The sequence below is a fragment of the Adiantum capillus-veneris genome, chromosome 15 (genome assembly GCF_014529385.1).
Source record: "Adiantum capillus-veneris isolate H3 chromosome 15, ASM1452938v2, whole genome shotgun sequence".
Classification (NCBI taxonomy): Eukaryota; Viridiplantae; Streptophyta; class Polypodiopsida; order Polypodiales; family Pteridaceae; genus Adiantum; species Adiantum capillus-veneris.
The window spans coordinates 30,262,641-30,406,819 of NC_140945.1; the positions used below are offsets into that span (position 1 = coordinate 30,262,641).

The following is a 144,179-nucleotide window of genomic DNA, read 5'->3' on the forward strand; positions in this document are numbered from 1 at the left end:
TCAGTGCATTCCAAGAGACAACATTCAAGACAAGAATATGCTCAAGCACTTTTTGTGCTTTCTCAAGCACATCACATTTGGCATACATCTCGACCAAGATACTACTAAGCACGACAGCCTCTGGAGCTGCTCTTGTTGCGCACATCCCACAATCAGTGCCGGACATAAAGCTCATCAAATAGCACTTTTTGTGCTTTCTCAAGCGCACCACATTTGACATACATATTGACCAAGATAGTGCCAAGCACGACATCTTTTCTCAACAGTCTCCGACTTACAATGTAATTGTGAATTTTTGTGCCCATATCACCATCTTGTGTAGAGCCACATGCCTTCAAGGTGCATGCATAGGTGATTGTAGCTAGAGAGAGGCCCTCGCTTTGCATACATATCAACCAAGACAGAGCCAAGCACGACATCTCTTTTCAAGAGAATCTGACGAACAATATAATTGTGATTTTTTGTGCCCATAGCATCTTGCGTAGAGCCGCATGCCTTCAAGATGCATGCGTAGGTGATTGCATCTGGAGAGAAGACCTCTCTTTGCATACATATCAACCAAGACAGCGCCAATCACGACACCTCTTATCAAGAGCCTCTGACTAACAACATAGTTGTGAATTCGTGTGCCCATATCAGCATCTTGCGTAGAGCCACAATCTTCAAGATGCATGCATAAGTGATTCCAGCTGAAGAGAGGCCCTCGCTTCACTTGGCACTCAAGCCTCCAAGACAGTGCCAAGCACAATAGCTTTTTTCAACAGCAACACCTCTTATCAAGAGCCTCTGACTAATAACATAGTTGTGAATTCGTGTGCCCATATCAGCATCTTGCGTAGAGCCACAATCTTCAAGATGCATGCATAGGTGATTCCATCTGAAGAGAGGCCCTCGCCTCACTTGGCACTCAAGCCTCCAAGACAGTGCCAAGCACAATAGTTTTTTTCAACAGCCTCTAGCGGTCGGGCTGCTTTCCTGCCTTGGCTTTACAAAGCTACAGAGAGCCCTCTTTTCAAGAGCCTATGTAACAACATAGTTGTTAATTTTTTGTGCCCACATCAGCATCTTGCATAGAGCCACAGTCTTCAAGATGCATGCATAAGTGATTCCATCTAAAGAGAGGCCGCCCTCGCTGAGCCCTCGCTTCACTGGTTGTTTTCAAAACTTGGCCCTTCAAGAGAGTGCCAAGCAGGACAACTTTTTTCAACAGCCTCTAACGCGGGCTGGGTTGCGTTCCTGCCTTGGCTTTAGAAAGCTATAGAGAGCCCTGCATCTCCCTACAAGCTTGTAAAAATAGCCAACAGTCCACGCTCCGGCCCTTCTCCCTGTGCGTATCGCTGTCCTAGGTGCATCGATAAAACGATGGAGCCCGTGTGAAAGTCTGCCACGTTGGCCCGCCCTTGCTGGGCATATCCTCCTATAAGTGCAGTCCAAGAAACTACATTTGGGGAGAAACCCTCCCTCCGCATTCGTTGAAAACACCCCTTAGCTTCCTGGCCCTGCCCCTACCGGGCATATCCTATAATCAGTGCATTGCAAGAGACTTCATTCCGGACAGAAAGCTGGTCAAGAACTTGTTGTGCTTTCAAAAGTACACCACACTTGGCATACATGTCAAGCAAAGCCTTGCCAAGCACGACATCTTTTTGTAACAGCCCCTACCTAACAATCTCCTCATGACTCTGCTTGCCCATGATAGCGTTTTGCATAATGCCACATGCCTTCAAAACACAAGCATAGGTGACCGCGTCCCCTCACTTTGCATCCGATAAAAACAGCCAAGCCCTTCCTGGCCCTGATCTTGTTGGGCATATCCTGCAATCAATGCATTCCAAGAGACTGCATCGCGGACATAAAGCTCGTCAAGAACTTGTTGTGCTTTGGAAAGTACACTACACTTGGCATACATGTCAACCAAAGCATTACCAAGCATGACAATTTTTTGCAACAGCCCCCAACTAACAAGCTCATTATGAATTTGTTTTCTTGTGTCGACGTCTTTCAGAGTGCCACATGCCTTCAAAATGCAAGCATAGGTGACTGCATCTGGAGAGAAGCCCTCGCGTCGCATCCGCTAGAAACATCCCAATGCTTCTTGGCCCTGGCCCTGTTGGGCATAACCTGCAATCAATGCATTCCAAGAGACCACATCTCGATCAGGAAGCTCGTCAAGAACTTGTTGAGCTTTCAAAAGTACACCACACTTGGCATACATGTCAACCAAAGCATGACAATTATTTTCAACAGCCCCTGATTGACAATCTCATCGTGAATTTTTTTCCCATATCAATGTCTCTCATAATGCCACATGCCTTCGGAATGCAATCATAGGTGATTGCATCTAGAGAGAAACCCCCACTTCGCATACAATGGAAACAATTCAAAGCTTCCTGGCCCCGACCTTGTTGGGCATATCCTGCAATTAATGCAGTCCAAGAGATGACATCTCGGTTGGGAAGCTCGTCCAGAACTTGTTGTGCTTTCCAAAGTACACCACAATTAGCATACATGTATACCAGCGCATTGCCAAGCACGACATTCTTCTCCAACAATATCTGACTGCATCCAAAGAGAGGCCCTCACTTTGCAAGCGATGAAAACAGCCCAGAGCTTCGTGACCCTGCCCATGTTGAGCATATCCTGCAATAAGTGCAGTCCAACCGACGACATCTCGGACTGGAAGCTCATCAACAACTTGTTGTGCCCTGACAAGTGAACCGCACTTAACATACATACTAGCCAACAAGCTCTATAACCTACGACTGTGTGCAAAGAAGATCGGGTAGCTTTTGACGGCGTAGTTTTTTTCAGAGCTTGTCAGCGCTGGTTTTTTTTTTTTTATAAATAGGAGCCATGTGGGCTAACGAGAGGTCAGGAATTTGCCGTAGTTCTTTTTAGAGCTTGTCAGCGCTGGGTTTTTTTCCAAAAAATAGGAGCCACGTGGGCTAACGAGAGGTCAGGAATTTGGAATTGCCCACTACGCTAACGAAGTAACCAAGACCCGAACATAGCGGCTAGTGACTCTTCCTCTAACTACAACGTCATGGAGGGTTTCCCAACGCCTAATCCGATAGCTCAAGCCAAGACATGCATGCCATGGACCCGCGATCCGGGCCGAGCGTGCTTAGCCGCTTGAAGGAAACCTTTAGTAGAGCCACTCGCTCCGAACATGGAGCTAATGATGTAAATGAGGGGGGTGGCGAAGTAAATTCTTCATTCATGACCAACGTAGACCCTATGCCCTTAGAGAATGTGCACATGAATACTCCATTCATTGCACCCCCTGACTCTTCAGAACTATTCCCCTCTAAGGTCATATTACCCGATGGTAGAAGCCTTGCCGAAGTGCAAGAGGTTGAGCAATATATCATTGCGGCTAGGGAAAAGGAAGTCGAGAGCTTACGTAAGGCGGAGCAACGAAGAGAGTTAAAAGTGAAAGCCCCTATGTCAATATGCTTGCTAAGAGAGCAGTGGAGTGCTCTTGACTTAGCATTTGCTAAGGGCCAACCCCTAGAATACAACATTGCATCTAGCTCAAAGAACACCCCTAGCACTTCAAGCCTAGATGGAGCGTTCTTAAATGAGAACTCGGAGTACGAACTACAAACAAAAACTCTAACCGACCTATACACAGGTCACACCTATCATGTGGGTTGGTTAGATGTCCTACAATCCACAATGGGTGCTACTAGTGTGGAGGATCAACAACAAAGAGTTTGTGAGGTCATCCATAGGGTCATTGAGTTAGAGAGACAGAACAAGGGGATCAACATGCCTTCAACGGGTCTCATGAGATTCTTGGATACAGGAAAGGCTAAACAACCAACCGTACCGCAAATGGATACTCCCTCGGTAAGTTCGATGGATCCCCCATATGTTGTTTCGCCAGGGGTCTCGGTGCAATCTGAGCCCACAAGTGATAGCTTTACCTTTCCAAGTCTAGCTCATCTTTCCCTTGATGACACCACGACTACCATGCCTACCCCAATAATGGGCATGCCGAGAAACACGCCATGGACCTCATTTGTTAGTAAAGCACCACTACATGGTAGCTCAGTGCCTGCAACAGTACCTACAAGTGTGTACCAATCGTATGCACCTATGGGTCATCGCACTCATGTAGTCCCTACCCCTCCCATTGTTTCAACAACCTATGCTCCACAACCACAACACCCAAGTTCTTATTTCCATGGGACTATACCAGCTAGCATTAGCATGTCACATCCGACGTCTGCTATGCCTAGGGCCACACATATGAGCTTTGGGCCACCCCATGGCACAACATCTTACCCAACATGCAACCCAAGGGCTTCCTACGCGCCAAGCCCAATGCCAATACCTACTCCACATGTAGTCTCTGGAGCACCTTCACCCACAGTGCCTTCTCACTTAGGTGACTTGGCAACATTTGCTCAAGCTATTGGTCGATCTATTGCTAAGGATATGTGTAACACGCCTGATAGAGAGCCAAGAAGTAAGGCAGTACAAATAGCCAAGCTCACACAAAAATTTAGTGGAGATGGGGATGTGAGAAAGTATATTGAAGTGTTTGAACAAAATGCGATTCTCTAGGAGAACACAATGACCTGCATAAGAGCAATGCTTTAAGCCTAACCTTAAGTGCGAAGGCAGGGGATTGGTATAGAACCCTAAGGGTGAAATAAAAAACGATTTACCCTACTCTTAGGAGACTGTTCTTGAAAGAATACATATGAGAGGGAGTGATTTGGGGTGTAGCCTCTCAACTCCAGAAAGCCCAACGAGAGGAAGGAGAGTCGGTGAGAGACTTTATTAGTCGCTTGAAGCATTTGAATTCTCGTTGTAATCCAAATGAGCACTTCAATAATCATCAATTGCTTGATAGATTCATTAGGGGATTACGACATGAGGATATCTACAATGGCCTAGTCATTAGAGGTATCACCACTTGGGAAGCAGTCACCACCAATGCAATCCAACTGGAGAATAATTTAGTGATTCAAGGAGAAAGAGTGTCTGTTGAGCCTAAATCTTAGCTCGCAAGCATTAGGGCATTAGCGAATGACCCTAAAGCCTATTGCTATCGTGTGGTTGAGTGTCCTATTAGGCTACAAAAGAACGCCACACTAATGCAAACCAATCAAGCGAGCACATCTACAATGCCGATACTCATGTGTAGTCGATGTGGCATAGATCATTTGATTGCCCAATGTCCAAATAATCCAAATGCACCGAAGATCATGCCATTAAACTTGATTGAAGTTACCGAGGAGCCATCACAAAGTACACCTGTGGTACCAATAAACGTACTCACATGATCGATGCTCCAAAAACAAAATTATATTCTTGAGGACAGAGACATGGCATCAATTGCCCAATCTCAGAAGAAGAAGAAAACTTAAAGGAAGAAATCGCAAAAAGCAGCGAAGTCAGACCCCAGTTCAAAGACCAACATAGGGACTGGTGACGACCCCGTATATATGAACAGCGCTGAAGAGGATTCTGATTCAGGTGAGACCATGGAGATCAAAACGACCACTAAGATAGAAACCAACAAGGAATATCTTCATGAGCCACAATGGCCAGGATCCAAAAGAAGATAGGAACTTATCCAAACCCTACGGAGGAGATTGAGCGAGTCAAGCAATTAAGGAGTTTAGCAGAAGATACCCAAAGGGATCTAGAACCAGCACCTAGGCAGATCCAGATTACAGACACCGTATTCCCTACACAACAACAACCTCACCAAGTCCATAGACCCTTAGCCATACCTAGTGTCATCCAAGAAGAAAGTGACTTAAAGTCATGGAAAAGTGGGCGTCCTCACTTCTTGATGGAAAGAATATTTACACAGGGACTACTTGATCCTATCAAAGAAATGGAGATCCCATCTTGCCCACGTCAAGGGACTGAAGTCCAAAAGGTGCCTTTAAACATTGCCAAATTGATGGATTTCATGTCTTCAGAAGTTAGAACCACCATCATGTCCAAACTATATAAAGACCCTGAGCTAGTCTCAGCTCTTCGAGCCTTCCTCAATGGAGAACTGAAGTTTGGGCTACCACAATTTGCACAGATGGATGGAGCTGGGGAGATGCCAATAGAGGAGGAACACTTAGATCCATAACCCAACCTAGATGAGAACCTTGTTATAGAAATACATGTTAACAAGTTGGGACAATACTTTGAGGGTGATGAATCCAATGCGACCATACCAATCACTACTAAGGGATTAACTGTGAAGGGAATCCTTGATGGTGGCGCTGGGGTTAGCATTGTGACTAAAAATTGCTAGGAAACTATGGGAAGACCTCACCTTGCGACCACAACCATAGTAGTGAAGATGGCCAATGGGTCTATTGTTAAACCTAAATGGATGCTAGAAGATCTCAAGATCAAGGTCTTTGGACATAAAATAAGAGTTACCTTCATTGTTCTGGATTTCTCCAAGCAGACTATGGCATCGGAGATAATCTTAGGACGTCCTTTCATGAGGGAAGAAAAAATGGTTCATGACTGGTCTAAAAACCATGTCTACTTGCAGTTCCAAGATTATGTCATTTGAGTGGATCTTGTAACTGGTCGAGCACATCCTCTAGGAAACAGGTTTATAATTGATCATAGATCTGACACCACAGTTCACTCGGCCCCATTGCAGTATTGTTACACATGTAAAGCGGACACTGATGTTGGGGAAGATTCTCCTTATATGGATGTATTGTATGGGATGACTGAGTCGGACAATGTGGATTGGGTCCACCTAGCAGCAACCATAGACACTTGGGGAAATAAGGGGACGACCTGGGTAACACGTGAGGGGAATGAAATGCCTGTACCCTTAAATATGCTACAAGCAATGCATATAGTTTCTGACAAGACTCATCCTAATGTAACGAAGAAAACATACAAGTGGGTCCCTAAAGCTTCTTTAGCGACCATAGCTAGTGCTAAAAGACAGGAGCCTGGGAAGAGATGTTTCATTCTCCCCAAGAAATGTAACGACACATTGCGTTGGATTCCTAAAAAACTATTGGAAGCCCAAGGCTACTATGAAGGAAATGATCAAATCTGGGTGCCAAAACGTAAATTGTGCTCTTACTTGTCACCAGGCCCATGTGCACCCAATCCTATAGCTCCAAAACAAATTGACGATCGTGGAAAGAAAAAAATCACGGAATGCTACACACCTACTCCAGAGCTAGTTTGGGTACCAAAGAAAGAACGATTTGTTCCACCTAGCTCAGGAACAGGGAAATCAAATGAAGCTTCTTGCTCTTTGTGTAGTTCCTATACGGAAATAGAAGCTTCCACACAACCTTCACCTACCATTGTACATATCCATACAAGCAAGAAAGAGATTGCACCTCCCGTTGTAAGTTCACCACCTACAACAATGTTGCAAATAAAATCATGGGAGAGTACCTTACCACCCTTGCAACTAGATGAAACGCATAGGGTGGTCGAAAACTATTGGTTAAAGCCTTCACCTATAACAACTTGGAACAACTGGTTTCAAAAGGGTGACGACATCATTCCAAAAGGTATGATCTACCCAAGGAAGGGGGGAGTGTTGGTTAACATCCATCATTCACTCACTCCCCTCTCAACCTTCCTCCCTGACCTCTCAATCTCCAATCCTAGGGAATGTATTTATAAAGCCTTATACTCACAAAAACAAGACAAAAATAACAAAGAGCAAGAGCAATTAGCAAACGAGTATGCACAATAAAAGTCAAAACATTGACCCAGACCTACACATTCACATCCGGTACACTGAAACAGAAACCTATGTCATAAAACACCTTTGATCCTCATCACTCAAGTGATGAAGGGTAGGTAGGATTAGTACAATAGGAGTGTTTCTGTTTTAGAGTTGAGTGATTAGCAAAGTTCTTTCTTCCCACTGATGTGCCTAATAGAGGTATTCTTTTTGTTTATAGGAACGTGTTGTTGTGGTTAGGATTTGGACCTTCATGGAATCTTTCTCTCGTTCACACTTCAAATCAAGCGTGACCATCAACACAAACAGGTCTTTCTTGTCCATTAGCATTGCCCCTTATCTTTTTGCATCCATGTTTGTCTACTTTAATTGTGATTGGTAGCATAATATTCAACGCATTTGCTTAGTATCAAACATTAAATTCAATGTAGTTTTTTGTCATAAGCACTTGTCTAGGTTTAAAAATCAAGCAGTCCGACTAAGCTAGTTTGACCAAGCTAGGCGTTAGAGATCTTCTCTTAATACCATGGGGAATGCCTTCCTAATAACAATGGTTACTTAGGTTCTTAATCCGATTTAGGCAGCATTGTGTGAAATGTACTAGGGCTTTCTAGTGGGCTTAGTCCCTATTGACCTTTAGCTTAAGTATTATAAAGGGAGTTTACTAGTGTGATGTGCTTGGGGAGGTGTAACAATGTTATATGACCCCCCAAAGTTACAAAATTAAAATGTTGAAAAGGAACAAACAAAAAATCAAAGTGCCACAATGTAAAATCTTAAGCTAGAAGAGAAACCTCAGCTTCATTTGGTACTCCACTCACATGTATCGCCTATGGTACTAGAGACCTAGAGATTCCCAGTGTGGGCTCTTTTCCTTGAAAAGAAAAAACCCAAGGCATACAAAATAAGCACACACATCAAAATTGAAACAATGTGAAAAGACTTTTGGGGGTCAAAGAAAAGTAAATAAGTCGATGATTTCATGAGAATTCCTTTTATCGTAGCTTAACTACAAGGTCTTCTAGGTATAGCCTCTAGTCAGCCCTTGGACATGAAATACTTGGCTCTCACGATTAAACGACTTAATTGACCATAGAAAATTGAGAAGCTTGCCCATGGTATTAATAGTCGATCTTTAGTGCCTTTCGACCGTTAAATTATCGACCCCAGACTTGTTTAATTTTTTATCTTTACAATTGTTTATGTGTTTGATTATATTGCAATTTAATGTTTATTGCTGACAAATGGTTTAAAATTTTGTTACCAATCAAATTGTCTGCCTACAACTGCATATGCTTTTTAATTTTATATGAGAATGCAATTATTGTGCCAATGTTGTTTGATTTTGCAGTGACTAAATAAGGCTAAGGACATTCATCTCAAATGCTCTTCCACCTCGATGAACGAGCTTCAACTCAATAGCTTCTGAGGACGGAATCTACATCAGGAAGAGGGGCATGTTAACCCTCACGCACATTCCTATCACCTAAGACGGACGCCGTATTATTTATTTGGTAGAGTCAGGTACCGGGCTTGTTGGTCCAATAGGAAAAGGGTCAGAGTGATCGCCGATGAGAGGCGCACTCTAACTGGAACATTCAAGGGATTAGTTGGCTAAGCATGGGCGCCCAAGTGTGAATGGGGCGAGCTCATATAAAAGTTAACTAAACCTTCACTCATTCTCTCATTTGTGCAATTGAAGAGTGCTCTTGCTCCATCTCCATCTTCTTCTTCTTCATCTCCTTGTGTGTGTGTGTGTGTGTGTGTGTGTGTGTGTGTGTGTGTGTGTGTGTGTGTGTGTGTGTGTGTGTGTGTGTGCGTGAGAGAGAGAGAGAGAGAGAGTGCGATCAAGCATTGCGGCGGCAAGGCGGTTGAGTGCGGCGTAGCGGCGTCTCCCTGTTATTCACGGCAAGGAATCCTCCACGACAACAAGCATAGAGCAGTGAGTGACTCACCATTGCCATCTTTGAGCTTACTAGTTTAGGCTTGTTGTGTGCTTGGAGCCATTTGTGGCTCACACACACTGTATCGGCAAGTTTCTTGCATTGACACACGCGATAGACGTGCACAATGGAAAATCCGTGTAATCTAACACAGGTAAGTAGCCAAAATGTTTAAGTGTTTTCATTCCCTTCTCGCTAATATGCCCTAGCTCGCTATGCCACAACAAACGGCATCTCCACAACATAGATAGAGTGTTCATCAACACTCGATACAAACATAGAGTACAAGGATCCGTTTTTATGACCTTTCATCATGACAAGGTTGTTCTTGCAAATTAGCCAAGAACTATTACCAAATACTGTAGTGTAACCAAGGTCATCCATAGAAGCAAACTCTTGGTAAGCTTGGGTACATATCTGACATTTTGCAACATAAAAGTAGTGTCATTATGCATATGAAGCTTCACATAACCAATGCCAATAATGTCAAGCTCATATGAATCACCAAGCTTGACTATGCCCTGCATGGATGCATAAGAGGAAAACCAATGTCTATGCAGTGTGACATGAAAACTTGCACCAAAAACAAGAATCCAATTCTGTGGGTAACCCTCATCCTGTGCAACCAAAGCATCTGGAGTGAGATCCAAAGTGAAATTGAGAATATTTGAGGGATCTTCTGTCACCTCTGCGTGAATCATTGATGGCATAGCATTCATCAGTGAAGGAGGGGCATCCTCTACTTCAATGGTAGGCATGGGAGGCTCAACCAGCTGATCTCCTCAATCTTTACCGTACTTTTTCCTTTGTCAGACTTATCTTTTTGCATGTTCTTTTGGTCTCTTAGGAAACTGCGACACTCCTTTTTGTAATGACCCTTTTTATGGCATTAGTAACACTCAACATTTCTGGCACCGCTCTCTCTACTAGAGTTTCTGTTTTTGCTCGGACTACGAAGATTTCACTCTCTAATTTTGCTTTTGTTCTTGTTATTGTCACTGCCTCTTTGCTTCATTGAACTGCCATCCATATATGCATCTCCATGACTAGCACCTTCAAGAGATTTACGTTGAATCTCTTTAGTGAGCAACACATTTGTGACATCATTGAACACTAACTTGCCATTCGAAGCTGAATTGCTAATGGTTGTGAAAAATATGTCCCATGAACTGGTAAAGAGCATAACAGGAATATAGACTTGAGTTCGTCGTCAAACTCACTAAAGCCTTGAGATGTCAACTGACTGAACAAGTAGTTGAACTCATTTAAGTGTCCAAAAATTGTGCTACCTTCTTTCATGTTGAGCTTCATAAGATTTTTCATAAGGAAAACTTTGTTGGATGCACTTTTGCTCTCCCATGATGAACGTAAGCTATCCCATAGATCGTTGGCTGTTGTCTTTCCTAGGATAGTGAAGAACATTGACTCAGCTAGATGTAGACGTATCATATCCACGACTTTCGCATCCAAAAGCTCCCATTGAGCCTGTGTATAGCCATCACCCTTTGCACACTCTTTTAGCAGTTCTGATAGACCTTTGTTAGTCAAAACATCCTTCATGCGCTCTTTCCACAAGGTGAAGTTGCTGCCATCAAACTTGCGGATGAAATACTCCTCCTTTTCTGAAGAAGAATCCATCACTGACAAGAGGGTTTGAGAGTTGCCAAACTATGGTGAGAAGCTACAAAAATTTGGGCAGAGTAACCTTTGTGTTGAGAGAAAAATCTCAACCAAAATAGGCTCAAAAGTGCCAACAATGAAAGTCATGACTCGCGGGAAAATTCCAACAGTCTCCTTTGTATGAGGAGTCAAAACTCAACTCAAAAAACACATAGAATGTGCCAACTACACTCATTGGGCATCAAAAAACTGACACTGTCACTACCAATGGACTGCCATACACGACGTCAAGCAAAAAATCCCATAAGATACATTTCCTATGGAGAGGATACATAGTGGGGACCTCCAACCACCTGTATCACCGAAGGTGTCTCAACATTTGTGAAAACCCTACGCTATCGACTCTCTAGAGGTTATGCGGACATAAAGACACTCGCCACAGTCTCAGAAAGGGCTCTTCCCGAACCGAATTCTAGAAATGATCGGGTAAACTGCCAAGACTAGCCAAATATTGCTCCACAAAAAACGTGCTTAGGCAGTATCTACAACATGCGTACATAGAATCTACAAGTGAAAAAATCTTTGTTGGGATCAAGCTCTCAAAAGAGAAAACATCATAAAACTGTAACCACTATGAAGACACCACCTGTATGACTGTAGCCCAAGTTTACGCCTCAGCCAAAAAATGTTCGTCGCGGCTAAGTCCCCAACGCGTACACCACCTGTAATGTCGATGCTGAGAACTGCGCCTTCCAACAGTGTACTCGAGAAAAGCATCTCTCAAGAGACCACAAAAAAGGTGGTTGATGTGGGCTTGAAAGTCCCCTATAATATTGTGTGTCGATGTAGACTAGGAATGTTAATGTCGATTTCTATCGCCATACGAAGACGTACTCGATGCGGATGTCGAGCGTCACTCCTCTATGATAGAGATACCTCGGCCGTGCATGCCATGAGTAAAATCGCTGACGAAGTCGATGCTAAAAAATGAAAGCGATCTCGCCTTCCGCAGCCGGACGGCACTCGCCAATGTTAGTGCCGATGCGAAGCGGCGAGTCGTCAATGTCGATTTCAAGGTGTCAAGGTCGAAGACCTACTCTTTTCTCTCTTAGTCGCTCTCTCTCTCTCTCTCTGTCTCAGCTTTTCTCTCTCTCACAACTCTCTCATTGCCGCTGTGGGTGTGTGTGAGCGGGGCTAGTGAACGGGGGTCAAGGAATCGGGGCCGGATGGTCAAGAGCCTCGTGGGAGCGAGGGCTTGCACACATTATGTGAGTAAGTCAAAAGATTTAAAAAAAATTTAATCTCTATTCAAAGTGATGAAAATCAGACAGTGTCGAGATTGGGCAGGGTGTGTGTGTGTGTGTGGTCTTCCTCGCTTCAACTTGCCTGCTTGATTGTGGGGGGCAATATGGGTGGTGTAATGTATGAATGTTGGGAGAAGAGGGGGAAACCGACTACTTCAACCCATTCAACCTTGCTCACATACATCACCATCAACCTGTCCACCTCTTTTTCCAATTTCCAAGCGCACACACACACACACACACACCGAGACTATGATACACACACACACACACACACAGAGAGAGAGCATGAAATTGACATAGACAAGATTGTAAGAGTGTGTTGATTAGAGAGTACACAACAAATTAAGCATAGCATTAGAATGTAGAGAAGAGAATCTAGCCCCAAACTCCACGGCACCTATTCTTGTGGAGTTCGGTATTAAATATATTATTTGTGAGTTTTAGGTGCCAAAATTTGAGGCATCTCTTTTACAACCACTTCACTTTTGTAAATGAGTAAAGCTCATTAGTTCTTGCATGACCCATAAGGGGAAGTTCCTACTACAATTATTTACAAATCAATCGTGGCTTATTGAAATGAAAAGCTTAAAAACTGTGCAAGTATACAACGGTCGAGAGTTATTGTGTGCGCCTCTTCGTCAACTCCCCGCATTCCACTCTACAAATCATCATCATCAACTCAATTAGAAAAAATAAATAGACATCACATAATTAACAATTACGCCAGCTATCCCAATTGCAACTAACCACTACAAAAAGAGGGTGCCCAGTCTCGTAATATCCCTCCCACTAGGGATAGCACCTGTCCTCAGTTGTTCAATAGAGAAATCAACTGGACCATGAGTGATGGAAACTGTGGAGAAGGTCTGGGAAGTTGCAAAAGAACTTTTCAGGCATCCATTTGGCATGCTCTCTAGGGTGGCCCTTGAAAGTCAAAAGCTAATGGTTATAAACCATACTAGTGCGTGTAGCGACGGTCTCATGATCAACAATTTCTTCAGGGATGAGTTGCTCTTCTTGGTCTACAGGTGAATGTGGGCCTTCATAAATGTGATGTGTAGGTAGGGGTCCTCTGAATGGTCTTAAAAGACTAATGTAAAATGCATTGTGAATGTGCCAATGTGCAGGTAGGTCTAAATGGAAAGAAACATTATTAATGACAACTGAAATTTTAAATGGTCCATAAAAATGAGGAGCAAGCTTAACAAAGATATTTGTATCAGCACTTTTGATCCTTCATTTTTCAATGCAAAGTAAAACATAATCACCTTCCTTAAACTAGTGTGCTTTGTGGTGCTTGTTAGCATGTTTAGTGTAAAGCTCTTGTGAGTGTTTAATTGGAGAATGCACACTTGCATAAACATCATGAAAGTCACCAGTGAAATCATCAGCGACAGGCACAACATTAGAAAGACGTTATGAGCGGGATGAAAACACACAGAACGCCTCTATAACGACCCGACACACACTCTTGGAATGATACACACACACACACACTATGGGGCACCACTCGGCTTACACAACACACCTGGCCGAGACAAGGAACACACCTATGGAGTGAGAGGAGAGAGACTATCCACTTGCCCACTCCACAAACACACACACACACACACACACACACCCAAAAAAACTCAGCTCAAAAGAGGAGAATTTCTGATGTTTAGATACAATTAAGCTTGGGCCAACACCAATGGGGCAAATAGCTCACACAATATGGGTAAAAGATACCAGATACAACCACAAATTGGAGCAGAAGCTTCGCTCATAGGAGAAACTTACACAGGCAAAACAGCAGAAAAAGAGTGAGGAATTTGGTAAAATGGACAGTGCCATCGTGTCCAGAACGGCCCAAAACCCCATTCTGCAATGTCAAAGTGCTCAAATCCGACCTCGGATGAGCAGTTTATTGCCAAAACAGGCTCCAAAAACCCCAAAAACACACCTGCGGATGTTCCTCCTCTCTTCTCCACATTTTTTCTGGTATTCTCTCTGTTTTTCAGTTCCCACACTTAGCTTTATTAGTTGGGTACCCTTGGCCTTTTAGATGACCTCAAACGGACCCCGAACAGGCCAAAAACTAACCTCGCAGTGCATAGTTGTCACCTTTTTGCATCATCCGCACACCTGGCACTCAGCTTTTTTCCAATAATGCATCTCGCCACCACGTGAAGTGGCCCCAAAAAGTGGTCCTAATGATGACCTTTCTGCATAACTCTCAAGAGAAAATACCCACGTTGTGTCCGTCCTCATCCGCGTGCAAATATTGACCTCGTTCGCCCTCCTGACGCCACTAGATGCCATTTGACGCACCTGCTTACCTCATGTCGTCGGCCCGTGGATAGCTTCCTCGAGAAGTTTTACGCGCTACCAACTCCTCCTTATTGTAGAAAAAACACAGTGGTACTGGTAATAGTGAAAATCGATGCACTATGTACACCCTGTCCTACCTGTACACATGTGGGCCCCACGTAACCACGTGGCTATGGAAATTGGGTAATCCTTTATTCGATGCACCATGCATGTGTATGTACATATGCGCAATACCTTGCTCAAAAAAACTCCTGACAACGTGAAGCATGAGTAGGAAGAGAGTGGCCATATACAACTTCAAACGGAGATTTACCTATGGCAGTGTAAGTGGTGTTGTTATATGCAAATTGTAGAATATGTAGGTAATCATCCCATTTCTTAGGTTGAGAAGAAACATAAGCCTTTAACAAATCAATGTGCAGACGTGAAGTCAAGTGTAGTGCCAAGATTTTCAAACACAGTAGTCCAAAAAGCACTACATAATTTTGAATCTCGATAAGAAATAATGACTTTAGGCAAACCATGATGTGGGAAAACAGTCTTAAGAAACAAAAGTGCAGCTTGATGTGTTGTGAGTGTTTTCTTGCAAGGAATGAAATACGCTTGTTTGGGAAAATGGTTAATAATAGTCCAAATCATGTCATGCTTGTGCACTATGAGTGGGAAACCAGTAACAAAATCCATTGAAATGTGTTCCCAAGGTCTTTCAGGAATGGGGAGAGGGTGTAGAAGTCCCAATTTCTTACCTGTTGCTGCTTTGATCTTTTGATAAATCAAAAAAGTTGAAACATAATGTTTAACATCAATACTCATAGTAGGCCAATAGAAATCACGACATAAATTTTGAAAAGTTGCAGCAAATCCTCTATGTCCAGCATAGGGTGGTTTGTGCAGTTCTTCAATAATTAATGTACGGAAAGGTTTAGTCACACACAATTCCTGTTTGAAATAAAGGAAGTGTTCTTGAATAGTGTATTCGAGAAATGTGTACACATAATTGTCAAGCATATGCAACCATGTCGTTTTGAAGTCATCATCATGTGCATAAGTGTCAGGCATAGTGTCAAATGAAGATCCCGTAATGGTTGATAGATTATTAAGTGAGGGTCTTCTACTCAAAGCATCAGCTACAACGTTTTCTTTACCAGGCTGGTATTGAATGTTGGGCTGAGAACTTTGAATAAAAGCGGCTCACTTAATATGTCTATCATCTATTAAGGGTTGAGAAAGTAAATGTTTGATACTTTGTTGATCAATTTTAATGATCAAGTCAGTACCCATTACATAGTGCTTCCATATTTTCAATGCATGTACCACAGCAGTCAATTATTTATCATAAGTACTAACTTTGTTTCAAAAGGTTTGAATTTACGACTTTCAAAAGCAAGTGGATGGTTATCTTGCATAAGGACTGCACCGATACCTTTTCCACTAGCATCAGTGACTACGACAAAGAATGGCCTTGCAAAATCAGGCAGTTGCAATACAGATGCATTAGTCAAAGCATGTTTAAGTGCATTAAATGAGCTTTCTTGTAAATCAGTCCATTCGTAAGGTGTGTTTTTCTTCAACAAGAGAGTCAAATAATGTGACTTGTAAGCAAAGCTATGAACAAATTTCCTGTAATAGCTACAAAAATCGATGAAAAAACGTAGTTTATGCAAGTTTGTGGGTCTAGCCCATGACTGAATGGCTTCAATTTTCTTGGGGTCTACATGTATTCCCTTACTCGATACGATGTGTCCCAAATATTCAATTTCAGATTGGAAAAATAAACTATTTTCAGGATTCAAGTACAAGTGATTTTGTGCAAGCAGATCAAATACAAGTGTTCAATGCTTTTTATGCTCTTTTTCAGATTTACTGAATATCAGAATGTCATCAAAAAATACAATCAATGGTCAATGAAAATTCTATTCATCATGTGTGTGAATGTGGCTGGTGCATTTGTCAAACCAAATGGCATGACAAGAAATTCATAGTGTCCTGTTTGTGTTTTGAAAGGAGTTTTGTAGACATCATGTTCAAACATTTTGACTTGATGATACCCTGATTTAAGGTCAATTTTGCTAAAGATGTTTTCCCTTTCAGTTTTTTCTAACAGATCATCCACTCTAGGAATAAGAAACCTATTCTTAATGGTGATCTTGTTTAAAGCCTTGTAGTCGATACACATACGAAATGTCCCATTTTTCTTCTTGACAAGAAGTAATAGAGCTCCGTATAGTGAACTACTAGGTATGATTAGGCCTCGGTCAAGTAAATCAGTGATTTGAGTTTGTATCTCCTTGTGTGTGGTTGGATTTACACGATAAGGTGCTCTACAAGGAGGTTCACTACCCGGTATAATATCTATTTTGTGATCTTCTCGGCGTGAAGGTAGAATTCCAGGTGGCAGATCGTGCATGAAACAATCTTTAAATTGTGAGAGAAATTCATTGTGTAGAGTTGTGTGAAGCTTCAGTTTCAACATAAATTTGATTTACCAACACTAGATATGTTTTCCCCTGTTTTTGAATTGCTCTTTTGGCTTGAGTGTGAGAGAGGAGTGGAAATTTTTGATGTGCTAGTGTTGCTTGGATGGAGAAATTTTTATTATTATGAGTCAGAGACATAGTACGTGTTTTATGATTAATCAACGGATCAAATTCATGATGAAATGGCATTCCCAAAATCATATCAAAGCCATTCAATGGTGCTACCAGAAATATACGTGCTTGTGTAAATTCATCAATGCAAACTTCAACAGTGACTTGGGTTTTACAATTAAAATGTTGATTATTAAAAACAGTTTTGACCTTGTGAGGTGATGCGATTTCAGAGAGAGAGAGTTGTTGTGCCAAGCGTGTAGAAATGAAATCGTGGCTACTACCATCATCTAACAAAATTGTGGCACTTTCACCCTTAACAGTGCCTTGCACTTTAAACAAAGAGTGAGGAGATATAGGAGTACCTGAAGATGGGTTGTCATCGTGATCATATTCAGGATCATATTCCTCACCGTAATTAGCTTCTACTTCATTGTCGTCGAGATTAGCATCTTCGATGAGGTTAAGAGTAGCACTGTTGGGGCAATTGTTGTTTTTGAAGGGTTTCTGGCTTGAATTTCGGTTGATTCCATTGGATTGGCCATTGCCCTTAGCAGGACCATTTTGGGCACTTATCTTCATAGTGACCATACTGAAAGCATTTAAAACACTTCACCTTTTTGTTACCATTAGAGTTGGGAGCAGGACGTTGGTTGAAAGAATTTTGGTTGCCTCGTTGCTACGTATTGTTGTTGTTGTTGCTTTGAGGTTGAGCAATTGTAGAAAAATAGTCAAATCTTGAAAAAGGTACGGCTTTGATGTTTGTTTCTGTCAAAGTTAGCAGAGAAAGGAGGTCTTTTGTTACGGTTAGTGTTAGTAGTTTGATCAATGTGAGAGGGTTGTCCACCTTTCTTCTTCTCTGCGTTGAGAGCCAAATTAATAGCTTTTGACAGAGAATCTCGACATATCTACCTTAGCACCAATTTGTAGTGCCAAGCCTAATATGTACTTACGCTTCAATTGCCTGCGACTAACATGTTCAATAGCTTGCAATTGAATTAAACAGTTCCAAAAACGGTTAGTGTAACCCTGTATATCTTCATTTCGACCCTGTTGAATTAAATCCCATTGACGTCATGCTTTAGCTTTATACTGTGTGGGCAAAAATTGAGGTAAAAACACTTTTTTAAATTCATGCCAGGTACGTGGTCTTTTCCCGTGTTGTTTGGTGGCGTTCCACCACAATGCAGCGCTGCTAGTGAGATGATTTGATGCACATTTTATCATTTCACGTTCGGGGAAGTCTTCATCATGAAAATAGTCATCTAGCTGACTGACCCATGCTAGAACCGTGCTAGCATCTTTAGTGCCATCAAAATCCTTGAAAGTGAAGGCTTTTCTTCTAATTTTGTTTTGCTTGGATGCCGGTGCAGATTCTATGCGTGCAGAATGCAATAATTTATCGCCTTCACATGCATTCATACGTGAGGATTTGTTGCATATTGGCAAGCTGTTCAGCAATTGTGGGAAGGCGTGCCATGATTGCTTGCTTTTCCTCTTTTTTTGGTGTTTTTAAATAATAATGCTTAAAAGGCCTATATGGCGATATTTATAGATGTAATATGCGGAATAAGTAAAAGAGAGTAAAATAAATAACAGAAATGTACTTAGCTGAAAAATCACATTGGCGTCAAGTCCGGAATGGCAATGTGCTAGGAAATTGTCGAAAGAGTGAGCGGTCAGACGGGTCATCTACGAGTTGGTCGAGTTTTGCGGCGTCCAATCTCCCGTATCCCAAAAATAATGGCAATACAATTGGCAACGTAAGTTACTGTTCATCATAAAATTGAATTGGCAAAAATGGCGGTAATTGCAAACGGCATAGCTCGAGCAGTCTTTAAATTTTTAACCGAAGCCAAAAAAGGATTGATGAGTATACGGCTGAAGATAACCTTTGACGACTCTGGTTGATAAACGACCAAATTTCTCTCCGAATCAGCAAAGGAAATATATTAATGTTGGGCGACCGAAAAGCGGGTAATTAGCAGTTGCCAACGGTGTTGTCGGCCGTCCAAAGGCTTGGGGTAGGTTGTTGGAAGGGGAAATGGGTGAATACCCGCTTAACAATGGGATTTTTTAAAGTTTTTTTAATGCTTGGGCGACCGGCCAAGAATAGAGTACAGTGTGTGTGGACATTTGCTTTATGAGGTCAATAGCATGCAGGAGTAGGTGGCCAACAGCGTGCTGCAGGAAAGAGATGGAAGTGCCGTGCAGACCCGGGTTCAGGCCACGAGGCAAAAGGGAAAAATGTCCCTCAGGCCAGGGCGCCCCCTTGTGATGCAACTCCCGCCGACTTTGGGTGGGGTCGACAAAGTAGGTTGCAAGCAAGAGACAATTCCTGCACAATCTCCTAGAATTGCCTCTTGAAATGGTAAGAGAACGCTTCGCATGAGATAGGTAACGGGATCGATGCCCGTCTACTCCACTACTCACTGTCTTGAAATAATCTTTACAGAAGTTTATCCATGCATCGGCTTCAGGTGCTTGTATAATGCTTGAAAACTCTCATAAGGTTCTCAACGCCGACCTCGTGCCATCTTCGTTCTTGTAATTTCTTATATTGATCACCGCTTCTTCAATTTCTTCAAAATTCCTTGCTCGTTCAATTCTTACTCTACCGCATTCACAAATTCGTAATTTTTTTAGGCATTAACTTGGAACTTGAAACTCGACATACCATATCTTGATGGCCGATACATCGAATTAATTGGTCAGTTTGTCGATTGATCGCCAATTACTTCAATATGCAGATTTGATTTTGCCAGTTGGAAATTCCTCTTTGGAGTTGGTATTTGATTGTTGATTTTACTCGAACCCAAAGCTCTAATACCACTATTGGGAGAAGAGAGGGAGACCGGCTACTTAAAACCATTCAACCTTGCTCACAGACATCATCATCAACCTGTCCACCTCTTTTTCCAATTTCCAAGCACACACACACAAACCTAGACTATCACACACACACACACACACACAACATGAAATTGACATAGACAAGATTGTACGAGTGTGTAAGAGAATTGTAAGGGATAGAGACTTGATTAGAGAGTACACAGCAAATTAAGCATAGCATAAGAGTGTAGAGAAGAGAATCTACAAGAGAAAGGCCTAAATCTAGCCCCAAACTCCACGGCACCTATTCTTGTGGAGTTTGGGATCTAATATATTATTTGTGAGTTTTAGGTGCCAAAATTTGAGGCCCCTCTTTTACAACCACTTCACTTTTGTAAACGAGTGAAGCTCATTAGTTCTTGCATGACGCATAAGGGGAAGTTCCCACTACAATTATTTACAGAGCCATAGTGGCTTATTGAAATGAAAATCTAAAATATTGTGCGAGTATACAACGGCCGAGAGTTATTGCCCGCGCTTCTTCGTCAACTCCCCACATTTCACTCTACGAAATCATCATCATCAACTCAATTGGAAAAATAAATAGATAGCACATAATTAACCATTACGCCAACTATCCCAATTGCAACTAACCACTACAACAGGAGGGTGCCCAGTCTCGTAACAATGAAGCATGACCCATCGAATTCCTCTCATTCCATAATACATGTTGGGGTAAGCCCAACTTGTGGCTTGTGTGGAAAACTCCTCTAGCCACTTAGGAAGGATGAGATGATGACATGATCAATAGCAAAAAGGTGCAATAGCACTCACCAATGATTGTAAAGCACCACGCCCATTTTAGAGGCTCTTTTCAAATGAATCATTGCACTTTTGAGTTCTATCAATCGTGTCTATAATCTCTCTCTTATGCTCTTGCCCTTCGCATAACCCTAACCCTAATCTCCAGCTCTCTAGACCTAATGCTGACACCATGGTTAAGCTAAGGATCCGTTCTCTAAAGCCTAACACTAAACCATTGGTGATTAGGGGACACACTTCTCAATAATACATTGGCATTGTAGAAAAGCTTCATTCACTTGGAACTCTATTGAGGCATCATGTAGCAAGTGTAATGCATCCCATCTCCCAAACCACTTCTTTATGTCTTGCATCCATCCCATGCTCAAGATCTTGCTTTTATGCATCTTTTGAGTTTTTTTTCTTGCTTACTATGCAATTGTAGGAAGTCGATGTAATTTGGTGTATCTTTATCATGTACTCCACAACCCTTTCCATGGCGAGAACCTCAATTTGAAGAGATCATGACTTGAGAAGTAGGAGCATATATGGTGTTTGTGTATTAACTCGGAGAAAGTTTGTAAGAAAATGCTTTTGGACATTCTCTAACTCTTTCCAAGTAGACTTTGAGATGATCCCGCCCCACACGTCAACTCCATAAAGAAGAACCTATCTCATCAATGAGTCAAAAAGGTACTTTTCAACCCAACTCTTGATATCTCTTGCATTACACATGTTCTCAAATGCATAGTATGCTCTCTTTCCGGCTTCCAAATGATGCATAGCACATTCATGATTTGCCAGAACCTCAATGCCAATGTACTTAAAGCTCTCAAAAACTTCCAGTGTCTCATTGTTGTACACAATGCATGGCTTCTCCTTATGGTTGCTTTTCACAAGCATAACCTTGTTTTGGATTCATTCACAATCAGCCCACTATGCAAGCAAAATTTCTCAAGGACAACCATAAGCTCTTGTTCATCTTCTAAAGTGTGTGCTAGAAGCACTACATCATCTGCAAACAACAAAAGCATGATTACCACATTGCAAATAGTGACCTCTTCAATGCCTTCTTCTTGCATAAAGTCAAGTACCATTTGTTCCAATTGATCTATGCATAGACCAAGGAGAGTCGGCAACAACAGACATCCTTGTTGTATCCCAATAATGTTTGCATTTTTTTTTTTGAAATTTCTCTTCCCATTCGCAATTGCCACATCATCTTCTCATAGAATTGAGAAACCACAAGCATAAACTCACTTAGCACTTGGAGTCCTTCCATCCTTCTCTGTTACCATATACATGTGGTAGTGATGTGTGTGAACACACTAGGACCGCCGGTGCATTTTTTCCCTCTTTAGGAGGTTTTTTTCCCCCGTGCATTGTATATATGCCCATCACTCTAGGGCTATCAATTTTTCCATTGCACACCAAGTAACACGCTCTCTATTGTGTGCGTTGAGCTTCTTCGTCCTCTCCAAGCTGTGTTGTTTCTCTGCAACCCTAATTCCAACAATTGGTATCAGAGCAGGTTGCATCCTCCCGGGCTTAGTCGCCAGCTGCTCCAGCACACGCCTGCTCAGTTTCTCTAATTTCAGTGAGCTTTGGCAAGCTTTTGTAGGTCGACCAAAAATTTTGAGTAAGCTCATAGAGCTGAGTCTGCTCAGATTTTTGATTCGGGCTCGTTTCGGCCTCCGTTTCCACTACAGGCAGGTCTGCACATGCAATTTCATAATTTTTTACAGAATTCTGTCAGTGCCGTTTTTTGCATAACAGGTGCCTTACAGTCTTCTACGGTTTGTGCTATATAGCACCTGTTGTTCCCGCTCCGTTTCTCCTATTTTCGGGCAGTTTTCACATCAGGTGCAGCATTTACCATGGCTGACAACAACACAGATGTCTTCAAGATGTTTGTTGATGAGGACAGGTTGGATGGGGACAATTACCCTATTTGGGCTTATATGATGCAACACATTCTTGTGTCAAAGGGCGTTGATGTACGTCCGGGTTCTGAGGATGTAGGCGACGTTGAGAATGTTGTAGGTCTTGTTGCAAGTATTGTTGCTATTAGAGTTGTTTTGCCTACGACAGAACAAGCTCGTTGAGATGTAAAGGATGTGCAAGCTCATGCATTGATTGCGTTGTCTGTGAAGCACACCATTGTTCCTCACATCCGTTCAGCAAAATTTACAAAACATGCTTGGGATATTTTGGCTGGTCTTTATGCAAGTCGCAATGGGGCTAAAATAGCTTTGCTACGTAAAGAGCTGGAGTTGAAGATTATGCATGAGGAAGATGATATGAACACTTTCCTTGCTAGTGTCAAGGATATCAATGAGCAACTTACTTCTGTAGGTGAAGTCATTTCAGACAGTTCCCTTGTGCATACTGTTCTTGATGCCTTACCAGATTCTTACCAGGCTTTTGCTAGTACTTGGAGACTTATGACCCAAGGAAATCCTGAAGTTGTCAAGTTTGATGCATTATGCACATTGATGTTGCAAGAGTCACTTTCCATGAAAAACAAGACTAGGCAGCGTGCAGTTGAACATGCTTTCATTGCTTCTCAAAGAAAGGGTGGTAACAGCAATGCAACCACTTCTTATGGTTCTGTTGCGAGTGGAAAAACTTCTATTCCTAATGCTTCTGCTGGCAACAATTCATCTGGAAATTCTGGTGATAAGGGCAAAAAGAAGATGCGTTGCCATTATTATAAAGCTAATGATCACTTGATCAAGCAGTTTCCTAAGTTGAAGGCCAAAGAGGCTAAGAAGAAAGAGGGTGGTTTCACCGCAAATGCTGGTTCCACTACAAATGTAGCCATTGTTGAGTCTTTTGTGAAAGGAGACTGTGATGCCGATGTTGATGCAGAATGGGCTTTTAGTGCAGAGTGCACTTACAATCCTGATGTCCATGATGCATGCTTGTCAGTTGCTGCAGATTCACATGTGTGGTATTTCAACAGTGGTGCTACAAAGCACATTACCTCACATCGTGAATTGTTCACCTCTCTCAAGTCTGTCCCTCATGGGAGTTCAGTCACTTGTGCCAACAATGCCTCTTATCCGGTTCAGTTCGTTGGAAAGATTGTATTAATTGTTGCAAATGGTAGTTCTCTCACACTTGTCAATGCACTTTATGTACCTGGGATCAAGAAGAATCTTTTGTCTGTATCTGTACTTGCTAGACTTGGACTTGTAGTCAAATTTGTGGATGACAGATATACAGTTCATGATCTCAGTTTTGGTGATGAAATTGTTGCATCTGGGCTTTTGTGCCGTGGGCTGTATAAGCTCACTTTGTATGACAAGTGTGGACAAAATTTTGCAAATGCAGTCGCAAATTCAAGGGCTATTTCAGATGCAAAACTTTGGTATGCACGTTTTGGCCATCTGAATTTTGCCAGTTTGCTACGTTTGCAGAAATCTGATACGGTTGCTTCTTTGCCGCCTCTTGAAGCACCTGTCAAACATGTTTGTGAAGGCTGTATTTTGGGTAAAATGCAGCGTTCTAAGTTTCCAAAGGATGGTTCATTTAGCGCCACATGCAAGCTGCAGCTTGTGCATAGTGATGTTTGTGGGCCCATGCAAACTCCGTCCTTGGGCAATTACTTGTACTTCGTGACTTTCATTGATGATTACTCCAGGCATGCATGGGTATTTCCGCTTAAAGCGAAGTCCGAAGTTTTTATGTGCTTCAAACAATTTCTGGCTATGGCTGAAAATGTATCCAAATGTACTATGGGCACCCTCCGTTCCGATCGAGGGGGGAGTATATGTCTCATGAATTTAATGCATTTCTGGCTAGTAATGGGATAAAACACCAATGTACAGTGCCTTATACACCTTAGCAAAATGGTGTTGCTAAGAGAAAAAACAGGTCACTTACGAAAATGGCACAATGTATGGTCAAAAGTCAAGCTTTGCCGCATTGTTTTTGGCTTGAGGCCATCATGTGTACCACTTATGTACTTAACAGGTGTCCTACAAAAGCTTTGCAGTCTATTAATCCATATGAAGCATGGCATGATAGAAAGCCTTCTATTGAGCACATGCGTGTTTTTGGCTCTTTGGCATATGCTTTGGTGCCTCAAACACAGCGCAGAAAATTGGATGATAAGGCTTTCAAATGTATTTTTGTTGGTTTACCATAAACACAATCTTCACAGAACTCTAAGTCCACTTCTTTCAAACCTGGTAGAAGCTTCTTTGTTTGAAGGATTTGCATTCCTTTGGCACTCATATGCCCAAGTCGGTAGTGCCACACCGCACTGTCAACTTCTGTAGTTGCTGCACAAGCTGAAGGTTGCGTGCTAACAGTACACAAGTAAAGTGTACCGACTTTTTCACCCTTGGCAACCACCAAAGATCCCTTTGAGATCTTCCACCGTTTGTTTCCGAATGCAATGTTGTGACCTTCATCGTCCAATTGTCCTGTAGAGATCAAATTTTTGCGAAGAGAAGGAACATGCCTAACATCTTTAAGCTTCCATTCATTTCCGTTAGCAGTTTTGACAGAAACTGTACCTTTGCCGACAATCTCACAAGCTTCATCATCTCCCAAGTATACATACCCAAAATTACCTTTGGTGTAGTCTTGGAAATGTTGCTTGTGTGGTGTCGCATGGAATGAAGCCCCGGAATCTACTATCCAGGAATTAGACACATTGTCTAATGAGAGAATTAGAGCATCTTGCTCTACTTTACCTGCCACATTGGCCTCTGATGTTGGCTTGTTGTCTTGAGACTCTGTCTCCTTCTTCTTCTTGGACCAGCAATCCTTCTTGATGTGGCCCTTCTTGCCGCAGTTCCAACATTCAAGAAGTGACTTTGTGCGTGACTTGCTCCGCCTTGAGCGATCACGACCCTTTTGGTTTTTGAACCTCTCCTTAAGCCTTCCTCTTGTTTCCACTGATAGTGCGGCGCTTGATGATTCTCCTGTGCTTCTCCTTCGTATTTCCTTGCTTAGGAGAACACCCACAACATCATCAAACTTAAGAGTATTTGTGCCAGAGATAGAATTACTTACAGCCATCACAAGGCTGTCCCAACTATCCGGTAGAGATGATAGTATAAGGAGAGCTCGCACTTCGTCATCGAAATTGATTTTCACTGATCGAAGTTGACTTATGTTTGTGTTAAAGTCATTTAGGTGTTCTGCAACTGAACCATTCTCTGCCATCTTTAGATTGAACAAGCGCTTCATAAGAAATACCTTATTGGATGCCGATGGTTTCTCGTAGAAGTCGTCAAGTGACTTCATCAAGTCCTCCGTGGTCTTCATCTCCGAAACATTGAAGGCCACCGTTGACGCCAAGCTTAACCGAATTGTTCCCAGTGCCTTTCGATCAAGGACAATCCATGCTTCATCTGCCATTGTTGCGGGCTTCTTCGCAAGACCGCCTAGTGGCAAATAGAGGTCCTTCTGGTAGAGATAGTCTTCAATCTGCATCTTCCAATGTTGGTAGTTTTTGCCGTTGAACTTCTGAATCTTGAGCTTCCCTTCCTCCGCCATAACTCCCACTCAATTCAAGGAATCCTTTCCTTGAGATAATTTAGCTACGAGCAAACCTTGCTGTGATACCAGTTGTTAGGAAATAAGACGTAGCTAAATAGATAATTGAGTAGATTACTTAATGAAGAGAGACAGATTTATATACACGAGATTATAGAGTAGAGAGAGAGAAAGAGAGAGTACACACGATATATGTGGTTCACCCAATGTGGGCTACGTCCACGGGAAAACAGCCACTCAATGGCTTTAGTACTTCAAAACAAGAAGTAGTTTACAAAGGGATTATACCCTTAATGGAGCTCCCGCCTTGCTTCACTCTAACCACCTCACACTCACCTTGTTGCATCAACTTCACACTATGAAATGTGTGTAGAAATGGCATCCTTTTATAGGTCAAAAGGGCTGCCCTCTCTTATGAGAGACAGCCATGTGTAGCCGCCCTTGTGTGAATAAGTCTAAATCGGACCCTCCAATCCGCCCATGTGTGGCCGCCCTTGAGAAGACAAGTCCGCTATTGAATTCGGCCACCGGCCACCGGCCATCGGCCATTGACTACCGGCCACCGGCCAACCGATCGGTTGTTTTCCGACCACTTTCCGGCCGCTGTCCGGCCATAATATTCCGGCAAAAAGAATATTCCGACGAAAAAAAAAAGTCTGGGGGCATCCACCCCCAAGGCCTTTAAAGTTGCCCCTGATTCTTGTCCGTGAAAATTTTGGTTCCCGGTGAGTGATTTTCCTTCACGCACGATGGCTTCTCCTCATAATGGGGGCCTTACAAATGTGCGCTTTTACCACAGAAAATTACAAGGGTAAATCAAGCTCCATACTTAACATGTTTTGTATTTTCTCTCTATATTCTTTAGTCTCTAAGATGCAAGTGCTCTCTCTCTCTCTCTCTCTCTCTCTCTCTCTCTCTCTCTCTCTGTCTCAATGTAGTGTCTCGTTAGTTTGGAGACACCTTGTTCCTCCACATCCTTAACTTTGCCATTCGACACTCCTCAATAAGCTTATATCCAACAATCCACTATTGCTCCAAGAGTTTGAGACTACGAGGCTCGAGCTCGCTTTTCGAATGTGGACCAGTGGTATGTCCCCACAACAACAAAAGAATCAAAAAGGAAAAAATCTTTCAATATTCTCTTAACGTCGGTTACTTGGCCTCCACACTGAATCACACAGGTGGGTTCAAATGGGGTCTACGACTGGGAGGATTCGACCGTGAAATGCACATTTGTAAATTAGGGTCTAAAATTAAATATGGTAGGCTCGTAAATTTGGGCCATTCCCTTGTCCTGAGCCCACGACCTCCCTCGTTTATAAGTGACACGGGGTGTCACTTGAGCGATCTACGGTAGAAGCGTGTTTTCGACGGGGCGGGGAGCTTTGGACCGTCGAATCAACGCAGCGGGGGGGGGGGGGGGGGGGGGGGGGGGGGCAAGACTTATATAGCGCGGGACTCGCAATGCATTCAACGGAACGCGCTAGGCGATCTACGATAGGGGCGTGTTTTCGACGGGGTGGGGAGCTTTGGACCGTCGAATCAACGCAGCGGGGGGGGGGGGGGGGGAAGACTTATATAGCGCGGGACTCGCAATGCATTCAACGGAATGCGCTAGGCGAGCTGGATTGGGTGTGGGAGTGTGTAGGGGCAGGTTGTGGGTTCGAGGCTCGACAGCCGGTTGGGAACCTTTATTTTTTTGCGCTTGCTGGAGATTTATCCCCTGCCGTTGATCCCTTGAATCCACCCCATGTCATTTATTAACAAGGCACGACCTCCCATAACCGGCCATCCTTAGGACTAAGTGGCACGGGCATGGGAGGGTGGGATCTATGGCCGGGGGATTGTGGAGTTTTGAAAGTAATCTAGGGTACCCACATTTGCGGGCGTGGGTTTTGAACCCATGACCTCACTTATGAGAGGCGCACACCCTAACCACTACGCCATGCGCGCGTTGTGAAATGTGGGGTCCCTAATTTACTTATAACATGTATGCACAAGGACGACATCCGAAAGTAATCTAGGGTACCTAAATACCTTAGATTACTTTTGCCGCCGTCGTTGGGATCTACGGCCCACAATGCCCCGCCGTAGATCCCACCCTCCCATGCCCGTCTCACTTAGTCCGGAGGGCCAGCCATGTGTTCTAATGAAATTTAGGCGATTTGGGTGTGTCATACTGTGAATATTTTGGCAGGTTTTAGTCCCACCCCCGCCCCGACCATTGTTCCCATTTGAACTTGCCCGTGTGATGTTGAGGCTGGGCCAAGGAAGAGCTGCCTCTCGAAGAAGTTGCCCAGTGCCGAATGCTGTGCAGTAACCTTTATAGATTGAAGCTCTCTCTTCCATTTCTCAAGAATCAGATTTGGTAGTCGATATTTTGGCGAGGGTGGGGAGAGGAGGCGGAGAGCGCCAGGTGCCAAGGAGAGAGGAGCGTTACAACATCCGCATGAAACACATGATAAATTTCCATTTCGGTAGAAACGATGGTGCTGCAGCGTAGCTTCCATCCAGCACTCACTCGTGTACGAAGTTTGTTCTGCACAGGTTTAAGAGCCTTCTCTTCTTCTGCTTGCCCGCCTGGCAAGGGCCTGCTTTTCCAGCGCCATGGCAACCCAATGGAAGTTCTCAAGTAAGTAGCTTGGAGCGCACTTTTTAATCGCAGGAACTCTCTCTCTCACACTCACACACACACACACACACACACACACACACACACACACAATTCAAATATGTGTTTTTTAAAAGCAAGTTGAACGTAGGAACTATACCTGCATTGTGTATCATTTAGCTCTCTCATGAACTTGCCCTTTCCAATCAAAGTGTTCCAACCACCACTTTGATGCATGGATTCTTCTTATTTGATGATTTATGCAGTGCTAGACTTCATTATGATTGAGTCTGCCCATGTGTGTGTGTGTGAAGATGAAGAAGAAGAGAATTGTAACGTCGTAGGAAACTGTCCCAAGAGACCTTAAAGATCTATCCGGCGAGGACAGTTGAACTCAAGACCTATTATTCAAGAGGGAAATGGCATAACCAATCTACCACACTTGGGTGATAGAAAGGTTACCATTTGAAATTTTCCTCTTCTTATTAGAGCGCGCGCGCGCACACACACACACCCCACAGAGAGAGAGAGAGAGAGAGAGAGAGAGAGAGAGAGAGAGAGAGAGAGAGAGAGAGAGAGAGCAGTTGGATGCTCATTGGAACGTGTTGAGTGGTGGGCTCTTTAGAGAGGCGCTCGTGTGTTGACCCTATAGAGGAGGCACTGCTTTGGAGATTGTGGTTATGGGAGGGAAGGCTGATGGGTCCTTCTTTCTTGTTTTGAGTACACTGTCTCTCTTGGGAAGAGGCTTGCTTATCTTGTGGACATGACACCCACCTCACCGTCCATGTTAGTCAGAGGCATGGCATGCAAAGTTACGCAGAACGGGAATGGGGGCCTCTGGAAACCCCCCCCCCCCCCCCCCCCCCAAAAAAAAAGAAAAGCGGAACGGGAACGGGGTCAGAACGGTAAGCTTAAATTAGGTTGGATTTAACCTTTATGTTAGTAGAGAGCCATACACACCCATTAGTCCAAGTAGAATCCTATTTAGGCATGCTTTGCAATGATTCTTAAGTCTTTAAGGCTTACACGTGATTGCGCACTACACACAATACATGAATTGGGATCATCCTTTACAAAAGCATCTTGATTCTTCATAGAAAGAACATTAACTCAAAGTTGAATAGCGTCTAGACTCCACACAAAAGCTTGGAGCAAAAAGATGATAGATCATAGATTATAAAGATGGCTTACAAGGCCAGCCAAGGCGCTAAAAAAAGACATGTAGAGGCTAGAGTGCTAAATAACAACCGTAAGAGTCACTAGACATCTTCAAGACTCAATCACTCATGTGGTAGTGCAATACAAAAAGGGGCAAAGCCGACGGCCACAAAGGAAACAAATATCAAAAACCAATGAGCAATGAGTCATGACTCATACCTGATGTTCACCTCTGGGTAGGGGCAGAAGAGCATCCCACCTCCCAATCTGTAGTGGAGTCCTGGAGTGAATATCATCCCAATCCTCCTGCATAGGCTCATCCTCATGCGTAGATCCTCCTGTCTCTCCAAGCACCTTTGCCTATGCCTCCATCTCCCACTGTAGATAAGGATCTGTCACTTTGGATGCCGACTTGCAAAGCATTTTTAAGTTTGCACTGACAAAAACAAGGTCATTTGCTTTCTCCACTCCAAGTCGGTTTCTCTTTCTAGATGCAATGTGGCTCTATATACACTCCACAATTTCTCCAAGCAAGAAGAGCTAACCGCTTGGTTGAGAATGCGGATGGCAAGTCGCTGAAGATCGGGACCATTTGAACCATTTTCTTGCCACCACAAGACGGAAGAAATCATGGTGCGATCAATTTGGGCATCGGCTGTTCCAAATGATCCTCGCATATCCCTGTAAAATGTAAGCCGATCCTTGATTTTGCGTTGCATGTCACGATTAGGGTGAAGCTTCTTCAAAATGGTGTTCCAATGTGTGTTTACCTCCGAATCATGCTCCTGCCCTGCACCTTGGAACTCTGGGTCCAACACAAAAGCTGCACCATGAAGAGAACTATAGGCATTCCACCTGCTACTGCAAAGGTCTTTGATTTCTTCGAGCCTATCTGGGTCCTTCTCATGATCTTCAAGTGCCTCGACCATGCGATCCATTGCTTCATAGACTTTGCCAATGCAAGGTTGCATACCGTCCATCACTCTAAGCAAGTGGATCACTGGTTTCACCACTGGACTGCCAGACTCGGCTCAAAGTGTGTTGTGGTTGTTGATGAAAGCAACCACCTTGGACGTCAATGCAATGAGAGGCTCTCTCCAAGGTACTTTTATTGAAATCCTTCAAGAGGTTGTTAAGGCAATGTGCCATGCAAAAGGACACCGTGATGTCAGGATAAGCGCCTTCCAAAATAGCTCCGGCTGCCCTGTTTGATGCCTCCCCATCGGTAACTAGACCTATCACAAGGTCCGACCCAATGGTCTGTATGGCAGAGGCCCACTTGTGTACAAGGACATCTGCTGATTTTCCCGTCTCCGTAGCGTCATAGGAGTGGGCAAAATACATCTCCCCTTTGGAATAGGCAACAATGCCAAGAATGGACCTCCTCCTAGTGTCGGTCCATCCATCCGCAATGAGGGTCACGCCATACTTCGTCCATTGCCTCTTCATGTTGAGGGTTGCCATCTCCACAACAGTCTTGTCTCTATCGAGTAGAGTAGTACAGAGGGCCTCGGAAGAGGGTGGCACATAGCGTGCCCCATACTCTCCAATCCTCGTGCACATTGTCTTGAAGTACTCCGACCTACAGAGTGCACACAAGAGGTATTAGGATTTACTGTTTAGATGAGAATGAGAATCGAGATGGCAAATCATGAGAAGATGATAGGCTTACCGAGCCTTTACGAAGGGGATGTGATCATGATAGAAAAAGCGTGCAACACTTGCATCCACATCCCAGAGTTACCGGGGAACACCCTATCAAGGCCTGGAATGCCGGAACGGCGTTCCGGTTGGCTGCAGGTGCCCGGAACGGCAAGGCGTTCCGACAGACCAGGGAAAACCGTAACGGCAGGGGGGAACGGGGCCGGAACGTCTCGAAACGGCCCGGAATGGCAACAATGGTAAGAAAGCATAAAGGGGCAGATTTTGGGTGTTTTTTTTTCCCTTATAAATTGCTCCCCTGTTGCTAAATTGGCTTTATCTTACAGAAAAATAAATCTAAATGAATTATTGGATTTATAAGTGAGAGGGTTTTCTCGCTTGGAACACCAAGGAAAAATAATTCTAAATGAATTATTGGAATTTTAAGTGAGAGGGCTTTTCTCATTCGAGACATCCGAGTACAGAGTATTCCTAGTGCGTCATTCAAAGTAATGACGGGAGCACTGAGAACGGGAATATCTGTAAGGCCACCAGGAACGGGTACTTCTGATGCGTCACATCGGATGGGTGACAGGGAGCATCGGAAAGAAGTATCGGACCATCCGGGAACGGACATCTCTGATGCGTCATAGGATGGGTGACATCGAGCATCGTGAAGAAGATTGTACCGTAAGTTCGGTAGGAAAGGACTAGGTGATGGGTATTCCTGATGCGTCACAAGGTGGGTGACGGGTGCATCGGAAAGGGAATATCCATAGTCGGGAGGAAATTCCGAACTGTGTTAGAATTGTGCACAAGGAAAAGCAAGCACTTGAATGAAGATGGGTTCAGAGGAAACTTTGAGGAAAAACAGATGCTTTCTGAGAAAGCGGGATTGCTTTTCGGGAAAGCAGATGCTTTCCCGCGAGGAAGTCTATGTCTGCATTGCAACTGTGCGTGTGATTGCATCCAGGGACGCTTGGGAAGTGCTGTGAAAGCATTGTTTTTAACTTATAAGGTTTTATTGAGTTTTTGGGCAGGTTCAGACTATTTTTAAAATACGTCGGCCGCCCACTTAATAAGTGGGTAGCCATCTGATAAATAAGGCAACAGATCAGCCAGCGTTTTCTCTCTCTCTTTTTCTGGCAGAACAGAAAATCTCTATGCGAGCAGCTATTCGTGCCCGTGGCTAGGAGCTATAAAAGCATCACATGCCCTCACTCAGAGGAGGAAGACCAATCTTTGCAAGGAGGAGATGCTGCTGCAGATTTCAGCCGTAAAGAAGACGTTGCCGGTGATGCCCATGGCTGCCCCAAGTGTACCAGATGTCGCCAAGACCCAGTGCGCGAGTTCCCTCGCGAAGAAGTGCCTACGAAGCGTGTTTCCATCGCGACAAGTTGCTGTTTTTCTCTGTTTTCAGCCCATAAACGTCGTAGACGGGGCTGAATTACGAGAAGGAACCCGAGAACACACCTCTTTTGTGTGTAGGATTGGAAGAGAGGATTTTCTATGGAGAGATCTCTTCCGGGGAATTGCTTTTCGAGAACGGAGTTGCGTTTCTAGCGTCGAGACTTTGAAGGTAACGATTTTCATGTTATGAACTTTGAGTATTTGTTTGCAGGTGTACTTCCTCTTAGTGAGGGAGTAGGAGCAGAGGAAGGTATGAGCCTCTGCAGGAGAAAAGCGCTCTGAGGAACTAGAGCCAGATCAGCCCAAGGGTTTCGTACCCAAGTTTGGGAAGTAGATCCACGGATCGAAGAGAGGTAGATGTGATCCGGAAGTTGAAATTCCCAAGGAAGGACTTCGTGTCCAGGAAAGCGGAGTTAATCTGCAGGAAGAGGACTCTGGAAATAGAGTTCTAAAAGAGAGTTGCAGGGATGTCATGCCCTGAGTCTGGAATGTGAGATCCAGAGGTGAGAACCTTGATTCTCGAGGAATTGGAATAAGGAGCGGAAGTTCCTTGGAATAGGGTTTTGCCCTAGGAATCGGAAGCTGAGGCTTCCGGGAACCATCAAGTCTTATTCTAGAACGAACGTGGTAAAACGTTCGGTTCAAGTGCTTGTATAGACTTCTCCTCAGTAATAAAGATACTATTACGGGGGGGGACCAGCCCATCTTCTGGTCCCAGTACTGTGTCGATCTTCTCACTTTATCTCTCTCTCTCTATCTATTTCTCTCTATATCCTCTGGCGTTAGTAATAAGTGATAAATCCTATTTATCCGAATGTATTTTATATTGTTATGCGCTCCCGTTTGTGACAGTGGTATCAGAGCATGGTCTCCTCTCTTTCTCTATAAAGGAGGACGACTCTGGGAAGATACGGGAAGAAGCCATGACAAGCCAAGAGAGAAGTAAGCAGGCGGAACCTTAAGTCATGCAAGGAAAAGCTCGCAGAGTCGGAATTTTTTTTTTCTCTCTGCAAGAAGTCGACACAAGACTTGGGATTCTCTGAGAAGGCAACAAGAGCATGACGCTCAAGAACGTAGAGAATCCAAGGAGCGGAATACTCGAGATTCTTCAGAATCCAGAAAATATCCATGAACGTCAATCTAGAACTATAGCCATGAAATCCCATCATTCCGGGAAGGATATGAAGAAGGTCTCTAGACCTAGGAACACTTTCAGTCAAGTTTGATACTTTTGACGGAAGGGAAGATGCCCCGAAAGCTACCGCTTTGATTCGACAAGTTTGAAGTTGCCTTTGCAAACGGCAATTTCTGAAAAAGCGTCGAAGATGAGGCATGTGATTAAACACGTCAAGGGGATTGCAAGTACTTGGTGGTATACCAAAGCTCTGCAAGGAACTTACAACAAGACTTGGATTCAATTCAAGGTTGAATTTTTCGACAAATTTTTTTCCTCTACACTTTGAGGAAGGCATCCAAGAAGATTGGGATGGGTTTGCCCAAGAGGAACACGAGTGAGTCAAAGCAAGTAGTGGTTCACTCTTGCCAAGGTAGCTCCATTCTCGATCCTCTCTGAGGAAGGAAAGATGAAGAAATTCAACAAAGGACTTTTGCCCGAATTTTGTAGACGCATCTGCAAAATACTTTGCAGCAGATGGTAGAGTCAGCAATAAAAGCTGAAAGTGTACACCTTAGTGTACATAGAATCCAATCTCCGTAGTGGGACTGGAATCATTGAACACAGAAAGTTTGGAGTAAGGGAATTCAATCTAACTCCTGAGTTCTTGAATAGAAGACCCTTGAACTTTAAGTGAGAGGGCAGGTTTTCAATCAAAGTTACATCTTTGAGGAAATCATAAAGTGCATTGTGCTTGTTTGCTCTTTTGCACAAGATATGGTTATGTCTAACCGGGACTACCACTCTCGAGTGTTTATGAGAGCAGGATCAAACTGAAACATTGTTTTCTGAGATAAATTGGTTTGCTTAACTAGCCGGAAGGTCAACTATTGATCTGGTATCCGGTAATTCCCGAATAGATTACCTGCTACTGCGGGTAGGAAAATTATGAAGGAACCATTCTGAGCTTTCCAGCAAAGAAAAGCTTTCATCAAGCTTGAATACTCTTTAAGCCCACACCCCCTACCCGGTCAGGGAAGACATGGTAGTGCTTTTCGCACAAGTGAATGAACACTCTCTTTACGAGGGAAGGAACAAGTGACAACTACGGCCTGTGCTCGAGGAATCCAAGGATTGAAATCCTAGATTATTTGATGAGCGGGTTTTGCTCTAAGATTGAGCCAAGAAATCGTCAGGTTCAGCGTCTTCGCTCTAAGGATCTTACGAAGGGAAGGTAATTTCCCAGGTTCATTGAAACTCTAACACAGCGTAAGAATTATGTACACTTTTGAGTACATGGATAACACATGAAGATGCAGACCTATGCCAAGGAACTGGACGAGAGTTTGTTGTACTCTCTTGAGCGTCTTTTTGCGCGCAAGGATATTCCGACACGAGAATCTCTATTTGAGATGTGTTTGGTAGAAGGAATTTGAGTTTCTCTACGGAGAAGAGGTTTTCTGATGGTTGTTGATCATTGAGTACGCTATGTGCTTTTACCATTACAGTAGCAACTTTTGGTTGCGGTATATGTTTCTCCATGAGCACGTCAAGTAGCATTTACACGCTGTTGGAATAAATTCGAACTATTCTGTTCGTAAGAATATTATTCGCCAACCGTTTCAAAATGGTAAGAATTACATATGGGAGAACATCCCTGAGAATCAAAGAGGGTTCGCTCTATTGTGAACTAGGTTTGAACGTACGTTCAGAAAATGCTATGGCTAGAATCCTATCTGCCTGAGATTTTGCAAGGCGTCATTGATGCTTGCAAGATGAATCATTTTTTATGATTCTGTAAGAAAACGACTCTAATGGGCGTCGGGAAAACACTGCTGGTGGTAATAACTTGCAGGAGGAAAAGATTGGAAGGAAGTGCCGCCGTGCACAAAGAATCTGAAACAAGAACCTTCTTTAAGGTGATCGCAAACTTTGTTTGTGCAAGAAAGACATCGAGCTTAATGCTCTATGACTTGAGCATTCCCTATGTGGGAGGACACAAGAGGTTTAATACCCTCTAAACTAACAACGCAGGATTATGTGCAAGGACAGATACCTAGATTGATTTCTAGGAGGATTATTCTTCTCGGATTGAGAAGGTGGAATTGAGTTAAAAGACTCTCGAATGAGGAAACGTTCGATTTGTTGGAAAGACGCGAATGACGAGTTCTTCCACGGCTCGTAAGTTTGATGATGGTGAAGGATATCCTCGAGGTACTAGAGGAAGGACATGAACTGGTAAGCTAAGTATTGAATTATTGAATTATTGAATTTTTGTTTAATTTAATTTTTAAGTTCTCTTTTGAGAAAGGACTAGCTCAACTCACCATTGAGCAAGATTTGGAATCTTTCCGGTTTCTCCCCGACAGTTCAGTTGGACCTCTACAGTTGAGGACAACTGTTTATAAGTGAGAGGGATGTTGCTATATTGACTTTATCTTACAAAAAAATAAATCTAAATGAATTATTGGATTTATAAGTGAGAGGGTTTTCTCGCTTGGAACACCAAGGAAAAATAATTCTAAATGAATTATTGGAATTTTAAGTGAGAGGGCTTTTCTCATTCGAGACATCCGAGTACAGAGTATTCCTAGTGCGTCATTCAAAGTAATGACGGGAGCACTGAGAACGGGAATATCTGTAAGGCCACCAGGAACGGGTACTTCTGATGTGTCACATCGGATGGGTGACAGGGAGCATCGGAAAGAAGTATCGGACCATCCGGGAACAGACATCTCTGATGCGTCATAGGATGGGTGACATCGAGCATCGTGAAGGAGATTGTACCGTAAGTTCGGTAGGAAAGGACTAGGTGATGGGTATTCCTGATGCGTCACAAGGTGGGTGACGGGTGCATCGGAAAGGGAATATCCATAGTCGGGAGGAAATTCCGAACTGTGTTAGAATTGTGCACAAGGAAAAGCAAGCACTTGAATGAAGATGGGTTCAGAGGAAACTGGTTCAAGTGCTTGTATAGACTTCTCCTCAGCAATAAAGATACTATTACGAGGGGGGACCAGCCCATCTTCTGGTCCCAGTACTGTGTCGATCTTCTCACTTTATCTCTCTCTCTCTCTCTCTCTATCTATTTCTCTCTATATCCTCTGGCTTTAGTAATAAGTGATAAATCCTATTTATCCGAATGCATTTTATATTGTTATGCGCTCCCATTTGTGACATCCCCCCTCACCCCTTTCCTTCCCAAATGCAACAAGCCTCAAGGCTCTCTCTCTCTTCCTCTACCCTCTCGCTCGGGCCTCAAGCTCTCAAGCTCTCTCTCTTGGGCTTGCCCTCAATTTTCAAGCTTCAAGATCTCTCTCCCTTGGTCTCAAGAAGTGAAGCCTCTCTCAAGCTCTCTATCTCAAGCATGCATTGTGTCTGTTGTGAACGTACTATGACCGCGCATCATCACACGGTGCAATCAAGCCATAATAAGGTGGAATGGTATTTTTTTTGTGAGTATTAGAGTCAAAGGACTCTAATACTACTTGTATTCAAAGTTTAAACACATAACGCTAAAAATTGCATTATTTGGGTGTTTTTTAATGCCTCCCGTTCCGCGCCGTTCCCGTTCCGGACCCCTTGCCATTCCCTCGTTCCGCAGGGAGGCCCGTCGCTGTTCCTGTTCTGCGTTCCGGGTAACTATGCCACATCCTCCTTCCTTTTTGGATCCCAAGTGGTATGTAAGGTGCATTGGTGAGGTTTAGGAGTGGAGACCGGAGTAGTATTAGGCATTGAAAATTCTGATTGAAATGATGTTGCCCCCGTCTCCGCCGTTGCCACATTACTATCACCACCGACCGACGAAGAAGATGTAGAAGAGGGAAAAACCAAGTTGTTGGGGTCGATTGCGGGTCGCTTCGGCTTGGCCGCGTGTAATAGACTTGGACACTCCAAGTCAAGAATCTACCGCGACAGCACCAAAGAACCACTTCACATTTCACAGTTCACAATAGATTCAACACTGGCCCGGCGGAGTTCCGTGCCTAGAGATATTGGCCCCAAAGACTGGCGCCCCTTTCGGTATTTCTTTTTGTATTAATCTGAGTTCAAAGTACAAGAGTGCGGGTAGGTGCTCACACTCGAACTCTGCGTCCAGATGCTCTGAGTTGTGAGTGGCCTACCCACTTATTTAAAGAGTACAAGGGTTGCCAAAAGCAGAGCCCCAAAAGCTGAAAATCAAAAGCTCAAAGCTTTGCAAAAATAAAGCAGTTTCTCTTTCTCTCTCTTGCTTGGTAAATTAAAGCAAGAAAGCTTTCTCTCTCTCTTTCTCAACTTGCGTAGGAAAATAAAGCAGTGCCAAAAAGCTCATGCCTAAAGCTGAAACTGTCGCTGGTCTACTGCTAGAAATCACGTTGCAAATCGCAGGCCTGCCGTACCAGCCTGCCACGTCAGCGTTTTAGGATTTCAGCCACGTCAGCACTGCGGGTTAGGGTTTTCCCAAGGGTTAGGGTTTCATCAACACTGTGGGTTAGGGTTTTCTAGTTAGGGTTAGGGCATAATTAGGTTAGGGCATAATTAGGGTTTCAAATTTTTAGGATTAGGGTTTCAGCAGAGCGGACAGCCACGTCATCACTTTGTGACATACCCCCCTCTTGAAAGCATTGTAATCGTCCTCGATTACGTCTGCAAAACAGACAGAGGCCATAAACCGTCTTAGCAGACACTGACTGTTAGTACCTACGCACTAGGAACACAAATCTAGCACATGTACCAATTGACAGTCACATCACACGACATCCCACGACATCACATGACATTCAACATTCATTCGGATCTTAGATCATGATTTATCGGCAATGTAGCTAGCAATCGCATCTAGATCCAGTCGGGACCTCATCGATGTCAGATTGACTAACCCCTATTGCAACCATGTCTATTCGAGATCAATTAGACCAAAATGCTGCAATCATTTTGTCTATCAGTTCCTGCACTTAAAAACAAGTCAAGAACAAATCAGTTTCATGTTCCGGAATTCCATTTGATAAAGTCATACAACAGAATACTGTCAGCTCTCAGTATCCCTGAAGCTCAAAGAGACATCAGTGACTTTAGTATACAGAAATCAAGGCATCTGTTGACAAAGGAGCGGAGTAACTCCCCTCTTGTGCATCCCACTCCACCAGATCTCCGGCCAAGCTGAATTCTGGGTTCCATTTGGAATAGACTATGCTAAACCAAAAGCTTCTAGGTAAAGTTTCATAATTTGAGGAGTATCTGCTAGGTCCTCCTCCTCCATCCACTTCGCATCCAATGCAGGATAGTTCTTGAACTTAACCAAGAACCGCCTTCGGACTTTACCTTTATTCTTTGTGTCCTTATGTGCCAAAATCTGTTCAGTAACAAAGGATCTCCTCGTTTTTCTCTACTTCGGGTTGCTCATCGGGCTCCCCATCATTAGGTACATCACCTTTGAAAGGTTTCAAGAGACTCACATGAAATGCATTGTGAATCCTCCAAGTCTCAGGCAGTTTCAGACGGAAGGAGACATCATTGATCTTTTCAGAGATCTGGAAAGGTCCGTAGTATCGCATACTAAGCTTTGGAAAAAGCCTCTCCTTTCCCTTCTTCTTTCTCAAGCGTGGCTTCTCAAAAGGTAAGAGCACCCAATCATCCTCCTTCAATTTCAAATCGCGACGATGGCGATCCGCTGCCTTCTTATGTCTTTCTTGAGATTTTTGCAAAGCCTCGCGGACTTTGGCAAAAGCCGTGTCTAAGTCGCGCGTATACTCATCCGCTTCAAAAATCTTATCTTTCGTGCTTAGGAAGGGTGGAACCTTCGCAGCACCTTCAACAATCTCAAATGGCGCCTTCCCCGTCGAAGAGAGTATGGTGTTATTGTAGGCAAATTCCACCAAAGGTAGATACTTTTCCCATTGAGTCTTCTGATCCGAGATATAAGACTTCAATAAATCTAAAACCACTGAACTGGCAATCTTTGATTGCCCGTCAGTCTGCGGGTGGAACGATGATGAGAACTGCAACCGCGTGCCAATGTTCTCCCAAATTGCCTTCCAAAACAAACTTGTAAATTTGGGGTCCCTATCGGAGACAATCGTCTCAGGCATGCCATGTAATCTGAAAATCTGGGCCACAAACAATCTCGCTAAGTGATCTGGCTTGACTGTTTTCTTCACTGGAATGAAATGAGCCTGTTTGCTAAATCTGTCAATAACAGTCCAGATACCATCGTGACCACTTTGTGTTCTCTGGAGATCAAAAATGAAATCCATTGCAATACTTTCCCAGGGGCGGGTGGGTATGGGCAAAGGCTGTAACAATCCCTGTGCTTTATGCCTGTCAAACTTGACCTTCTGGCATACCAAGCAACTGCGCACAAACTCTTCCACATCCTTCTTGAGTCTTGGCCAAAAGAAGTCTCTCTCTACTCCTTTCATGGTGGTAGCAATACCGCAGTGACCCGTAAAGGGTGGACAGTGGCATTCAGTCATAACCTTTTCCCTCAACGGCTGTGTAATGTACAACATGGTTTTTCTCATCAAGTAGCCATCCCGAATGGAATATCCTGCTATTGTCTCCCCATCTCGTATCGGAGTGAAAACGTCTTCGAAATCTGGATCTGTGGCGTACTGGTCGACCATATCCTCGAAGCTTCTATGATGTATCGCAGAAATAGCCAGAACCAACGGCTTCCGAGACAAAGCATCTGCCACCACATTCTGCTGTCCCTGCACATGGACAATCTGGAAGTGAAACTGTGACAAGATGTTTGCCCACCGCATCTGCTTTTCTGATAGCTGCTTCTGTGACAAGAAGTAGCGTAAACTCTGATAGTCTGTAAAGACGGTAAAATCCGCTCCGAGTAGGTAGTGCCGCCACTGAGTAAGAGCATGGATAACCGCCAAAAGCTCTTTCTCATAAATCTGTGCTGTCCTTTCCGGCCTTGAGAACAATCGGCTCTTGTAAGCAATGACATGGCCTTCTTGCATTAAGACCGCACCCAGACTAATCACAATATACTTCAAATGACTTCTGCAAGTCCGGCAAAGTCAAAACTGGTCCCGTAGTCAATTTCTCTTTCAAAGTCTGAAAGGGAGTCACCTCTATGGGTCCCCACGAGAAAGGGACTCCTTTCTGTGTCAAGATATGCAAAGGGGAAGCAACCTCTGCAAAATTTCGAATGAACTGCCTATAGTACGAACACAGTCCCAAGAAGCTTCTAACTTCATGGACATTCTTCAAATCGGGCCAATCACGGATAGTCTCTATCTTGGCCGGATCCATTTACACTCCCGCTGCTGAGACAATGTGTCCCAAAAAGTGTATCTCTGATAGGAAAAATTCACTTTTCTTTGCATTAATCACTAACTTGTGATCTCGTAATGCTTGAAAGACCTGAAGTAGATGATCTCTATGTTCTGCCTCATTCTTGGAGAAAACAATGATATCATCAAAGAAAGTGCCAACAAATAGCTTGTACTCTTGAAAAATCCTGTCCATTATCCGGTTAAATGTCTCAGGAGCATTGGTTAAGCCAAAAGGCATCACCAAAAACTCAAATAACCCAAAAGTCGTCCGGAAGGCTGTCTTGTAGACGTCTCCCGGCGCGATTCGGATCTGATGATATCCACTCTTCAAATCAACTCTCGCAATAAGCGTCCACAGTATCTTTCTTGGTCATCCAAAGATGGTTCCAAGCAGCTCGTATATCGCGTTCATACTCTCAAGTTAGCCAAGAAGAAATAAAAAGCTTCTTAAATTTTAGCCATTTAACTGGTGCAGTCTTGTTTAAAAGAAGCGTGGACCACCAAGTTCGAGCATTCTCCTTAAAGTGAGAGGCAGCTCTCCGAATCTTAGAGTGCTCTGAGTATCGTCCTCTCGCGAAAGTGATGTCAAACTGTTGTACAAAAGACAAAGCCTTCGAAGCATCTCTATATCCCGAAAACGTGTCAAATTTAATTGACTGTCCACCTTCCTTAAACTATCGGACTTTCTTGCTTTTATCTTCCAGAAAGTCATATTGGTTGGCTTTATAAATATCTTCTTCTTTGCATAAAAGTTGCTGTCATCAGAGTCTAAACTGTTTGTAGACGAGTCCTTTGTAGAATTGTCTCTCATTGGGCAAGATTTAGACTTCTTTGCCTTTTTCTCATTGGGCGAGATTTAGACTTCTTTGCCTTTTTCTTGCCCTTTCTGAAGCGTTGCTTCTTGCTTCGCTTTTTACCTTTTCGGTCTTCTCTGCTCGAGTCAGATGAGCTAGAAGAACTGTCAGAAGAAGAAGAAGAAGAAGAAGAAGAAGAAGAAGAAGAAGAAGAACTGGGTACTCCTTCAAATCGAACACGCTTCTTCTGTTTCTTTGCCTTTTCAAATGTCGATTGACGACCCAAATAGCCCGGGAAGTCAGTGCCTTTCTTTTGCTTTTTGCCGTGCTGTTTAGCTTTGTTCTGCGTGTCAAAAAACTGAGCAATTCGTGCATCAACCACCTCTTCTAATTCCTTCTCTGTATATTTCTTGTGAGCAGAAGGTTTCTTAAGAGCGGGTTTCGGGGGTAGTGGTGTGGTTTTCTGCCATTGCTCGTGCACTTCCTGAAAAGAAGTCTCGCTCATATATTTTGCAAATTTTGGGTCCTTCGCAAAATTGAGCATCATCTTTGTTGCATCGCCGATCAATTGACGACGCTCCATCTCTCGACGCTCCGCCTGAGTAGGCCGAGGCGGGCCATACTCCTTGCTTGAATCTTCGTTGTGATCCCTTGCCGCATCTCTGGATGCAGAGGGAGTTGATTGATCCTTGCGTGAAGCCATAGGTGCCGCGGAAAAATATATTTGGGATCGGATTTCCCATAGAAGAGAAATCGGCCATGCTCTGATACCACTGTAACAGACTTGGACACTCCAAGTCAAGAGTCTACCGCGACAGCACCAAATAACCACTTCAAAACAGTTCATAGTTCACAATAGATTCAACACTGGCCCGACGGAGTTCCGTGCCTAGAGATTGGCCCCAAAGACTGGCATCCCTTTCGGTATTTCTTTTTGTATTAATCTGAGTTCAAAGTACAAGACTGGCGGGCAGGCGATCACACTCAGAATCTGCGTCCAGATACTCTGAGTTGTGAGTGGCCTACCCACTTATTTAAAGAGTACAAGGGTTGCCAAAACCACCGCATCTTTCTCTTCTTTGTTGGCTTTGATGATGGCATCCTTGGCTTCGAATATCTTCAACAATTGCTTGTTGACCGCCTTGCATATTGCTACTCGTTGTCCCTCTAGCTTAAGGAGTGAGCACGTACTTTAGTTGTGCCGGATTGCCGTTCGAAGCCGCATAGTTTTCACTTCCATGCACGTGCACCACCGGCCTTTCCCAACACTCGGGAATGCACTTCGTCACACCATGAAGCTTCATCCTCCTCCTTCGCGCCCAAGGGCACACGTTCACTTGATGGGGAAGCTTGGGCCATGAGAGAGAGAGAGAGAGAGAGAGAGAGAGAGAGAGAGAGAGAGAGAGGTTGCGGTGTGGAGCTTGAAGCCTTGAAGCTTGAGGGCTTGACTCTTGAGCCTTGAGGCCCAAGAGAGAGGGAGAGAGACGAGAATGAATGAATGAAGGCTTGAGCCTTGCCCAAGGGATGCGGAGAGAGTCGAGACTCGAGAGAGGCTTGATGGAGAGGGCCGAGGCTAGAGGCTAGAGCATGTGAGGCTTGAGCATGTGAAGCCTTCAACCTTGGCCCTTGAAGGCTTGAGGGAGGGATGATGTTTAGAGGCCTTCAGCCCTTATATAGGATAGCCCCCCCACCCCCTCTCCCAAACGTTCAAAAACGCTGCCTCTGAACGGCTTTTAACAAAAAAAAAGGGGTCATATTTTTGACTTTCAAATTGACCGTTCCAAATCCCAGCTTGTTCCGCGTTGCGACCTCCCGTTCCGGGCCCTTTCGTCAGACGTTCCGGTTACATCCCTAGGCAGAATGCCGTTCCGTTCCCGTATCCGTTCCGGGTGTCTTTCTCATGTGGGACGTGTTCCGGGAACGGCAGGGGCTCGTTCCAGCTGTTCCCTGTCACTCTGATGGGCAGGATCAACACATCTACCACTCTTTTCAGCGACATTTTTGGTCATGCATTTGGACCATCGGGATTAGCTTCAAGAGCCGTTATTTCCAATGGATGGTCAAGCATGTAGGATTGCTTGTTGGCACTTGGGCCGCGGTTACTTGTCATGATCAGACTTATCAAGGATGTACTTTACAGCTTGAGTCTTTGAGACACTGTTTCTAGGTTTGTCCTATGCTCAGCCAATGTGTAGGGCAGTTTGTTGTTTGTTGATTAGGGCGGGCATGCATGATGTGTTCGTGACGTGGGGGGCAACTGCATGGCTTTTGCAATTTTCAGGGTCATACCTTTTTCCAGGGCTCAACCAACAGATTAGGTCTTCATACTCTATGGGGTTATAGATCGGGCACTCTATAGATGATTGTAGATACAAGTCATCAATTGGACCTCTACTAGCGTGATACAATGTTTACTACGAGTTGCATGGCTCTTTTCCAGGGCTCGCCAATAGATTAGGTCTTCATACTCATGGGGTTATAGATCGGGGACTCTGTAGATGATTGTAGATACAAGTCATCAATTGGACCTCTACTAGCGTGATACAATGTTTACTACGATCTGCACCATCACTCTGTGCTCACAATGTGGAAGGCCCGTTGTGCTCACATCTTGGCTCACAGTCTTCCAATTGGAATGAGCTGCTACACACTCTTCGCAGCTAGTGGGATACTTCAGGCTCCTCCAGGGCAACGGACAGGTGTAGATGCTCATTTCTCCAGACATGGGCGAGATCTTCTTGAGTCTGGACCATGGTCACATCACATGGCATTATGCACCTCCCCAATAGTTCATTTTGCATACCTCCTTAAGGCCACCTTGATGTATACATAGTCCTCACATTCTTATCCTTGTTTTGTACATCCTTTGGGTGATAGGCCATTGAGCATCTCCACAGGTCTCTTTTGTATATAGTATACAACCACCTTGCAAAAAAAAAGAAAAAGAGAGTACTATTAACACCCTTTGAGGCCGAACTCGACCTACACGACAAATTAGATACATCTTGATTACATTCCACTTCGGGTATAAGCCTCTAAATCTGGTTTTGCTAGACCCCACTCTAAAGCTTGGACGTGAAGCTAGTCAGGTCCAACCTAGCTTGCCCTAACAAGCAAAGCCTAAGCTTGAGAGAGAGAGAGAGAGAGAGAGAGAGAGAGAGAGAGAGGTGTTGCTCTGGTTCCCACCCAAGCTGCCTTTGTGCCTACATTTGCTCACCTTGTCCTTCTCTTCCCTTCCCTTCAATCACATGGCGTTTTCAATCTTGTTTGGGTGACATTTGCCTTGGAATGCATACTCTTTTAGAGTATCATTTCTCGGTCTCATATCCGCTTTCTGTTGAGTCTTTGTAATAACATCCACCCAAGAAGTCGTCATTTCTTTGTGCTGCTCTTCCCCCTCTTTGATGGCCCGCCACTTGCTCTTTAATCGTGTTGAGTTCTTCTATTACTGAGGGTTGCAATTCTCCCTCTTCAAGTGTGTTTCGAGATCTCACCTCGGCAAGCTTCTTCTTGAGTAGCGCAAGCTCTTTATCTTGGGCCGTCACACGATCTTCCAGTGTGGTTATCTTGCCTTCTTGGACCAACACGCGTTCTTCGAGCATCTTTATCGTGCTCAAGAGGTTGCGGTTGATCTTGTTAATGGTCTCGGCCATTTCTTCTTCACACTTTTGAATGGCATCCTCTAAACGGTCAGCTTTGTTATTCTGCTTCTTCGTGCTTCATAGCCGCCAAAAGTGAGAGGGAGGGAGGGGTTCTTGCGGCCAAGAGAGAACCACACTGAGCCTACATATATTCCCCACATCATGCATACATATGTATTCTCCACATCAAGCCTACATTCCTGCAATTTCCAAAAGTTTTCCAAAAGTTATGAAAATTCCCCAAAAATTTTGATTTTTTGAATTTCCAAATTTACTTGTATTTCCTGATTTTTTGTCTTGTCTAAGTAGAGCGGGGGAAACTTGTACGACCTGTGGTGAGGGGAGGGGGGGGGACCTGCACAACCTGGTTCGCAAGTCGCGATGGGGGGAACTAGCACGCCATGTACGTGGGCAGGGTCTGCACAACAGTGGCGGGGGGGACTGCGTGGTAAAGGGCTGGGGCGGGGGGATCTTGCGCGATAGAGGTCAACAGCAACAACGAGCGTAGGGGTGGAGGGCTGTAGGCAGCGCGAGCGCGAGGGTGCAGGGAGAGTCAACAACGAGTGTGTGGGTGGAGTGCGAGGGGGGGGGGGGGGGGAGAGAGAGAGAGTGAGAGAGAGGAGGAAGCTTTGTCATTAGTCGTCTATGCATCTCTCTCTTGTGGGCAGAGCCTTGATTGTGAACTAGGTTCTCCTGGCAACTGTTTGGTACACCACTTCTTGCTGGACTATGCATTTTGGGGTATTCATTCGGCTTCGGCTTTTGGTGCGCAACTATTTGTGGGGAGGTTCGGATGGCATGCACAACACACGTCCCAAAGTTAGCTGGCGTACTGTTGTGTTGCCCGCGAAGAGGGAGGGTTGGGCATCATTGATCCAACGATGGAGAGTGGTGCTCTGCTGTCCAAACTTATAGTTAGAGTCCTATTTCTTGGGGCCGAGCCTTGGAAACAATTTTTGTATCATTCTTTGTCCCGTGCAGTGCCACGTTTTGGATCATTAGATGCAGAGGGGCCTTGGCGCACGACTATCCGTTTCATCTTCATTGATGCTCCTTTGGATTATACTCTATCTCCTTTTATGAGATCACTTTTACGGATTTGGCTGACTATACGTCAAGGTATGATTCGTCGAAGACCGCGATGCATCGAGGAGATTGAGAGACAGCCCTTGATTTGGAATGCATATGTTCGTGATCATGAGGGATGTCAGTTAGGCGAGAGGACTCATATTGACTGGGCGAGATGGGATGATGGGCTAGCAGCTTCTGTACGGATCTGGTTAGAGGCAGGCTTGCTTGATGCGGATTTCATTAGCATTGAGTTCGGTATACATAGGGGAGTTGCCACCTGAATGCTAGAGTTTTGAGGATGCTCTTCCTCTGGATTGGCGGCAGGCTATCCTTGGTGACTCGGATCTGCCCATGCATGAGGGCTGGTGGCCTTTTTTTAATGATGACAGCATCCACTCTTGGTGCGCAGAGGCACTCTTGTCTTCTCGCTTGCAGATCACGGACATAGTAGAGGGCACATGCGCCTGACATTTCAGGGCTCTTATCCTTTGGATGAGCAGCCTGATTTGCATTATGAGCCAATTCGAGTGGTAGGTGCATTTGGCAAGCGCTTATGTGTAGACCTTGTGTCTTCTTCAGAGGAGGCATCGTTATGGAGGTTGTGGGTTTGGCAAGGTTTACCACTGGCAGAGCTTGTCTAGGATCCGAGAGAGTGGATGTGACCGGGATATATTGCAGAGGAGACGGTGTCATTTTTTGAGTACAACGCACGCATTGGCTGATACGCGAAATGCCATGCCAAGGAGGACCCCTACGCTTGGATGGTCACACCCCTTCGCCCAAAAGACGTCTCTCTTCTCCAAAAGCGACACTCCTTCGACTGGTCACACCCCTTCGCTCTACGGGTGCGACTCTTCGCCCAATGGTTGGAGCTTCACCGAAAGGATGTGTCTTTACATCTAAAGTTGCGTCTCTTCACCATGAGACGTGTCTTTTCATTTGTGTCTCTTCGTCTCCTATATAACGAGCCTATTGTACTCAGTTTTCAAGCATTCGTTCAATCAATCAAACACACATTCAATGTTTTGAAAGTCTTAAGTCTTAATTATAGGATTAGCACCACTAATCCTCACAATGGTATCATAGCAAATTGTTTTTCCCGGGCCTTTGGACTTGGCGTCTACCTAACCTCGCCGTTATCGACTCTACCCAGTGTGCTGTATGTCCGCATAGGAAAGATGGTGTACTTCTACTACCAGTGTGAGATAACTTAAATTTATTTTGTTCCAATTACATACATTATACATATAGAACAAAGGACAGAGATGCAGATGTGGGTGTGCGGGAGTGCCACGTACCCGGCCTCTTCATCGGGTGGTGTTCCTGCGGGATTGCGCTCGCACCTCTTCATGTGAAAGGACGGCACCTCTTCACCCTCCTGGCATCCTTTCACATACGAGTGTCTCTTCGCTTATGTGCCCCTTCACTCAGCAAGGGGCTGAATTCCCTTTGTTGGCTACTGCATATCCAAAGGGCACCTCTTCGTGAGAGGGCACCAAGGAAGGCACCCTTTCCCCACTGATCGCATCCCTTCACCCTTGCTCTCGTACCCTTTCCCAGCGCTGGCTGTTGAAAACGTCACCAATGGTTGCTGAAATTCTGAAACGTTGGCCTGAAATTACCAAATCGCTGGGCTGAATTCTGGAAACGTTGGGTTAAATTCTGAATTTTGCAAACGTTGGGCTGCCCTTTGCAAGCGTTGGGCTGATTGTTGAATTGCACGCTGGTTGCCCCTTGAAAACATTGCACTGGCTGCATGATAACGCTTCGTTCAAAAAATCTCTTGGCTGGAGTTTTTGTTTTTACGCTAAGTAACACCAGCGCTGACTTTAATTAAACATCCCAAATTTATTGAAACCCAAAGTGGCCGGCCAAACTTGGCTGGCCTATCCCAAAATTTACCCAATTTTTTAAAACCCATGTGAACTCACTCACTTGATCAATTAAAACCACCAAATAAATTAACTTAACCACAAAAAAAACCCACCAGATCAAAATGAACTCCAACGTCCGTTTATAGCCGGTGTCACCCTCTCTTCCACTCTCCCGCATTGGCCTTGTGTGCACTTTGCGCACGCGAGACTTTTTGCCGTCATAGCCGAAGACGACTTTCATATTCCGGTCCCATTTTTCTTGTCCATAGACGAGATTCCCGAAGAAATTTTACCGGAACGCGAAGTCATGTTCATATCCGATACTCCAAAACCCAAGATTATTACCCGACCCCAGAGCCGGAACCCGTTCTAAACATAATTTCCGCTCCTGGAGTACCCAACCCAGAACTTGCACCTGTTCGTTATTCCCTTTGAGGCGTAACCATGCCGAATTCTCAGAACGGAGGTGGTCAATCTGACGATGCCCCTACTCTTATTAAGGAGCAGATGACCACACTTTCCACAAGCCTCGCATCACTTCACAGTCGCTTGGATCAGATGCAAACGCAAAACTCATCACGAAGTGATCATATTGCTTCTCGGACTACACATGCTGCTTCGATACCTTCTTCCGAATCTTCAGTGGACGAGCCAAACGAACCAGATCCAACGGACGAGGTAGACTATGGCGAACTTGAATTACCTTATAAAATTTTTAATGTTGCACAGAAGAAGAAGCTTGATTTTAAACTGCCGGAACAGTATAATGGTCCCCGCGACAAGCGCGTGCTGGACGAATGGTTGTTCAAAATGGAGGCTTACTTATCAAACACAGATTTGGTCGAGAGTAAAAAAGTTGCACTTGCTAGCTCTCTGCTCAAGGACACAGCATTTCTTTGGTGGCAACACCGGGTTGCTGATGGTAAACACACACCTTCTTGGGATAAATTCAGGGATGCTTTTTGCAAAGCGTTCGAACCTGCCAATGCGGATTTTCATGCCCGGTCCTCTCTTCGTCGCCTGAGCCAAACAGTTCCTTGGCCGCGTACGTCACAAAGTTCCAAAGGCTAACTCTGGAGATAGAGACCCTTGGTCCCTTTGATAAACTTCATAGTTTTATCGACGGACTCGAACCCAACCTGAAGGACGATGTGCACAAATACAACTTTACCACCTTGGATGCTGCAATTGCCTTGACGATAATCGGCGCCCTACACAGAATTTTCTCCCTGGTGCCAGATCTTCAAACAACGCTCGCTTACAGCGCGATTGCAGAGACAGCTATAGCCAAAGTCAGCAACATAAGTCTCAGTTCAGACAGCAAGCAACGACACCTTATTCAACTTCAAGGTTCTACTCTCAAGATCAACAATCTCAAAGCTGATCTCTTTCACATGCTCCACTTGATCGTGGTAAAGGACGTGATTTTTCTCAAGATCGGCATTCCAATACTCAGCAAGGCTCTTCGTGAAATGCATCTTCGACTTCAAAGAAGGATGGTTTATGTACAATTTGCGGTGGTGACCATAGATGATATCATTGTTCAAAGAGACCAAATCCATCTAATTTGAAAAGAAATTCCAACGCAGAAACATCATCGAATTCTGAACAATCAGCTTCTGCTTAAGCTAAAGGAAAATCAATGGTCAATACAATTCATGTCTCAGAGGATATGACTATTCTTATGAAGCATGCTCAATGCAATTCTTCAGTTTCGGAGCCTCTTTCAAAGCAAGTTCTAAGCCTTCTTGGAACTCTCAATGGTCGTTCCATCAATATTTTGGTTGATAGCAGATGCTCGAATAATTGCGTCAGCTCTCAGATCGTTCAACAGCTTGGTTTACCAACTCAGAAGACATCTCACTTATATGATGTGGAATTAGCAGATGGATCAATTTGACTTGTGATGAGACAGTTCGACAGTTGCAGTTCGGTATTCAAAATTATGTAGATCAACTGGATTTCGAAGTAACGACTCTATCTTATTATGACATTATTCTTGGTCAGCATTGGTTATTCCAATATGATCCAACAATTAGCTTTCGAAGACATACTATCAATTTGTTCAAAGATGGACATGAATTGATTTTACACGGGCTTTATCATGCAGAACGAGTGATTCAAGCCTCACGCGTACAAGTCAAACAACATGCTACAGTGTATTATGAAGCGAATATGATTTCCGATGCAGATGCAAAAATTATTATTGATGAAGAAGTTTTTCCAAGTGATACTTGGTTAGCAGACAAAGATAAGAACATAGTTGCAGATTCTGAGTCAAAGGATGATTATGCTTTCTTTGATTTGCTGGATGATGATATGCCAATTGCAAGTCATGAAGTGGCAGTTTCTGAAGATGACTCTGAAGATGATTGTGTCACGTGACACATTCAACCCTATGTGTCCGTGGACAAGCTACAGTATAACAGGGTTTAGTCAGTCCAGTCAAGCCTAGATTAGCAGTGATCTGGCACTTTTGTGAGTATTCGTAGACCGTGCATGCCCAGTCACTTAGCATAGATGCATATCCTTTGGTTGCACACAACATGATCATCAGTATTCCCTTCAGAATCCATCAGATTTAGTCAGGGGAATTTTCCAGTGCATTTAGCCTATTTTCCCTATTTTTGGTATTTTCACTTATTATTTTTAAGTGACTTCCCAACAAAAGTAGGTAGGGCAATTTTGCTAAGTTAATATATAAGCAAACCCAAGTTAGCACTCTCTGGCAGAAGAGGCAGCAGGAGCTTCGTGCTCGACAGGCGACTTCTCAGCAGGAACCCATCACCACTACACACATCAGCCAGCGTTTTCCCCGCGGGCAACATCAGATCCCCAGCGATCCACCTTGCATCATCGCCATCACCATCACCATCAGTTGGGTAGCGTTTTTGCAGATCATCGCCAGCATCACATCAGCCACTTCAGCGATTTTACTAACGCTAAGAATACCTTCAAGATGGTAGCGTTTTTCATGCATAAAAACGCAGCCTAAGCCTGCAGACACACAACGTTTTCAGCCCTCGATATCAGCCATAAAATACGCAGATTTCAGCAGATACAAAACGCAGTAGATTCAGCCTAAGTGGTTGCAGAAGATCCCCCATGTTCAGCCCATAAAAACGCAGCCAAAACAGTCATTTTCAGCCACCGAAACAGTCCCGAAATTCAGCAGATAGAAGATCACAGATTTCAGCCCTAAAGTCGTCGTCGTCATCACCGTCGTTGTCATTGGCATAGTCACAGGTTGCATCAGTCGATTGCATCGTCATTGTACCACTTTGTGCAATCATAAGTAGACCAGTCTCACCGACAAGAGTGGGGCCTTCGGAGGAGGGTTTTCCAACGTCTTTGGTGTCGCATCTCTCTTCTCTCTCTATCTCTCAGTCTCATACATTTGCATGCACAGTGTCCATTCACTTTGTTTGTGATCATAGCACTTTCCATTAAGAACGGAAGGCTCTCCCTTCCATAAGAACTAAAAGGAACCTTGAGCACAGTTCGGAGCACTCATCTTGAGCAAAGCGCAAACAATCATTCCGCTGCACCTAACATTGGTATCAGAGCTTTGGCAGTGTTCCGTATCACTCAAGGAAAGAACCACAAGAATTTTTTTGCTTGTTGAGGTCGCACGAACCCAAGTTCGCTTGGGCGTGTCGATTCCTAATCGTGTTTTGTTGAAGAGTGAGAGGAATCCCAAGAAAGAAGGGCTTGTCCAGCCTCCCTTTGTGTCTCTTTTCACTCATTGAGAGCGGACCGTGCACTAAGCGGCCGGCCAATCGACATGAGGTGGGAAAAAGCAACCTTGGTGTGAGCGCAAGGCCGCCAAGGGGTGCGCCCGCAGAAAGGAGTATCTCGGGTGAAGAGAAGATCCTTCTCCAAGGCGATTTGCAAGCGAAAGAAAACCTCAAGAACCTCAAGATTCTCAAGAACCCAAGAACCCAAGAACCAAGACCCTCAAGAATCCAAGTACCTCGTGAACCAAAGATCATAGTGCATGGTCGTCACCTGAAGCGGCATGGATACTTTGCATACAGGTGATGAGCATGAGAGAGGCGGTGAAGATTTTTCCTGACCAGGAGACTTTTTCGACCCTCCCCCTTCGCCATCTACGCCACGAGTTGCACTCACTCCTATGGAGATGATGGTCAAGTCGATGTTGGACATGATGGCACAACAACAAGAAACGAATCGAGTTGCATTGGCACAACTCGCAAGCAAAGCAGAACAACCAGAAGCTAGGGACCGTGAACGCGACGAAAGAATTGCAAGACTTGCCAAGGAAAAAGCAGCTAAGGACCGTGAACAAGCAGCTAAAGACCGTGAGTAAGTAGCCAAGGACCGCGAGCGCGACGAAAGAAACGCTAGACTTGCACATCAGCCACTTCAGCGTTTTTACTAACGCTAAGAATACCTTCAAGATGGTAGTGTTTTTCATGCATACAAACGCAACCTAAGCCTGTAGACACACATCGTTTTCAGCCCTCGATATCAGCCATAAAAAACACAGATTTCAGCAGATAGAAAACGCAGCAGATTCAGCCTAAATGGTTGCAGGAGATGCCCCATGTTCAGCCCATAAAAATGCAGCCAAAACAGTCATTTTCAGCCACCGAAACAATCCCGAAATTCAGCAGAGAGAAGATCACAGATTTCAGCCCTAAACTCGTTGTCGTCATCACCGTCGTCGTCTTCGGCATAGTCACAGATTGCATCAGTCCATTGCATCGTCATTGTACCACTTTGTGCAATCATAAGTAGACCACTCTCGCCGACGAGAGTGGGGCCTTCAGAGGAGGGTTTTACGTCTCTGGTGTCATATCTGTCTTCTCTCTCTATCTCTCAGTCTCATACATTTGCATGCACAGTGTCCATTCACTTTGTTTGTGATCATAGCACTTTCCATTAAGAACGGAAGGGTCTCTCTTCCATAAGAACTAAAAGGAACCTTGAGCACAGTTCGGAGCACTCATCTTGAGCAAAGCGCAAACAACCATTCCGTTGCCCCAAACAGATTGCAGTTTCAATTCAGAATCCTCTCCAGTGATTATTAAAGTTGAAGTTACCCAATCTGAAGAGTGCTTTGAGAAGATTTCCTCTTCACTAAATATTTCACAGTTATTGGAAGATTTTGAACCAGAAATCTTACGTCGCATGAAGAATTTTAAAGATCAACCTCTTGTTGCAGTCAGCCTGATTATGCCAGATTCCTCTAAAAAGTCTTTGAATAATGCAATGACATGGGATTTAGCAGTCAAAGCAAAAAGGTTTCGCAAGAAGCAAAGGTTCAAGACAAAGGTTTCCGATAACTCAAGGATTGAAGATTTTCGAAGATTGAATGCTTTTCTAGAGTTCTATCAACATCAGAAGTCATTTCTTTGACACGGGCTCTCATTTTAAATTGGAGGGAATGTCACGATTGTGACTATGTTAACATTATTACATCTACTCCTAGTTGCAGATACGCGAAGTGCCATGCCAAGGAGGACCCCTACACTTGGATGGTCACACCCCTTTACCGCTCCTTCGACGACTGGTCACACCCCTTCGCTCTACGGGTGCGACTCTTCACCCAATGGTTGCAACTCTTCGCCGAAAGGATGTGTCTTTACGTCTAAAGTCGCGTCTCTTCACCATGAGACGTGTCTTTCCATTTGTCTCTTCGTCTCCTATATATAAGGAGCCTATTGTACTCAGTTTTCAAGCATTCGTTCAATCAATCAAACACACATTTAGTGTCTCGAGTCTGAAGTGTTCAGTTCTAATTATAGGATCATCACCACTAATCCTCACACTCCATGTCAGCTATCGTGTTTCGTGTTTCCTCTGGATGCTAGCGCATGTAGGTCTCCCGGTTGGGACGTGGGCTGCTTGGGCAGGACATGATTGTTGGGTTAAAGGCCCAAATGGCCCCCTTTAATGTACATTTTAAAGGTTACTAACCTTTGGCCAAGTTCACATTGAACTTGGCCACTAATTTATTAAATTGGTCCTTATACAATAATAAAAGGGATAGTGAGTTTTTACAAACTAACTCACTTATCCCCTTGAGAAAAAAAACGTACGCTCTCTCTCTGCTCTTTCGATCTGCTAGCGCCCTCCTTGCCTTCTGCACTCGCCCCTCTCCAAGGTGCACTCCCTGCACATTCTCGCGTGCTCTTTCACTTGCACACACCGCCGCGCGCTCATCAATTGGTATCAGAGCCCGATTAGGGTTTGCCCCCAAACCTGCAAACGCTGAATTTCAGCCAAGAAGGTCAACTTTCACGCGAGATTTTGCAATTTCGTCGCCAAAGGACTCGTCCCCGGACACTAGAGAGCTCCCGACAACCAAAATTGACCTAAAACAGGCTGAAATTAGGTCAAAAACAGCAAATTACAGGTTATGACAGCAAAATACAGGTTTTGCCAATGATTTATTAAGGTGTGGGAATACTTTTGCCAAGTCCCCGCTACCCGAAAACCCTGGAATTGCCGAAAAACAAGCCCTAAAACAGGTGTTTTAAGCAAATTTCAGATTTACGTAGGTTTTTGTAAGTGTTTTTATGGTGCGATTACGTTGGGGAAAGTGCAAATTGATGCAATCTACGCACGTTTGACAAATTTTGTCGATGTATGACCATCTGTGTCTCATTTTCATGTAATTTTGATGCTACAATTTGGGGCTTTTGCGCTTACATGCTTCTAAAGGCTGTGTATTAGCCTTATGTATGTCTTCTGAGGTTAAAAACAACTAAATTTGTTGTTTTCGAGCACAAATTTGCTCGCTAAAATTTCCTGCGTATAAATTTCAGAAATTGAATTTTGTGCCCAAATCGTCCTATTTTGCCCCAAATTGCTCCTGTGACCATTTGGAGCTGTAGTGCACATCTCTGTGAGGCTATACTCCGATTTTTGCGCATTTTGTCCAAAAATTCAGCGTATTATCCCTCTTATTTCGTGCAACTATGGCCTCATCTTCTTCGGATGTGAAGAACCTCTTCGAGATTAGGAGGTTCATGGAACAGGTTTTGATCTTTGGAAAGACAGGATTCAGGGAATCCTATTTCTTAAGGATTGCGAAGGGGCACTTGAACAGGTGAAGCCACAGAATATGACAGATGAAGCATGGGTTAGCATGAACAGGAAAGCCGTTACATACATTAAAATGGCCATGACAGATGAAACTGTCATTGATGTGAAAGGTCTAACGACTGCTTTTGATGTGTGGGAGAAGTTAAAGGGAACGTATGAAAATACAACGCCTGTCAACCAGGTGCACTTGATGCGAAAACTTGTTGGCATGCAACTAGATGAGTCCAAGAGCGCGGTAGAGCACTTGTCATTGTTCACAGGTACTTTGTTGCAGTTACAGGATTTTGGCTTGCCTTCTTTTGATGATAAACTGAAAGCTATCTTCTGCTTATGACCTTACCTGAGTCATGGGAAACTTTGGTGGTTTCGTTGTCCAATAACCCCAATTTGACCTTTGATGGTGTTAGGGGTTCTATTTTGAATGAAGAAATCAAGAGGAAAGCAAGTGGAGAGGGAGGCAGCTGTGCCAACATGGTTAGAGGTAGGACAGAAATGAACAATGCTTATGCACAAAGGAGTAAGAGTAAGAGTAAAGAGAGGGGAAATGCAAGCAAAGGCAAGGGTGATGTGACTTGCTATCAATGTGGCAGGAAAGGTCACAAGAAACCCGATTGCAGGTACTATAAAGCTGAGTTAGAAAGGAAAAAGAATGGCGGAGACAAAAAGAAAGAGAAGAAGGAAGTCAAGGGAGATGCACAGGATAGCGCAAAGGACAAAGAGAAGGCCAATGTGGCTTCTAGTGTCGTGATTGAGGAGCTGTCAGATGTAGAGGACATCTTGTGTGCCACTTTGTCAGATGATGATGCTTATGACTTTGATGCCTCTCTAAATGTCCATTCACAGGACATGCAGATCACCAAGAGTGATCTTATTGATGCTTTGTTGACTGTCAATGATACATTGTCCCAAACTTGGATTGTTGATTCCGGTGCTTCATTTCATGTGACTCCTATCAAGGAGTGTTTCTCTACTTTTGATGTAGGCAAGCGCGGCCATGTATACCTTGGAAACAATCATGCATGTTCCATTGAGGGTATTGGCACTATGCATCTCTCATGATGTTAGATATGTGCCGGGAATCAAGAAGAGTCTGCTTTCTGTTGGTCAGATGGATATGCATGGTTAGAGCATCTTGTTTGAGAGAGGATCATGGAAAATGACCAAGGCTCAAGGCTGATTGTAAAGGGCACAAAAAAAGGGACACTTTACTGCATGCATGGAAAGGCCGTGTTGGGCAATTTTATTGCATTGGTTGAAATTAACTCTCACATGGAGTTGTGGCACAAGAGGCTTGGCCATATGAGCCAAAAGGGACTTTCTAAGCTTTGTACTTTGAACAAGCTTGATGCTAAAGGCACAAAGCTTGACTTTTGTAATGAATGTCATTATGGCAAGCAAGTAAAGCGTTCTTATTACTTTGGTGTCTCTCGTAAACCTTGTGTGCTTGATCTTGTACATTCTGATGTATGTAGCATGCCTACTAAGTCTACGGGTGGTGCATGTTATTTTGTCTCCTTTGTTGATGATCATTCTAGTTTATTTCCTTAAGTCTAAGGATGAAGCCTTTGCTGCGTTTAAGAGATTTCATGCATTTGTGACCACCCAAACAGGTAGAAAGCTTAAATGCTTGCGTACAGGCAATGGGAGGGAGTACACAAGTGCTGAATTTAACAAGTTTTGCGAAAATTTGGACATTAAGAGAGAGCTTACTGTGCCATACAGCCCCTCTTCTAATGGTGTGGCTGAAAGATTCAATAGGACACTTTGTGAGAGGGTGAGATGCATGCTGTCCACAGCTAATCTCTCTCATGGATTTTGGGGAGAAGCTTTGAAAACTGCAGTGCATATATGCAATCGATCCCCTCACATGTCTTTGAAAGGTGACATCCTTGAAGAGGTTTGGTCTGGCAAGCCTGCTTCATATGATCACTTACGTATTTTTGGTTGCGAAGCTTTTGTGCATGTAAGACCGGAGTTGAGGAGTAAACTAGATGCGAAGTCCATTAAAGGCCTCTTCATGGGATATGGTGAAGAAGGCGAAATGGGTTACAGGATTTGGTTACCTCAGCTCAAAAGGGTTGTATGCAGCCGGGATGTTGTTTTTAATGAGGCAATGGTGCTTCAAAACAATTGTGCCTCATAGCATGACCATAAAAAGGGTGAAATTTCAGCATGACCAGCCACCTGTTAGGCCTATTTTTGACCCTCAGGATGCACCACAAATGGCTGAAAATGTAGATGATCCAGTGTTGTTTGAGCTAGATGATGTTGGACAGCAAATTGAGGCTCCTGAAGGGCATTTGCAGCCAAGAAACAATGCTGAAAACGATGTACAACAGCCCATTGTTGATGATTTTGTAGTGCCACCTAATGTAAACCCATTGCCGGATAATGTGGATCATTGGGTCAGGCGGACTACTCGTCAAAGACGGCCTGTGAGTCGATTTGACCCCTCTTTGCATTACATTATGTTGACAGATGAGGGAGAGCCTCTTACGTATAAAGAGGCAAAGACATGTGAGCACAGCGACAAGTGAGAGCTTGCTATGCAGGAAGAGATTAAAGCTTTGCATGCTAATCATACTTGGGATTTGGTTGAATTGCCCAAAGGAAGGAAGGCTATTCCTAACAAATGGGTGTATAAAATCAAAACTGTTGATGCAAAACCCAAGTATCAGGCAAGGCTTGTTGCAAAGGGATATGTTCAAACCAAGGGCATAGACTTTCAAGAAGTGTTCTCTCCTGTTGTGAAGATGACCACTTTGCGTGTATTGTTTGCCATTGTGGCTGCTCTTGATTTGGAAATGGACCAAATGGATGTACATACCGCTTTCTTGCATGGTGATGTGGAAGAAGAGCTTTACATGAAGCAACCCGAGGGTTTTGTCATCCCTGGCAAGGAACATTTGGTATGTATGCTCAATAGAAGCTTGTATGGGCTGAAACAATCATGTAGACAGTGGTACAAGAAGTTTGATCGCTTCATGCTTAAACATGGTTACAAAAGAAGCCATGCAGACCATTGTTTGTATACCAAACGTGATGAGGATGGCAGCCCCATCATTCTTGTGCTCTATGTCGACGATATGTTGATAGCTGCCAAGAAAAGAAGCACTGTTGATGCTCTTAAAGGGCAGCTGAAATCTGCGTTTTCAATGAAAGACCTTGGGGCAGGTGAACATATACTTGGAGTGCGTGTTACACGGCAAAGAGACAAGCGTCTATTGTATTTGTTGCAAGAAAAGTACATTGAAAAGGTGCTGGACAGATTTAACATGGCTGATGTCACCAGCGTGTGACTACTATCTATCCTTTTTGTTGATTTCTTTCTTATTATCTATTTACTTTCACTTTTTGGTAACACCCCTCGGGAAATCTAACTGCCCTGCATTGCATAGCTAGTGTGGAACTGTCCAGAGGGACTCCAGGCCTGAGGGCAAGAGAGCACTAAGATTGGACGAAGACTATGGTTAACCAAGGTGGGGTCACTGACTAGCCAAAGTGGAATCCTTTGCTACAGAGCCTACATTTCAGTTCTGGGTGTGGCTGCAGTGTACAAAGGGGGTCAGATGACCTAGAAAGATACAATGGTAGCATCTCCTAAAATTTAGGGAACTGCTATTTTGGGACCTGAAAATGTGTTCGCGTCATTACCTCCGGTATGACTAGGGGAACATTTTCTTACTCTGCCGTGAAGTCAACTGGGCAACCGGTTGGGAGATTTTTAGGCGGCAATCCCGAAACGGGAAAATGCTTGTAAATGTGCCAAGTGGCACCTTCTGGTGCACTTTCCTCATGCAACAAGAAGTGGTGCTGAATTTTAAGCTGAGAGAGGCTCATTTTCAGATTCTGTCACAGGTTAAGAGCTATGGAGCGCTTCCTTTCCCTCCTATGTACAGTGCGGTGCAAGGAGTGATGCCCTGCACGCTACGCAGTGCCCTCTCTCCCCCCTATGGCAGTATGTTATGCCCCTCTAGTGGGCTTTTCAATTGACCAATGTACAGTTGTGTGGCTTCATGCACGATTCTCGAGGTAAGAGCCTCTTGCATAGGTACTGGATTAGCTAGCGGCTAATCCCCCGCAGGTACAGGTGAATTCGGAGAGGTTTCACGCCAGAAATCTCGTTCGATTCAAAGGGCAAGTAGCCCTATAGGTGCGGGAGCTCGAGGACTCGCTACGGATGCGATCGGCACGCTAAACGGAGCCCGAAACAGTAAATTACATCCTGCTGTGTATTTTTGCAGGTTTAGGGTTTTGCCCCTAAACGGTCCCTAATACCCCCAGGAGGTTCGGGGACGCGAGGGGACCGCTGTAAGGTGATCTGGTGCATTTTCGGGGCTGAAAACAGAGAATTCATCGTGCTGCAGATTCTTGCCAGGTTTTGCAAAGTGCCTGTATGCGTCGGGAAAGTCGTTCATTGCGTGGGAATACTGAGTGTGAAGGGTCCTAGTACAGTTATGTTGCCGAAATCGGGCCGGAACAGTTGAAATTCAGCCAAGGTTGTGCGGGGCAGCTTATAGGGAACCAAAGCGTTTATTCCCTCTTTTAAGCGATAAAGAAATACCGAAAGGGGCGCCTAAGTTAGGGGCCAATCTGGTGTCGGTCTTCTCATACAGGTCCAATCTAGCAGCCTGTATCCCTTTCCCCTTTGTTGTGTCTTGAAAGTACAGGTAGAATAGACGACTAATAATGGGTGAAAGCTAAATCAAGGTTTGAAGTAAAGTCTACCGCCCTTTTTGGATTGAACAGGCCGGTTTCATGTTTCCATCGACGGGATTAAATCACTTTTTCCCATAGAAGTGAGCCATGGTCAGTTTGGGCTTGAAGACACGGGGAATCATAGACCAAACACAGGGAATTGCAATTATGGTTGACAGACGAGATAATGTGACTGAAGAGGTTTCCTCTTCACAGGGTCAACAGACACATGAAGTGGGTGAGTCTTCAAGACCACCACAGACGGATGATGATATATTCAGGACCCAGTTGGCTACTGTTGTGGCTATGTTCACACAAGTAATGCAGAACCCGAGGTTTTTAGCCTTTCTGCAACCTCCTCTTCCATCTTAGCAAGTTGGGTCACTGGATCATATTCAAAAGCCTGCTAAGGCTCGAGCACAGGTGATTCATACTGCATAGTCAATGGAAACATCTGTACACTTGACGGAGAACATGCAGTCTCCACAACCTGTGCCTAAGGTGCAAGAACAGGTGGCTGAGATGCCAGTCTTTCAAGCTGTACCAGTTTAGTCCGCCATCTTTCAGCAGTCTATAGTTGGTTCTAATGGGCAGGGAAACCCACAGGCTATGCAACAAGTCTTCCCACCACCTTCAGTACACCCTGGCTATTTTGGAGGTGGATCGGTATTCGAGAGCATGGCTGGTCATGCACATGGAAATTAGTTTTACACGCCAGGAACAGTGTTCCGGGGTGCTCAAACGATGATGCCTAACCCCATGTATGGTGTCACGGGCATGCTACCAGGGTTTCAAAGCACTCAGGACCAATTTGGGATGCCACAGACAAATTTTGGTATGGCGGGAATTACAACTCAGCAGCCAAATATGGCATTTCCAAGTCAACTTAATTGCGGTCAGGGAACATAAATGAACCCTAACAGTGTTCCAATGTTTCAGTCACTTCCATATGACAACTTAACGCCGCTGGAGAGGCCAACTCCGTACAAAGAAGGTGGCAAAGGTGTGACATTCACGACCTTTACAGGGTTTGATGACAAGAAGAAGGCTCTCTCATTTCTCCAGCAGTTTGACAAGGTCTATGTAGGGGGAAACTTTACAGCGGCTTCAAAGGTCCGCAAGGCAGCCACTTTCTTGACAGGGAATGCGGGACAATGGTGGACAACTTTATTGCCACTGAAAGAACAGATTGAAAAATACTGTTGTGGCCTACCCAAAGGATTGAGAAAGTACTGTACGAAGACTAAAGTCACTACTTTGATGTAGCTCATCAAGGTAGCAAACATTGGCAATGGTTTGCTCAAGGGAGAAGATTGTGAATTCAATACTGGCGTCAAGGAAGGATCAGCCAAGAAAAATTCAGCGAAGAAGAACGTTCCCAATGAGACTCCAAAAGGGACTCAAGAGCCAGCCAACGCAGGGAAAGGCAAAGCTTCGGGTGAATCAGAAAAGGATCCAGCAAAGAAATGGAAAAGACGTTTTCCTCGCAAGTCGGAAGAGCAAAAGAAGGTCTTGAGGTCAGAGAACAAATGCTTCTTCTGTGAGCAGCCTGGTCACATTGCTTACAATTGTCCTACAAAGAAAAGGCCAGCTAATTTTGAAGACAAGGAGGACAGGAAAGGAAAAAAGCCCATGGCTGGTCTAGTGCCAGATATGGTGGGCGATAAGCCAAATTCAGATGCAAGTGAGCTTTGGAGAGCATGGGGAAAGGTCAGGGATCAAACAGTGCTTATCTTCTTTGATCTAGGGGCCAAAGCCAACTTTATTTCCCCAGAATTGGCTTCAAAGTTGGGAATTAGACCTAAAGAGATAGGGTATACAGTAGAGGCAGGTTTGGCATGTCCTGGCCATACAGAGGCTGTGACACCCATCATTGGAAAGTTGCGCCTACATATCCAGTCCTATGTAGATGCTGAAGAATTTTACATCATGCCACTGGACGGATGTGATGTGTTGTTAGGTATTCCTTGGTTATTTCGTGTACAGGGAATCATGGATGCCTACAACAAAAAGATCACTGTACAGAGCACGGGAAAGACTCACATTTTGGATGTAAAGCTTAAAAGGGAGTCTATTCCCACTGTATCAGCTTCTGCTATTACTTCTGTAATGAAAAAGCATCTTTCTGCGTACTTGGTTTTTGCACGTGAAGTGTCAGATTGTGATGAATCAAATTTATCTGTGCTAGATAAAGAAAGGTCAATGTTTTTACAACAGTATAGTGACTGTTTTTCCAATTCATTACCGTCTCCATTACCGCCAGAGAGACCCGAGGACCATGCGATAGATTTGGTGGCAGACAGTAGCCCACCAAATAAGCCTCCGTACAGGGTTAGTGCGGCTCAACAGAAAGAGATAATGGGCCAAGTACAAGAGCTATTAGAAAAGGGGCTGATTCAGCCTAGTTCATCTCCATTTTGTTCTCCAGTGTTTTTGGTGCAGAAAAAGGATGGCTCATGGCGTATGTGCATCGACTACCGTGCACTGAACAAGAATACCATCAAGAATAGGTTCCCTATACCTAGAATTGATGATATTCTGGACAAATTAGAAGGAGCAGCTATGTTTAGCAGGATAGATCTAAAGAGTGGGTACCATCATATCCGCATTAGATCAGAGGATGTGCACAAGACTGCATTTAGAACGACGTTTGGCCTTTATGAATTTTTAGTGATGCCCCTTGGTCTCACAAATGCTCCTGCTACGTTCAATAGGATGGGTGGACAGAATTTTCCGTCCACACCAGCAGTTTGTTGGTACATTCTTTGATGACATGATAGTCTACTCAAAGAATGAAGAGGAGCATATGCATCACTTGGCCATTGTGTTCAAAGAGCTACGCAATCATAGGTTGCTCATCAATGCAAAGAAAAGTTAATTTTTTCTGGAAGAGATCCACTTTCTGGGACACATTGTCTCAAAGCATGGAGTCAGAATGGATCCTGCAAAAGTTGAAGCGATCAAGTCATGGCCAGAATCAAAGACGGTGCACGATGTCCGAAGTTTCTTGGGACTATGCTCCTATTACAGAAGGTTTATTCGAAATTTCGCTGAGATTGCTTCACCTTTACATGCTCTTCAAAAGAAGGCAGTCACCTTTAAATGGACACAGAAAGAGATTTCAGCTTTTAATCTCTTAAAGGAAAAGATGACTTTAGATCCAGTCATTGTGTTGCCAAATCTTAGGAAGTCATTTGTGGTCCAGTGTGACGCCTGTGGTAGTAGCATTGGTGCAGTGCCTATGCAAGATGGCAGGGTAGTAGCCTATGAGAGCATAATTTTGCAAGGGCCAGAGATGACCATGCAGGTCTATGAGAAAGAGTTACTGGCTGTGATTCATGCGCTCTTAAGTTGGAAACACTACCTACTAGGTGCAGATTTCGTTGGCCTGTGGTAGTAGCATTGGTGCAGTGTTAATGCAAGATGGCAGGGTAGTAGCCTATGAGAGCAGAATTTTGCAAGGGCCAGAGATGACCATGTAGGTCTATGAGAAAGAGTTTCTGGCTGTGATTCATGCGCTCTTAAGTTGGAAACACTACCTGCTAGGTACAGATTTCGTTGTCCAAACGGACCATCAGACCTTGCGATACTTCTTGACACAGACAAAGTTATCTGAGAAGCATATGCGATGGGCTAATATCTTGTCCATGGTCCATTTTCAGGTTGTGCATGTGGAAGGCAAGAAGAACATTGTGGCTAATGCCTTGTCAAGGAAGCCACAAATTTCAGCTGTGTCAATTCCTTATCATCATGAACTTGATGATATGAGAGAACAGTATGCAAATGATGAAGATTTTGCAAGGGTCTTCGAGCAGCTAATGGATGGACAACGTCATGAACACTATCTTCTTAAAGACGGGTTCATGATGATGCATGGCGATTTGTGGCAAAGTTATGGAAGAGAGTCATGTCCCACCGTATGCAGGGCATCGTGGTATTGATGCTACAGTTAAAGCGGTTGAGACATTCTTCGATTGGCCTACATTGAGAAGGGATGTGGATGCCTTTGTGCGAGAATGCCTAATTTGCCAGAAGCTCAAGTTTGACAGGCAAAAGGCACCAGGGTTATTGCAACCACTACCTATTCCAGATAAACCATGGGAAAGTATTGCTCTGGATTTTATCTTTGATCTTCCGAGAACGCAGACAGGAAACGATGGTGTTTGGACCATTATTTGCAGATTTAGCAAGCAGGCTCATTTTATTCCTGTCAGGAAGAAGATAAAGCTAGATCAGATGGCACGCTTGTTTATGAGCAATATTTTCAAGTATCATGGCATGCCACAGTCGATTGTTAGCGACTGTGATCCACGCATGACAAGTTTGTTCTGGAGAGGCTTGTTTGAGAATATGGACACAACGCTCAAATTCTCTTCGTCATTTCATCCTCAAACAGATGGGCAGTCAGAAGAGGCAAATTCTACTGTCCTAGATCTGCTGAAGTGCTATGTGTCAAAGCATAAAGGAAAGTGGGAGCAGTATTTGCCATTGGTGGAGTATGCATACAATAATACAGTGCATTCATCAACTGGCAAGGCACCTTTTGAGATAGTTGAAGGTGGCAAGAAATTTCCTCCCATACTGCATACAAAGGACAAGATATTTGAAGTAGATAACTATGTTCAGGACATGGATGAAATGTACAAGAAGGTCAAAGTGGCCTTGGAAAAGACTCAGGCAAAGCAAAAGAAAGCAGCTAATCGTCACTGTTGTGAAGTGGTATATTCACTTGGTGATTGGGTGCTTTTACGCTTTGAAAAGGCAAGGTTAAAGAAGATGAAGGGCAAGGAAAGACTGTTTTTAAAGCTCAGCATGTGTTACTATGGGCCTTTTCAAGTGTGCGACATAATCAGTGATGTTGCATATAGGCTGAAATTGCCTGACAGTTGGAAGATTCACAATGCGTTTCATGTGAGTCTTCTCAGACCCTATGTGGGTGATGTGCCAGAGGATATACCAGCTGAAGATCAGCCGGAAGTCGAGGAACTTGACGAGATCCTGGTCCCGGAACAGATTTTGGCACATAAAGAAAGAAAAGTGAAAGGCAAGGTTGCTAGGCGTTACTTGGTAAAGTTCAGAAACTATCCACCAATGGATGCTAAGTGGATGGAAGAAGGTGAACTTGTAGAGTCACCAACTGTGTTATCACTTTACCTTGAAGCCTTCAATTTGCAACCTACCTTGACCCCTTGACTTTCAAAGCTACATGGATTGTCAGTGTGACAATGGCTTTTGAAAGAAATGATGGACATGGTATTTAAAGTGAGCTCAAATGAAATACCTATTACATGAATGTTAGAGCTGTACAGATTGTCAGTTTGGCAATTGCTCTTATGGAATGTCCAAAAGTATGGTTAGTGCTATAGAAGTGAGTATTTCTTGTCAGTTGGTCAAGGATACAGTAATTGCTTCTATTAAAGGGTACATGTGTAACTGCATTCTTAAACTGTCGGTTTGGGTATGCTCGAAAGTGTTATTGGGCCCAACGTGTACTATAAGACAGTGGCAAAATGTGTAGCTGCCATTTTGTCATTGGAAAGTTAGTGACTCAAAGCAATGGCAGAGTGCGAAGCTACCACTATGTCATTGGGACAGGGTTCACACGCAGGCAATACATGTGTCGACGAGGTATTGAATACATCAGTGTTGACTATGAGCATGTACGACATAGATGCAAACGAGGACGTTTGAGATTTCAAGAGGGGGGTATGTCACCAACGTGTGACTACTATCTATCCTTTTTGTTGATTTCTTTCTTATTATCTATTTACTTTCACTTTTTGGAAACACCCCTCGGGAAATCTAACTGCCCTGCATTGCATAGCTAGTGTTGAACTGTCCAGAGGGAGTCCAGGCCTGAGGGCAACAGTGCACTAAGATTGGACGAAGACTATGGTTAACCAAAGTGGGGTCATTGACTAGCCAAAGTGGAATCCTTTGCTACAGAGCCTACATTTCAGTTTTGGGTGTGGCTGCAGTGTACAAAGGGGGTCAGATGACCTAGAAAGATACAATGGCAGCATCTCCTAAAATTTAGGGAACTGCTATTTTGGGACCTAAAAATGTGTTCGCATCATTACCTCCGGTATGACTAGGGGAACATTTTCTTACTCTGCCGTGAAGTCAACTGGGCAACCGGTTGGGAGATTTTTAGGCGGCAACCCCGAAACGGGAAAATGCTTGTAAATGTGCCAAGTGGCACCTTCTGGTGCACTTTCCTCATGCAACAAGAAGTGGTGCTGAATTTTAAGCTGGGAGAGGCTCATTTTCAGATTCTGTCACAGGTTAAGAGCTATGGAGTGCTTCCTTTCCCTCCTATGTACAGTGCGGTGCCAGGAGTGATGCCCTGCACGCTACGCAGTGCCCTCTCTCCCCCTTATGGCAGTATGTTATGCCCCTCTAGTGGGCTTTTCAATTGACCAATGTACAGTTGTGTGGCTTCATGCGCGATTGCCGAGGTAAGAGCCTCTTGCATAGGTACTGGATTAGCTAGCGGCTAATCCCCCGCAAGTACAGGTGAATTCGGAGAGGTTTCACGCCAGAAATCTCGTTCGATTCAAAGGGCAAGTAGCCCTATAGGTGCGGGAGCTCGAGGACTTGCTACGGATGCGACCGGTACGCTAAACGGAGCCCGAAACAGTAAATTACAGCCTGCTGTGTATTTATGCAGGTTTAGGGTATTGCCCCTAAAAGGTCCCTAATACCCCCAGGAGGTTCGGGGACGCGAGGGGACCGTTGTACAGGTGATCTGGCGCGTTTTTGGGGATGAAAACAGAGAATTCAGCGTGCTGCAGATTCTCACCAGGTTTTGCAAAGTGCCCGTATGCGTCGGGAAAGTCGTTCAATGCGTGGGAATACTGAGTGTGAAGGGTCCTAGTACAGTTATGCTGCCAAAATCGGGCCGGAACAGTTGAAATTCAGCCAAGCTTGTGCGGGGCAGCTTATAGGGAACCAAAGCGTTTATTCCCTCTTTTAAGCAATAAAGAAATACCGAAAGGGGCGCCCAAGTTAGGGGCCAGTCTGGTATCGGTCTTCTCATACAGGTCCAATCTAGCAGCCTGTATTCCTTTCCCCTTTGTTGTGTCTTGAAAGTACTAGTAGAATAGACGACTAATAATGGGTGAAAGCTAAATCAAGGTTTGAAGTAAAGTCTACCGCCCTTTTTGGATTGAACAGGCCAGTTTCAGTTGAAGCAAAGCCTCTTGGTGTGCCATTACAGCCATATGTTAAAATCTCCAAGGATGATTGTCTCAAGTGAAAGGAAGAAGCCAATGACATGCAAAGTGTGCCTTATGCTTCAGCTTGTGGTTCACTTATGTATGCTATGGTTGCTACTAGGCCTGACATAGCCCATGCAGTGGGATTTGTGAACCGGTTTATGGCTAATCTAGGCAGGTTACATTGGGATTGAGTGAAGTCCATTATGAGGTACTTGAAAGGGACTAAAAACAAATGCCTCTGCTATGGTAAAGGACCAATGGAGTTGAAGGGATTTTGTGACTCTGACATGGCTGGTGATGTGGATACACGAAAATCCACAAGTGGCTATGTATTTACTCTTGCGGGAGGTGCTGTTTCATGGTGTTCTATATTGCAAAAGATTGTTGCATTGTTTACGACAGAGGCTGAATATATTTCAGCCACTGAGGCTTCCAAAGAAGCTATTTGGTTAGCATGCCTATACAGTGAGTTTGGTTTGCTTGCCAAGGCACCTATGCTTGGTTGTGATAGCCAGAGTGCCATATGTCTGGCAAAGAACGCCATGTTTCATGCACGCACAAAGCATATTGATGTGCGGTATCACTTCATACGTGAAGTGCTTGAGGATGGCCTTATTACATTGATTAAGGTCCATACATCACAAAATCCAGCCGATGCTCTCACTAAGTGCTTACCCAAAGCACAACATCATCTATGCATAGAGATGGTGGGAGTCACGTAGCTTAAAGGCGCCATTTATGCCTTTAAGTGGGAGGTTGTTGGGTTAAAGGCCCAAATGGCCCCCTTTAATGTACATTTTAAAGGTTAATAACCTTTGGCCAAGTTCACATTGAACTTGGCCACTAACTTATTAAATTGGTCCTTATACAATAATAAAAGGGATAGTGAGTTTTTACAAACTCACTCACTTATCCCCTTGAGAAAAAAAACGTACGCTCTCTCTTTGCTCTTTCGATTTGCTAGTGCCCTCCTTGCCTTCTGCACTCGCCCCTCTCCAAGGTGCACTCCCTGCACGTTCTCGCGTGCTCTTTCACTTGCACACACCGCCGCGCGCTCATCAATGATCTTGCTTGTCAGTGTTGTTTGACACAGGTGGAGGAGACACTCCACCATTGTTTCTAGATCTGCCCACATGCACATTATCTGCTTGGGCAGGTCACGATCTTGCTTGTCAGTGTTGTTCGACACAGGTGGAGGAGACACTCCACCATTGTTTCTAGATCTGCCCACATGCACATTATGTATGGCGTGTTGTTTGTTGCCTTTTTGTAGACTTGGGATTCACGAGGGTTTTGTGACGTGGGGGACCGTCACCTGGCTTTTGCGACATCCGGCGGGCTCACATACCATGTATGAGGGCTCTTTCATAGATCCAATATTTTTGCTAATAGCCTTGGGATATAGACGGGGCACACTGTACATGGTGCTTGCTTTAGTACATGAGTTTGACATACAGCCTCGTGATATTCTATTTGCTACGATATGCAACATAGTATTGTGGATTATATGGAAGGCTCATTGTGCTCAGGTTCTGTCCTTCCCATGTGACCACTACTTTGGCTGCAGTTTGGTCTGAGCTTTTGCATACCTTGCGCAGCCAGTGGGATTCTTCAGCAGGCCTCTCTAGGGCTGCAGAGAGGAGACGACATCAGTTTCTTCGACTCTGGACGCATACTACAATTCTTTTCAGTATGGATAGAGGCACGATCACGTGGCATTATGCCCCTCCACGGTGGTTTATTCATCATTCTTCTCAGTTTTCACCTTGATGTACATACAGCCATGCCAGTGATCATCCACAGTTTGTACTTCTTCTAGAAGACATGATCTCTTGAGCATCTGTAGAAGTCTCTTTGTACTCAGTATATAGCAACTGTTCTCTAAAAAGAGAGAGAGAGAGAGAGAGAGAGAGAGAGAGAGAGAGAGAGAGAGAGAGAGAGAGAGAGAGAGAGGAAATGAAATGAAATGTTATATTAACGTTTTCAAAAGGCCAAAATGACCTATGAGACAAGAGCGCTACAATGTGGTGGATTTGATACAAAGTCAGAGTAACAAAATGATATGACAAAATGAAATACATAAGCTGGTAGGTGTGAACTAAGCAGCTAGCCGGGATAGCTAAATCACAAGTCACAAGAGATCGAGCATTGGTCGTTGGTGGATCTCATCAATCTCCTCCATGGTCAGCAGTCTGACCGGGCGTCGTGCATGTCGGGCCAAAGTGATCCGAATCCTCTGATGTAGCCTCCGTCGATGCTGTGTAGTCCTTCGCAGTCGTGGGCGTCTGGATCTTCCCAACTCAGTCGCTCGGTCGATCTGTGTGCCTCTAGTGTGAGGCGACAAGATCTGGTGTGGTAGTAGCTCCTCTGGGTGTCCAGTGTCTGCTCTAAAGAAGTCTGTGAGGTGTCTCTGAGAGTGGTTGGCCTCTCCTCTCATCAGGCTCTCTTTGTGTCTGCGCAGCTCGAGCAGAAACAAACCTAGGCATCTCTGATCCTCGTACCTCATGACTGTGGAGAGTGGTCCTAAGCCCTCTCTAAACAAGCAGTGGAAGCGGCCTCGTATCTCATAGTAGACGGGGCAGTGGCATGTGTAGTGTAACTCTGTCTCAGGCTCCATGTCACACAGGGGGCATGTCCTGGCCTCTGCTGGTACTCCGTTGTATCTCCCAATCTCGATCCGCAGCTGATGTGAAGATTTGCGTATTTGGCCAATAGCACACCGTATCCCATGAGACAAGTGGGTGTCCATGTATCTGGGCCTCGTCACAAAACCGTCCGCTGTAAGCTGGAGAAGATGCTCTTTGTAGAAAGCCATCTTCGTGCCCAGCGCCTGTGCTGGTTGCATCCATGTCCTCCTGGTGTCTAGCTGAGTCAGGTCCTGGCGGATGAGCCTGGTGATCTCGGACTGTGTAAGAGTTAGGGAGGGTGCATCCAGTGAGTACTGGAAGGGGGGCAATCTGTCTATACTGAACCCGTGCACCTGGAACCATGATGTCATCTCCCCATGCCAACATGTTGTATCTCCCTGCATGGCTAAATGTCGGGAGGACTCAAGTGCAAGGCGGGCGTATCTGTCTCTGGGAAATTCCCATATGCGGTGTATGAAGGAGAGAGATCTGGTGAGCGCCTCAACCACTAGTGGGGGGGAAGCTAGCTCTTCTTGGATAATGGCACGTGGTACTAAAGCCTTGGCTCTAATGAGTTGCGAAATCATAGAGACCAGGGGCTTCTCCATTTCCCCCCACCCATCAGTGCGACCTGTCCTCCCGTGATGATCCAATGAAGGCCCCCAGATCTCAGCTCCATAGAGCAATGTAGAAGCCACCAAAGTGTCAAAAGAGCCAGAGCTTCGTTCGAGGCTCTTGAAATTGAACCTATGAACACATCCTCTCCAATCTACCCAACGCCAAATGGGCTCTGGTCAATCTAGTCTCTGCTGCTCTCCTCAATGAAAATGCTGGTCCACTAAAAACCACTCCAAGGTAAGTGTAAGCATCTGTATACTCCACTGTCTCTTGGCCGTATGTGAATGCGGGCGCTGACCTCCTGATCCACTATGGGGTGGTATTAAATACCATGACCTTGGTTTTACCAAGGTTGATAGACAAACCACTTTCATGGATTCTGCTATTGTTATATGCTGATGATATTGTGTTGATCTCCGACTCTCCTGGGGGGATGCAACGTCACTTGGATGCTTTGCACAGGTTGGAAGGGGGGCAATCTGTCTATACTGAACCCATGCGCCTGGAACCATGATGTCATCTCCCCATACCAACATGCTGTATCTCCCTGCATGGTTAACTGTCGAGAGGACTTAGGTGCAAGGCGGGCGTATCTGTCTTTAGGAAATTCCCATATGCGGTGTATGAAGGAGATAGATCTGGTGAGTGCCTCAACCATTAGTGGGGTGGGGGGGGGGGGGGGGGGGGGGCTATAACAAACTCCTGACGTGTCAAAGCCTAAAGAATGGAGCCAACTTACAGATGTGGCCGAGGAGCCTAAACCCTAAGAAGAACAAGTAACAGAAGAAGTGTCACAAAGTGATGACGTGGTTGCCCGAGAGCAGAAGACCCTAACCCTAATTTTTGCCAGAAACCCTAACTGCTGAAACCCTAATTCCAAAAACCCTAACTGCTGAAACCCTAATTCTGAAAACCCTAACTGCTAAAACCCCAATTCCAGAAACCCTAACTGCTGAAACCCTAATTCTGAAAACCCTAACCCTAAAACCTGCAAACCCTAATTTTGGAAACCCTAACCCTAAAACTGCAACAACGTGGCTGATTTCCGAAAATTGCGCTGGCATGATGACGTGGCAGGCTGTACGGATTTCCGTGATTTACGCTGCCAGCTTTTGGCATTGCTTTTTGGACCAGAAGCTTTTGAGTTTGAAAGCTTTTCATGTAAACTGTTGTTTAGGCCAAGGGCCTTTAAATATGAGGCTAGGGCTCATTCTCTGGCATGCGTCCTGGAGAAGGTGCAGAGTCTGGAGTACCGGCTTGTACTTTGATGATGCAATATAAAGAAATACCGAGAGGGGCGCCAAGGTTTGGGGCCAATACTCTCTGGGGTGGAATTCCACCACTCCATGTTACGTGTCGTCTCTCTCTCTTTCAGTTCAGTTGTTATTGAAGTGCTAAAAGTCTGTTTAGTTTGTTCTTTTCTATTGGCACGTGGTGCCCGCCTTGTGACAGTGGTATCAGAGCATCAGGCGTGTGCTTTTTTGAAAGCATACCGGTCCTACAAAAGAGCAAACAGAGCTTTTGGAATTTTATTTGAGGTATCTTCGCCCTCCAACCTGGACTCATCAGCCACTCCCACATTTACTTCATCGTGCATCGGGCGCGCTCCCGTCTTCACCGCTCATGTCTTACAGGGCATAAGCCAATTAAGATCACTTGCAAGAGAAGGATCCAGGTTTGTCTCATGTCACTGTTTTTCTTAGAAGCAGTGCCATGCAGATGTTGATGTCTACAGCTACCAAGCAGCATACTCCAAATACTTGGCAAGCTTTCAAGAAAATTTCTGTCCGAAGTTATATGGTTTCTGATATCTTCCTTTGGAGTGCAACTTCTGGCAGAGTGGGGTATCCTGAAATGCTTGCCATGGAAACCCTAGCAGATTATAACTTGGAATTTCTCGATATCTCCCAGTAGATGTCTCTTCACAAGCAGGAGATCCAGTGTAATTGCTATCTTGAGACTACCATCGCCGCCAAAGAAACACTGTTTGTCCAAGAGCTGATGGACCATGTTGTGCTCGGCTACGACCTTATGGAAGAAACCTAACCCTAATTTTTGGTGTAGGTTTCAGGATGGAAAGTCAGTCGACTTTTTGAGCTCGACTGATGTCGAGATTGCTTTTTAAGTTTGAGTTCTGTTTTATCTTGTTTGGTGATCCTGTTTGAAATGGATGGTATATGTTTTGAACCTGTTTTGGTGCCGATTTGAAATGTTTGACACTGGTTTCATTGATTGGTGATTTTTACTCCTGTTTGGAGAAGTGAGAAATACTGTTTTGGTATTGTTTGAACCTCGGAATGACGCAGGCCGATGCCTGGGGAGCGTTTCGTTGTATGCTAGAAAACCTCCGAACGACACAGGGCGATGCTTGGGGAGCGTTTGGTTGTATGCTTGAACCTCTGAGCAACGCAGACTGCGGTTTGGGGAGCGTTTGGTTGTACAATCCTCTGAGCTCATGGTCCATACCTTTTTAGGTTATTTGCGGGGGAGTGACGAGGTGGTCGTTGAGTAGCTTCATACCGCAGACCGTTTGTCTCGGGGGAGTGCTCAGCGGCGCTGTTTGTTGTGTCTTGTAATATGCATATGTAAGCATTTGTGTTGCATTGTGATGTGCCAATTACTGAATATTCCTAATTGGATGAGATTACCTGGGTATGTAATTTTAGTGCAATAAGACACCCGTGAAAGATCAGTACGGTCAGGGTGTGATGGCTAATTTTACTACGCGGGAATATCAAGAGTTCCGATCTGGACGAAAGGAGAAGCTAACTCCTTGATCAAAACAGCCGAAAGGAGAAGCTAACTCCTTGATCAAAAGAGCAGAAAGGAGAAGCTAACTCCTTAATAAAAAGAGCAAACTGATTGTCCCTCGGAATGTCCCTCGGAATGACCCTCGGAAATTTTTGAGCTAACTTGAGTTGTTTTGCAGATATGATGTAATCGAGGACAATTACTCTCTTTCAAGAAGGGGAGATGTAACAAACTACTGACGTGTCAAAGCCTAAAGAATGGAGCCAACTTACAGGTGTGGCGGAGGAGCCTAAACCCTAAGAAGAACAAGTAACAGAAGAAGTGTCACAAAGTGATGACGTGGTTGCCCGAGAGCAGAAAACCCTAACCCTAATTTCTGCCAGAAACCCTAACTGATGAAACCCTAATTCCAGAAACCCTAACTGCTGAAACCCTAATTCTGAAAGCCTATCTGTTGAAACCCTAATTCCAAAAACCCTAACTGCTGAAACCCTAATTCTGAAAACCCTAACCCTAAAACCTGCAAACCCTAATTCTGGAAACCCTAACCCTAAAACTGCAACAGCGTGGTTGATTTCCGAAAATTGCATTGGCATGATGACGTGGTAGGCTATACGGATTTCCGTGATTTACGTTGGCAGCTTTTGGCATTGCTTTTTGGACCAGAAGCTTTTGAGTTTGAAAGCTTTTCATGTAAACTGCTTTTTAGGCCAAGGGCCTTTAAATATGAGGCTAGGGCTCATTCTCTGGCATGCTTCTTGGAGAAGGTGCAGAGTCTGGAGTACCGGCTTGTACTTTGATGATGCAATATAAAGAAATACCGAAAGGGGTGCCAAGGTTTGGGGCCAATACTCTCTGGGGTGGAATTCCGCCACTCCGTGTCGCGTGTCGTCTCTCTCTTTCAGTTCAATTGTTATTGAAGTGCTAAAGTCTGTTCAGTCTATTCTTTTCTATTGGCACGTGGTGCCCGCCTTGTGACAGGGGCAACTAGCTCTACTCGGATAATGGCATGTGGTATTGAAGCCTTGGCTCTAATGAGTCGTGAGATCATAGAGACCAGGGGCTTCTCCATGTCCCGCCACCCATCAGTGCGACCTATCCTCCCGTGATGATCCAATGAAGGCCCCCAGATCTCAGCTCCATAGAGCAATGCAGAAGCTACCAAAGTGTCAAAGAGCCAGAGCTTCGTCCGAGGCTCCTGAAACTGAACGTGTGAACACATCCTTTCCAATCTATCCAATGCTGAATGGGCTCTGGTCAATCTAGTCTTTGCTGCTCTCCTCAATGAAAATGCTAGTCCACTAAAAACCACTCGAAGGTAAGTGTAAGCATCTGTATACTCCGCTGTCTCCTGGCCGTATGTGAATGCGGGCGCTGACCTCCTGATCCACTGTGGGGTGGTATTAAATACCATGACCTTGGTTTTACCAAGGTTGACAGACAAACCACTTTCATGGGCAAACCTATGCAAAGCATCCAAGTGACGTTGCATCCCCTCCGGAGAGTCGGAGATCAACCCAATATCATCAGCATATAACAATAGCGGAAGGCCAACGGTGCACCTCCATCCCCATCTCTCAATGTAGTCAGAAACCTCATCCACATACATACCAAATAGAGTAGGAGAGAGCGGGCAGCCCTGCTTCACCCCAATAGTGGAGTGAACCAGTGTAGATAGACCCTCTGAGGTGCGTACATGCTGTACTACTGATCAGTACAATGCCATGATCCCCCAAATGAGCTCTCTAAGTACTCCCATCTCCTGTAATCTGCACATCAATCTAGCTCTGGGTACTGTGTCAAATGCTTTGCGGAAGTCCATAAAGCTGCAATAGATCCGTCTCCCATGGGATCTGCCGTCCTCGATGATGGCCCTGAGTGTCAAGGTATGGTTAAGAGTAGAAAAACCTCTCCTGAATCCTGCCTGCCCAGCTGCACACACTCCCTCTCTCTCTGCCCATCTACTCAGCGCTGCTGCTCAAGAATGGATGCGTACAACCATGCCAATGTGTGTCCAATCATGATAGTGCGATAATTCCCAGGCTCCAAAGGGTCTCCTGATTTGAAGATAGGTACAATCGTAGATAGGCTCCAAGTATCAGGCAAGCCCTCACACATGGCACGGTTAAACATGACTGCTAGAAGCTCTGCTAGTAGATCTCTGGCATGCATGAAATGCTCAGCCACCAGGCCATCATGATCATATGCTCTCCCAGTCCTCATCCTGTTAATGGCCTTCTTCACAATCTCAGCGGTGAAAACAGCATATGTGTGTGGGCATGGATCGGGGGGGTCAAGAAGGGGCGGCTGTCCCGAAACTATGTACAAAGATGATGCGTATTGACCCCAAGTCTCTGTAGAGGTAATGGCAAGGCCTCACGTGAGTCATGACTCTAGAATAGCTTGTAGAGATCCTGGTCTAGTGGAGCCAAAAATGTCCTTCTTCCGCCGCACTAGGCGTCGGAAGTCAATCTGTGACTGTCTGTGAGTTATGTCCCCCAAAAGCACTTCCCTCTGAAGTCTAGCTCTAGCTGTTCTGAGGCATGCTCCCAGAACGGCGTCTATGCTCAGGCTGGGTGTGTGGGTATGCCTCTGCTGCTGCATCATGTAATGTCTGTGTCAATATAGTAGTAAGCTCCTCCAGAGGTCGCCATGGCTCCTCAGTGCATAGGTGTTTATAGATCCCGTCTATGTATACAAAATCTCTCCCCTGCGTGAAGGTGTAGCGAGTAGGAGCTGCTACCCGTGGACTGTGTGCTACACTGAACTGGAAAGAGATGGCCAGTGACACAATTGCATGATCCACTGCCACCCCAACATGTGTAGGTCCAACTATGAGATCCTAGATACTAGAGATGAGGCTTGGTTGTGCCATGACATAATCCTCTGTGCTGACTCCGTGTCTGTGTGGAAAGCATGTGAAACCTCCTGCATCGGGAAATCTCTGTAGGCCATTCAAGATGGCCAATCCATGTGCAGTCCCCATGTCTATCAAGTGTCGTCCATACTCAGTATGTTCCCCATCCTGTGATAGTCTGGATAGGCCCGTGTAACAAACTGCTGACGTGTCAAAGCCTTGAAGAACGGAGCCAACCTGCAGATCTCGACCGAGAAGCCTAAACCCTAAGAAGAACAAGTAACAAAAGAAGAAGAAGTCCTACCAACTTATGGGGATCCCGTCCGATGGGGCCCCAAGTGACATAAAGACATTAAAAATAAAGCAGAACACACTCAAAAGACTTTGCACATCAAAATATGATGACGTTGCACCCGTACGGACGTTCCAAAATTCGCGGTGGATTTTTAGGAAATCCCAAAACTTTAGGAAAGTGTTTTTTTGGGGTCAGCTTTTCATATTTGATGCTTTTAGGCTTTGGGACTTTAAATATGAGCCTTGGGAGCCCTCTCTGGCACTCTTTAGCGTGCAGATTGTAGAGGAGGTCCTCTCCGGCTGTTGTACTTTGCGAATCAGCAGTAATATAAAAGAAATACCGAAAGGGGCGCCAAGGTTTGGGGCCAATACTCTCTTGGGTGGAATTCTGCCACTCCGTGTCGCGTGTCGTCTCTCTCTCTCTCTCTATCTCTCTCAGTTCAGTTGTTATTGAAGTGCTAAAAGTCTGTCCAGTCTGTTCTTTTCTATTGGCACGTGGTGCCCGTCTTGTGACAATGGTATTAGAGCATCAAGCGTGTGCTTTTCTGAAAGTATACCGGTCCCACAAAAGAGCAGACAGAGTAAACCAGAGACTTTTGGAATTTATTCGAGGTATCCTCGCCCTCCAACGAGGACTTATGAGCTACTCCCACCCTTACTTCATCGCGCATCCGGCGCGCTCCCGTCTTCACCGCTCATGTCTTACAGGGCATAAGCCATTAAGATCACTTGCAAGAGAAGGATCCAAGATTTGTTTCGAGTTGCTGTTTTTCTCAGAGACAGTACCATGTAGATGTCTATAGCTACCAAGCCACACACTTCCAAGGACTTGGCAAGCTTTCAAGAAAAAAAAAAATGCCTGAAGTTATATGGTTTCTTACATCTTCCTTCAGAGTGCAACTTCTGGCAGAGTGGGGTATCTTGAAATGCTTGCCATGGAAACTCTAGCAGATTATATTTGAAATTTTCTCGACATCTCTCAGTAGATGTCTCTTCACGAGTAAATGACCTTGGAGGTCCAGTGCGATTGCTATCTTGGGACTACCATCGCCGCCAAAGAAACACTGTTTGTCCAAGAGCTAATGGACCATGCTGTGCTCGGTACGACCCTATGGGATGAACCTAACCCTAATTTTTGGTGCAGGTTTCAGGATGGAAAGTCAGTCGACTTTTCGAGCTCGACTGATGTAGAGATTGCTTTTTAAGTTTGAGTTTTGTTTGAACTTGTTAGGTGATCCTGTTTTGGAATTTGCTTGAAATGGATGGTATCTGTTTTGAACCTGTTTTGGTGCCGATTTGAATTGTTTTGACTCTGGTTTGATACTGGTTTCAAGGATTGGTGATTTTACTCTCGGGTGGAGAAGTGAGAAATATTGTTTTGGTATTGTTTGAACCTGGGGACAACGCAGGCCGATGCCTGGGGAGCGTTTCGTTGTATGTTTGAAAACCTTTGAACGATGCAGGCCGATGCCTGGGGAGTGTTTGGTTGTATGCTTGTAAAATAATTGTTGTTGTGACTCCCGGCCCGCCGGACCTGGATGGTTATGCGGGAGGAGTATTAAGAAGTCTGAGCAGTGGTTACTCTCAGCACCTCCAAACGACGCAGGCTACGGTCTGGGGGGCGTTTGGTTGTAAAAGGCCTCTATATCTCCCTGTCCGGACCTTTTTAGGTTATGCGGGAGGAGTGATGAGAGAGTCGTTGAATATCTCCTGGCCCGGACCTTGTTAGGTTATGCGGGAGGAGTGTTCATCGGCGACTTTATGTTTCTATGTCTTGTAACATGCATATGTGAGCATTTGTGTTGCATTGTGATGTGCCAATTACTGAAGATTCCTAATTGGATGAGATTGCCTGGGTATGTAATTTTTTAGTGCATCAAGACACCCGTGGAAGATTAGTACGGTTTGGGTGTGATGGCTAATTTTACTACGCTGGAATATCAAGAGTTCTGACCTGGATGAAAGGAGAAGCTAACTCCTTGATCAAAACAGCCGATAGGAGAAGCTAACTCCTTGATCAAAAGAGCAGAAAGGAGAAGCTAACTCCTTAATAAAAAGAGCAAACTGATTGTCCCTCGGAATGACCCTCGGAAATTTTTGAGCTAACTTGAGTTGTTTTGCAGATATGCTGTAATCGTGGACGATTACTCTCTTTCAGGAAGGGGAGATGTTACAAACTGCTGACGTGTCAAAGCCTTGAAGAACGGAGCCAACCTGCAGATCTCGGTCGAGAAGCCTAAACCCTAAGAAGAACAAGTAATAGAAAAAGAAGTCCTACCAACTTATGGGGATCCTGTCCGATGGGGCCCCAAGTGACATATAGACATTAAAAATAAAGCAGAACACACTCAAAAGACTTTGCACATCAAAATATGATGACGTGGCACCTGTACGGACGTTCCACAATTCGCGGCGTATTTTTAGGAAAATCCCGAAATTTTAGGAAAGTGTTTTTTTTGGGGGTCAGCTTTTCATATTTGATGCTTTTAGGCTTTGGGATTTTAAAAATGAGCCTCGGGGGCCCTCTCTGGCACTCTTTAGCGCGTAGATTGCAAAGGAGGTCCTCTGCGGCTGTTGTACTTTGCGAATCAGCAGTAATATAAAGAAATACCGAAAGGGGCGCCAAGGTTTGGGGCCAATACTCTCTGGGGTGGAATTCCGCCACTCCGTGTCGCGTATTCTCTCTCTCTCTCTCTCTCTCTCTCTCTCAGTTCAGTTGTTATTGAAGTGCTAAAAGTCTGTTCAGTCTGTTCTTTTCTATTGGCACGTGGTGCCCGTCTTGTGACACCCGTCTCTGCAACATCTAGCTCTCTCAGCATCTCCTCTGAAGTATCATAAAATACTGTTTGATGATGGGGACAGTCCTAGCATTGAAATCCCCTAGAATGATAATGTCACAATCTCTAGAGAATTCCCATATGTCATCATCCAAAATAGAGAAGGGGGATTGTCCTCTGAGTGGTGCATATATTAACGTACTCGGGGAAAGTAGCAAATAGCAATGTAAAGATATCTGCTAGTCTCTGCTCTCAATCTTACACACATGTACCTAACTTGCTCATCCCTGCGAGCTACATGTATCAATGGCTGCAACTCCTCTCTGAATAACACTACCACTCCTACTGAGTCCCGCCCTTTGTGCTCTGATCGCGTCTCCTGTCTAGAGGCTGTCTCCCATCTGTATTCACCAATGTGAGGCATAGACTGCCCAGGGGCCTGATGTGTCTCAGAGTAGAAGATGATGTCTCTCCCACTAAATCTCTCCTCAAAGGCACCCACATCAAGACGCATAGATCCATTACAATTCCAGGTAGCGACTTAGAGTGTGGCCTCATAGGTCTCACACCGTCATGTGGAGCGTGGCTCCAATATCACCACTCTTCCATCTCGGTAAAAAGCAATCTTACCTTTTTCCCTTGCCGCTCTAATCTCTGGCATTACCTCTTGCATATGGGCGACCTGTGAGAGGGTAAGGTCATCCCCAAGAAAGGTCTTCCTAAGAGTTGGTCTCTTCTTCAAAAAGTCCTTCGCTTCCATGGAGGGAAAACGAAGGATAAATGCCCTTTCTTTCAAGGTTTCCCCCTTGCTCACACTTTTCTTGTTGCCAACTCTCCAAGCTCTTGAGTGCATCGGCTCATGAACCCCCATCAAAGCCATGAGTTCTTTTACCTCTTCGTCTACATTATCTTTGTCTTTTAGGCCGCAGATTCTCACATGTAGAGAGAGTACACGTCTTCTTTGCTCCTCTTCTAGTGTCAGGTTGATAATAGTGGGTGTGGATGTTGTTTCCTTATTTTTCCCTTTCTTGGCAACCTCAATCCATTTCCGAGCCTCATCTGCTTTCTGTTGAGTCTTTGTGATAACGTCCACCCAAGAAGTCGTCATTTCTTTATGCTGCTCTTCCCCCTCTTTGATGGCTCGCACATGCTGTTTGATTGTGTTGAGTTCTTCTATTACCGAGGGTTGCAATTCTCCCTCTTCAAGCGTGTTTTGTGATCGTGCCTCTGCGAGCTCCTTATTGAGTGACGCAATCTCTTCGGTTTGGGCTGTCACACGATCTCCCACTGCAGTGATCTTGCTATCTTGGGCCAAAACGCGATCTTCGAGCAGTTTTATTGTACCTAATAGGTGGCGGTTGATCTTGTTAATTGTCTTGACTATTTCTTCTTTGCACTTTTGGACTGCATCTTCCAAGGGGTCAGGCTTGTCATTCTGCTTCCTCATGGTTGGTCGTTGCTAACAAACGAGACGAAAATTTTGCGGCGGAAGGAGACCTACACGCACTTGTGCTTCGACATTATGTATACATGTTCCCACATTAAGTATACATGGCGTACATTTCTGCAATTTCTGCAAATTACAACCAAGCCCCGTTTTATATTTCCTAAATTTCTGAATTCTGAATTCTGCTGTTTCTAAAATCTGCTATTTTCTGCAATTTCCTGAAAATCTGCTGTGTTTGAGAATCTGCTCTGTTCTGCTTTGAGAAAAAAATTTCTGCGAAGGAAAAAACTGACTGTTTGTTGACTGCTGTACCTGTGGGGGGGGGGGATTGAGAGATAGAGCACGAGGGGGGGGGGGGGGGGGGGGGGGGGTGGGACTGTAGAGAGAGAGAGAGAGAGAGAGAGAGAGAGAGAGAGAGAGAGAGAGAGGAGGAGGAGGAGGAGGAGGAGAAGAGAAAGACGGAAGAAGGAAGAAGGAAGAGAGAGAGAGAGAGAGATGAAATGAAATGTTATATTAACGTCTTCAAAAGGCCAAAGTGACCTATGAGACCAGATAGTTACAATGTGGTGGATCTGATACAAAGTCAGAGTAACAAAATAACAACATAACAAAACAACAAATACTATGGAATCCTAGACTGGTCGATGTGAACTAAGCAAAATGGGCGGCTGGCTGGGATAGCTAAATCACAGGAGATCTAGCATCGGTCGTTGGCGGATCTCATCAATCTCCTCCATGGTCAGTAGTTTGACCGGGCGTCGTGCATGCTTGGCGAGAGTGCTCCGAATCTTTTGATGAAGCCTCCGTCGATGCTGTGTAGTCCTCCGCAGTCGTGGGCGCCTAGATTTCCCCAGCTCAATTGCTCGGTCGATCAGTGTGCCTCTGGTGTGAAACGAAAGTGAGCTCTGCTCTAAAGAAATCTGTGATCCCTCTCTGAGACTGGCTAGCCTCTCCACTCATTAGGCTATCTCTGTGTCTTCGTAGGTTTGTAGCAATATTCATTTTTCGATTTCGTATTTAGCTTACCTGAGGACTTAAGAATGTGTTCCTTTAGAAGTTGTTGTGTGAAGTTTGATTTCTAAGATTAAGTTTTTAAGATGTCTTATACTTTTTTGCTTAAAGTTGAGTACTTGTTTTAAGCCTAAGTAAGTTGCGTCAACTTATTTGACACATGCCTTTTCTAAAAACATAATGTTTTGTTTTATCTAGTTTTGTTTCGTAGCAAACTAAGTGATTTAGTTTGTTTGTTTGTTTGTTTTTGTTTTTCTTTTCTTTTCTTGTGTCCCTTGCTTTATAGTTTTACGAGTGCTTTATTCCCTTTTATAATTCGTGAGTTCAGACTATTCTGAACTTATGAAGGTATATATATCTCTGTGTCTACGCAGCTTGAGCAAGAACAAACCCAGGCATCTCTGATCCTCGTATCCCATGACTCTGGAGAGTGGTCCAAAACCCTCTTTGAACAAGCAATGGAAGCGGCCTCGTATCTCGTAGTAGACGGGGCAGTGGCATGTGTAGTGCAACTCTGTCTCAGGCTCCATTTCACACAAGGGGCATGTCTTGGCCTTTGCTGGTACTCCGCTGTATCTCCTAGTCTCAATCCGCAACTGGTTAGAAGATGTGCGTAACTGGCCAATAGCACATCGTATCCCATGAGACAAGTGAGTGTCCATGTATCTGGGTCTCGTCACAAAACCATGCTCCGTAAGCTGGAGAAGATGCTCTCTATAGAAAGCCATCTTAGTGCTCACCTCCTGTGCTGGCTGTATCCATGTCCTCCTGGTGTCTAGTTGGGTCAGGTCTTGGCGGATGAGCCTGGTGATCTCGGACTGTGTAAGAGTGAGAGATGGTGCATCCAATGAGTACTGGAAGGGTGGCAACTTGTCTATGCTGAACCCATGTGCCTGAAACCATGATGTCATCTCCCAATACCAGCATCCTGTATCTCCCTGCATGGTTAACTGTCGAGAGGACTCAAGTGCAATGCGAGTATATCTGTCTCTAGGAAGTTCCCACATGTGGTGTATGAAGGAGACTGATCTGGTGAGCGCCTCAACCACTAGTGGGGGGGCCGCTAGCTCTGCTCGAATAATGGCACGTGGTACTGATGCCTCGGCTCTAATGAGCCGCGAGATCATAGAGACGAGAGGTTTCTCCATGCTCCCCCATCCATTAGTGCGCCCCGACCTCCCGTGATGGTCCAATGAAGGTCCCCATATCTCAGCTCCATAGAGCAATGCAGAAGCCACCAAAGTGTCAAAGAGCCAGAGCTTCGTCCGAGGCTCCTGAAAACGAACCTGCGAACACATCCTCTCCAATCTACCCAATTGTGCATGGGCTCTAGTCAATCTGGTCTCTGCTGCTCTCCTGAGTGAGAATGGAGGTCCGCTAAAAACCACTCCAAGGTAAGTGTAAGCATCTGTGTACTCCACAGTCTCCTGGCCGTATGTGAATGTAGGTGTTGACCTCCTGATCCACTGTGGGGTGGTATTAAACACCATAACCTTGGTTTTACCAAGGTTGACAAACAAACCACTTTCGTGGGCAAACCTATGGAAAGCATCCAAGTGACGTTGCATCCCCTCCAGAGATTCGGGGATCAACACAATATTATCAGCATATAACAAAAGTGGAATCCATGTCCCTGCCAGCTGGGCACCTCTATCACCATCGCTCTCAATGTAGTCAGAAACCTCATCCACATACATACCGAATAGAGTAGGAGAGAGCGGGCAGCCCTGCTTCACCCCAATAGTGGAGTGAACCGGTGTAGATAGTCCCTCAGGGGTGCGTACATGCCCTACTACTGATCTGTACAATGCCATGATCCCCCAAATGGGCTCTGTGGGTACTCCCATCTCCTGTAATTTGCGCATCAATCTAGCTTTGGGTAGTGTTAAAGGCTTTGCGGAAGTCCACAAAGCTACAATAGGTCCATCTCCCATGAGATCTGCCCTCCTTGATGATGGCTTTAAGTGTCAAGATACGGTCAAGAGTAGAGAAATCTCTCCTGAACCCTGCCTGCCCAATTGCACGCATTCCTTCCTTCTCTGCCCATCTACTCAACTGCTGCTCAAGAATGGATGCATACAACCGTGCCAGTGTGTGTCCAATCATGATAGTGTGATAATTCCCAGACTCCATAGGGTCTCCTGACTTGAAGATAGGTACAATCGTAGATAGGCTCCAAGTATCAGGCAAGCCCTCACACATGGCACGGTTAAACATAATTGCTAGAAACTTTGCTAGTAGATCTTTGGCATGCATGTAATGCTCAGCCACTAAGCCATCATGATCATATGCTCTCCCAGTCCTCATCTTGTCAATGGCTTTCTTCACCATCTCAGCGGGGTGAAAAAAGCACATGTGTGTGGGCATGGGTCAGGGGGGTCGGGAAGGGGCGGCTGTCCAGGTATTGTGTACAAAGATGATGCGTAATGACCCCAGGTCTTTGTAGAGGTAACGGCAGGGGGGGGGGGGGGGGGGGGGGGGGGGGGACTGCTCATGAAAGAGCCGCCACGCCTCACGCGAGTCCTGACTCAAGAATAGCTGGTATAGATCCTGTGCTAGTCGAGCCAAAAATGCCCTCTTCTTTCGTCGCACCAGGCGTCGAAAGTCAATCTGTAACTGTCTGTGAGTGATGTCCCCCAAAAGCACCTCCCTCTGAAGTCTAGCTCTAGTCTGGCGGCACTCCTCATCATACCAGCTGTTCTGAGGCATGCTCCTTGAACGGCGCCTCTACTCAGGCTGGGTGTGTGGGTATGCCTCTGCTGTTGCATCATGTAATGTTTGTGTCAATATAGTAGTAAGCTCTTCCAGTGGTCGCCCTAGTTCCTCAGTGCATAGGCGTCTGTAGATTGCGTCTATGTATACAGAATCCGTCTCCCGCGTGAAGGTGTAGCGAGTAGGGGCTGCTACCCGTGGCCTGTGTGCTACACTAAACTAGAAGGAGATGGTCATCGACACAAGAGCATGATCCATTGCCACCCCAACCGGTCTGGGCCCAACTGTGAGATCCTGGATACTAGAGATGAGATTCGGCTGTGCCATGACATAATCCATTGTGCTTGCTCCATGTCTGTGTGGGAAGCATGTGAAACCTCCCGCAGCAGGAAACCTCTGTAGGCCATTCAAGATGGCCAGTTTATGTGCAGTGCCCATGTCTATCAGGTGTCGCCCATACTCAGTATATTCCACATCCTGTGAAAGTCTGGACAGACCCATCTCTACAACATCTAGCTCTCTCAGCATCTCCTTTGAAGTATCATAAAACAATGTTTGGTGGTGGGCAGTCCTAGCATTGAAGTCCCCTAGAATGATAATGTCACCATCTCTAGAGAACTCCCATATGTCATCATCCAAAATAGAAAAGGGGGATTGTCCTCTGGGTGATGCATAGACTGACGTACTCGGGGGAAAGTAGCAAATAGCAATGTAAAGATATCTGCATGTCTCTGCTTTCAATCTCACCCACATGTGCCTAGCCTGCTCATCCCTATGGGCTATATGTATCAATGGCTGCAAATCCTCTCTAAATAACATTGCAACTCCCCTTGAGCCCCGTCCTCTGTGCTCTGATCGCGTCTCCTGTCTGTAAGCTGTCTCCCATCTGTATCCATTGATGTGAGGCATGGATTGCCCAGGGGCCTGATGCGTCTCAAAGTAGAAGATGATGTCTCTTCCAGTAAAACTATCCTCAAAAGCACCCACATCAAGACGCATAGATCCATTACAATTCCAGGCAGCCACTTTGATTGTGGTCCCATAAGTCTCGCACCGTCATGTGGAGCGTCGCTCCAGTATTACCACTCTTCCATCTCGGTTAAAGGCAATCTTGCCTTTTCCCCTTGCCGCTCTAATCTCCGGCATTACCTCCTGCATATGAGCCTTTTGCGAGAGGGTAAGATCATCACCGAGAAAGATGCCCGTCTCTTTAAGAGTTTGCCTTTTCTTCAAGAAGGACTTCTTCGCTTCCATGGAGGGAAAACGGAGGATGAGTGCCCTTTCTTTTGAGGTTTCCCCACTGCTTCCATTTTTCTTTATGTTGCCCACTCTCCAAGCTCTTGTATGTGTCGGCTCATGAACCCCCATCAAGGCCATGAGTTCTTTTACCTCTTCGTCCACATTGTCTTTGTCTTTATGACCACAAATTCTCACATGTAAAGCGTGCGCACGTCTTCTTTGCTCCTCCTCTAGTGTCAGATTAATGATAGTGGGTGTGGACGTAGACATTATCTCCTTGCCTTTTCCTTTCTTGGCAACCTCGATCCATTTCTCGGCTTCATCTGCCTTCTGTTGAATTTTTGTAAGAACATCTACCCAAGAAGTCGTCATCTCTTTGTGTTGCTCTTCCCCCTCTTTGATGGCCCGTACTTGCTCCTTGATCGTGTTGATTTCTTCAATTACTGAGGGTTGCAATTCGCCCTCTTCCAATGTCTTTCTTGATCGTGCTTCGGCGAGATCCTTCTTGAGTGACGCAATCTCTTCATCCTGAGTCGTCACCCGATCTTCCAGTGCATTTATCTTGCTTTCTTGGATCAACACGCGTCCTTCGAGCATTTTTATTGTGCCCAATAGATTGCGGTTCATCTTGGTAACGGTCTCCGTCATTTCCTCTTTGCACTTTTGAATGGCATCCTCTAAGGGGTCGGCTTTATCATTCAGCTTCCTCATGCTTAATTGTCGCCCGGGAAACGAGAGCCACTAAGCGCACATATGCATCCACACTACGCATACATTGTCTCCCGCATCAAGCATACATTTTGCGTACCCTTGCAATTTCTGCAAAATCTGCCAAAAAAATCTGCTATCTGAATTTTTGAATTTTCTTGGATTTTCTTGGATTTTTTGTATTTCTGAAGTTTTGTCTGCAGATTTCTGAAAATCCCTAAGAATTCCATGCTGCTGGAAAATTGCTGGACTTGTACCTGCTCCCGTTGGGGGGGGGGGGGGGGGGGATGCAAGGCAAAAACAGAAAATGCAGCGGAGCTGCAGAAAACTGCAGGGGCGAGGGGGCTGGATGCAAAAACTACAGGGGGCAGCGGGGGTGGCTGGGTGAGTGGGAAAGCGCGAGGAGGTATGGCAGGGGATGGGCAGCGCGGGGGCTGGGCAAGTGGGGGCAGTGCGAGGGGCGGGGGCAACTGGGGGAGCGCGAGCAGAGGGGCAACGTGAAGGCGAGAGAGAGAGAGAGAGAGAGAGAGAGAGAGAGAGAGAGAGAGAGAGAGAGAGAGAGAGAGAAATGAAATGTTATATTAACGTCTTCAAAAGGCCATAGTGACCTATGAGACCAGAAAGTTACAAGGTGGTGGATCTAATACAAAGTCAGAGTAACGAAAATAACCTAACAACAGTACAAAACAAAGATATATACTATGGGGTCCTAGGTTGGTCGATGTGAGCTAAGCAAAGGACTAAGCAAAAATGGGCGGTTTATTACAAAAAATCTAGCATCGGTCGTTGGCGAATCTCATCAATTTCCTCCATGGTTAGTAGTCTGACCGGGCGTCGTGCATGCTTGGCCAGCGTGCTCCGAATCTTTTGACGTAGCCTCCGTCGGTGCTGTGTAGTCCTTCGCAGTCGTGGGCGCCTGGATTTCCCCAGTTCAATCGCTCGGTCGATCAATGTGCCGCTGGTGTGAGACGAGGGGGAGCTCTGCTGTGGGAGTGGCTCTTGCGGCTGTCCTGTGTCTGCTCTGAAGAAGTCTGTGATCCGTCTTTGAGACTGGCTAGCCTTGCCATTCATCAGGCTCTCTCTGTGTCTGCGCAGCTCGAGCAAGAACAAACCTAGGCATCTCTGATCTTCGTATCCCATTACTCTTGCGAGTGGTCCAAAACCCTCTCTGAACAGGCAATGGAAGCGGCCTCGTGTCTCGTAGTAGACAGGGCAGCGGCATGTATAATGCAGCTTTGTCTCCGGTTCCATGTCACACAAGGGCCATGTCCTGGCCTCTGTTGGTACTCCGCTGTATCTCCCAGTTTCAATTCGCAGCTGGTGAGACGATGTGCGTAGTTGGCCAATAGCACATCGTATCCCATGAGACAAGTGGGTATCCATGTATCTTGGTCTTGTCACAAAACCATCTTCCGTAAGTTGGAGAAGGTGGTCTCTGTAGAAAGCCATCTTCGTGCCCAATTCTTGTGCTGGTTGTATCCATGTCCTCTTGGTGTCTAGCTGGGTCAGGTCTTGGCGGATGAGCTTGGTGATCTCCGATCGTGTAAGAATGAGAGATGGTGCATCCAATGAGTACTGGAATGCTGACAGCCTGTCTATGCTGAACCCATGCGCCTGAAACCATGATGTCATCTCCCCATACCAGCATGTTGTATCTCCTTGTATGGCTAATTGTCGAGAGGACTCAAGTGCTATGCGAGCATATCTGTCTCTGGGAAGTTCCCATGTGCGGTTTATGAAGGAGACTGATCTGGTGAGCGCCTCCACCACTAGTGGGGGGGTGTCACCAGCGTGTGACTACTATCTATCCTTTTTGTTGATTTCTTTCTTATTATCTATTTACTTTCACTTTTTGGAAACACCCCTCTGGAAATCTAACTGCCCTGCATTGCATAGCTAGTGTGGAACTGTCCAGAGGGAGTCGAGGCCTGAGGGCAAGAGAGCACTAAGATTGGACAAGGACTATGGTTAGCCAAGTGGGGTCATTGACTAGCCAAAGTGGAATCCTTTGCTACAAAGGCTACATTTCAATTCTGGGTGTGGCCACAGTGTACAAAGAGGGTCGAATGACCTAGAAAGATACAATCGCAGCATCTCCTAAAATTTAGGGAACTGCTATTTTGGGACCTGAAAATGTGTTGACGTCATTACCTCCGGAATGACAAGGGAAACATTTTCTTACTCTGCCGTGAAGTCAACTGGGGCAACCGGTTGGGATATTTTTAGACGGCAACCCCGAAATGGGAAAATGCTTATAAATGTGCCAAGTGGCACCTTCTGGTGCACTTGCCTCATGCAACAAGAGTTGGCGCTGAATTTAGGAGGGGGAGAGCCTCATTTTCAGATTTGTCACAGGTTAAGAGCTATGGAGTGCTTGCTTTCCCTTTTATGTACAGTGCGGTGCCAGGAGTGATGCCCTGCACGCTACGCACTGCCCTCTCTCTCCCCTTTGGCAGTATGTTATGCCCCTCTAGTGGGCTCTTCATTTGACCAATGTACAGTTGTGTGGGTTCATGCGCGATTGCCGAGGCAAGAGCCTCTTGCACAGGTACTGGATTAGCTAGCGGCTAATCCCCCCGCAAGTACAGGTGAATTCGGAGAGGTTTCACGCCAGAAATCTCGTCCGATTCAAAGGGCAAGTAGCCCTACAGGTGCGGGAGCTCGAGGACTTGCTACAGATGCGACCGGCGCGCGAAACGGAGCCCGAAACAGTGAATTACAGCCTGCTGTGTATTTTTGCAGGTTTAGGGTTTTGGCCCTAAACGGACCCTAATACCCCCAGGAGGTTCGGGGACGCAAGGGGACCGCTGTACAGGCGATCTGGCACATTTTCAGGGCTGAAAACAGAGAATTCAGCGTGCTGCAGATTCTCGCCAGGTTTTGCAAAGTGTCCGTATGCGTCGGGAAAGTCATTTAATGCGTGGGAATACTGACCGTGAAGGGTCCTAGTACAGTTATGCTGCCGAAATGAGGCCAGAACAGTCAAAATTCAGCCAAGGTTGTGCAGGGCAGCTTGGAAAGAACCACAACGTTTATTCCCTCTTTTAAACAATAAAGAAATACCGAAAGGGGCGCCTAAGTTAGGGGCCAATCTGGTGTCGGTCTTCTCATACAGGTGCATTCTAGCATTTGTATCCCATTCCCCTCTCTTGTGTCACTATTGCGCAGGTATAATAGACGACTAATAATGGGTGAAAGCTAAATCAAGGTTTGAAGTAAAGTCTACCACCGTTTTTGGATTGAACCGTGCCAATGTGTGCCCAATCATAATAGTGCGATAATTCCCAGGCTCCATGGGGTCTCCTGCCTTGAAGATAGGTACGATCGTAGATAGGCTCCAAGTGTTCGGTAGGCCCTCACACATGGCATGGTTAAACATAACTGCTAGAAGCTCTGCTAGTAGGTCTTTGGCATGCATGAAATGCTCAGCGACTAAGCCATCATGATCTATGCTCTCCCAGTCCTCATCCTGTCAATGGCTTTTTTCACCATCTCAGCGGGTGAAAAAGGCACATGTGTGTGGGCATGGGTCGGGGGGGTTGGGGAGGGGCGGTTGTCCAAGTACTGTGTACAAGGATGATGCGTATTGACCCCAGGTCTCTGTGGAGGAAATTGCAAGGGGGGGGGGGGATTGCTCATGAAAGAGCCGCCATGCCTCCCGCGAGTCCCGACTCAAGAATAGCTGATATAGATCCTGCTCGAGTCGAGCCAAGAAAGCTCTCTTTTTCTGCCGTACCAGGCGTCGGAAGTCAATCTGTGACTGTTTGAGTGACATCCCCCAATAGCACCTCCCTCTGAAGTTTGGCTTCCTCATTGTACCAGCTGTTCTAGGGCATGCCTCCTGATCGGTGGCTCTGCTTAGGCTGGGTGTGTGAGTATGCTTCTGCTCTGCTGCCTCATGCAATGTCTGTGTCAATATAGTAGTTAGCTCCTCCAAAGGTCGCCCCGGGTCCTCAGTGCATAGGTGTCTATAGATCCCGTCCATGTATACAGAATCCGTCTCCCGTGTGAATGTATAGCGAGTAGGGGCTGCTACCCGTGGCCTGTGTGCTACATTGAACTTGAAAGAGATGGTCATCAACACCAGAGCATGATCTATTGCTACCCCGACCGGTCTGGGCCCAATTGTGAGATCTTGGATACTAGCGATGAGATTCGGCTGTGCCATGACATAGTCCACTGTGCTGGCTCCATGCCTGTGTGGGAAGCATGTAAAACCTCCCGCAGCAGGAAATCTGTGTAGGCCGTTCAAGATGGCCAATCCATGTGCAGTGCCCATGTCTATTAGGTGTGGCCCATATTCAGTATATTCTACATCGTGTGATAGTTTGGACAGGCCCGTCTCCATGACATCTAGCTCTCTTAGCATCTCCTCTGAAGTATCATAAAACACTGCCTGGTGATGGGCAGTCCTAGCATTGAAGTCCCCTAGTATGATAATGTCACCATCTCTAGAGAACTCCCATATGTCATCATCTAGAATAGAGAAAGGGGACTGTCCTCTGGGTGATGCATAAACTGATGTACTCGGGGGAAAGTAGCAAATAGCTCCTTGATTCGCCCTCTTCTAGTGTGTTTCTTGATCGGGCTTCGGCGAGATCTTTCTTGAGCGACACAATCTCTGCCTCTTGAGTCGTCACTCGGTCTTCCAGCGTACTTATCTTGCTCTCTTGGATCAGCATGCGTCCTTCGAGTATGTTTATTGTGCCCCCAGAGCTTGCGGTTCATCTTGGTAGTGGCCTCCGTCATTTCCTTTTTGCACTTTTGTATGGCATCCTCTAGGGGGTCGGCTTTATCGTTCAGCTTCCTCATGCTTGATCGCCGTCCGTCAAGGGGTCCCTAAGCGTACGTGTGCACCCACACTAGCAGCGGGCGTGGTGGCTGGGCTAGTGGGGGAGTGATAGAGTGCAGAGGAGAGAGAGGGAGGGGGGGGGAAGAAGGGCGGGGGGGGGGGGGGGGGGTAGGGGGTAGGGGTTATCAAAAAGAAAAGGGAAATAAAATGATATATTAACGTATTCAAAACGAATTCAAAAGGCCAAATTGACCTATGAGACTAAGCCGATACAACATAGTGTGCTTGATACCATGCTCCGGAAAGAAAATATAAATAAATAAATAAATAAATAAATAATAAATTAAAGACTTCCTACGCATAGAAGAAGAGGGGGGGACATCCTACGTGTAAAAAAGGGGAAGGGGGGGGGGGGGGAGGGGACGCCATACGCGGGGAGCGGGGGAGCGGTGTGTGGCGCAGCTGCAGGCGGAGCGAGGGGGGGGGCGGGGTTACAGCGGCAGCGCAGGGGGGGCAGCACCGCGCGAGGGCAAGGGCAAGGGCGAGGGCGAGCAGCACAGCGTGCAGGTGCAGGTGCAGGCGCAGCTGCAGCACAGCGCGAGGGCAGGGCGGGCAGCAGCAGCGCAGAGAGAGAGCTCGAGGAGGCGCAGCAGCAGCACAGCGCGGCAGCAGAGCACAGCGCGAGGGCAGCAGAGAGAGAGAGAGAGTTGTTTCGTTGTGAATGCAGACTCGTGGATCTTCCTGGAGCAAGTATAAAGGAAAAGGAAGTTTGTGTGCGGATGCTTGCAGCTCCTATAAATCCATCTGACATAAACAGGATAGAAGGTCAGTTTCAAGTTTGATGACTTATTTCAAGTTTAAGCTTTCGTTCTTTTCTTACACATGATGGTTTTTCAGGCGTCTACCCTATTGGACCTTCTCCTCCTGCGGTAGGAGGTAATGAGGGTGTAGGAGAAGTTATAGCTGTGGCGGAAGGAGTCCAGAACCTTGCCGTGAATGATTGGGTTATCCCTGCAAAAGCAGGATTGGGTAGGTCTATATGAGCGACAGTCTCTTGTGGACTTCACCAGATGCTAATTTACACTTACATTCTGTTCGGTGAATGGTAGGAACGTGGCGAACGTACGTGGTGAAGGAAGAGACAGACTGGTGCAAGGTTCGTAAGGATGTTCCAATTGAGTATGCTGCTACGGCATTCATCAATCCATGCACCGCATTACGTATGCTTGAGGATTTTGTTCCACTTAGTGAAGGTCAGTGTGACATACAAACAACAAAAAACATCACCACCACGCAAAAAAAGTACCTGCATTTGCTCAAACTTGATTGGAAATGGTTCCAGGAGATGTGGTCGTGCAGAACGGTGCAACTAGTATAGTCGGACAATGCGTAATCCAACTAGCCCATCTGCGGGGCCTGGAAACTACCAATATAATTAGAGATAGGTAGTCTTGTCTCATTAACGTGCTGCTCCTATGCTATGTTTCTCTGTTGATGCTTATTAGGGCTTTGCATAACTATTTGAAGATTTTATGTCACAATATGCTGCTGCGAGAAATTTTCCACATGCATTCAATTTGCCTTAAGATCAGAATTTTTAAACCGCATATATTTAAAGGAGAGCTGAATGCAGAGAAAGCTTTTAGCATCCAGCAGGATGCAGGATGCGCTGATTAAAGAATATAAGAGTGTATAGAAATGCAAAGGTTAGCAAAAGATGTAACTGCATAAATGTAATATTAAAAAAGCTGTACCTGTCCCCAGGATTTTGAATCGAGAGAAATTTTTTAGCAGATTCAATGTTTGCCAATAGAATATTGTAGACAGGTACCCAGGTACCCCTATCCTGAAGATTTTAAAAACAGAGACAATTTGCAGCAGGTTTAATGTAACTATTTTTTTGTTTGTGCTACAGGCCAGGTGTGGAAGAGGTGAAACGGAGGTTAAAAGTTCTGGGTGCCTCGGGAATTTTTACTGAAAATGAGCTTGATCCAAAGGAATTGCCGGTATGTGCAGCCTCTCTCTCTCTCTCTCTCTCCCGAAGCAACCTGCTGTCCTGCGCCCTGCTGTACCTGCGTTTAGTCTGCTGCGTTTAGGGTTTTCTCATGCCCTGCATGCTGCCAGATTAGGGTTTGTGACAGTGGATTTGTGCGCACAATTGGGCAAGAGGGTTTGTGACAGTGGCAGATAAGGGTTCGCAGCAAAGTCAGCAGCAGGCCAAAGTCAGTCAGGGTTAAGGGGCGAAAATGTATGCATAATGCGGTGAATGTATGCCTCGGAGATGCCATCCAAAAATGCAAAGAGGAAATGCAAGCGACCATCAACAAAATGAAACGCAACCTCCTAGGCACGATAAAGACACTTGAGGAACGGGTGACGGCCCAGGATGAGGAGATTGCACGACTCAAGAAGGAGCTTGAAGAGCGCTCACAAAGTGCAGTCGAAGAAGGGGACTTGAACCGTTGGTAATGGAAGAGCTCAACACCATAAAAGAGCGTTTGGGTCATCAAAGAAGGGGAGGAGCAAAATAAACGTCCTGGGTGGACGTAATTAAAAAAGCCCAAAAGAAACCGGATGTGGCAGAGAAATTTATTGAGGTCACCAAAAAAGGCGAAGGCAAAGAATCAACCTCCACTCCCACACCCACCATCATTAACTTGACACTACAGAGGAGCAAAGGAGGCGTGTACGTTCCTTACATGTGAGGATTACCGGCCTCAAAGACCAAGATATTGTTGAGGAAGAGGTCAACGAACTCATGTTTATGATGGGGGTTACTGCGCCAGTGCATACAAAGGCTTGGCGAGTAGGAGAAAAGTGAAAGCAAGGGGGAAACTTCCAAGGAAAGAGTGCTTATCCTCCGTTTACCGGCCTCAAAGACCAAGATATTGTTGAGGAAGAGGTCAACGAACTCATGTTTATGATGGGGGTTACTGCGCGAGTGCATACAAAGGCTTGGCGAGTAGGTAACAAGAAAAGTGAAAGCAAGGGGGAAACTTCCAAGGACAGAGTGCTTATCCTCCGCTTCCCCTCTCTGCAAGCAAAGGACTTTTTGAAGAAAAGACCCACTCTTAAGAAGACGGGTATTTTTCTTGGGGATGACCACACACTCTTGCAGATTGTTCGGTAATGCCAGAGATTAGAGCGGCCAGGGAAAAAGAGAAGATTGCTTTTTATAGAGATGGGAGGGTCGTGATAATGGAGCGATGCTTCACATGACGGTGCGGGACCTATGGGACTAAATTAAAGGTGGCCGCTTGGAATTGTAGTGGATCTCTACGCCTTGATGTAGGTGCCTTTGAGGATAATTTTATTGGGAATGCGCAACCGCCAAATGATGGCTGGAATGAATGGATCTTCCAAGGATCGTACGCCCGTAGATGATCAAGCCGATATGGAAAATACCGTGTACTGCAGTAGTCACTGAGAGACCACACGGACCACCACTGGATGGTGTCCTGGCAGGAGGTAACTTCATCCTCTGTGAAAAAACGCAAACCATGTGGCCGCTGTCCACCCAAAAACGCAATTGCGAGGTGATGAAAACGCTGCTGTCCAGCAATTTTCAGCGTGCTTGTACGCTCGCGGCAAGGTCCGGAGTGGTGCAAAGGGTGTAGGAGGGATGGTGAATCCCTGGCACAACCCCAGGTGGGCTGAAAACAGAGAAAACAGCAAGTGTTTATATCTGAAATCTGTAGCAGATGAAGAGGAATCTCACCGGCAATGCACTGGATGCAAGGCCGGTTTGGAAAGGCAAGATCCAAATGGGTGTGAAGCGCTCCCCCTCTTGTACCAAAAACGCTGATGCCCCAGCCTGAAAATGCAAGGGCAGCTGTTGCTTTCCAAAAACGCAGAGTTGGGCTGAAAACGCAGATGGCTCCCAGCCTGAAAACGCAACCCCGTCCAAAACGTAGGTGTCTTCTTTTGCTGCTGGTGCAAAAAACGTTGCTGTCTTGCACTTGCTGAAAACACAGATGGAAGAGGAGGGAATTCTCGCGATGATGAGGTCTGTAGAGGCCAGCACTGGCAGCCAGAAGCAAAAACGCAAGTAGATCTGCCCTAAAAATGCAGGTGGAGGAGGGTCCTCCGCGACGGAAAACTCCATATTCCATCGTGTGCCTGGCTTGATGATTCGCCTTGGACTCAACTGGCGACTGATACCATGTGAGTGCGCGTGTGCAGAAGCATGAGAGAGGAGAGAGAGAGAGAGAGAGAGAGAGAGAGAGAGAGAGAGAGAGAGAGAGAGAGAGAGAGAGAGAGAGATAGGAGACAAAAGAACGCTGGTATGTGGGAGGCGGCGACCAGCCCCCCATGACTACCAGAGCAAGAAGATCTATACAACTGAGATGTGTCAGACCATGACTGTGGGTGCCTCCCCTGGCCCCATATATAGGTGCCCAAGGGGAGGTAGGGCAATACAGGAATATGCCCCCAAGACCTAGCATGATATAGGAAATATATGTGGGTGCCCGAACAAATGTGGGCGGCCAGACAATTCAGAAAAAATGCATATGCAAAGGGTGGCCAGCCTGGAGGCACACTAGCCATACATGCATGCCCTAGGCTTGTGAAGCAGCAGAGTGGTGTAAGTCCTAACACCTGAAGAGGATTGTTGCCGGCAAGGCACCGGATACCGAGCCATGTAGGAATAGCAAGATCCAATGGGCAAGGCCCAGCACTGCCCCTATCTTCTGAAAACGCTAACCTGCTGTCCAGAAAACGCTGGCAATTCAGCCCCGTGCTGCTGTCCAAAAAAAACGCAAATCTGTTGGTTGAATACGCAGGTAGAGGGAGGGGTGTTCCGACGAGGAAGCAACCTGAGAAGGCTAGTGCTTGTAGCCAGAAGGTGATTGCCATGTGGATCTGCAAAAAACGTAGGTGGAGAGGGGTCCTTATGCTGATGAAGAGTTGCACCACTCTCCTGCTTCACAGGTCTAGGGCATGCATGTATGGCTAGTGTGCCTCCACCCTTTGCATACGCATATAGAGTGCATTGTCTGACCGCCCACTTCTGGGCCGGTTGCCTTACCATGTCCGGCCGCCCGAGTTCTGGGCCGGTCGCCCACTTATGCTGGGCGCCCTATATTTCTTTTTCTTGTTGGGTCGTGGGGGGTTTTTTCCTTGCATTGCCCTACCTCCCCTTGGGCACCTATTTAAGGGGCCAGGGGGGTACCCACTTCCATGGTCACAGATATATCATCTGGCATTGTACGGTCTCATGCTCTAGTAGTCATGGGGGGCTGATCGCCCCCTCTTCCATACCTAGCGTTTGTTGTGATCTCTCTCTCTCTCTCTCTCTCTCTCTCTCTCTCTCTCTCTCTCTCTCTCTCTCTCTCTCTCACGCTTCTGCACATGTAACAGACTTGGACACTCCCAAGTCAAGATTCTACCGCGACACGACAAGAATTCACTTCAAAATAGTTCATAGTTCACAATTGATTCGACACGGCCCAGCGGAGTTCCGTGCCTAGCGATATTGGCCCCAAAGATTGGCGCCCCTTTCGGTATTTCTTTTTGTATTAATCTGCAACTCAAAGTACAAGGGAGCGGGAGGCTCTCACTCTCAGACTCTGCGTCCAGATGCTCTGAGCAGTGGGAGGCCTGCCCACACTTATAAAGAGATTACAAGGGATGCCAAAAGCAGAGCCCCAAAAGCTGTCCCAATAGCTGCCCATTAAAAGCAAGCAATTCCTCACTTCCTTGGTAGGAAAATAAAGCAAAGCTTAAAAATAAATAAACTCTCTCTCTCTCTTGCCCACACATCTACTTTTCCGTACGTTGCTGCCACGTCAACATTTCGTGATTTGCGTCGCATTTTCCGGGCCAGTCCGTACGGCAGCACCACATCATCATTTCAGTCGGGTTTTCCGCAGGATTGTCCATGCCAAAAGGGGTAGGTGTGTGTACAAGGGTTGCCACGTCACTGGGTTGTGACATACCCTCCTCTTGAAAGCATTGTAATCGTCCTCGATTACGTCTGCAAAACAGACAGAAGCCATAAACTGTCTTAGTAGACACTGACTGTTAGTACCGACGCACTAGGAACACACATCTAGCACATGTACCAATCGACAGGACATCACTTGACATCACAGGATATCACATGACAAATCACATTCAACATTCATTCGGATCTCATACCATGATTTATCGGCAACGCAATTAGCAATCGCATCTAGCTAAGGACCTCGTAGATGCCCGATTGACTAATCCCTATTGCAACCATGTCTATCGAGATCATTCTGACCAAAATGCTACTGTCATTTTGTCTATCAGTTCCTGCACTCAAACAAGTCAAGAACAAATCAGTATCATATTATTGGGAATTCCAGTTCATAAAGTCATACAGTAGAATATTGTCAACTCACAGTATCCCTGAAACTCAAAGAGACATCAGTGACTTCAATATCAAAAATCGAGGCAATATGTTGACAAAGGAGTGGAGCAACTCCCCTCTTGTGCATACCCACTGCACCAGATTCCGCCCAAGCTGAGTTCAGGGTTCCATTTGGAATAGGCTATGCTAAACCAAAAGCTTCAAGGTAAAGATTCACAATCTGAGGAGTATCAGCTAGGTCCTCTTCCATCCACTTTGCATCCAATGTAGGATAGTTCTTGAATTTAACCAAGAACTGCCTTATCACTTTACCCTTAATCGTTCTGTCTTTATGTGCCAATATGTGTTCTGGAACAAGGATCTCCTCGTTTTCTTTCACTTCGGGTTGCTCATCAGACTCCCCACATCGCCTTTAAAAGGCTTCAACAGACTCACATGAAAAGCATTGTGAATTCTCCAAGTATCGGGCAGCTTCAGTCGGAATGAGACATCATTTATCTTTTCAGAGATCTGGAAAGGTCCATAGTATCGCATACTAAGCTTTGGAAAAAGCCTCTCCTTTCCCTTTTTCTTTCTGAGGCGTGCCTTCTCAAAACATAAGAGCACCCAATTGTTCTCCTTCAATTTCAAATCGCGACGATGGCGATTTGCTGCCTTTTTCTCTCTTTCTTGAGAATTCTGCAAAGCCTCGCGGACCTTGGCAAAAGCCGTGTCCAAGTCTCGCGTGTACTCATCGGCTTCAAAAATCTTATCTTTCGTGCTTAGGAAGGGTGGAACCTTTGCAACACCTTCAATAATCTCACATGGCGCCTTCCCCGTCGAAGAGTGTATCGTGTTATTGTAGGCAAATTCCACCAAAGGTAAATACTTTTCCCATTGAGTCTTCTGATCGGAGATATAAGACTTCAATAAATCTAGTACCATTTGAATTAGCAATCTCTGACCACTCTGTGACCATCGTGACCACTCTGTGTTCTCGGGAGATCAAAAATGAAATCCATTGCAATACTTTCCCAGGGGCGGGTGGGTATGGGTAAAGGCTGTAACAATCCCTGTGCTTTATGCTTGTCAAACTTGACCTTCTGGTATACCAAGCAACTGCGCACAAAATCGTCCACATCCTTCTTGAGTCTCGGCCAAAAGAAGAATCTCTCTACCCCCTTTCAAGGTGGTAGCAATGCCGTGGTGGTCCGTAAAAGGTGGACAGTGGCATTCGGTCATAACCTTTTCCCTCAACGGCTGTGTAACGCACAACATGGTTTTACTTATCAAGTAGCCATCCCGAATGGAATATCCCGCTACCATCTCCCCATTGCGTATCCGAGTGAAAATATTTGCAAAATCTGTATCTGTGGCATACTGATCGACCATATCCTCGAAGCTCCTATGATGTATCGCGGAAATCGCCAGAACCAACGGCTTCCGGGACAAAGCATCTACCACCACATTCTTCTGTCCCTGCACATGGACAATCTGGAAGTGAAACTGTGACAAGATGTTTGCCCACCGCATGTGCTTTTCTGATAGCTGCTTCTGTGACAAGAAGTAGCGTAAACTCTGATGGTGTATGAAGAGAGTAAAATCTGCTCCGAGTAGGTAATGTCACCACTGAGTAAGAGCATGGATAACCACCTAAAGCTCTTTCTCATAAATCTATGTTGTCAATTCCGGCCTTGAGAACAATCGGCTCTCATAGGCAATGACATGGCCTTCTTGCATTAAGACCGCACCCAGACTACGACCACAAGCATCACAATATACTTCAAATGACTTCTGCAAGTCCGGCAAAGTCAAAACTGGTTCTGTAGTCAATTTCTCTTTCAATGTCTGAAAGGCAGTCAACCTCTGTGGGTTCCCACGAGAAAGGGACTCCTTTCTGCGTCAACAAATGCAAAGGGGAAGCAACCTCTGCAAACTTTCTGATGAACTGCGTGTAGTACGAACACAATCCCAAGAAGCTTCTAACTTCATGGACATTCTTCAAATCGGGCCAATCACGGATAGTCTCTATCTTGGCCGGGTCCATCTGCACTCCTGCTGCTGAGACAATGTGTCCCAAAAATTCACTTTTCTTTGCATTAATCACCAACTTGTGATCTCGTAATGCCTAAAAGACCTGTAGCAGATGTTCTCTATGCTCTGCCTCATCCTTGGAGAAAACAATGATGTCATCAAAAAAAGTGCCAACAAATAGTTTGTACTCTCGAAAAATCTTGTCCATCATCTGGTTAAATGTCGCAGGAGCATTGGTTAGGCCAAAAGGCATCACCAAAAACTCAAATAACCCAAAAGTCGTCCGAAAAGCTGTCTTGTAGACATCTTCCGACGCGATTCGGATCTGATGATATCCACTCTTCAAGTTGATCTTGCTAAAGCACGAGGATCCCTGTAGTTGGTCAAGAATATCATCGATCCTAGGAATCGGAAATCTGTTCTTGATGGTGATTTTGTTGAGAGCTCTATAATCGATGCACATTCTCCAAGATCCGTCTTTCTTCAAAACCAACAACACTGGAGAGCAGTACGGTGAAGTACTAGGTTGGACAAGACCCTTTACCTCTTTCACTTGGTTCATAATTTCTTCATTCTGGGCTCGGCTCACACGGTAAGGTGGCCGGTTCGGTGGTGTGCTTCCAAGTATCAGATCAATGGTATGATCCTCAGGACGTGCTGGTGGTAACTCACCTGGCAGCCCTCTGAAAAGCAATCGGCATGAGTATGGAGAAAATCTTGGCGTTCTTTATCAAGTTCAGACATATTTGTCCTATTCTCATCATTCAATCTCTCAAAAAGATCGAGTAAAAAAACAGACTGGATTTCATTAATTTTGAAACGGCCGAAGCCGATACAATAGGGGTAGACTCGCCCTTAAGTTTTACATCAAGTACAATAGTTTGGCCCTTCTCTGTAGTCAAAGTCACTTTTCTCGTCCGATAGTCGACCACGGCATTGTTCTTATGGTACCAGGGAATTCCCAAGAGGACATCGCAACCTTCCAAGGGCATTATGTAGAAGTCCTCATGCCCCAAATACCCGTGACAATGCAACCGAAGTTTGCCAATGACAGGTGTAATGGCTACATCCCTGCCGGGTGCGGCTAGAACTGCCTCTGCTAGTGGTCCCATCCGATCGGATGTTATCTCGAGCCGCGCCGCCAATTTAGGTGAAATGAGCTATATCAGGTAAGGCAAAAAGACGACCAAAAGTTGGCCTTGGCTCCTCCATCAAAGAAAATCAGGGCTTCTTGGTCTTTCACTTTGCCCCAAGCTCGGCAAAGTTCTGTACTCTGTCAGTACCCATGCAATCTAGAACCAGTCCTGCTTTCATCTTGCCTTTTTGTCCACGTTCCTCAGCTGCTTTCGAACCCTCAGGCCTGTCTTCATCCTTGTCGTTCTGTTCTTTCGGTGCCTTTTTAGGGCACTTCGCGGAGATATGCCTAGTTTCCCCGCATCCAAAGCACTTCCCCTCTTTGATGTAGAGAGCTCTCTCTCAAAGAGTAAGCTTGGGTCGTGCATCCTTTTCTTTCTTTTTTGGGTTGCTCTTCCTCTTTCTCGTTTCATTGTTCGAAGTCTGTTCGGTCCTTTGCGTCATGATTTCATCTGTGGGGTAGGTCAAACGGCCTGAATGAATGGCAAAACCCCATTTCGCATGACTCATCAGTTCCTGAATGAAATCTGACTTTTGCTCTAAGCAGTGATCTCGGATCTCTATAGGAAGTCCCAAGGTAAACCGCTCAATCTGTTCTTTGAACGAGATCTTCTTAAATGAAGAGGCTGGTAGAAAAGAGCTCCAGAATCTCTCGCAATATGCGTCCAATGTATCCTTCTTGGTCATCCGAAGATGGTTCCAAGCAGTTCGTATGTCGCGTTCGTACTCTCAAGTCAGCCAAGAAGAAATAAAAAGCCTTTTAAATTTCAGCCATTTAATTGGCACTGGCTTGTTCAATAGAAGCGTGGACCACCAAGTTCGAGCATTTCCCTTGAAGTTAGAGGTAGCCCTCTGAATCTTGGAGTGCTCCCAGTAACGCCCTCCAGAGAAAGCTATGTCAAATTGTTGTATGAAGGCCAAAGCCTTCGAAGCATCTCGATATCCAGAAAACGTGTCAAATTTAATTGATTGTCCACCTTCTTTGAACTCTCAGGCTTTCTTGCTTTTATCTTCCAAAAAGTCATACTGGTTGGCTTTATAAAAATTCTTCTTCTTTGCATAAAAGCTGCTGTCGTCAGAGTCCGAACTATCCGAAGACGAGTCCTCTGTAGAACTGTCAACAACTGGGCGAGATTTAGACTTCTTTGCCTTTTTCTTGCCCTTTCCAAAGCTTTGCTTTTTGCTTTTTTTCTGTCTTCTTCGCTCGAGTCAGAGGAGCTAGAAGAACTGGGTACTCCTTCAAATCGAACGCGCTTCTTCTGCTTTCTTGCCGATGCAAATGCAGACTGACGACCCAAATAACCCGGGAAGTAGTTCCTTTCTTCTGTTTTTTGTCGTGCTTTTCTGCTTTGTTTTGTGTGTCAAAAAGCCGTGCATCAACCACCTCTTCTAATTCTTGCTATGTAAACATCTTTGGAGTAGGAGGTTTCTTGAGTGCCGGTTTGAGGGGTGGTTCTGTGGTTTGCCGCCACTGTGAGTGCACCTCATCGAAGGAGGTCTGGCTCATAAATTTTGCAAAGTTCGGGTCCTTCGCAAAATTTAGCATCATCTTTGTTGCATCGTCGATCAATCGTCGACACTCCATCTCTTCGAGCTCCGCCTGAGTAGGCCGAGGCGGGCCGTACTCCTCGCATGAATCTTCTTCGTGATCTCTTCCCGCATCTCCGGATGCAGAGGAAGTCAATTGATCTTTGTCTGAATCCATAAGTGCCGCGTAAAAAGGATTGGATTTCCCAGTAGAAGAGAAATTGGCCGTGCTCTGATACCACTATAACAAACTTAAACACTCCCAAGTCAAGATTCTACCGCAACACGACAAGAATTCACTTCAAAACAGTTCACAGTTCACAATTGATTCGACATGGCCCGGCGGAGTTCGTGCCTAGAGATATTGGTGCCCCTTTCGGTATTTCTTTTTGTATTAATCTGCAACTCAAAAGTACAAGGGAGCGGGAGGCTCTCACTTCCAGACTCTGCGTCCAAATGCTCTGAGAAGTGGGAAGCCTCCCCACACTTATAAAGAGATTACAAGGGATGCCAAAAGCAGAGCCCCAAAAGCTGCACATTAAAAGCAAGCAATTCCTCTCACTTCCTTGGTAGGAAAATAAAGCAAAGCTTTTAAAAAAATAAACTCTCTCTCTCTCTCTCTCTCTCTCTCTCTTGCTAATTACGTAGATGAAAAGCTGCCCACGCATCTGCTTTTCCGTACGCTGCTGCCACGTCAGCATTCCGCGATTTGCGCCGCATTTTCTGGGCCAGTCCTACGGCAATGCCACGTCATCATTTCAGTCGGGTTTTCCGCGGGACTGTCCATGCCAAAAGGGGTAGGTGTGTGTGTACAAGGGCAGCCACGTCACTGGGTTGTGACAGCACATGCGCACTCTCACATGGTATCAGAGCTTTAGGCTCTTCATGATCCAAGGCGCTTCACATGCATGAGGTTCTTCTCCCACGATCAGATCAGCCAGCGTTTTTACACCAAGAGGGGGGCACCATCAGTTGGAGTCTTTTCATCGCGGAGACACCCTTCTTCCCTTGCGTTTTTGCTGGAGAACACCAGATTTGCATTCCCCACAGCAAGCGCTAGCAGCAGGACAGTTTTTCGTCGCTGGAAAACCCTCTGCTCCACTTGCATTTTCAACTTTTTGGGGCTGAAATGCCAGTGTTTTTTGGACAGCAGTGAAGCAGTTTTGCATTTCGGTGCCCTGACCTGGCTGGAACGCCGTTTCGATACGGTCAGGGGCCGTTCCGCCCGTTTTTGTTACTGTGCTGGGCAGTCATGCCACAGATGAGCGGATATAATTGGGAGAGAGCTTGCAAATAGGAGACCCGATCAGAGCATCAAGGACGGGGCTCAGGGGGAGTGGCAGTTCTATTCAGGGAGGAGTTGCGGCCATTGATACATATAGCACGCAAGGATGAGCAGGCTAGGTACATGTGGGTGAGACTGAAGGCAGAGACAGGCAGATATCTCTACATTGCTATTTGTTATTTCCCTCCTAGTACGTCAGCATATGCACCACTAGAGGACAATCCCCCTTTTCTATTTACAACATAGACAATGTGGTTTTGTCACATCCTTGGAGGACAAGGAGAAGTTTCAATGAGGCACTTTTGTCATAGACACTGGTTTACCCTTGAGGATAGAACATTGTTGTGGCTCACCTCTTGCAGAAGTTTACAGCAGGTGGTTTGGCCTGTCATTGTTAGAACCCTTCAGCTCAGACGGGTATCGTGTATTTGTTGTTTCATATTGGCTAGTTGATTAGATGTTCTTCATCAAAGGCAGTCCAGTACTGGAGGCACATGAGCCTTTTAGGCTTCAAACTCTGGCAAGCCACTGTTTAGGCGGGGAATCCCGCTAGGTCATTACTCCAGTTTTGGGTTGTTTTTGGTCTTGTTTATCACTGGTGAGCTAGCTCTTAATCATGGATTCTGATGGATTATCCATTGGGATCAGGCTTTCAGCCAATACACTCAGTTCCATTCACAGCTCAAGGGCTACATTAAAGAAATGTTGTTTGGTATGCGAAGCGGTTGGAGAGAGGCTGTCAGGGATTCAGCTTCTAGACTTCCTCAGAGCCGCCTTTCTATTGATGCCTATTTGTGATTGTCTCTCCATTGGGAAGAAGGTGCTACAGGGTTCAGTTTGAGACATCGGATGAGTCTAGTGTAGCATCGGCACGGAGTCCCCTCAACTTCAGCTGAGCTGATTGTTACTTGTACAGATGCAGGGGATGGATCTAGCTAACCTCGGCGAGGATCTTGCAGTTACAGCTAGGTTTCTTGACTATTGCTAGAGTTTCAACCCCATATCACAAAGGTTGGCAGTAGTATTGGTGTTGCTTTGGTGAGGGTGGTGCATCGTTGCTGTATATACCCCCACTCTTAGACTGATTCTTCATCCCTCTCCTCCTCAATTCATCTGTCTCCTTGCTATTGATGAAGAAGATACACAGCAGTGAGTATAACCTAAATTAAACTTGACCATAATCGACTAAAAAACGTATGTTTTTCCCTAATGGTAACTTACTTAGGTTTTATTTTGAAGCATAATGCTACACAATGCTTGTAAGATGCTAAAAAATTAGCACCTCGTTTTGAGTTGGCCCGGGGCTTGGAATCAAACTATGTTTTCATACTACAAAACTCTTTGCGTTTGACTCTGAGGTGGTGTTTGAAAAAAGAGTTCCAATCCTGTCAAATAGGTCTCTTAGGATTGTTTTTTTGGCGTTAATAAGACCACTATTCTCGCTCATGTTTTTTTTATCTTCTCTAATTAGGCTACTATTGATGTAAAGCTGTTTTTATTGTTTGCAGGCTTTCTTCAAGGATGCTAAGCTAGGTTTGAACTGTGTGGGTGGAAATACGGCAACTTCCGTCATGAAGCTTCTAAGGTGAGTTTCTGATACATGGTAAATAGGAAGTTTTACTCATTTATCAAGTTTCTGAACTGTTGAAGGGAAAATGGAACAATGGTGACCTATGGAGGTATGTCCAAGAAGCCTATCACTGTATCAACATCTGCCATGATTTTTAAGGTGGATCTTAAAGTCTTTCGTCATCGTCTTAAAAAGCTTGTTAATGTTAATGAATGGAACAAGCTTACTTTCAATAAATTTGAGATGTAGGGCATCGAGTTGAAAGGTTTTTGGCTGCAAAAGTGGGTGAACAATCATCCACCAGCTGATTTAGCAAAGATGATAGATTACATACTTGGTTTAGTTCATGACAAAAAGCTCGTCTATCTGTAAGTTTCTCTAAAACAGTAGAGAATTGTGATTTTTTACATTTCCTTTTTCTTTTGCAAAGCAGCAGCAAACGAGCCACTTTTGATTACAGGTACTTAAATTTCTTCATCCTATCTAATGAGTTTTGGATGTCTTTATGTCAGGACGGAACAACTACCGTTTATAGAGTTTCGTAAAGCTTTGGAGAACGCTCTTGGTATGCATGGGTCTTCAATCAAGCAAGTATTGACATTCACATAATCGGAAGAAAACATGAGGGATTTGCAAGGAATTATATGTTACTTATGATTTTGATATGCATACCTTGAGAGATCACGGTGATGGTGTTTGATATATTTGATGTATCGCTCTCATAGCTTTTCTTGATGGGAAATGATGAGTGTATATAAAACCTTTAAGTTAGATACCCAACTGAACATACAGTATTGCCAAAGGCTTTTAACAAATAAGAGCTTGGGAGCAATGTTCAATTAAGTTTTTTAGGAAGTCATTAATGCGACAGATTTGAAATGGATGTGCAGTTTTTAAAAAGCTCTCTCTCTCTCTTAAGTTTTTTAGGAAGTCATTAATGCGACAGATTTGAAATGGATGTGCAGTTTTTAAAAAGCTCTCTCTCTCTCTTAAGTTTTTTAGGAAGTCATTAATGCGACAGATTTGAAATGGATGTGCAGTTTTTAAAAAGCTCTCTCTCTCTCTCTCTCTCTCTCTCTCTCTCTCTCTCACACACACACACACACACACACACACACACACACAGTTGTATTCTATTTAAACCACATCACAAAGGAGTTTACTCCAAATAGAATTGCTTTCTTGTAAGGAGTCATTGTATTTAAATTTAATACTTTCCAAGTTTGTTGATTGTGTTGTTATCTATAGTATATTTGTGTCCATGAGGTCAGCTCATGCTATGAAGTTCAATGTAGGGCAGCTTTTATAGTTACATTGAATGCATCTGGCTCAAACTCCTTTTGGTTGATTTGGGTGTTGGACATCTTTCAAGATCGGACTTAGTCTTCAATAAAGGATGTCCTCAATAATAATTAGAGGGGTGAGAGAGCATGGAATTGTGTCTATGATGTTGTCTATGGAGACCAATTGTTGGCCTGTTCATAACATCGAATTGTTGCCGACTTTCAAGAATTGTTATTATTTTAAAAGACTCACGATTTCAAAAAAAAAAAAAAGAGTATACAATATACAGAGTAAAAACACATTTGCAATGCCCCCATGGCTTCACAATCATCAACGATTGTTGTGAGTTTTCTCAACTCTCTCTCTCTCTCTCTCTCTCTCTCTCTCTCTCTCTCGCGCCAAAGACAGTAGTAGGTACGGCACGGTGGCATATATTTTGCGAAAAAGGAGCGGAAATGTATGCATAATGTGGTGAATGTATGCATAGCGAGGATCAAAATGTGGTAACTACCACCGTACGCGTAGTGTGGCTCAGAGGAATAGTGAAACAATGTCACAAAAATAGAACAAGCGACCATGAGGAAGCAAAACGACAAGCACGACCCCCTCGAAGATGCCATCCAAAAATGCAAAGAGAAAATGCAAGCGACCATCAACAAAATCAATTGTAATCTCTTATGCACGATAAAGACACTTGAGGAATGGGTGATGGCGCAAGATGAGGAGATTGCATGACTCAAGAAGGAGCTTGAAGAGGTGGGCTCACAAAGTGCACTCGAAGAAGGGGAACTTCAACCATTGGCAATGGAAGAGCTCAACACCATAAAAGAGCAAGTGCAGGTCATCAAAGAAGGGGAGGAGCAAAATAAAAAAATGACAATTTCTTGGGTGGTTAATTAAAAAAAACACAAAAGAAAGTGAATGAGGCCGAGAAATTTATTGAGGTCACCAAAAAAGGCAGAGGCAAAGAATCAACCCCCACTCCCACACCCACTATCATTAACTGACACTAGCAAAGGAGCAAAGAAGGCCTTACATGTGAGGATTACTGGCTTCAAAGACCAAGATAATGTTAAGGAAGAGGTCAACGAACTCATGTTTATGATGGGGGTTATTGAGCCAACACATACAAATGCTTGGCGAGTAGGTAACAAGCCCGGGGCATTCACCATGGAAAACTTGCCGCACCATGTAAGTGCAAGAGAGGGGTTTTTTTACAAGTTACATAAACGTATAAGTTAGGGGCAAGCCCTCAATAATTTATCTCCCAAGCTTAAAAATAAGGGAGGGGGGTATCATATTTATGGGAGGGGAGAAGCGGAGGGAACCTGACCGGGGTTGATTATTTGTAACGATTGGTCAATGGTGTGCACTAGAACTTGTACAAATTTTGGGGAAGTTTTTTATTAGGTCACATATCAAATTTTACATCAAGCCGGTCATAGATAAGGGTTGATTTGGAGCAGGTCAAGGGTTGATTTACACCAGCTTTGGATGGGTCAAAATTGGATGAGTAGTTAGAGTGCAGGCTGATCGGGCACATAGTTTGAAAATCAAACTAAAATACATTGAAGGTACATCTAGTTACCAATAGAAGAGGTTCCTTAGTACAATGTCAGTCACTATGCTATACACTCTTTGACTAGTTTTACTTACTTAGATCATGTGAGACTTAAATTCTATATGTAAAATAAAGGTATGATAGTTTTCTTCATTGATTGTCGTATAAGCATAGAAATGAGGGTCATATTCCCTAATATGAGTCGTATATAGGGGTTTTAAGAAAGTTGTCCGCTCGCAGGCGGCGTCCCGTTTTGTATATAGAGTGAATCTCTCGAGGTAACAAGAAAAGTGAAAGCAAGGGGGAAACTTCCAAGGAATGACAGTTTATCCTCCGCTTCCCGTCTTTGGAAGCAAAGAAGGACTTTTTGAAGAAAAGACCTTATCATACTGGGGACTTCACTGCTAGGATTGTCCATCATGAGACAATATTTTATGATACTTCAGAGGAGATGCTTAAGGAGCTTGATGGTACAGAGATTGACTTATCCAAACTATCACAGGATGAGGAGCACATTGAGTATGACAGATACTTGATAGATATGGGGGCTGCGCATGGATTGGCCATTTTGAATGGCGTACAAAGATTTCCTACATCGAAAGGTTTCACATGTTTTCCACACCGACACGGGGCTAGTACAGTGTGGATAATGTCCAACCTTTTAGGATTTCATAGTGGGCACTAGGCCAATTGAAGTAGCAGTTGATCATGCTATCTTGTCTTTCACTCTCACGTTCCAGTTAAGCACAACTCCAATAGAAAAGGTCTCGACACACACTCAGTACACCTTCATGAGGGAGACAGATTCCGTGTACATGGATGAGATATATAGGCAGTTATGCACTCGGGAGCCGAGACGGCCACTAGATGAGCTCACTCAGATAGTGACAGAGACGCTCCATGATGCAACATCAAGGGCCTATCCCGACAATCACCCTACACGGAGACGACTTGGGAGCATGTCCTTGAACATCTGGTATGATGAGGAGTGTAGAGAGACAAGGATAGGATTCAGAGGGAGGTGATCATGGGTATTACCACACATTGAAAGTCACGGATTTTCTTTCGTCGGCAAGTGCGACAAAACTAGAGCGCAGAAGCCTTATATATCTCAACTAGAGCGGGATCTACATAAGCTGGCCTGAATTAGGACTCAGGCGAGGCATGGAGAGTATTCCATGAGCATTCACCACCATCAACCATCACCTCCAGAGAGACATGGGGGGAATATGCCACATCTTTCTACACAACATCAGGGCAGCCATCTTTGCCGGACCCATCAGAGACATGCCTTGAGACTTGTACTTTCTTTACTGATGAGAGGGTAAGGAAAGCCATTGATAGGATGAAGACATGAAGAGCACATGATCATGAAGGTCTGGTAGCAAAGCACTTCATCCATGACAAAGATATGCTTGCAGAGCTTCTTGCTATGATGTTTAGTCGAGCCATGTATGAGGGTTTTCCTGAGACTTGGGAGTATGTCCACGATTGTGCCTGTTTTCAAGTCAAGCGATCTCATGATTCCCGAAAATTATCTCACCATCATGGTTGGTCACACTATGGCTAGGCTGTATGCATCTATTCTTGAGAAGGAGTTGAGTAAATGGGTAGAGAGAGAGGGCATACAAGCATCATGGCAGGCATGATTCAAGAGAGGTTTCTCCACTCTTGACCAGATTCTGACACTCAACGATATGATTGAGGAGGGTAGACACCATGGCAGGAGGACCTACGATAGCTTTGTGGATTTCCGCAAAGCTTTTGACACAATGCCGAGAGCCAGCCTTATGCGTAGACTACAGGACATTGGTGTGCCTATAGAGATGATTTGGGGGATCTTGGCTATATACAAGACAATGGTAGGGTGGGTAAGCATTACTGAGGGTATGTCTGACATCGTCCACTCCACTATTGGGGTGAAGCAAGGATGCCCCCTATCTTCGACTCATTTTGGGATGTATGTGGATGACTTTTCAGACTATGTAGAGCGAGAGGGAGACAGAGGTGCTTAGCTAGCAAGGACATGGATTCTGATGTTACACGTTGATGATATTGTGTTGAATTCCGACTCTCTCCAGAGGGGATGCAGTGTCATTTGGATGCTTTGCACACATTTGCTCATGATAGTGGATTGTCTGTCAACCTTGGGAAAACCAAGGTTATGGTGTTCAACACCACATCACTTTGGGTTAGGAGGTCGACACCCACATATACATATGGCCAGGAGACAGTGGAGTACACATATGCATACACCTATCTTGAGGTAGTCTTCAGTGGACCACTGTTTTCATTGAGGAGAGCAATAGAGAGTAGACCGACGAGAGCCTATTCAGCCTTGGGAGGATTAGAGAGGATGTGGTCGCAGATTCAATTTCAGGGACCGCAAAAAAAGCTCTGGCCTTTTGAAACTCTAGTGGCTTCAACTATGCTTTATGGAGTTCAAACTTCAGATATGGGGACCCTCAATAGACCACCATGGCAAATTTGGCAGCACGGAAGGATGGAGATGTTTGGAGAGGCCTTTGGTCTCTATGATTTCTCGGATGATTGTGGCGAAGGCCTCAGTGCCACCTGAGATTCTCCAAGCTGAGCTAGCCGCCCCATCCCTCATGGTCAAGGCAATAACTAGATAAGTATCCTATATACACAGTGTATGGGACCTCCAGAGAGACAAATACACTCGGCTAGCGTTGGAGTCATCCTGACAGTTACCACTACAAGGTGACACAACATGTTGGTATGGGTAGATGACTTGATGGTTTCAGTTATGATTTTTGCATGGATAGATTGCCTCCCTTCCAGTACTCCTTGGATGCACCCTCCCTATCTCTCGGATAGAGATCATCAGACTCATATGTCATGATCTGATTCAGTTAGATACGAGGAGCACATAGATAGTCAGCACAGGAGTTGGGCACCAAGTTGACTTTCTATAGAGAGCATCTTCTCCAACTCATGGAGGACGGTTTTGTGACTAGGCTTGCATACATGGATACACACTTCTCTCATGGGATACGGTGTGCTATTGGGCACATCCTCACATCAGCTTCATATTGAGACTGGTCGATTTTGAATGGTTCTTGGAAATTATCGCACCATCATGGTTGGTCACACTTTGGCTAGGCTGTATGCATCTAATCTTGAAAAGGAGCTGAGTAAAATGGCAGAGAGAGAGAGGGCATACGCGCATCAGGGCAGACAAGATTCAGTAGAGGTTTCTCCATTCTTGACTAGATTCTTACACTTAGAGCCATGATTGAGGAGGGTAGACACCATGGCAGGAGGATCTACTGTAGCTTTGTGCATTTCCGCAAAGCTTTTGACACAGAGCCGAGAGCCAGCCTTATGCGCAGACTACATGACAGTGATGTGCCTATAAAGATGATTTGGGGGATCTTGGCTCTATACAGGACAATGGTAGAGTGGGTAAGCAGTATTGAGGGTATGTCTGACATCGTCCACTCTATTATTGGGGTGAAGCAAGGATGCCCCCTATCTTCGACTCTTTTTGGGATGTATGTGGATGACTTTTCAGACTATGTAGAGCGAGAGGGAGACAGAGGTGTTCAACTAGCAGGGAAATGGATTCTGATGTTGTTATACACTGATGATATTGTGTTGAATTCTGACTCTCTCCGGAGGGATGCAAATTCATTTGGATGCTTTACACACATTTGCTCATGATAGTGGATTGTTTGTCAACCTTGGTAAAACCAAGGTAATGGTGTTCAACACCACTTCACAGTGTGCTAGGAGGTCATCACCCACATTTACGTTTGGCCAAGAGATAGTGGAGTAGAGAGTTGCATGCACCTATCTTGGGGTAGTCTTCAGTGGACTGGTGTTTTCATTGAGGAGAGCAGGTTGACAAGAGCCTATGCAGCCTTGGGAGGATTGTAGAGGATGTGTTTGCAGATTCAGTTTCAGGAACCACAAACAAAGCTCTGCCTTTTTGACACTCTAGTGGCTTCAGCTATGCTTTACAGAGTTCAGATATGGGGACCCTCGGTAGACCACCATGGCAGATCTAGCAGCACGGATGTATGGAGCGCCTCAGTGCCACTTGAGATTATCCGAGCCGAGCTAGTTGCCCCACCCCTCTCGTGGTCCGAGGCATTGACTAGATCAATGTCCTTTATACACAGTGCATGGGACTTGCACAGAGACAAATACGCTCGGCTAGCCTTAGAGGCATCCTAACAGCTAGCAGCGTAGGGTAACCAAGCATGTTGGTATGGGCAGATGACTTCATGGTTTTTGTCACATGGTTTCAACGTGGATAGATTGCCTCCGTTCGAGTACTAATGGATGCACCCTCCCTATCCCTCACACGGACATAGATCACTAGACTCATACGTCGGGATCTAATTCAACTAGATACTAGGAGCACATGGATAGAACTGACACATGAGTTGGGCACAAAGATGGCTTTCTATGGTGAGAATCTTCTCCTACTTATAGAGGACGCTTTTGTGACTAGGACTGCATACATGGATACACACTTATCTCATGGGATACGGTGTGCTATTGGGTAGATGCACATCCTCACATCAACTTCAGATTGAGAATGGCCAATTTTGAGGGGTACCAGCATATGTCATTTATGTTGCCTAGAGCTACAAATAGAGCTATACTACACATGTATAGAGATAGGGATTCTCTTCCATTGTCTATTCAGAGAGGGTTTTGGACCATTTTCTAGAGTCATGAGATATGAGGATCAGAGATGTCTTGGATTGTTTCTACTGGAGCTCCACAGACATACAGAGAGCTTGTTGATGACATCACGAGAGAGCCAGTCTCAAAGTTAGAGCCTTCTTCACACCAGCCAGGGAGATAGCCAAAGGAGCAGTCATCACAGCAGATCTCAGATCCCACCCACACCAGAGGTACGTTGATTGATCGAGCCATTGAGCTAGGTAGATCCAGGCGCCCTCGACCACAGGGGGCCTCACATCATCGACAAAGGTGGTAGAAGAGGATCCAGACCATCCTAGCTCGACATGCGAGATGAACAGTCAAAGTATTGACCATGGAGGATATTGATGAGATTCGGCAACGAACGATGAGGGAGCTCCTCTAAGCTTGAATGTAGAAATTTTAGTAGGTTGAGTGTAGTTGTTAGTATAGCTAGAAGTAGCTCTCATGGTTAGATGCCGTGACCAAGTGTGTGTGTGTGTGTACCCGCCCTATCCCAGGCGCCATACACAATGGGTTTTGGTAGTAGGCCCATTGTGTATGGGCCTACTGCCTCATCAAGTAGATGAGAGTAACAAAAGTCGAGTATGAAGCTTTAGCAAAGATAAGACAAGTCAATTTTTTGGTTATCATTCATAGTCATTAGATGATATATATCATGCTTTTGCTCCTGATCCCAAAAAGTCCTCATACTTGTAGTTTGTTTAAAAGTAGCATGTTCCTCAAATCATCAGCATAAATATAATCAAGCATGGGTGAGTAAAAATGGATTAACCTACTACCTAAAACCAACTGAGCCAAAATAGACTACAATAGTCGTGAGTAGGAATCCTGAGTAGGAATCCAGTCTATAGTCAAGGAGAGACCACCTAACACATGTCAACCTGACTAGGATTTATAGACACTGGGTCAATCAAAGCCTATAGACAAGAATAATCTAAAGCCAGCGTCCCGCTTCACCCAATTTCCTAGGAGTGCCTGGTGTTTAGGGACGTGTGTGTAGCTGTTTTAAATTAAATACATATACACCAAAGAACATGACGTTCAAAAAACAAGTGGCTTTAGATGACTAGGCAAGGATTTGTACAGAAACAACTCAATCTTTGATCATTATTGCACAACATAATAAGAATGAGGTATCATTCCAAATGATTTTATACAAAAGTATCCGAACTATCCCAGTTGAATCATCAAGGGTCTTCAAAGTCCTGCAGCATGCTAAACCTTTTAAAGTCAAGATAGAATTCTCACCTGCATCCATATACTCAAGACAACAGATATGTTAGACTTGGTTACGTATGGTAGGCTTCAAAGAACCTATCAGTTGTTATCCATGTCAAACTTAAAAATTATTAGACTAGCTACTGTCCTAAAGTAATCACCAAATCTCAAGCATTTTTCCATATTTTACGTAATCCTACCAAAATTGCACCAAAGAGTTACAACCCGTCAAACCATCCCCGAGTTAAATCAAAATATGTAAGTACAACCTTGAAGTGTTTTAGAGAAGCTTTGCAATGTAACTATAATCCTATTGTATGGATCAAAGTCGAGCCTTTCCACTAGTGGAACCAAAACCTACTCTATAAGTGAGAGTATTCCAAAGTCAGTTACCAGCATGTTGTATTATAACTTTGAAACAAGAAGTAGAGACCAAAATAAATTAGGGTCAGCTAATGCAACTCTAGCAAGCTCGACAATCAGTTTTCAAGAACCATTGAAATCCATATTTCCAAAAACCATAATGTAATTCCTCCAAGGCTCAGCATGCTTGATCAAAACACTAGTATACCTTTAGCTAGGTAGAGCTAAAGAACAATGCTAGAACTACACTAGAAGGGTAAAAAATCAAAAGATCCAGCCAAAAAAGCTTGTATTGGTCTAAAAAACATGCCAACATAACAAAATCCAGTAAAGTCAGCATATTAGAAGTGAAAGATCTTGCCAAGTCAGCATGACAGTGAACACAACCAGAATCATCTAGGATTATCACTAGTGACAACCCAAGTTCAACTCAGAACTATCAAAATAAACATAGCCATATAGTAGATCTTGCCATACCTTCCAATAAAGAAATAAATACACTCAATAATTAAGTGTCAAAAACCACTTAAGAATCAATAAGAGTATAATATATATGTAAGAATATGTTTACCAACATTTAAAAAAAGACTATTTTTAAGTCAGACATCACGAACCAAAAGTCAATGAGTAATCCAATAATCTGCAACGACAGGCATGTACACTTATCAGCACCACACCAAGTACCATAAAGAATCTCCCTTGGAATCAAAGTAACAGCTGAGCTAACCGCCCAGAGAAGTATCAGACATAGCCAAAAAAGGTGGAGCCATTATTTTTCGAGCCACTTTTCTTATTTAAAAATGGTAAATCTCTTAGACAAAGGTAGTGAGCATGATACCTCCTTAATTCAAAAAAATATACCCCAAGTACTGCAGCAGCACTCCACTGATGTGTGAATACAAGTAAAAAAAAATCCTATTTTGTGCCCCAAGTGATCCAACAATAAGGTATTACAGAGGTATCATTATCAAATCTAGATTATTAATCATATGTCGGTCAAAATCTTAGGTTATGCCAAATGTGAGGTATTAAAGCATCAACACCAGAATTTGTATGTATGTATAAGGTTTTCATATAATTTATGGCAACACCACCCCCAAGAACCAGATGTAATAGAATATGTATGTATGAATATGGTTACAAAAGACCAGATTTAAGCCAGACATCCAAGATCCAAAAAGCCAATTAGTAATTCAGTAATCAGCACCAGGTAAAAAGCAAACAAGCCCTCCATTGATGTATGAATACAAGTTAGAAAAAAATCCTATTTTGTGCCCAGGTCATCATACCATAGTCCTCAGCTAAAGAGATTTCCCCAATGAACTATTGTTTTTAGCAAAAAGCCAATCTTAAAAGATCAGTACTCTTGAAAAAAAATCAAATATGTGAAAGATTGATTTTGTGTGTTTGCGATAGAGCCCTTTTGTTCAAGCCAGAAAGAAGTAAAACCTCTAGCCAAAGGAAGTGAGCATGATTCCCACCTTATTCCATAGTTTATAAGAGTATCAAGAAAAACACGTACAGTAGATCAATCATGCCAACAGGTTAAAGCCGTCATCCAATCAAGAGCCAGTATCCTTTCAAAAGCCTCATAAAACCATAGTGGCACAACACTAGAACTTTTTTAGAAACTGAGATTTGAGTGAAGTTTAGAACCTGTGGAGCAAAAGCATTCCAAATAATCTCCAAAGTACCCGAGGAATTTCATAGCCAAGCACATTTCCAGTCACTCTCTCTCTCTCTCTCTCTCTCTCTCTCTCTCTCTCTCTCTCTCTCTCTCTCTCTCTAAAAAAAACAAAACCAAGTCTAGGTCTAAGTCGGCCATAACTGGTTGTTTTACTATTGTAAGGGACAACACAGCAAAGCCCAATGCCCAATCCCTAAAGCATAATTAATTTCCCTATTTGAAAAAAGGCAAAAGACAAAAAAAACCCAAGTCTAAGTGAGGGGGAAAAAGCCCCTCACCTTTATATAGGGGTAGTGGAATGCTATGAAGCAGCAAAAAGCGCGTGAGCAACTGTTGTTGTAATAAAACATGACAAATAAGTCCACACCTGGCATGCTCATCACGGCAAGACATCCCATCAGAATATTATACAGGCCCTTCTCTTCAGGAGGGAAAGAGGAGTTATCATGAAAAGGATAAGCCACATGCCGCGCCAAGCCGCCCACCATCAGTCCAAGTTATCAGCAGGGGAAGCTTTCGTCATAAATATCCTTGAGTGAAAGGGGGACTATGCCAATAGGTGTTTGAGTGCATTACCCTCACACTCATTTATGCCATTGGAAAAATGGGAAGGAGACCCATCATTTAACTTTTAACATCCTTAAGGGATTGCTCCCATTGAGCCTAGCTTTTTAGTGGTTCACACTGAACCAATCTTACCAAGATAGCAGTGTAAGGTAGTATCAAGGGTCGAATCACAATTATCCTATGCGGTAATTTCAATCTCAAGGTGGACACCCTTATGCTCAGAATAAGCCATGTATAATCAAAAGTACTCATGCAGCAATAGTCTGACAGCGAAGTGCCAAAAGTGTATGAGTATGTGTGGGTTAAGTTAGGTAAAGCATTAGCTGCATAAATAGTTCAAGTAGCAATTTTAGTAGGTTGAGTATAGTTGTGAGTATAGCTAGAAGTAGCTATCATGGTCAGATGCCGTGACCAAGCGTGCGCGCGTGTGTGTGTGTGTGTAGATATATATATGTATATGTACATATATATACCAATTTAGAGTAATGACAGCGTAATGACAGAGTAATGACAGACACACAGAGTAACGACAATGAACACTAACAGAACATAAGAAACTTATATTGCTGGAGGTTACAAAGGGTAAGAACTCCGAGCTATAGCGATGGTAGATGTACAAGGAGATAGTAACTAAAGGATAGTGATCTCGCTCAAAAAACTCTCTCTTTACAATGAAGCAAGGCCTCCTTTTTTATAGAGGATTGGCCACTTGCATGATATTTACGCGAGGCGACGTGTTACATTCTTAGGTAAAGTGCCTTTCTTCAGTAGTGGGTCTTGCTTGCATCATGCTGATCTTTCTTTATTCCTTCTGTATGACATTTGTGCTTTGGTCACTTTTTATTTGAGAGAGAAGATCTGCAATATTATTTTGATGCCCGGGAATATATTCATAGGAAATATTGAAGTGAGTAAGCTTGTAGGCCCATCGGTAGATTCGAGCATTCCCGACTTTAGTAGAATTCTTTTCTTTTAGAAATTTATCAAAGTGTTTGAGATCACTTTGAAGTGTAAAAGGCATTCCCATAAGGAATAGGCAAAAGGATAAAACATCATTATCTCCCACCAAAAGTTCTTTTTGAATTGAATGGTACCAGATCTCTGCATCCTTGAAGCACCTTGAAGCCCATCTGCAGATGATAGGGGTTCCATTATGATCTTTGCAAAGAATGCCGCCCCATGCTCCTTCAGAGGCATCAAAATAGACCATAAGAGGTTTATCAATAGGGATGTTGAGGGGAGGAAGATTCTCGCAAACCTGTTTGATCTTCATCACTGACTGTGATAGCTCATCATACCAAAAGAAATTTTTACTTCTTTCAAGACTTTTGAAGGATAATAAGTCCTTAACCACTTGAGGGTATTGAGGAGCAATCCACTATAAACATCCAATAAATGATTGGACTTCTTTACGATCCTTGAGTTGATTGGGAAAACTTTGTAGCTTGTGCAGTACATGGTCTTGCATTTTAATACATCCTACAGAAATTTCAACTACCAAAAACTCTACCTGTGGCTCACAGGGCTCTATCTTCTTTAAGCTAAGCACCAACCCTGTCTTGTGAAGCTTTTGTATAAAGAGTTGAAGGTGCTTGACATGGCTCTGAACATCTTTAGAGTAGACCAGGATATCATCAATATAGAGAAGTAGAAATTCTTTACAATCAACAAAGAGAATTTCTATTCGCTACTGATAGAGAGAAGGAGCTGGCTTGAGTCCCACAGGAAGCACATTCCATTCGTACATACCTTGGGGGACAACAAAACTGGTTTTGTATCTATCCTGAGGCTTGATCTTAAACTGGCAGAAGCCACTCTTTAGGTCAAACTTGGAAAAGACCCGACAATTCTTTATCCTTCGTAGCAATTCATCTTTTAGGGGCAAAGGAAATCTTTTGTGTTCTAGCCTGTCATTGATAGGTTTGTAATTAATCACCAATCTCTTCTTTCCTCTTTTTTGTTCAGAGTGAGTATTTACATAAAATGCATGACATGCGAATTCATTGTTGGAGGGAGCAATTAATCCATCTGCAAGTAGACGATCAATCTCATCATGGCATAATGTAGTGTCCTCTAGAGACATACCAGGATGTGTAGCCTTAAGTCCTGTCGGTTTAGGATCACTAGGCAAAGAGATCCAATATTCTTCTCTATCCCAAAAGGCCAATGGGTTGTCACTTATTTGTTGTGCCAGCTGAGAAGCAATTTGGTCAAGTTGATTAGAGTATTTGATCCGTTCATCAGCAAACCATTGTAAAAACCTTTCATTCTTGGTAGCATAGGAAGTACTCCTCCCAGTAACAAAGATCCACGTGGCTTAGTGAGGACAGTATAGGGAAGATCACTAGGGAAAATTGAATAGAAGCATCAGGGTGAATAGTGAATGGGATCAACTGGGAAATCAGATCAGCACCGATGGTAAGATCTATATTAGGATGAGGATGTAAATACAAATACATTTGTATTTTAGCAGTCCCCAATGCCATCTTATAAAGAACTATTTTGTTGATGCGTCCCTTTGAATTATCAGCATATGAAACAGTGATGCCATAAGAGAGACTTTGGACAAGGTGTGCTGGAACCAATGCTTGGTTGATATAGGAAATAACAAAGCAAGAATCCCAAAGAGCATCCAATTGAAAGGATTGTTCTTGGAGGAATTTAATCCATACCTCAGAATAGTAGGCTCTGTTGTAGGCTGGATTGAACTGAAGGATATGGCATCCATTGATATTGCGTTCGGGGATCCAATCTGTTGTGGGTTCATTAGCAATTTGTGCCAATGCAACAATGTCGAACAAATGTTGAACTATCCCATAGACTTGATCTACTTTAGCTTCAATAGCTGCAAGTTGGGATTGAACAGATAGCAACTGAAGATGAATTTGTTCACATTTAGTGCCTACCTATTGGATGGTGTCTAAGATGGCTTTGTCATTCTTACTACAAATTTGTATGTAGTGAGCTCCTTCGTTTATTGGATGTGAAGCTGATGTAGATGCTTCTGGATGGATTGTCAAAGTAGGGATTTGATTGCGAGGATGACTTCGACCTTCATAGTTATGCATGACTTCTTCCTTTGATTTCTTGTAGTAGGCCTAAGTCCTGGATGCATAAATGCTTTCCATTCTTCTTGTTGAGCGATGTTATTTGCTTGCTCAACCATATTTCTGAAGAGGGGCAATGGAGTATACTTTTGTTGCTCCTTGCGAGATAGATTAAGCTTTAAAGGACGTTGCTCTTGTTGCCAGGATTCTGTTTCATCAGAAGAGTAATGACTAGAGCTTGATGTTGATGATGGAACATACCTTTTTTTTTTGTGGGAATGAAAAAGGTTTCTTCACCATATTGGTTATCCTTGGCTCACTATCGTCAGAGATCTGACATTTCAATATCTTGTGATGAATTCGATGTTGAATCATCTTCAGATTGTTCTTGATCAGACTCATACTCTGTATATTTAGCAATTGGAATGTCGTTATGTTGCAGAGTATTGCAGTAAATTACCTCATACTAATATTTATCTTTCAGCACTGCATTTCTGAATTTTCTTTTCCTTTGAGGGCATTTTGGGGCGATATGCCCTTGCTTGTTGCAAATGTAGCACTTGACTTGCTTTCTTTCTTTTTTGCTTAGCTTGCACTTGCGGCGTGCTACTTTGAATCTTTTTCGTTATTTGTTTTGTCTGGGCTTAACCCTGTAGTTGCATTTACTTTTATCTTTGCAGCCAAAGGTCTTGACCGTTGTTTCCTTGTCACAAAAGTGTGAGCTGAATCCTTTCACTTGCTTGATATCCTTCTTCATCCTAATTCTGGCACATTCCAGATCAGTGACTTTATCAATGAAAGCATTTATCTGAGCTATGGAAATATTTTCGTCCAGATGTAAACCAGCTACTTTGATTCTTTTTTTTACTAAATTTGCAAATGATTCTGGGAAATAATTCAGATAATACTGCTTGTATTTTGATTTCAAGTATCCGTAAGGGAACTGGTACATCAGATGAGTCATGTGTTGCTGATATTTTTTAATCTGAGTTAAGTCACATAGCTTGCTTTTGAAGAAGGCATCTTTGTTCCTTTCTTGAATCTTGTTGGTTGACCCAAGGAATTCCATGACTAAAGCTGCAAAGAACAGTGAAATAACATTGTCAAAGTTTTCATGACCATCAGGACCTCCTTGCATAATGTAGGCCTTGCTATCTGCACTTAGATCTTCCCACCATGCTTTGAGCATGCCTTGGAATCCTGCCATGATCATAGATATTGATTGTCTTTGTGTTAAATCTTTGTAATGAATTTCGTAGTGTGCAGAGTTATAGATGAATTCAAAGACTTTCCATACCTGATCGTGATTTAATCCATCAATGTCAATGATGGTCATATCTCCAATCTTGGAAACTCCTTTTAGAGTCGTAGAAGAGGATGATGAAGGGGTTTCAATCTTGACATCCTCTGTCTGCATTTTGACTAGATTGAGAATTCGAATTTCATCTTCATAACTGATGTCTAAAGAATCATCAGAAGATTCTTCTAGAGCTGGGAATATGTGAGGAATGACTATATCCAGTTCATGCAATTCCTGCTCTTCATACTCAACGCAACTGTCATCCTAAAAAATTGTCCATTGCATGGCTTTAGGTAGAATGTTTCTAACTACTTCTCCCATTGCCTGCCTTTGCTACCATGGTTGTATTTCAAAATTTCTTTCCCAACGGTGATAGGGATTAAACGCATCTTCAATGTCTTCTGCCATAAAAGGCGACATGTCTAGAGGGAAGCTAGAGATAGAAGTAAACACAGGTTCTTTTAACACTGTGGAAAACATGCGAGGAAAATCCTTATGTTGCGAGCCACCACCAAAATTAATGGCTTGCTGCAAAACTGTCTGCTGCATATCAATTACTGGTGCTTTGCCTTTATCTAAAGGAGATGTAGATATCCCCCCGGGGAAAAAGATGTGGGAAGTGGTAAGAGAAAGCTTAGAGAGTACCTAATATTGCAGGAGTGCTATCTCTTTTAGGGCATTAGTATGCCAGTTAGAAGTTGACTCTAAGGGTTGCAGGCGAGTATTCGGAGACGGGATGATATAAGGAAGACTGTGAGTAAGATCCTTTTCATGGACTGCTACCTTTGTAAGGAGATCAATACCATTAGAGAAAAATTCAAAGGCCATTATGCGATTACAGAGTTTGCATCGAAATAGCACTTTATAATCTTTATAGGTTTCTAGATGAATACATGCCAATGCTGGAGGAGAATGACACCTATGAGAAGTTGAAGCAGAGGCTTGACTAGTTGGATATTTAGATGATCCGAAGGACCTCTGGTATACTGGTTTCTCAATGATAGAAGCGATCTCTTTTCTGGATTTGGATCTGCCTAAGAGTTTGTATTGTGCAGTAGATCCAAGCTGTTGAATGTTTAAAGTGACCGGTTGTTGTATCTCATTGCTTAGAGATATCCAATTTCCATTCTGCAAGAAATTCAACTTCTGGCCAATTCACCATTTCAGGCAAACTACCCAAAGTTTTATCATCCACTTTGGTAACAATATTATGACCTCGGATTTGAGATTCATTATCTCGCAAATAACCAAAGTTATATACTGAAGGTAGACAAGTATTGATAGTGCGGATTATCATACAATAGGCTATCTGAAGATGGTCATAGTTATGTTTCAGATCTAAACCATGTGTTTTAATGAGGAGAGAGATTACCTCATCAAAATATTTATCTGTGAGACTACAAGGAAAGCTAGGAAAACATTCTATGTAGATTGGACCATTAGACAAACTTCCTTGCAAGACGCTAATTGTCTGGTCGGGTAAGTTTCTATGCCTAGTATCAAGTAGGGCTCCTATACAAGAGGCATTAAGGCCTTTTCGAAACAAAGGTATTATGCCCACGACAATATAGCCTATGTGCACAAACTGATGTCCTTTGCTTAATGCCTTCTTCCTAAACTCGGAGAGTTCTTCGAACAATTGGATTATGTGATTATCAAAATCACTATCTTTGATGGTTAGTTTACCATGAGTTTCATGGTACAGGGTATTAGCAGAAAGAGCAATTAACCCCAAGGTATGTACGAGTGGAATGTGCTTCCTATGGGACTCAAGCCAGCTCCTTCTCTCTGTCAAGAACGGATAGAAATTCTCTTTGCTGATTGTAAAGAATTTCTACTTCTCTATATTGATGATATCCTGGTCTACTCTAAAGATGTTCAGAGCCATGTCAAGCACCTTCAACTCTTTATAGGTTTCTAGATGAATACATGCCAATGCTGGAGGAGAATGACACCAATGAGAAGTTGAAGCAAAGGCTTGACTAGTTGGATATTCAGATGATATGAAGTACCTCTGATATACTCATTTCTCAATGACAGAAGCGATCTCTTTTTTGGATTTCGATCTGCCTAAGAGTTTGTATTGTATAGTAGATCCAAGTTGTTGAATGTTTAAAGCAACTGGTTGTTGTACCTCATTGAGCAGAGTCCTAGAGATATCCAATTTCCATTCTGTAGGACATTCAACTTCTTGCCAATTCACCATTTCAGGCAAACTACCCAAAGTTGTATCATCCACTTTGGTAACAATATTCTGAACTCGGATTTGAGATTCATTATCTCGCAAATAACCAGAGTTATATACTGAAGGTAGACAAGTATTGATAGTGCGGATTATCATACGATAGGCTATCTGAAGATGGTCAGAGTTATGTTTCAGATCTAAACCATGTGTTTTAATGAGGAGAGAGATTACCTCATCAAAATATTTATCTGTGAGACTACAAGGAAAGTTAGGAAAACATTCTATGTAGATTGGATCGTTAGACAAACTTCCTTGCAAGAAGACTCTAATTTCTAGTCAGGTAAGTTTCTATGCCTAGTATCAAGTAGGGCTCCTATACAAGAAGCATTAAGGCCTTTTCGAAACAAAGGTATTATGCCCATGACAGTATAGCCTATGTGCACAAACTGATGTCCTATGCTGAATGCCTTCTTCCTAAACTTGGAGAGTTCTTCGAACAGATGGATTATGTGATTATCAGAATCACTATCTTTGATGGTTAGTTTACCATGAGTTTCATGGTACAGGATATTAGCAGAAAGAGCAAAAAATTTGTTATGCTTATATACCTGGGAAGTAGAAACCTTAGGTAAACTCCATTTGCTAGTAGGGTTGGCTTCTTCAGTCTCGACATTGTCAGAGAGGAGTCTCTTGAAGGATGATATGATCATTGCCATGTTGAATAGTTGATTATGCCAACGAAGTAGCTAGCTCTCTAGGGTGTCGATGGATTGCGGATATGCAGAGCACTAGATAGTGGGATAAATCGAGTCTGAAAGAGTTGATGATGTCTGTGTCTAAACAGCACCAAGCCTAGCGACGGAGACTAGACAACGAAGGAAGCTCCAACCACAAATTCTAGGCAATAGTCCCAAGCACTCAGAGTTTGCTAGTGATACCTCACACGGTTAATCATAATCTATAAACGCCAATGGCTCTGATACCAATTTAGAGTATGACAGAGTAATGACATAGTAATGACAGACACACAGAGTAACAACAATGAACACTGATAGAACAAAAGAAACTTATATTGCTGGAGGTTACAAAGGGTAAGAACTCAGAGCTATAGCGATGGTAGATGTATAAGGAGATAGTAACTAAAGGAGAGTGAGCTCGCTCAAAAAACTTTCTCTTTACAATGAATCAAGGTCCCCTTTTTTTTAATAGAGGATTGGGCACTTGCGTGATATTTACGCGAGGCGACATGTTACATTCTTAGGTAAAGTGCCTTTTTTCAGTAGTGGGTTTTCCTTGCATCATTGTTGCTGATATTTCTTTATTCCTTCTGTATGACATCAGTGCTTTGGTCACTTTTTATTCGAGAGAGAAGATTTGTAATATTATTTTTATGCCCGGGAATATATTCATAGGAAATATCGAAGTGACTAAGCTTGTAGACCCATCAGTAAATTCGAGCATTCCGGACTTTACCAGCATTATTTTCTTTTAGAAATTTATCAAAGTGTTTGAGATTACTTCAAAGTGTAAAAGGCATTCCCATAAGGAACAGGCGAAAGGATAAAACAACATTGACTCCTGCCAAAAGTTCTTTTTGAATTGAATGGTACCTATCATTAAATATCTAATATCTAACCAACCGAAAGGATTTTCTCATATTAAACTGTTCATTTAATATGTGATAATAAATGGGAACAAGGGTTGGAATATAGACAAGTGCTTACGGATCTATCTCAACACGGGGCGAATGGTAAAGGGGCCGTAATTAGAGATGGTTTGTCAAAGAGCAAGGTTAACTAATGGAGCTTAAAAGACCTTAGGGTTAGCTTCACTAAAGACCTCCAATGGTTAGTGTTAAAAGTCCTTTGACCTTAAGCAAGCTAGGGTTGAGCTTGAGGTGGGAACCCGACCTAAACTTGTCTTTGACCTTAAGCAAGCTAGGGTTGTGCTTGAGGTGGGAACCGGACCTAAACTTGCCTTTGACCTTAGGCAAGCTAGGGCTGAGCTTGAGGTGGGAACTCCACCTAAGGTGCTTGTCATGCTTAATGACTAAGGTACTTGAGGTACTTGTCATACTTAATGAGGAAGTTGCTTGAGAAGCTTCCTATGATGCATGGGGGGATAAGATGCTTGAGTCAAAAAGAGACCCTACACACTTAATGAGGAAGTTGATTGAGAAGCTTCCTATGCATGGGGGGTAAGATGCTTGAGTCAAAAACAGACCCTACACACTTAATGAGGAAGTTTCTTGAGAAGCTTCCTATGCATGGGGCATAAGATGCTTGAGTCAAAAAGAGACCCTACACACTTAATGAGGAAGTTGCTTGAGAAGCTTCCTATGCATAAAGTCCCAAAGTTAGGGGAATCTTTGACCTAACCTTCACTCACCCAAGGGGCACCCCTTTTCTAAAAGGGCACATGGGACACATGTCAGACTCTCATTAAGCTTAACCACATGGTGCGCTTGAATGCTATTGGTTGGGCTAAAGAGGGTCCAATGAGCTTCTACTTCCATCTAACAAATATCTAGATATTTTCAAGCTCTCTCTCTCTCTCTCTCTCTCTCTCTCTCTCTCTCTCTCAGGGATAAAGAGGACACTTGTCAAAAGGCTACCCATGTACTTGATTGCATGTTGCATGTGATTGGCTAGGGGGAGAGGGGTCCAATGAGCTTAAGGCATGTGGAAAAGCTACCACTCACCCAAATCCAGGAGGGGGGGTGCTAGGGGGATATACACCACACACACAATCATTTTGGGGATCCATTCTCACTTGGTGAAAGTTGAAGAACATCACCTCCTTCTCCAAGCTTATGAGAGTGAGAGCCTACACCAACACTCTTGGCTATGGAATGCAAATCCAACCAAGAGCCATGCTTCAATGCTTAAGCTTGTCATCTTCTCCATCTACTTTACTATGCTATTATGTATGCTAGCAAGAAGAGTAATGATAAGTGAGGAACTATTTCTTTCTCCTATGAAATGTTTCTTCTTCCTCTTCCCTATCCTCATTCCCCGCTAGCTCTCTCCACCTTCGAAGGTGTTAAAGGCCTTGGGACTGAGGCTGGGGATAGTTAATGCTTTCTACAAAGTTTATGTTATGCTTGTGATGCATGAAGCTTTCCATCTTCATTGCATCACCTAGGTTACAAGGAACACAAAGATTGTATTGTGCAAGTTCTTGATGGGGAGAAACTATAATACAAATGCCTATTGGAGGGGGGACCGGCTCCATATGAATCCGGTCCTCAACTATTGTCATGTTTTCAAAACTCTCTCTCTCTTGCAAAAGTTTTGTTCATGCCAAGTTAACTAAGTACCATGTTTATGTTGCTACCATCAATTAAGTTCACCCGCTATGCTCACAAAGTAATCTCTCAAAAGTGCTTCAACTAATTTCCTACTTCCTCTACTTTCAAAGTTCATAGGCCATTTCCATTACATTGGTATCAGATCATTTGGTTTCTGTTTTCTTGCTTAAGAAGAGAGGTCCTCAAGTAGCCTATTAATGGTTGATTTTTTTAACTATATTAGGGTAAGTGGGATTGGGATATATTATCAATTTTTTTGAGCCCATTATGTGGGATATGGTGCACACCTCGGGAGCTTTGGTCTTAATAATGGAGTCTTTTTAGACTTGCCTACGGCTTTACCATTATTGAGCCATAAGAAGTACGAAAGGAGCTATCCCTCAGCAACTTTGCTATGTTAGACTCACTCCACTACTCTCTATAATTAACCAATTCGAGCCATGGGTGTAGATACTTAAGTGCCTATTTTCAAAGGCTAAGAGGAGTAGCAACTAAGGTTTTGAATTGCCAAAGCATATACAAAGTAAACACATAAGTTTAATTAGCATGGCTGACAATAACCAAGAGAGTAGAATGAATATTGATAACTTTGATTTTGCACATAAAGGTGCCAATGATGATGCCCCCATGTTTGTTAATTATCTTCTCACTAGGTTGCAACAAGCTATGGGCAACCCCACTTTGCCAGCTGAAGTTACTCAACAACTTCGTGCTTATGGGATTTCCTTTCCTCCCCAAGAGGAGAGAGAGCTTACAAGGCCTCTTGAAGAGACCCCCAAAAGAAGACTCTCTCCCATACGAGAGGAGGAATCCAAAATCAAGAAAGCAATGAATCCCTAAATTCCTCCGAAGATGTGGCTCCACAAAGAAGGCGTACTAAACGATCGCCAACTCCTCCTAAGAGGAAACGGTTAACCCATAGTCATTCTCCTCGTCACTCTAAAAGGGAAGAGAGGAAACCAAGGAAGAAAAGGGCAAGAAAGAGGTCACCCTCTTCTCCTTCTTATTCACCTTCCTCCTCTACCGATGATGTTAAGTATGGAGCCTGATTTACCTTTGTAATTTTCTGTGGTAAAAGCGCACATTTGTAAGGCCCCCATTATGAGGAGAAGCCATCGTGCGTGAAGGAAAATCACTCACCGAAAACCAAAATTTTCACGGACAAGAATCAAGGGCAACTTTAAAGGCCTCGAGGGCGGAGGCCCCCGAGACTTTTTTTTTTCGCCGGAATATTATGGCCGGACGGCGGCCCGAAAGTGGTCGGAAAACAACCGGTCGGTTGGCCGGTGGCCGGTAGTCAATGGCCGATGGCCGGTCGTCGGAAGTCAATGGCCGGTGGCCGGTGGTCAGAAGTCAATGGCCGGTGGCCAGTGGCCGAATTCAAAAGCGGACTTGTCTTCTCAAGGGCGGCCACACATGGACGGATTGGAGGGTCCGATTTGGACTTATTCGCACAAGGGCGGCTACACATGGCTGTCTCTCATAAGAGAGGGCAACCCTTTTGGCCTATAAAAGGAGGCCATTTCTACACACATTTCATAGTGTGAAGTTGATGCAACAAGGTGAGTGTGAGGTGGTGAGAGTGAAGCAAGGCGGGAGCTCCATTAAGGGTATAATCCCTTTGTAAACTACTTCTTGTTTTGAAGTACTAAAGACATTGAGTGGCTGCTTTCCCGTAAACGTAGCCCACATTGGGTGAACCACGTATATCGTGTGTACTCTCTCTCTCTACTCTATAATCTCGTGTATATAAATCTCTCTCTCTTCATTAAGTAATCTACTCAATTATCTATTTAGCTACGTCTTATTTCCTAACAACTGGTATCAGAGCAAGGTTTGCTCGTAGCTAAATTATCTCAAGGAAAGGATTCCTTGAATTGAGTGGGAGTTATGGTGGAGGAAGGGAAGCTCAAGATTCAGAAGTTCAACGGCAAAAACTACCAACATTGGAAGATGCAGATTGAAGACTATCTCTACCAGAAGGACCTCTATTTGCCACTAGGCGGTCTTGCAAAGAAGCCTGCAACAATGGCAGATGAAGCATGGATTGTCCTTGATCGAAAGGCACTGGGAACAATCCGGTTAAGCTTGGCGTCAACGGTGGCCTTCAATGTTTCGGAGATGAAGACCACGGAGGACTTGATGAAGTCACTTGACGACTTCTACGAGAAACCATCGGCATCCAATAAGGTATTTCTTATGAAGCGCTTGTTCAATCTAAAGATGGCAGAGAATGGTTCAGTTGCAGAACACCTAAATGACTTTAACACAAACATAAGTCAACTTCGATCAGTGAAAATCAATTTCGATGACGAAGTGCGAGCTCTCCTTATACTATAATCTCTACCGGATAGTTGGGACAGCCTTGTGATGGCTGTAAGTAATTCTATCTCTGGCACAAATAATCTTAAGTTTGATGATGTTGTGGGTGTTCTCCTAAGCGAGGAAATGCAAAGGAGAAGCACAGGAGAATCATCAAGTGTTGCACTATCAGTGGAAACAAGAGGAAGGCTTAAGGAGAGGTTCAAAAACCAAAAGGGTCGTGATCGCTCAAGGCGGAGCAAGTCACACACAAAGTCACTTCTTGAATGTTGGAACTGCGGCAAGAAGGGCCACGTCAAGAAGGATTGGTGGTCCAAGAAGAAGAAGGAGACAGAGTCTCAAGACAACAAGCCAACATCGGAGGCCAATGTGGCAGGTAAAGTAGAGCAAGATGCTCTAATTCTCTCATTAGACAATGTGTCTAATTCCTAGATAGTAGATTCCGGGGCTTCATTCCATGCGGCACCACACAAGCAACATTTCCAAGACTACACCAAAGGTAATTTTGGGTATGTATACTTGGGAGATAATGAAGCTTGTGAGATTGTCGGCAAAGGTACAGTTTCTGTCAAAACAGCTAACGGAAATGAATGGAAGCTTAAAGATGTTAGGCATGTTCCTTCTCTTCGCAAAAATTTGATCTCTACAGGACAATTGGACGATGAAGGTCACAACATTGCATTCGGAAACAAACGGTGGAAGATCTCAAAGGGATCTTTGGTGGTTGCCAAGGGTGAAAAAGTCGGTACACTTTACTTGTGTACTGTTAGCACGCAACCTTCAGCTTGTGCAGCAACTACAGAAGTTGACAGTGCGGTGTGGGACTACCGACTTGGGCATATGAGTGCCAAAGGAATGCAAATCCTTCAAACAAAGAAGCTTCTACCAGGTTTGAAAGAAGTGGACTTAGAGTTCTGTGAAGATTGTGTTTATGGTAAACAAAAGAGGGTAAAATTTCAAAAATCAGGAAATGAAAGAAAAAATAAAAAACTTGAGTTGGTTCATTCTGATGTTTGGGGTCCTGCAAGTACACCATCACTTGGTGGCTCATTGTACTATGTAACATTCATAGACGATGCGACTAGAAAAACATGGGTTTATGTCATGAAGAATAAATCCGATGTATTTTCCATATTTCAAAGGTGGAAAGCCTTTGTGGAGAATGAAATAGGTACCAAGGTTAAATGCCTCAGATCCGACAATGGAGGCGAATATTGTAGCCAAGCTTTTGAAATCTTTTGTGCTAGCAATGGCATTCGGAGGCAAAGGACAACCCCAAGGACACCTCAACAAAATGGGATTTCAGAAAGGATGAACAGGACAATCATGGAACGAGCACGAAGCATGCGGCTACATGCAGGCCTACCGCTTGAGCTTTGGGCGGAAGCTATAAGTACGTTTGTGTACTTAATCAATCGGTCACCCTCAACGGCATTGGATGGGGGAGTTCCGGAAGAGGCATGGACAGGAAAACCGGTGAATTATGCATTTCTCAAAGTGTTTGGGTGTGAGGCTTTCATGCACATAGATAGAAGCCTAAGATCAAACTTAGATGCAAAGTCCAAAAAGTGTTTCTTCATTGGCTATGGAGAAGGAGACTTTGGGTATCGCCTATGGAATCTTGAAGATGGTAAAATCTTAAGGAGTAGGGATGTAATTTTTAACGAACAAAATATGTACAAAGATTACTTGGAAAGAAAACAAACAAAAGAAACAGGTGATGAGTACATGGAGCTTGAGGACGGTGAAGACTCAAGGACTGCAAACGGTGACAATGTGCAACAACGTCAACCAAATGAGGAGCCTCAACCTATTCCCCGAAGATCTACAAGAGCAAGTAGACCTCCAGAAAGGTTTGTTCCTTCCTTCAACCATCTCTTGATCTCAGATTCTGGAGAGCCAGAATCATATGAAGAAGCTATGCAACATGAATCCAAAGAAGAATGGATGAAGAGCATGCAAGTGGAGATGGACTCACTACATCGCAACCAAACATGGGAGTTGGTTGAGTTGCCTAAAGGTAAGCGGGCACTTCAAAACAAATGGGTGTACAAGCTAAAGGAAGAAGAAGGTGGGAAGAAAAGGTACAAGTCTAGGCTTGTGGTAAAAGGTTTTTCTCAAAAGAAAGGTATTAACTTCAATGAAATATTTTCTCCTGTTGTAAAAATGAACTCAATTAGGCTTGTCTTAAGCCTTGTGGCTGCTCATGATCTAAATCTCGAGCAAATGGATGTAAATACGGCATTCCCTCACGGTGACTTAGAGGAGGAAATCTACATTCTTCAACCAAAGGGGTATGAAGTAAAAGGTAAGGAGAAAATGGTTTGCAGATTAAAGAAGAGCTTGTATGGTTTAAAGCAAGCATCAAGACAATGGTACTTGAAGTTTGATCGATGGATGTTGGATCATGGATTCACAAGATGCAACTCGGATCACTGCGTCTACACGGAGAATTTGGGAGATGGGAAATTCATCATCCTAATGTTGCATGTTGATGACATGTTGATTGCAAGTGCTAACATGCAGGACATCAAAGACCTAAAAGAGGAGCTGTCCAAATCTTTTTCAATGAAAGATTTAGGTGATGCAAAGAGGATACTTGGTATGAAAATATCAAGGGACGGGACGAAGAAGACAATAAAGCTATCTCAAGAAGATTACATCAAGAAGGTACTAGAAAGGTTTGCAATGCAAAATGCAAAACCAGTTTCTACACCTTTGGCTGGTCATTTTAAACTAACGAAGGATATGTGTCCAAAGACACAAGAGGAGATAGCCTATATGTCTAAAGTTCCATATGCTGCAGCGGTAGGTTCTCTAATGTATGCTATGGTCTGGACAAGGCCAGACATTGCACATGCAGTGGGAGTTGTGAGTAGGTTCATGGACAACCCAGGTAAAGAGCATTGGCAAGCTGTGAAGTGGATACTTAGGTATCTAAAAGGGACAACAATAAATGCTTTGTATTTTGGAGGAACTGATATTTTTCTAGAAGGGTATGCTGATGCAGATATGGCAGGTGACAAAGATACTCGAAGGAGCACTACTGGCTATGTGTTCACGGTTGGAGGCACAACAGTAAGCTGGGCTTCAAAGTTGCAGAAAGTGGTTTCACTTTCTACCACGGAAGCAGAGTATGTAGCAATGACGGAGGCAAGCAAAGAAATTATGTGGCTTCACAGATTCTTAGAAGAGCTTGGATTCAAACAAGACAATTGTGTCTTGTACAGTGATAGCCAAAGCGCTATCCATCTTGCGAAGAACTCAGCCTTTCATTCTAGGACAAAGCACATTGAGGTGAGATATCACTTCATACACACTCTTTTGGAAGAGGGACAACTAAAGCTAGGAAAGGTACATACAAGTAAAAATCCTGCAGACATGTTTACAAAGGTGGTCAACAAGGAGAAGTTGAGCTTTTGCTCATCTTCAATCGGCATTCAAGGATAAGAAGCCAGAATGGAAAGCAGTCACAGGTTTGGTTTGGAGATCAGTCTCCAAGTGGGAGATTGTTAAGTATGGAGCCTGATTTACCCTTGTAATTTTCTGTTGTAAAAGCACACATTTGTAAGGCCCCCATTATGAGGAGAAGCCATCGTGCGTGAAGGAAAATCACTCACCGGAAACCAAAATTTTCACGGACAAGAATCAAGGGCAACTTTAAAGGCCTCGAGGGCGGAGGCCCCCGAGACTTTTTTTTTCGCCGGAATATTATGGCCGGACGGCGGCCGGAAAGTGGTCGGAAAACAATCGATCAGTTGGCCGGTGGCCGGTAGTCAATGGCCGATGGCCAGTGGTTGGAAGTCAATGGCCGGTGGCCAGTGGTCGGAAGTCAATGGCCGGTGGCCGGTGGCCGAATTCAAAAGCGGACTTGTCTTCTCAAGGGCGGCCACACATGGGCGGATTGGAGGGTCCGATTTGGACTTATTCGCACAAGGGCGGCTACACATGGCTGTCTCTCATAAGAGAGGGCAGCCCTTTTGGCCTATAAAAGGAGGCCATTTCTACACACATTTCATAGTGTGAAGTTGATGCGACAAGGTGAGTGTAAGGTGGTGAGAGTGAAGCAAGGCGGGAGCTCCATTAAGGGTATAATCCCTTTGTAAACTACTTCTTGTTTTGAAGTACTAAAGACATTGAGTGGTTGCTTTCCCATGGACGTAGCCCACATTGGGTGAACCATGTATATCGTGTGTACTCTCTCTCTCTCTCTCTCTCTCTCTCTCTACTCTATAATCTCGTGTATATAAATCTGTCTCTCTCCATTAAGTAATCTACTCAATTATCTATTTAGCTACGTCTTATTTCCTAACAGATGAAAGCTATGGCTATTCTCCTAGAGAATATAAGAGGGGAGGACATCACAAATCTTACCCTGCATGGCAAAGGTCACAAAAGCTCAAGAAGTTCAAAGAGGGAGGAAAGAGTATCTCTTTCCTCACCTTTGATGGCACCTTTGGTGACAGACAAAGTATTGGCCTTCATCCAACAATTTGATGCAGCCTTTGGAGACGAGGGCTTCACGGAGTCTTCCAAGCTACGCCATGTAGCTATGCACTTCCAAAATCGTCTCGTCGATGGTGGGCTAGCCTTCGTGGCAATGGTGAATCCCCAAAGACAGCAATTCCTTGCAAGCGATGCAAAGGACAAAGTGCTCACTGAATGGCGGAGTTTAAGGCTTCTTTCCACAAAGTGCTCACTGAATGGCGGAGTTTAAGGCTTCTTTCCACAAAGTGCTCACTGAATGGCGGAGTTTAAGGCTTCATTCTCATGAGTCTATCCACAAATATGTGGACAAGTTTTGGGATTTACATCTCAAGGCTACTGTCTTTCAAAAGATAGACTTTGCTGAGCAAAAACAACAATTATGTGTGGGATTACCTGAAGAGATGGCCGAGTATGTCAACTCCCAACGGCCTGACTCTATCAGCAAAGTAATCCACCATACCATGGTTGCTTCACGCATCAATTTCCAACAAGGGGTTAGACGGAATGTCAAACCCATGGAAAATAAAGACAAAAGTGATGCAAAGGAAAAAATTAATGCCCAAAATTTTTCCCACGACCATTCCAACAACAACAACAACAATCGATCCAAGGAGAAAGGAGTTTACAAAGGTAAAAATAAACTCTCTCCTGAAGAGTTTGAAACTTTTCGCAAGGATCACAAATGTTTTAAGTGTGGGGAGCAAGGACATGGCCATGGTTCAACCGCATGGCTGCCAACATGAAGTTCCCTAAAAGGAGAATCTACTTCACCTATAGGGGAAAGAATATGTATATAGATGCTAATGAGTCTGGTCGTACTATACCACTTGTAAATCCTCTCGCCCTTGATAAATCAATTAAAAGCTCAGTTTTTGCGTACATGATTTTTGTCAAAGAATCCCTAAAAGGTCCTAATGTTTCATCAAAGGTGAATGGTAGGAATCAAGAAGAGTTAAACTTGTCTAACTTTCTAAAAGGATTCCAAGATGTGTTCATCGATGATATCCCTATGGACTTACCTCCAAAACGAGGGGATGATGACCATCAAATTGAGCTCCTATCAGGAAGCTCACCGCCTAACAAACCTCCCTATCGAGTTTCACAAGCTCAACAAGAGGAGATCATGAGGCAAGTACAAGAATTGGTAGACAAAGGGATAGTGAGTCCTAGATCCTCTCCGTTTTGTTCTCCAGTTCTTTTAGTGCAAAAGAAAGATGGTACATACCGCATGTGTGTGGACTATCGCGCACTAAACCATATCACTATCAAAAACAGATTTCCCGTACCTCGAGCAGAAGATCTGTTTGATAAGCTACAAGGCTCTACCTACTTTAGTAGGATTGACCTTAAAAGTGGCTACCATCAAATACGGATAATGAATGAAGACATCCTAAAGACCGCGTTTCGTACAACGTTTGGCCTTTATGAATATCTAGTCATGCCTTTTGGCTTGACTAATTCACCAGCTACATTCAATCGATTGATGAAGAAAAATTTTAGACCCTATCGCAAATTCACTGGAGTGTTCTTTGATGATATCATCATCTACTCCAATTCCTTGGAGGAACACAAGCAACATCTCCAAGTGATTTTTCAAACATTAAGGGAGAATAAGCTTTTTCTCAATCAAAAGAAAAGTGAATTTTTTCTTCAAGAGATTTAATACTTAGGTCATATTATCTCTCGAGATGGTATCCGTATGGATCCATCAAAGTTGGAGGTAATAAAAGCATGGCCTAATCCAAGGAATCTACATGAGCTAAGAAGCTTTATCGGTATATGTGCATACTATAGACGCTTCATAGCAAAATTCTGTCAAATAGCAGGACCATTACATGACTTAACAAAGAAAAACGTTAAGTATTCATGGACTGCTAAGGAGCAAAGTGCTTTTGACAAGCTCAAAGAGAAGCTTACCTCCCAACCAGTCCTTATGCTTCCGGATCTCTCAAAGCCATTTGAGGTCCAATGTGATGCTTGTGGTGATTGCCTTGGAGTAGTCTTGCTTCAAGAAGGGCATGCCATAGCATATGAGAGCCAAAGGCTCAACACGGATGAACAGGTCTTAGGCATTTATGAGAAAGAGCTATTAGATGTTCTATATGCCCTAAACACATGGAAGCACTATCTATTGGGGACTCCATTCATTTTACAAACATACCATCAAAGTCTCAAGTACTTCATGATGGAAACAAAGCTTTCTGACAAACAAATGAGGTGGGCAAATTTTCTTTCACAATTTAATTTCCATATTTCTCACATTGCTGGTAAGCACAATCAAGTGGCTGATGCACTTTCACGACGACCAAAAGTTAATGTTGTGTCAATAGCAACTGACAATGATCTATCTTCTATGATAGATGCGTATGCTACTGACCCTGACTTTAAAGACATAATGTCAGCCCTTGCTCTAGGGAAGAAAGAGGAACCATTCACCTTGCAGGATGGTTATCTTCTCCATGGCAATAGCCTATGTGTTACCCACTCCCTTCGTGAGAAAGTCATGTATGAATCTCATGCTCCTCCCTATGCGGGGCATAGAGGCATTCAATCTACTCTTTGAGGAGTAGAGACGTACTTTTATTGGCCTACCATGAAAGTGGACATACAAGAGTATGTTTCAAAATGTGTGGTATGCCAAAAGACCAAGTATGATAGAGGGAAGCAACTTGGATTACTCCAGCCATTACCAATTCCTAATTCACCATGGGAGAGTATATCCATGGATTTTATCTTTGGATTACCCAAGTCTATCCATGAAATACGGGAATATGGACAATAGTCGACAGGTTTAGCAAGCAAGCACACTTTATCCCTATCAAGAAGACTATCAAGGCACACCAAATGGCAACTCTCTTCATATCACAGATTTTCAAACACCATGGATTTCCAACATCCATCGTGTCAGATAGAGATCCTAGAATGACCTGTAATTTCTAGAACGGTCTCTTCAAAAATCTAGGTACAAGATTGAATTTCTCTTCAACCTATCACCCACAAACGGATGGCCAAAGTGAGATAGCCAATCTTACGATTCTTGATCTACTAAAGACCTATGTTACAGAAGTAGATCAACGCTCACAATGGGAAAAGTACTTACCTCTTGTAGAGTATGCGTATAATAATACTATCCATACTTCTACGGGAAAATCACCTTTTGAAATCATAGAGGGAAGACCTAAAAGTCCCTTGCTACTTAAAGTACATGGGAAGATCTTCGTTGTCGATGAGTATAGCCGTGACCTGCAAGCATCTTTTCAAAATATTAAGGAGGCTATATCTATCTCCCAACTAAGGCAAAAAGCTGCTGCTGCTGACAAGGACAGAAGGGTCTTAATGTTCAAAGAAAATGATTGGGTCTTGCTTAAGTTTCCTAAGGCTCGATTGAGGCAAACGACAGGCAAAAATCCTACGGGCCATCAAAAGTATTATGCTAAACTAGCAAAAAGATACTATGGTCCTTTTCAAATTTTGAAGCCAATGAAAGAGGTGGCTTATTAACTCAAGTTGCCTAACCATTGGCTCATACACAATGCTTTTCATGTGAGCCTATTTAAGCCCTACAAAGGAGAGCCTCCAAATGAACCAATTATTGAAGACCCTCCCGAAATCGAAGACCAAGAAGAGGTGCTATAACCCGAAGCTATCCTTCGGCATGAAAACAAGGTACTAAGAAATGGTAAGATTATCCAACGGTATCTTATTAAGTTCAAAAATTATCCTTTTGAAGATGCTAGATGGATGCAAGGAATTAAGGTTAAGGATAGTATGAACCTTGTCAACGCTTACAATGCTACATTACAGTAAAGCAAATGTACATGTTTCTTTTAAATGATCAATGTTTTTGTCTTATAAGACTAATTCTCTCTTTATTGTGCACAAATTTAAGTAGTATGTATACTAAGAATCATGTTTGGGATGACGACGTCTCTCAAACACCGTGTAGAATTCGTCACTCTACTTGGGAAGATGAAATGGACTAAAGAGCAGACATGCTTGCGGTAGCTATGTCTTCCAAGCACCAAATGGATTAGTCATCCATCTTGGAATGATGTCGTAGGGTAAAAAGGGATCTTCTACCCGCTAAGACAAATTGACTAATGACTATGACTTTATCTCTTTTACCTCATAGTCGAGGACGACTATGATTTCAAGAGAGAGGTAATGTCATTAAATATCTGATATCTAACCAACCCAACTAATTTTCTCATATTAAACTGATCATTTAATGTGGGATAATAAATGGGAACAAGGGTTAGAATATAAACATGTACTTACGGATCTATCTCAACAAGGGGCCAATGATAAACGGGTCCAAATGAGAGATGGTCTGTCAAAGAGCAAGGTTAACTAATGGAGCTTAAAAGACCTTAGGGTTAGATTCATTAAAGACCTCCAATGGTTAGTGTTAAAAGTCCTTTGACCTTAAGCAAGCTAGGGCTGAGCTTGAGGTGGGAACCCGACCTAAACTTGTCTTTGACCTTAAGCAAGCTAGGGCTGTGCTTGAGGTGGGAACCGGACCTAAACTTGCCTTTGACCTTAGGCAAGCTAGAGCTGAGCTTGAGGTGGGAACTCCACCTAAGGTGCTTGTCATGCTTTATGACTAAGGTACTTGAGGTACATTCATACTTAATGAGGAAGTTGCTTGAGAAGCTTCCTATGCATGGGAGGTAAGATGCTTGAGTTAAAAAGAGACCCTACACACTTAATGAGGAAGTTGCTTGAGAAGCTTCCTATGCATGGGGGGTAAGATGATTGAGTCAAAAACAGACCCTACACACTTAATGAGGAAGTTGCTTGAGAAGATTCCTATGCATGGGAGGTAAGATGCTTGAGTCAAAAAACAGACCCTACACACTTAATGAGGAAGTTGCTTGAGAAGCTTCCTATGCATAAAAGTCCCAACGTATGGGGAAAATTTGACCTAACCTTCCACTCACTTAAGGGGCACCCCTTTTCTAAAAGGTCACATGGGACACATGTCAGACTCTCATTAAGCTTAACCACATGGTGTGCTTGAATGCTATTGGTTGGGCTAAAGAGGGGTCCAATGAGCTTCTACTTCCATCTAACAAATATCTAGATATTTTCAAGCTCTCTCTCTCTCTCTCTCTCTCTCTCTCTCTCTCTCTCTCCAAGGGGTAAGGAGGACAGTTGTCAAAAGGCTACCCATCATGTACTTGACTGCATGCTGCATGTGATTGGCTAGGGGGAGAGGGGTCCAATGAGCTTAAGGCATGTGGAAAAGCTAACACTCACCCAAAGCAAGGAGGGGAGGGTATACACCACACACAATCATTTTGGTGATCCATTCTCACTTGGTCAAAGTCGAGGAGCATCACCTCCTTCTCCAAGCTTATGAGAGTGAGAGCCTACACCAACACTCTTGTCTATGGAATGCAAATCCAACCAAGAGCCATGCTTCAATGCTTAAGCTTGTCATCTTCTCCATCTACTTTACTATGCTATTATGTATGCTAGTAAGAAGACTAATGATAAGTGAGGAACTATTTCTTTTTCCTATGGAATGTTTCTTCTTCCTCTTCCCTATACTCATTCCCCGCTAGCTCTCTCCACCTTCGAAGGTGTTTGAGGCCTTGGGATTGAGGCTTGGAATAGTTAATGATTTCTACAAAGTTTATGTTATGCTTGTGATGCACGAAGCTTTCCATCTTCATTGAATCACCTAGGTTACAAGGAACAAAAAGATTGTATTGTACCAAGTCTCTCTTGATGGGAGAAACTATAATACAAATGCCTATTGGAGGGGGGATCGGCTTCATATGAATCCGGTCCTCAACTATTGTCATGTTCTCTAAACTCTCTCTCTCTCTTGCAAAAGTATTTTTCATGCCAAGTTAACTAAGTACCATGTTTATGTTGCTACCACCAATTAAGTTCACCCGCTATGCTCACAAATTAATCTCTCAAAAGTGCTTCACCTAATTTCCTACTTCCGCTACTTTCAAAGTTCATAGGCCATTTCCATTACAGTACCGGATCTCTGCATCCTTGAAGCGCCCTGAAGCCCATCGGCAGATGATAGGGGTTCCATTATGATCTTCATAGAGAATGCCTCCCCATGCTTCTTTAGAGGCATCGGAATAGACCATAAGAGGTTTATCAGTAGGGATGTTGAGGGGAGGAAGATTTTGGCAAACTGCTTGATCTTCATCACTGCCTGTGATAGCTCATCGGACAAAAACAAATTTTTTCTTCTTTCAAGACTTTGGAAGGGTAATAATTCCTTGGCCACTTGAGGGTATTGAGGAGCAATCCACTATAAACATCCAATAAAGGATTGGACTTCTTTGCGATCCTTGAGTTGATTGGGAAAACTTTGTAGCTTGTGCAGTACATGTTCTTGCATTTTAATACATCCTGCAAAAATTTCAATTCCCAAAAACTCTACCCGTGGGGCTGACAGAGCTCTATCTTCTTTAAGCTAAGCACCAACCCTGTTGTGCAGCTTTTGTATAAAGAGTTGAAGGTGCTTGACATGGATTTGAACATCTTTAGAGTAGACCAGGATATCATCAATATAGAGAAGCAGAAATTCTTTACAATCAGCAAAGAGAATTTATATCCGTTCCTGACAGAGAGAAGGGGTTGGCTTGAGTCCCATAGGAAGCACATTCCACTCGTACATACCTTGGGGGACAACAAGACTAGTTTTGTATCTATCGTGAGGCTTGATCTTGAACTGGCAGAAGCCACTCTTTAGGTCAAACTTGGAAAAGACCCGACAATTCTTTATCCTTCGTAGCAATTCATCTTTTAGGGGCAAAGGAAATCTTTTGTGTTCTAGCCAGTCATTGATAGGTTTGTAATTAATCACCAATCTCTTCTTTCCTCTTTTTTGTTCAGAGTGATTATTTACATAAAATGCATGACATGTGAATTCATTGTTGGAGGGAGCAATTAATCCATCTGCAAGTAGACGATCAATCTCATCATGGCATAACTTAGTGTCCTCTAGGGACATGCCAGGATGTGTAGCCTTAAGTCCTGCAGGTTTAGGGTCACCAGGCAAAGAGATCCAATATTCTTCTCTATCCAAAAGGCCAATGGGTTGTCACTTGTTTGTTGTGCCAGTTGAGAAACAATTTGGTCAAGTTGGTTAGAGTATTTGATCCTTTCATCAGCAAACCATTGTAAAAACCTTTCATTCTTTTAAGTATTTGGTAGCATAGGAACTACTCCTCCAGTAAAAAAGATCCACGTGGCTTAGTGAGGAAAGTATAGGGAAGATCATCTAGGGAAAATTGAATAGAAGCATCAGGGTGAATAGTGAATGGGGTCAGCTAGGAAATCAGATCAGCACCGATGGTAAGATCTGTATTAGGATGAGGATGTAAATACAAATACATTTGTATTTTAGCAGTCCCCAATGCCATCTTATAAAGAACTATTTTGTTGATGCGTCCCTTTGAATTATCAGCATATGAAACAGTGATGCCATAAGAGAGACTTTGGACAAGGTGTGTTGGAACCAATGCTTGGTTGATATAGGAAATAACAGAGCAAGAATCCCAAAGAGCATCCAATTGAAAGGATTGTTCTTGGGGGAATTTAATCCATACCTCAGAATAGTAGGCTCTGTTGTAGGCTAGATTGAACTGAAGGATATGGCATCCATTGATATTGCGTTCGGGGATCTAATCTGTTGTTAGTTCATTAGCAATTTGTGCCAATGCAGCGATGTCGGACAAATGTTGAACTATCCCATAGACTTGATCTACTTTAAATCCAATAGCTGCAAGTTGGGTATTGAACATATAGCAACTGAAGATGGAGTTGTTCACATTTAGTGCCTAACTGTTGGATGGCTTCTAAGATGGCTTTGTCATTCTTACTACAAATTTGTATGTAGTCAGCTTCTTCGTTTATCGGATGTGAAGCTGATGTAGATGCTTCCGGATGGACTGTCGAAGTAGGGATTTGATTGTGAGGATGACTTTGACCTTCATAGTTATGCATGACTTCTTGCCTTTGATTTCTTGTAGTAGGCCTAAGTCCTGGATGCATGAATGCTTTCCATTTTTCTTGTTGAGCGATGGTATTTGCTTGCTCAACCATATTTCGGAACAGGGGCAATGGAGTATACTTTTGTTGCTCCGAGATAGATTAAGCTTTAAAGGACGTTGCTCTTGTTGCCAGGATTTTGTTTCATTTGAAGAGTAATGACTAGAGCTTGAATACCTGAGATTTGGCATAACCTAAGATTCTGATTGACATATGATTACTCATCCGGATTTGATAATGATATCTATGTAATACCTTATTGTTGGATCACTTGGGCACAAAATAGGATTTTTTTTTTACTTGTATTCACACATCAGTGGAGTGCTGCTAACTACAGTACTTGGGGTATAATTTTTTGAATTAAGGAGGTATCATGCTCACTACCTTTGTCTAAGAGGTTTACCATTTTTAAATAAGAAAAATGGCTAGAAAAATAATGGCTCCACCTTTTGTGGCTCTGGTTGCTGATACTTCTCTGGGCGGCTAGCTCAGTTGTTACTTTGATTCCAAGGGAAATTCTTTATGGTACTTGGTGTGGTGCTAAGAAGTGTACATGCCAGTTTTGCAGATTACTGGAGTACTCATTGACTGCTGGTTCTTGATGTCTGACCTAAAATTGGTCTTTTTAAAAATTGTTGGTAACCATATTCTGACATACATATATACTCTTATTGACTCTTAAGTTGGCTTTTCACTCTTAATTATTGAGTGTATTTATTTCCTTATTGGAAGATATGGCAAGATCTACTATATGGCTGTGCTTATTTTGATAGTTCTGAGTTGAACTTGGGTTGTCACTAGTGATAATACTAGATGATTTTGGTTGTGTTCACTGTCATGCTAACTTGGCAAGATCTTTCACTTCTAATATGTTGACTATACTGGATTTTGTTATGTTGGCATGTTTTTTTAGACCAATACAAGCTTTTTTGGCTGGATCTTTTGATTTGTTACCCTTCTAGTGTAGTTCTAGCATTGTTCTTTAGCTCTACCTAGCTGAAGGTATACTAGTGTTTTGATCAAGCATGATGAGCCTTGGAGGAATTCGATTATGGTTTTTGAAAAGATGGATTTCAGTGGTTCTTGAAAACTGATTGTCGAGCTTGCTAGAGTTGCATTAGCTGACCCTAATTTATTTTGGTCTCTACTTCTTGTTTCAAAGTTATAATACTGCTGATAACTGACTTTGAAATGCTCTCACTTATATAGAGTAGGTTTTGGTTCCACTAGTGAAAAGGCTCGACTTTGATCCATACAATAGGATTATAGTTACATTGCAAAGCTTCTCTAAAACACTTCAAGGTTGTACTTACATATTTTGATTTAAATCAGGGATGGTTTGACAGGTTGTAACTCTTTGGTGCAATTTTGGTAGGATTACGTAAAATATGGAAAAATACTTGAGATTTGGTGATTACTTTAGGACAATAGCTAGTCTAATAATTTTTAAGTTTGACATGGATAACAAATGATAGGTTCTTTGAAGCTTGCCATACGTAGCCAAATCTAAAATATCTGTTGTCTTGAGTATATGGATGCAAGTGAGAATTCTATCTTGACTTTAAAAGGTTTAGCATGCTGCAGTCCGACTTTGAAGATCCTTGATGATTCAACTGGGATAGTTCTGATACTTTTGTATAAAATCATTTGGAATAATACCTCATTCTTATTATGTTGTACAGTAATGGATCAAAGACTGAGTTGTTTCTGTACAAATCCTTGCCTAGTCATCTAAAGCTGGTCGTTTTTTGAACGTCATGTTCTTTGGTGTATATGTATTTATTTAAAACAGCTACACACACACACACACACACACACACACACACACACACACACACACACACACACACACACACATGGGGGCACGCGTGCACACACACACACACACACACACACACACACACAATAAGCATATAAATTTTCTATTGTGCTCCTCTCTCAATTTCTAGCCAGCCATTAATCTTGATTCACCTTTATTGGAAAGGTGGGACAATTGTTGGGTGAAAACTTAGAATCCCCTTCAACAAGATAGTTTCTTGAACTTTTGTGGCTAATCTATAGTCAAAGTGGGGGTTAAGACATCTTTGAGGTAATGGATCTAACATTGCAACGATGTAGGCAACACTTTGAGAAGGAGAAACTCAAAGCACAAAACACAAAAGAAGTATTGCTTAGTGTTCAAGTACAAAGCAAAGTCATGCTCTACGATTGTGTGCATATACAAGCTTCAT

At 44.1% G+C, this 144,179-nt stretch overlaps 1 protein-coding gene across 1 annotated transcript; it reads left to right on the forward strand.

Annotated features, from left to right (window-relative positions):
• The first annotated feature begins 28,830 nt into the window (after nucleotides 1-28,830).
• On the forward strand, nucleotides 28,831-106,770 carry LOC147440457 (Polyketide synthase, enoylreductase family protein). The gene is made up of 10 exons (XM_086530198.1): nucleotides 28,831-29,246; nucleotides 92,749-92,846; nucleotides 92,919-93,050; nucleotides 93,131-93,274; nucleotides 93,364-93,466; nucleotides 93,937-94,027; nucleotides 105,826-105,902; nucleotides 105,968-106,046; nucleotides 106,137-106,255; nucleotides 106,400-106,770. The coding sequence occupies exons 1-10, from the start codon at nucleotides 29,101-29,103 to the stop codon at nucleotides 106,494-106,496; spliced, it is 1,086 nt and encodes a 361-aa protein (XP_086386324.1). The 5' UTR covers nucleotides 28,831-29,100; the 3' UTR covers nucleotides 106,497-106,770.
• Nucleotides 106,771-144,179: the final 37,409 nt, after the last annotated feature.

Bases quoted from the DNA above. Each gene is read 5' to 3' on its own strand.
- LOC147440457 (XM_086530198.1), top strand. From the start codon at position 29,101: ATGGTGCTGCAGCGTAGCTTCCATCCAGCACTCACTCGTGTACGAAGT. The intron at 29,247-92,748 runs GTAAGTAGCTTG...TTGTGAATGCAG, and splicing joins AACCCAATGGAAGTTCTCAA to ACTCGTGGATCTTCCTGGAG. The intron at 92,847-92,918 runs GTCAGTTTCAAG...ATGGTTTTTCAG, and splicing joins TGACATAAACAGGATAGAAG to GCGTCTACCCTATTGGACCT.